The following is a 144,179-nucleotide window of genomic DNA, read 5'->3' as shown; positions in this document are numbered from 1 at the left end:
ATTTCACAAAACAAATTAAGCGATCAACACTGAAACATTATTTCAACGGAAACATATTTTATATCTCTAATACATAATATACGTTTAGAGGAAAACATAACAAAAACATCAGAAACCAATACAAAACATATATTACAAGGATGCTATAATTAGGAAAACGAATTTAAAAAACCATTGAAATGGACTGAAAAAAACAAAGGATGTTATAGTTAGGAAACAGAACTTAACAAAACTGAGAAATTCACTAAAAAAAACAGAGTTTAAAGGGACATTATAGTTAGGCTCACATTTTAAACGTATAAAGGTAGAGAAATTCAGCAGGTATAGTTAACTGACCTAACTATTACTTATGCACCCACAATGCACTGCTTATGACCTCACATATTACATCACTCATGACATGGTCAATGACATCACGGATAGCATCACTGATGATATCTCAAATAAGATCACTGATGACATCAGTGAATATACACACACACACACATATATATATATGTATATATATAAAAAAACATAAGTAATATATACATTTGTTAAGCAGTCTTAAAGAGTATCTATATAATGTTCAAAAAACATATCATACACAATTGTACAAAGACTTCACATATCTAGATACATACATATAATCAAATTATAAATGTTTATATACACAATGATATGCTGTACATTAGTGTTTTCACTGTTGTGGTTATTTATGAAATTGCCAAATCTTGACTAGTCTTCTGAAGATAAGATAAGATAAGATAGTTATCCATGGATCTTATGATTTGGAGTAATGAGTTCCATTGTTTGGCTGCTAGTAGAGAGAAATGTGCACCACCTATGATTTTTTTTTATATGATTGGATTTTGAGTCAAGGTGTGAATCTGGATTAGATGATCCTTTGTTGATTGTATTTCGTGATTTTGTTCCTGCTGAAAAGAGGTCCTGTTACATTTATTACTTTGTGGGTAATAGAAACCAGCTTGAAAGTGGATCTTCTGGCAAGCAGTAACCAATGCAGGAGAGATGTGAACTTGAGACTTTACATGAAAGAGTAGTCTGCCAGCAGAGTTCTGAATCAATTGTAGTCTTTTCGTGGTTGATAAAGACGATCCATAGTGGAGGCTATTGGCGTGATCCAATTTAGACAGTATAAGAGAGATAGTAGAAGGGACCTTGCGTGGAAATCCCAGTTAAAGGAAGATGCATCACAGGGTTTTCATAGTGATAAAGGTTGATCTTGCTAATTTTTTTACTTGGGTATTCATTGATAACTTGGGATACATGGTAATTGTAAGGTTTCTAACTTCCTTAGATACTTTTGGAAGTAGTCCTAGATCATCAGTCAAGGTGCAGAGTGAGTCATAATTTTTCCAATCGCCACACGTTAGCATTTCAGTATTGGAAGCACTCAATTTGAGATGGCTCCATGTTATCTACTGATCAATGGCTTTGAGAAAACTGAAGATTTCTGACTTTCCAATGTCTTTGGGACTTTCCAGTTTAAGTAGCATTTGGGTGTTATTTTCATAGTTCTACCTAGCACATCAGCTGAAATTCATTGATCATTGTCAGTTACTACATGTAGATTTTGGAAACCATGGGTGAGATTAAAGAGCCTTGGGGCACCCCTGCTTTGGTGACTTATGGTTTAAATGAGAAAAGGGGCATATAGACAACATTTGTTCTGTTTAGAAGGTAGGATGTGATCCAGTTGAGAGCAGTCCCCTCTATGCCAGCCTTGTAGAGTCATTGTATTGGAGTGTCATGGTCAACTGTGTCGAAAGCAGCTGAGAGGTCCAAGGTAAGTAGTGCAGTGGCCCCGTTGTGGTCTACTGTGTTTTTAAGGACATCCCAGATCACGATCAGGGTGGATTCTGGGCATGATTCTATCTCATAGTCTGAAAGTTTGGAGTTATCTTCAATGAATTGTGACATCCGAGCAAATGTGGCTCTTTCTATTAGTTTGGCCAGGAAAGGCCCATTTGCAATCGGTCATGCAGAGACAGGTTTGTTTTCTTTAATATTGGGTGTATGAATGCCTTTTTTAGGTCTTCAGGAAAGTTTCCCATAGTTAAAGAATTATTGATGGTTATTTTTACTAGTGTGGCAGCATAGGTACTTATAAGAATGTTCCATGAAGATTTGCGGTGGCCACGGGTCAGAAGGGCAGCCAGCTGGTTGGTTAGCCTTGACCAGATCCGTAAATTCACTTTGTGATATTTGTTTGAAGGAATGTAGAAGCCAGGTTAGCTTACTCTTAGAGGGGACTTTTGGAAATGGTTTGGCATTGATGGTTTTCCTTTGCTTTAAATAGGAGTCAAACATGTCCTATGTTGTATAATTTTTTTTGCCAGTTTGTCTGAGAATTCATTAGTAATGTGATGACTTCCTTTTGCGCATTAAGGTTTCAGTGAGAATTTTATAAAATTAGTTATTTGCGCATTTAGCAGTTTGAATTCTGTCTAAAAAGTACCTTTTTTTGTTTTTTTTGGTGTTGGCTTGTAAGGTCTGTTACGTTTCTGTAGGGGGTTTGTCTTGATTGCTGTTTATTTTGAATCAGGTGTGCTGCAGCTTTATAATGTGTTGTTTTCTCTCTTTTACTTCTGTATTTCTCCAAGGTGCTTACTTTCATTTGTCCTGTTTTTGTTGTTTTTAGTGACATAGGGTTATCAAAAGCTTCTTGTAGGCACTCATAAAGCTTTTGTACATAATTTATTGTGGTTAGATCTGTGTGAGATGTTAGTTGTGTTTCTAAGTATTCAAAATTGAGTTTGCTTCACAGTCGATAGGTGGATGCATGTAGGGTGGTCTTAGTTGTATTGTTTTGTGATGTTTTATGTAGCAAATGGTGGTCTGACCATGTGACTGGAATAACCCTTTAATCTCTTCGATGCCAGGCCTTTTCCTCCTCCTGTGCCGAGCCTTTTTTTGGCTATTTGGGGCAGTTCGCGCTTAGGCCCTCATAACTTTTTGTTCACATAAGATACCCACACCAAATTTGCGTCCTTTTTTTCCAACGTCCTAGGGATTCTAGAGGTACCCAGACTTTGTGGGTTCCCCAGAAGGAGGCCAAGAAATTAGCCAAAATACAGTGAAAAGTTTGTTTAAAAAAAAAAAAATGGGAAATAGGGGCTGCAGAAGAAGGCTTGTGGTTTTTTCCCTGAAAATGGCATCAACAAAGGGTTTGTGGTGCTAAAATCACCGGCTTCCAAGCTTTCAGGAACAGGCAGACTTGAATCAGAAAACCCAATTTTTCAACACAATTTTGGCATTTTACTGGGACATACCCCATTTTTACGATTTTTTGTGCTTTCAGCCTCCTTTCAGTCAGTGACAGAAATGGGCATGAAACCAATGCTGGATCCCAGAAACCGCAACATTTCTGAAATGTAGACAAAATTCTGAATTCAGCAAGGGGTAATTTGTGTAGATCCTACAAGGGTTTCCTACAGAAAATAACAACTGAAAAAGACAAATATTGAAATTGAGGTGAAAAAAACATAAATTTTTCTCTACGTTTTACTCTGTAACTTTTTCCTGCAATGTCAGATTTTCGAAAGCAATATACCGTTACGTCTACTGGACTCCTCTGGTTGCGGGGATATATAGGGCTTGTAGGTTCATCAAGAACCCTAGGTACCCAGAGCCAATAAATGAGCTGCACCCTGCAGTGCGTTTTCATTCTATACAGGGTATACAGCAATTAATTTGCTGAAATATAAAGAGTGAAAAATAGCTATAAAGAAAACCTTTGTATTTCCAAAAAGGGCACCAGATAAGGTGTTGAGGAGCAGTGGTTATTTGCACATCTCTGAATTCCGGGGTGACCATACTAGCATGTGAATTACAGGGCATTTCTCAAATAGATGTCTTTTTTACACACTCTCTTATATTTGGAAGGAACAAATGTAGAGAAAGAAAAGGGGCAATAACACTTGTTTTCTCAATCTATATTCCCCCAAGTCTCCCGATAAAAATGATACCTCACTTGTGTGGGTAGGCCTAGCGCCCGCGACAGGAAACGCCCCAAAACGCAACGTGGACACATCACATTTTTTTAAAGAAAACAGAGGTGTTTTTTGCAAAGTGCCTACCTGTAGATTTTGGCCTCTTCCTCAGCCGGCACCTAGGGAAACCTACCAAACCTGTGCATTTTTGAAAACTAGAGACCTAGGGGAATCCAAGATGGGGTGACTTGTGGGGCTCTGACCAGGTTCCGTTACCCAGAATCTTTTGCAAACCTCAAACTTTGGCTAAAAAAACACATTTTCCTAAAATTTTGGTGACAGAAAGTTCTGGAATCAGAGAGGAGCCACAAATTTCCTTCCACCCAGCGTTCCCCCAAGTCTCCCGATAAAAATGATACCTCACTTGTGTGGGTAGGCCTAGCGCCGTGACAGGAAATGCCCCAAAACACAACGTGGACACATCACATTTTTTGAAAGAAAACAGAGGTGTTTTTTGCAAAGTGCCTACCTGTAGATTTTGGCCTCTAGCTCAGCCGGCACCTAGGGAAACCTACCAAACCTGTGCATTTTTGAAAACTAGAGATCAAGGGGAATCCAAGATGGGGTGACTTGTGGGGCTCTGACCAGGTTCTGTTACCCAGAATCCTTTGCAAACCTCAAAGTTGGCTAAAAAAACACATTTTCCTCACGTTTCGGTGACAGAAAGTTCTGGAATCTGAGAGGAGCCACAAATTTCCTTCCACCCAGCCATTCCCCCAAGTCTCCCGATAAAAATGATACCTCACTTGTATGGGTAGTCCTAGCACCCGTGACAGGAAACGCCCCAAAACACAACGTGGACACATCAAATTTTTTCATAGAAAACAGTGCCTACCTGTGGATTTTGGCCTCTAGCTCAGCCGCCACCTGGGGAAACCTAGCAAACCAGCACATTTTTTAAAACTAGAAACCCAGGGGAATCCAAGATGGGGTGACTTGTGGGGCTCTGACCAGGTTCTGTTACCCAGAATCCTTAGCAAACCTCAAAATTTGGCTAAAAAACATGTTTCCTCACATTTCGGTGACAGAAAGTTCTGGAATCTGAGAGGAGTCACAAATATCCTTCCACCCAGCGTTCCCCCTAGTCTCCCAATAAAAATGATACCTCACTTGTGTGGGTAGGCCTAGCGCCCGCGACAGGAGATGGCCCAAAACACAACATGGACACATCACATTTTTTCATAGGAAACAGTGCCTACCTGTAGATTTTGGCCTCTAGCTCAGTCGGCCCCAGGGGGGGACAGAAATGGCCTAAAATAAATTTGTCCCCCGCCCCCCATCCCCCCTCCGGGAGCGACCCTTGCCTACGGGGTCGCTCCCCCTGCGTGACATTGGCGCCAAAAAAAAAAATCCCCGGTGCCTAGTGGTTTCTGCCCCCTTGGGGGCAGATTGACCTAAAATCGGCCAATCTGCCCCCAAGGGGGGCAGAAATGGTCTAAATACAATTTCCCCCCCAGGGGAGCGACCCTTGCCTAATGGGTCGCTCCCCATCTCTTAAAAAACAAACAAACAAAAACACAAAAAAACAATTTGCCCTGGCTCCTAGAGGTTTCTGCCCCCCGTGGGGGCAGATCGGCCTAAAAACAATAGGCCGATCTGCCCCCGGAGTGGCAGAAATGGCCTAAAATAAATTTGCCCCCCCAACCCCCCCTGGGAGCGACCCTTGCCTACGGGGTCGCTCCCCCTGCGTGACATTTGCGCCAAAAAAAAAATCCCCAGTGCCTACTGGTTTCTGCCTCCTTGGGGGCAGATTGACCTACAATCGGCCAATCCGCCCCCAAGGGGGGCAGAAATGGTCTAAATACAATTTGCCCCCCAGGGGAGCGACCCTTGCCTAATGGGTTGCTCCCCATCTCTAAAAAAACAAACAAAAAAAAAAACAACACAAAACAAATATTTGCCCTGGCGCCTAGAGGTTTCGGCCCCCCTTGGGGGCAGATCGGCCTAATACCAATAGGCCGATCTACTCCCAGGGAGGGCAGAAATGGCCTAAAATAAAGTTGCCCCCCCATACCCTCTGGGGAGCGACCCTTGCCTACAAGGTCGCTCCCCTTGCGTGCCGGCGCAAAAAAAAGATCCCTGGTGCCTAGTGGTTTGACCTAAAATCGGCCGATCTGCCCCCAAAGCGGGCAGAAATGGCCTAAATACAATTGCCCCTCCAGGGGAGCGACCCTTGCCTAAGGGGTCGCTCCCCATCTCTAAAAAAACAAACAAACAAAAAAAAAATTGCCCTGGTGCCTAGAGGTTTCTGCCCCCCCCGGGGGCAGATCGGCCTAATAACAATAGGTCGACCTGCCCCCAGGGGGGCAGAAATGGCCTAAAATAAGTTTGCCCCCTACACCCCCCCGGGGAGCGACCCTTGCCTACAATGTCGCTCCCCTTGCGTAACGGCGCAAAAAAAAGATCCCTGGTGCCTAGTGGTTTCTGCCCCCCTTGGGGGCAGATTGACCTAAAATCGGCCGATCTGCCCCCAAAGCGGGCAGAAATGGCCTAAATACAACTTGCCCCTCCAGGGGAGAAACCCTTGTCCAAGGGGTCGCTCCCCATCTGTAAAACAAAAAAACTAAAAATCCCTGGTGCCTAGTGGTTTCTGCCCCCCTTGGGGGCAGATCAGCCTAATCAAAATAGGCTGATCTACCCCCCAGGGGGACAGAAATGGCCTAAAATAATTCCCCCCCCCCCAGGGAGCAACCCTTGCCTAAGGGGTCGCTCCCCTTGCGTGAAATTCATGTTAAAAAAAAAAAAAAAAATCCCTGGTGTCTAGTGGTTTCGGCCTCATAATTTGCCCCCTAGGGGAGTGACCCTTGCCTAAGGGGTCGCTCCCCACCTAAAAAAAAAACAAAAAACATAACAAAAAGAAAACAAAAAAATGATCCCTGGTGCCTAGAGGTAGAAAAGGCATTTCCAAATAAATGCCCCCCCTGGGAGCGACCCTTGCCCAAGGGGTCGCTCCCTTATGTCGATTTAAAAATAAAATAAAAAAATCCCTGGTGTCTAGTGGGGTTTCAAAAGCCGGATTGCAAGCATCATCATCATCATCATTTAACTTTATTTCAGTAAGTAAAAACATACCATAAAAGTACAATACAAGCGTCATAAATTGTTGATTTTTAAAATTGGTAAAACACTAAAAAATATAAGCACAGTTAAAATATAAAAGAGATAATAAAGAGTTAAAATTCGAACAGAATCATCACAATATATATCTCCTAAATTTAGGGTGTACCACATAACAAGGACCCTATTCCCTATGCCCATGGGTGTTCAATGATGCAATAAAACAGTCTTAGTATTAAAAGTTAAATACTAAAATCAGACATCAAAAGGTCATTTAAAGTGCATACATAGATCTAAAAATTAGCTACCCAGTCTTATTCTTTAAAGTTGCTAGTCTGAGGCGCCAGATTGATTTGAGGAATTTTGCCACTGGTAAAACTACCTCGGCAGATGGATCAGATTTAAAGATTCTCTCAACATACAAATGAGACCTGGCTCCTATAGATTTGCAGAGCGGGATAATCCAACAAACTCTTTGTTTGTGATATGTATGACAATAAAAGAGAACATGTGAAATAGACTCTTCACGTTGGCAGCCCATCGGGCAGAGCTTGGAACTATTAGTGGAACAATGCCAATTGTACGTTAGGGAACGCAAAGGGAGGGACCCTATTCTGAATCTAACAAAAAGAGCTCGCGCAAATGGAGATAATGCTATATCCATATAAGGCTCAAATTCATAGTGGCATTTGAGTAATAAATAATTATCAGACATTGACAGCGGAACAATCTTAGTAAATTGCATGATCTGAGCGTTGTGCCAAAAAGCATCCTTCAGTAGTTGCACAGCATTTTTAGGAATAGAAGAAGGGTCCAACCAATAGGACCCGAAACCTAGATGGAATAAGGATTCTTTGACATAAGTACACCATTTCGTTTTACTGATAGTGTTACTGCCCACCAATTTGAGAAGCCCACAACGAAATGGAGAAAGGGCATCTGTTATCCAGAGCCGGATCCAATATAGCAAGGGCCTTAAAGCAGCAATCTGCGAAATAGAAAAAAGATTTAGATCCATACGGATGGGCAGAGAAGGAGTGCTAAAAGGAACTTTTAACAATGATTTCAAAAATTGTTTTTCCGCCCTTTCCAAATCCACCAGGTTACAATGGCCCCAAAGTTCAGCACCGTATAAGGCCACCCCGTGGGCTTGGAATTTATATATTTCAAGGGCGGGAGACATTGCAAACTTGGGAGAGCTAGAAGCAAATCTTACAATGCCACCCGCCCTTTGCTTCAAGCACAATAAGGATTTCTGGCTGTGTGCATGCCAAAGGTGTGAGTCTTCCAGTTTGATACCTAAATAGTCAAAAGTGCCCACTCTTTCCAAGGGAGCACCATCTAGGTATACTGGTCTCTTCATTTTGCACCTACTGTCCCCAAAGACCATATACTTTGTTTTTGCTGAGTTGATTTCCAACCCATGGTCTTCGCAAAACTCCAAAAATCGTGATAGCAACCTGGAAAGGCCCACGGCAGTTCGCAAAAGTAACAGGGTGTCGTCTGCAAACAGTAGACAGGGGAACTTCTTGCCACCCAAATTCGGGGCATCACCATAACAATCTAAGAGGTATGGGATGCAAGCGTTAATAAACAATAGGAATAGGGTGGGCGCAAGGACGCAGCCCTGCCTCACACCTCGCGTTGTAGGAAAAGCTGAGGTCAAGTCACCAGCCGAACCCCAGCGCACTCTGGCGTAATTGTCAGAGTAAAGATCTTGGATAACATTAATCAAAGAACCCGGAACTCCAATGTTGCTCAAGACCTCCCAGAGCTTAGCACGCGGGACAAGGTCAAACGCAGATTTCAAATCGACAAAGGCCACAAATAAATGGCCATTGTCTGCGTCTACGGTCTTCCACTTGATGGTAGTAAATCGGAAGACCTGATCGATGGTACTGACCTTGTCCCGGAAACCAGCCTGGAGATGGCTTAAAACCTGGCTTAAAACCTGATTTTTTGTTATCCATTGTTTTAATCTGGATAACAACTGGAAAGAGAATATTTTTTGCAGGTTATCTAATAGACTAATCGGTCTGTAGTTCCCAGGGGAGCTCTTACCTCCTTTTTTATGTATGGGGACGATAATTTCCACCTTCCACGTATCTGGGTAAGAACGAGTTATCAGAACAGTATTTGATAGCCTATTAATGTACCGGGTCCAAACAGATAAATCTGATTTATACAGGTCTGATGGGACACTGTCTAAGCCAGGAGCCTTCCCTGTTCTTTGAGCACGGATTGCCAACTCAGTTTCTTTTAAGGTAAAGGGTGGCATAGGGGAAAAGCACAGTGAAGAATCAATAGGAGAGTTGTTCAGATTGGGGCAAGACCCATAAAGTTCCCGAAATAGGGAGAGCCAAGATTCTGCATCAATGTGACATTCAGGAGTAGATGAAAGGGCGGGGTCTCTACGTGAGACCAGGGTCCAAAAAAGTTTAAGATCACAGGCACTAGCTGCCTCCAGCAGACGCTCCCACAATTTTTCTTCGTATTTGAGTTTAGATGACTTACAAGTAGAAGCATAGTTCCTTCTTGCATGTATAATAGCATCCCGGCTCTTTAGCTTTAGAGCTTTGGACAAAAGGCTCTTAGCCTCCCGAAACTCCTTATCAAACCACTTACAATTGGACAAGGAGGAATTGTTTTGGGTTGAGGGGGGTTTAGTAAAAAGCTCCTTGAGATCCATAAAAAGAGTCGCATGAGAGGACATAACTTCTGATAAGACAATAGAGTCATCAAAGAGCTGGTGGCAAGCTAGTAGGTCATAAAGATTATCATTAAGCAGGTTGGATTTAAAAAACGAGGACCATCTCACCACACGCCTATTGCTGGATAATTCCAGCCAATCCTTGGGAACATCCAGAACATAAGGTGGAGTGAGCCCTGAAAAAAGAGTCGCATTATAGTCAATTTGTAAGGGTGCATGGTCGCTAGTGTACCGAGAACCAACCTCAACATTGATTATAAAATGCCAGACTCGCAGATCAAAAATAACGTAACCCAGAATGCTACTATAGTGGCCTCTATAGAAGGTGGGTCTAGAATTGTCATTTAAAAAACGGCCATTTCCAAAACGCAGGCCATAAGTTACTACAAGGTCTATTATCTGCATGACCCTAAGGGGAGGAGTACATGACACTGGCTGGATTGAAAGCGGGGGAAGATTCCATACTTCATCTTCGGCCTGGATAGACTCGACAAAAGCTGAATCGAATTCAATTTGGGCATTGAGGTCACCTGCAATAATAACACAATATTTAGGGTGAAGATCGGATAAAAATGTGTGCAACAGATGAATAGTACCAGACTGACGGTTAGATGGACCTGGCCTATTATAAATATTAATACATAACACCGGAGTGCCTGTGATAGGCCATATTTCTATTGCAAGGGTGTTACAGGAGTCAATAGTGATTTCCTTTACCCTGCCCACTTCAGTCACTTTGACCCACGTACATAGACCCCCAATCGCCCTTCCCCTAGTGGACGGAGTCGCCTTTTTAGTGAAACAGCAATAGCCTTGCCTATATGCAGAATCCATAGCCCAAGTTTCCTGGAACATACATATGAAAAAAGATTCAACATAAGCCCCCCAGTCCGGATCAGATAATTTGCTCTTGATGCCAGCCACATTCCAAGACAATATTTTCCTTTTTGTAAAGCTACAAGCTGACATACAAGAGTCGGCATCGAGAGCAGAATTGGAAGACCCATTAGTGGAGCAGGGTAAAGCCCTTATAGTATTGTCACCCAAACCAAGTGAAGATCTTGTAAGTGTCGTTGCCCAGACATGTGGAGCCTTATGTTTACAAGACTTAGAATGGCATAGTCAATCCACATCGGATGTATCCCCTGAAGTGAAGGGGTCTTGTATGAAGGTACCTTTATTGTTGCAAGCCACAGCAACCCCGTCACCTGGAAAAGGCAACAAGCCAGGGGGGACAGTTGAAACAGAGACATTTCGAGGAATTGGGTTGGCTCCGGGTGGACGCAAGGACGTGATCTTGTGAACCATAGCAGGCAAACTTTCTCTAAAAAAAATGTCAGAGTCAGATTTTGATAAATTATGAGCTTCCATCTGCAAGATCCCTTTTACTAAAGCGGGGCTGGCAAGATGAAGTTTGATAGTGTCCCGCCCACCAGGGCCTCGCACACGAGAAGCAAAGGCAATGTCCGCGTGGATGATAGAGCCACAGCCCCTAGTGTGGCGAATCCAATACGACACCTTGTTTATAAGAGAAGAAGTGTCTTCCCTCGTGTGAGATTGAAGTCGAGGGACGTTACACATGTCGATGCAGTTTCGGTTGGGCGCATGAGTAAAATGGGCCACAGGTTGGCCCGGATTAAGAAGAAAGAATGGCGAATTCGCTTGAGCAGAAGTGGAGTGATTTCAATGATGATGACTATAACTAGAACCCTTGACCGTTTCCCGTGGCAGTGGGGAATCAACTGGCAGAGCAACAGAAGCCAATGGCCGAGAAGCTTGTGCAGTGACTGAATTCGCGATAAGCTGAGGAGTTAGGTCAGGTTTTTTGAGTAATTTAAGGACCTCAAATAAGAGACTCTTCAATTCTCCGACTTCACGCTTTAGACTAGATACCAGAGCTAAGACATCATTACTAGGAGGATCAAAAATGGGTTTAAAAGGCACAGGCACAGGAAGCGAAGGCTGTATGGCACTTGCTAATTCTGGTTGATCCAGGACCGATTTGTGCATAGAATGCCATTGACAATGGGAACAGAACGGATTACGTCCAAATTAGAACTAGTGCCAGGCGAAAGCGAGGAATTAGCCAGACCAGTCGAGCTGGGAGGGGCAGCAACCTGGACTAAAGTTTTCTGCGGCTGAATATCAGTAGGTTTAGTGGAGCTAGTCATAAGAAATGGAAGTAAGGATCCTGATTTCAGTTTCTTACAGGCGTTGCCCTCTTTTTCCTTAAGGTTGGATTCCACTTCCTCAATTAAGGTATCAATTTCTCTAGAAACGCAATTGGAGTGGAATTGCGTTGCTCTGCTAGATTTAGAGCTTTTGGATTTGGCAGTAGCCAGGTCAGGACTAGAACGAACCTTGCGCTTTCCCATGCTGGATGGAGAATGGGGAAGAGAAAAAAGAAGGAAACTTACTCAGCACCGCAGGTCACCGCTGGGCAACACAGCACAAAAAACGAAAGATTAAGGGGTATGGCCCAGCCCGGCCTCTTCCGGGCGCTGACGGGCCCGCCCTTGGCCCGTGCTTCGCCCGGGCACCTCCCGCGACGGCGGGAGCACGATGAAGTTTTTACATGGCTCCTGCCCTGTAGCAGATAGCTCCGCCCCCGGCACCAGCAATGCGCGTCCCGCGAGGGCTGGAGCGCGATGAAGTTTTTAAAGGGCTCCTGCCCCGTAGCAGATGGCTCCACCCCCGGCACCAGCAATGCGCGTCCCGCGACGGCGGGAGCGCGATGAAGTTTTTAAAGGGCTCCTGCCCGGTAGCAGATGGCTCCGCCCCCGGCACCAGCAATGCGCGCCCCGCGACGGCAGGAGCGCGATGAAGTTTTTGAAGGGCTCCTGCCCGGTAGCAGATGGCTCCGCCCCCGGCACCAGCAATGCGCGTCCCGCGACGGCGGGAGCGCGATGAAGTTTTTAAAAGGCTCTTTCCCTGTAGCAGATAGCTCCGTCCCCGGCACCAGCAATGCACGTCCCGCGACGGCGGGAGCGCGATGAAGTTTTTAAAGGGCTCCTGCCCTGTAGCAGATGGCTCCGCCGCCGGCACCAGCAATGCGCAATCCGGCTTTTGAAACTCTGGGAGAGACTTCAAAGGGAAGGAAATACATTTCCTTCCCTTTGAAGCCTCTCCGGGCCTCCCCCACGTGATTGAAAGAGAAATGCTGAGCATTTGTCTTTCAATCGCGGTTGGGGGGGTCGGGGGTGAAAGGGGAAGGGCTTCCCCTTCCATCCCTGATTTGGGGGGTAACCCCACAGAGGGAGCGCTAGCACTCCCTCTGGGCTCTGTGACCAGGACGTAATGGTTACGTCCTGGGCACAGCAGCACTGTGCCTCAGGACGTAACCATTACGTCCTGGGCACAGAACCGGTTAAAAGGTAACTAGTTCTGGATATGCAAGAATGACATCCAGGATATGGCTGGAGATGTGTAAGTTTGTTTATGATCTGATGTTGTAGTGTAGCCATTTTTAATATAGCCATAGCGCGTTTGCTTAAAGCATTAGGCCTCTGTGCACTTTGTTTTAGATGCGTTTTATTCAGCCTCGCACTGTTATTTTCCAATAACCAGTTTCACGGTCTTGTTTTATTTTCTTTAGCTTACTTCAGCATCGGAGTTCTCAAACAATACATTCTTGCTCGCTCTGTGCTTCAGTCAAGGATACAGTCTGGTACATTGCTGATAGACGTGGTAGAAGTTTAGTCTTTAGGGTTCGTAGAAAGTACACATTCTTACGTAGGGACGTTTCCTAGAACATCAGCGTGTTAGTTATAAAAACACTTCCTAGTCCTGGTACATGTAAGACGGGAGATTCCGACCAGGGAACCACAACTACACACTGACTGCCCTGTTGCAGATGCTGATCCAGATCACAGATCACAGGCCTTTGCTCAGGTATGAGGGTTGATGTCCTCCCGGGGAACCTGAAAGGCAAGCTTAGAGCTTAACATTCTGTGCTCAAAATAGAACTTAGAAGAGAGAACGTAATCTAGTAGCACTATCATAGCGTTATTTTTATGTTTTACTCTCCTCGTTACTATTTCAATCCTACTATTGTATGGTTCTGGTTATTGCGGCTCACGCCTTGTTATCTAAAATGCAGTTGTTTTATTAAATCAATCTGTAAAACTTAAACTGCTTCTGTCATTTGTATATGAGACCACATTGGGTATGAGAGAAGTGGTTGGGATCTGAGTGACCACGACTTCCCTGGGAAGCACTAAGATGTCATGCGCTCGGCTGCCCAATTATCTCTTCCCTCTGGGAGAGATGAGGCACTGCTAGCTAGCCGGAGCAAAACCGCATTGGGGGTGACAAGGGTCCTTCACCGTGGGTTAGACTTAGTCCCCCACACTGTGAACGATCTTGCCACCCAAAAATCCAGTAGTCTCATTAGGATAATGAGAGCCTATGCGACAACGTGGGTTCATTGTGACTAGGCCACTGATGGAGGTTTTTGGATGGGACATATTGGGTTTGTCAAGCCAAATGTTTAAGTCACCAAGAATGCATAAGTTGGAGGGTTTTGCTGTAATGTTTGAACTTGCATCTAGAAACATCAGGGAATGTTACATTGCTAGGTGGTGGTTTGTAAAGGAGAAGGAAGTTACAGGAGGAAGTTGTTGTTGGGTTCCATCTGGTGATGAGGGCCTCACAACCTTGTATGGAAACAACATGAACTTTGGTGGGATTTACTGTTTTCTTGAATATAAAAGGTAGTCCACCTCCTTTTTTGTCTATATGATTTTGTGTGATAGTTTAATAGTCTCGAGGAACAGATTCATACAATATTTGGGCCATGTCATCTCCTAACCATTATTCAGTTATGAGGAGTAAATCAGGTTGTGTGTCAGTACGTAGATGATAGAAGTGATGCTTGCTTTTAGAGAATGATAGAGCATTTATTAGGAGGCAGTTTAGGAAATGTGTTTTGGTGGTGACGCAACTTTGTTTTGTAGAAAAGTGAGTAGTATTTGATGAACTTGTAGCAAGTGTGTCATTATTGCTGTCATTGGCTGTCTGAGGATAGCAGTAATTTTATTTTTTTATATCATATCCTCATCCCGCAAGGTTAGAAGCCACTTTGAAGGGTCTGTGTGTGTGTAAGTGGTGGAGATGGTGATTGAGAGTGAGTTGGTGAGCTGTGTTGTTTTTGTACAGGAGTTTTGTTGTTTAATAGGCATGAGGATGCAAAGTTATGAAGAGTGGCATATTGTTTATTTTGTTTACGTCTGTTTAGGGTGGAAGATGTGTGGTGGAGCACGATGGTCATGTTTAAAGGCTCTAAAGTATGCAAAGAAAGAGAGCCAGGTATACAAGAGTTGTGTTGTTGGGGTATTTGTGTTAGTTGTTGGTGAAGATAGAACATTTGGGAGCAAATATTGTTTAGGATGTGTATTATTTATGTAGTCAGGAGGGTTGGAGTGGGTGTATGTTTGCAATTTGTGAAAGAATGTAATATGCAATTGTGTGTGTGTGTGATTTTGATGTGCTGTGCGTGTGTTATGTTTTGTTTTTGTGGATTAGTGAGAGGAGATATTGATATAGTAGTTTTCTGAGAAGGATTAGTATATTAACTGCTTATGTGCTGCAGACGTAACGGTTATGTCCTGTGGCACAGTGCTCCTGTACTGAGGATGTAACCATTACGTCCCGGCACCGGAGCTCGGAGGGAGCCTTCCATGGGCTTCTCCCCCACTCCGAGGGCAGGGCTGGAAGAGGAATCGCATCCCCTTCCACTCCCACACCACGGCCCCCCCCTCCAGAGACACCTGACCTCATCAGAGGTCACCTCCCATAGCGCTGGAAGCATGCTTCCAGCGTGATTCAGAAGAGAAATACCAAGCATTTCTCTTCCGTTTGGGAGGAGGGGGCAGGTAGAGACATCAAAAGAAAGGAAAGGCTTTTATTTTTTATTAATGTCATTGTAAGCATTTCTGCAGCCCGATCATAAAGCGAAAGACCACCCAAATTCCACCAACTCAGACAAGGATACCCTTCTGCATCTACGTCATCATTGGAAATAGTGGCTGGCGGCAGAACTCCAGCCACCATTACCATAGTGGAGATTTGGATGTGCTTACCATCAGGTCAACTGTGGCAGTCCGACCACTTCTGAGTTGCCGGATGGGGGGAATAGGAAAAAACATAACTTTTTTCAAGATTCTACGTCATATGCAGGTCACAGTCATTTTTAAAAATGACTATGACATGCATATGTCGAGGAAACAACTGTGTCCAACATGGATGGGGACACACTGGTACAAGACGCATATTGTATACATACACAAATGTCATTAGAGTGCCAGTATTCATTGCCAAATTAATGCTTCACCACAATGACATTACAATAGCACTTGTGAACTATGTCCATGTGTGCACATTTCAATTAGGCAGGTATCTGTAATGTTGTGCTGCCAGTTGTATATGTGAGTCGGTATACGTATATGTGTGAGATTGGACTGGCTGGTTGAGGTGGATGGAGATGGAGTGGGTGGCATGGTTGTGTCAGTATGTGTGCCACTTGTATATGGAACTGATATTGTTGTGTATGTTGTGTGTTGTGTTGCTGTGTACAACATTCAGGTGAGTGTTGTAATGTGGTGATGGTGGTTGTCATGATGTGTGTAGTTGTGCATTTGTGTGAGTGTTTGTGTAGAGGAGTGTAGAGTTGTGTTGGTTGCTCTGCTTGTGTTGTGTGTGGGTGTAGTATCAATTTTGTGTATATGCTGTGTCAAGGATGTATAGGATTGTGTGTTTTTGGCATATGCATGTTGTGTAGTAGTGGAATGGGAATGGGTTTTAGTGTGTATGTGGTTTTGTGTCATGTGTTGTGCAGGTGAACACATATGGCCAAGGCACAGTGTGTGTGACTTACCTCTATTTCATAGCCACTGCCCTAGCACAATGTCCATGGGATCAAGTGAAGGCCTCCCTCCATCAGCAATCCACTGGCAGTACACCACCTGCAGGACTGTAACATCTAAATATGGTCACCGGTAACCCACCAGCCTGATGGCTAGGAAGGGCACTCCTTCATGACGGTCGGCGGCTCCACCATATTAAATCTAAAAATGCCAGGCGGAACACCATTGACTTGCACTTAGGAGCGCCGCAGTGGATTGGTAGCACCATCATCAAGATCTAAATCAGGCCCTAAGAAGTCTCTCAAACACACTCTGCATAGCCTTTGAGATTTAGGACCTGATTTAGATCTTGGCAGAAACTTGTCTGCGGCACCTTTTCCAATGGAAAACCCATCCACCGGCTTGGCGGTCTGCCCACCTAACTTAGATGTTTTTGCTCCCATAGACGAAAGACTTCCCAAGTCCCGCAAACCCCATCAAAGATTCCCATCCCTGTTGATGGTGCCATTGGAAATAGTGGCTGGTGGCGGGACTCGGACTACCCATACCACTGTGCAGTTTTCTATGTGCTTTACCACCAGGCCATCTGTGGTTGTCCGACCTCCACATCTGAGTTGGCAGATTGGGTGGGGAAATTAGGTAAAAACTTACATTCTTTCACAATTCCACTTCCATTTTCGACCGGACACAACTGGATAGCCACTTCTGTTGCTGCTGCCAATAGACCACGGATAAAACACAACCCTCCCTGCCGACAGACTAGAAGGTACTGTACCTACATTAGATGCACCCTTTTGTGGCCACTGCACATGAGCTTGGGACCACTGCACTCATGTACATGTCACAATAATGTAAAAAAATTACTTTGTCGTGCATATGTCAAGGAAACAATTGTGTTTGACATGGATAGGGACACATTGATACAAAACACATATGGCAAACATACACAGATATCATTATGGTGCCACTATTCATTGCCAAATGAATGCTGGCACCACAATGACATTACAATAGCATTTGTCAACTATGTCCATGTGTGCACATAGCAAACGAACCTGTACCTGTAATGTTGTGCTGCCAGTTGTGAATGTGAGTCCGTATGTCTATCTGTGTGTGAGATTGGATTGGCTGGTTGAGGTGGATGAAGCTGGAGTGGGTGGTGTGGTTCTGTCAGCATGTGTGCCACTTGCATATGGGTCTGATGTTGTTGTATATCTTGGGTGCTGCGCTGCTGTGGTATGTTTGTTGCTATATGTGTATGTAGACTGGCGTCCCCAGCAGCCGCGGCTCGGCATGACGCATCGGAGCAGGCCGATGCTTCATGTCCGCGTCTCCCCGTTGTCGGGGCAACGCGCTCCGACCGAGGCAGGGGGCAGGCCGTTGCCCGCGCGGCAGAATCAAAAGGGAGGACGGCACCGGAAGAAGGAAGGAGGGGAGGAGACCGGAGACGAAGGAGAGGAGAGCCGAGGAGGAGAGACAGGAGACAGCGGAGGAGGAGAGGAGAACCGAGGAGGAGAGACAGGAGACAGAGGAGCAGGAGAGGAGAGCCAAGGAGGAGAGACAGGAGGCAGAGGAGCAGGAGAGGAGAGCCCAGGAGAAGGAGCAGGAGAGGAGAGCCCAGGAGAAGGAGCAGGAGCAGGAGAGGATAGCCCAGGAGAAGGAGAGGAGAGCCCAGGAGAAGGAGCAGGAGAGGAGAGCCCAGGAGAAGGAGCAGGAGAGGAGAGCCCAGGAGAGGGAGACCAAACAAAAGACGGAAGGAGAAGAGACCACATCAGAGGAACGCCACAACGCCAGCCACGACCCAGGAGGGTCGTGGCTCACCAAGGTACGGTCCTTGTGGACCAAAACAAAGGCCACTTCAGACTAAGGGAGGGGGAAGGGAATATCGAAGTGCAAAGGGAGGGGACCGAAAGGGGCACGATAACGAGCACATATGGGCACCCCACAAAATCTATCATTAGAGAGTGAGAGCACTTATCCCCCCCCCCTTACCTCCACACAGACACCCCTCCTTATCGTTCCTACCCATACCCAGACAAGACTACAGTAAAAGTGTGAAATAATCCTTTTGGTAAAACCCCATTCTTACCCGGGTGTTGTTTTCCTTTTGTTTTCCGGTACCGAGAATCCACCTGAGGGGAACCGCCAGACGTCTCCCAGGAAAAGAAACATTGAAACTAAATCAACACTACAGGAACTGTACCGCAACACCGAAACCCCTAAGGAAAACCCCGCCCACTTGATTACATACTTCTAGTTTTTGTCTTTATTCCACCTTAAACTTAGAATAAATTCCACCACAAACTAAAACGCATATCTCGTCGTCATTTGTATATTGTTCGATCTGTCACAAGTGGTGTCAGAAGTGGGATCAGACTCTAGATCCTCCTCGACAATCGAACGGTATACACAATGAGTGACACCCCCTCGCTGGAAGACATGATAAAACAGTTGGCCGAAGGTCAACGCCACCTACAACTGGTGTGGGAGGCCCACCAGAGGGAGGCTAAGGAGGACCGTGAAGCCTTACAGTCGGCTTTGAAAAGTCAGGCAACCATACTGGCCAATAATCAACTGGTCCACGAGACGGCCATGAAGAAGCTAACAGAGACAATCGCTACCACTAAGGTACATCCCAATGTCCCAAGCTCCGTCCTGCAAAAATATCAAGAAGGGGATGATCCCGACTCCTTTTTCACTAATTTTGAAAGGGTGGCCTCAACCGCACAATGGCCGGAAGATAGATGGGGCCAGTATGTCGCCCCCTTGCTTACAGGAATCCTACAAGCCGCATACCAAGCTGCGAATCCCGGGGGAACAACCCCATATTCCGAAATAAAGACCAGTATATTAGAGCGGGTGGGGCATGACACGGAATATTATAGAATCAAATTCAGGAAAATCAAGTGGGGACCGAACGAGGATCCCCGAACCTTCTACTATCGGGTAAACGATTTGGCTTTAAAATGGTTGGGTCCGTCAGGGAATAGCCGGGAAGACGTAATCCAAACCATTGTCCTCGAACAATATTTAGATGCCTTGCCTACGGCCACAAAACACTGGATCCGTCAACATCCCAAGGTGAATACGGAGACGGCAATTGACTTACCACCGTTCGGTGGATGTACGAAATATGCCAACCCGCCCCATCATAAAACCGGGGCTCCCCATCCCCAAAAGCACTCCCAGAGTCCTTTCCCGAAGAATCCGTACCTCGCAGAACCTACGAGCATCCACCAGTACCGGGTCCCCAGTGTTATAACTGTGGGGAATGGGGACACATTGCCCGTATGTGTCCCCGGAAACAAGACACTAGTGAACCCATGGAGGTTGGAGTTACCCGACGACGGGTGCTGTGTACAGGCCAGGGCAACCCCAAATTTAAACAGTCCTTAAATGTCAATGGTCGAATGGTTTACGCCCTTATAGATTCTGGATGCAGTCAATCCGTGATAAGGAAGGATCTCCTAGCCCTAGCAGACCAGGAAGTCGAACATTGGGTGACTATTTGCTGCATTTATGGGGATAAGGAGAGATACCCCTTACAGGCCCTGACCGTAGAGTGGAGGAACTACAGGGACAGCCTTTCTATGGGTATAATCTCAGATCTGATAGAGGAATGTATTATTGGGATAGATTATGAACATTTTCAGGAGATCCTGGATCACGTTCGACAACCAACCCTGACCCAGGACTGGTGGAAGGGTGCCCCCTTTTCGGACAGCGACATAGAGCCCCCCCCTACCCGTAGGAAACTGTCACGTAGAGAGAAACGTGTTGAAAAAGCAACCCACCAAGAGAACGAGGCACATAGCACACCCTCAGGTCTGAATGCTGAGACACATGAAGTGCCTGTCGGGTTTCCCCAAAGACAAAGAGAAGATCCTTCTCTTGCTCAAGCTTGGAAGTCGGCCAAAGCAGAAGAAACCGAAGAGGTGGGGCCCTACTTCTTAATTAGAAAAAACCTCTTATATCGCATAACCACTACTCGCTCCGGGGACCGTAAGCAACAGTTGTTAGTACCCGAGCACTATAGAGAACATGTTTTAACCCTAGCCCACTGTCAACCCGGAGGAGGTCATTTCGGAAGGGAAAAAACAGAAGAGTATCTCCTCCGGCGGTTTTATTGGCCGGGGGTTTTTGCCCACATACGAAAATTTTGCTCCCAATGTTCCAGGTGCCAACTTTCCGAACCCGGTAGACCTAGAAAAGCGCCTCTCATGCCATTACCCATCATAGACGTTCCGTTTAGTAGGATGGGAATGGACTTGATAGGTCCCATAGTTCCTTCCACGAAAGGGCACACATATATCCTAGTCATGGTAGATTATGCCACCCGATACCCAGAGGCCATTCCATTAAAAAGTATGACAACCAAAACAGTAGCCCAAGCAATGATTAATGTATTTTCTCGAGTAGGATTTCCACATGAAATACTCACTGATCAGGGAACTCCTTTCATGTCTACCCTCATGAAGCAGGTGTGCAAAACGTTAGGCATTTCCCAAATTCGCACCTCGGTGTACCATCCACAGACCGATGGTCTGGTAGAACGGTACAACCGTAACATAAAAACCCTGCTAAGAAAAGTAGTAGAGGAGTCAGGCAAAAACTGGGATCAAAAATTGCCCTTGGTATTGTATGCTATACGTACCCATGAACAGGCATCTACCGGACACAGTCCTTTTGAACTCGTGTTCGGAAGACAGCCCCGTTCCCTGCTAGACATGGCCATAGAAGCTTGGGAAGAGGAGGCGGAGGAAGGGGGGAAACCCTTGTTAGAATATGCCCACGACTTACGATCTCAGTTACAAGGGTTATGGGATACAGTCCGAGTAAATATGGAACATGCCCAACAGAACCAAAAACAATATTACGATCGAGGGAGTAAATTAAGAGTTCTACTGCCAGGAGATCAGGTACTTATAATGCGCCCCACGTCTGAACGCAAATTGGTAGCAAAATGGCAGGGTCCACATAAAGTACTACGAGCCGTTTCCCCGGTCACTTACCTAATTGAAATCTCGACCACGCCGCAGAAAACCCAGATTTATCACATAAATCTATTAAAAAAATGGGAAGAACCCGAGGGCTCTAACTCGACGAAGCCGTGGGCCGGTTCCTATGTCCCAATGGGAGGGTTCAAATTGAATTTTGCCCGACCGAGACCACTATTGGGGAGAATCTACCCACAGTGAACTCCTCGTTAACAAAATTAGAGAGGGAACAGGTATTCAGTCTACTGGAACATTTGAGATAGTTTTTTTCCATAGTGCCAGGCAAAACCTCTTTGATCTCCCATAAAATACGGACTGCACCAGGTACAATTGTCCGGTTACGACCATATCGTATACCAGAGGCCAGGAAACAGATTATGGAGGACGAGGTCCAAAAGATGCTAGAGTTAGGAGTAATAGAGCCTTCTACTAGTCCCTGGTGCTCCCCAGTTGTCCTGGTACCAAAACCTGATGGTACTATTAGGTTCTGCATCGATTTCAGGAAACTCAACGAACATTCCATGTTCGATACTTATCCGATTCCCAGGGTGGATGATGTATTAGAAAAACTAGGAAAAGCAAAATACATGTCCACCCTAGATTTAACTAAAGGATATTGGCAGATTCCACTAGCTGCAGAAGATAAAGAGAAAACGGCCTTTGCTACGCAGTCAGGCTTGTACCACTTCACAGTGTTGCCGTTCGGACTGCATGGAGCCCCAGCAACATTTCAACGGTTAATGGACAGCCTCCTAAACCCCTTTCGACATTTTTCAGCTGCTTACTTAGACGACGTAGTTATTTTCAGTGAAACATGGAATAATCATCTACTACATTTGCAGCAGATATTCCATACTCTGAGACAGGCAGGGTTAACTGCCAATCCAAAAAAATGCGTTATCGGTCAGCCTGACATATTGTACTTAGGATACAAAATCAGTCAAGGGAACCTCCAGCCACAATCTAAAAAGGTAGAGGCTATTCTCAATGCACCTAACCCTGCAACAAAGAAAGATTTGCGTTCCTTCCTAGGGTTGGTCGGCTACTATCGAAGATTCATTCCCAATTATTCCACCCTAGCCGCCCCCCTTACAGATCTTCTGGCTAAATCTCGTCCTAATCAATTAGCCCCTTTTTCGGATCAACAGGAGACTAGTTTTGAACAGTTAAAAGCCTTTCTGACTAGAGAGCCCATCCTACGGTGCCCCGATTTCTCGAAACCGTTCCACCTCTATACAGACGCCTCTGATGTCGGGCTAGGAGGGGTACTGACCCAGCCCGATGGGGACGGTAGGGATCACCCAATAGTGTATATTAGCAGGAAACTGTTTCCTCAGGAACGCCATTACTCCACGATTGAAAAAGAATGTTTGGCCATCAAATGGGCTGTAGACACCTTGCAGTATTACCTTTTGGGTCGCCCTTTTATTCTCTATACGGATCATGCTCCCCTCACTTGGTTGTCGGCTCATAAAGATACGAATTCACGGATCTTGAGGTGGTTCCTTGAACTCCAACCCTTTTCGTTTCAGGTCCGTCACATCCCTGGTCCCCAACAGGCCCCGGCTGATTATCTCTCCAGATACCCGGACTCTACCTCGGTCCTCGATCAGGACCGTTCTTGGGAAGGGGTGTGTAGCCGGGCGTCCCCAGCAGCCGCGGCTCAGCATGACGCATCGGAGCAGGCCGATGCGTCATGTCCGCGTCTCCCCGTTGTCGGGGCAACGCGCTCCGACCGAGGCAGGGGGCAGGCCGTTGCCCGGGAAACCGGATGGGTTTCCCGGTGCGGCAGAATCAAAAGGGAGGACGGCACCGGAAGAAGGAAGGAGGGGAGGAGACCGGAGATGAAGGAGAGGAGAGCCGAGGAGGAGAGACAGGAGACAGCGGAGGAGGAGAGGTGAACCGAGGAGGAGAGACAGGAGACAGAGGAGCAGGAGAGGAGAGCCAAGGAGGAGAGACAGGAGGCAGAGGAGCAGGAGAGGAGAGCCCAGGAGAAGGAGCAGGAGCAGGAGAGGAGAGCCCAGGAGAAGGAGCAGGAGAGGAGAGCCCAGGAGAAGGAGAGGAGAGCCCAGGAGAAGGAGCAGGAGCAGGAGAGGAGAGCCCAGGAGAAGGAGCAGGAGAGGAGAGCCCAGGAGAGGGAGACCAAACAAAAGACGGAAGGAGAAGAGACCACATCAGAGGAACGCCACAATGCCAGCCACGACCCAGGAGGGTCGTGGCTCACCAAGGTACGGTCCTTGTGGACCAAAACAAAGGCCACTTCAGACTAAGGGAGGGGGAAGGGAATATCGAAGTGCAAAGGGAGGGGACCGAAAGGGGCACGATAACGAGCACATATGGGCACCCCACAAAATCTATCATTAGAGAGTGAGAGCACTTATCCCCCCCCCCTTACCTCCTCACAGACACCCCTCCTTATCGTTCCTACCCATACCCAGACAAGACTACAGTAAAAGTGTGAAATAATCCTTTTGGTAAAACCCCATACTTACCCGGGTGTTGTTTTCCTTTTGTTTTCCGGTACCGAGAATCCACCTGAGGGGAACCGCCAGACGTCTCCCAGGAAAAGAAACATTGAAACTAAATCAACACTACAGGAACTGTACCGCAACACCGAAACCCCTAAGGAAAACCCCGCCCACTTGATTACATACTTCTAGTTTTTGTCTTTATTCCACCTTAAACTTAGAATAAATTCCACCACAAACTAAAACGCATATCTCGTCGTCATTTGTATATTGTTCGATCTGTCACAGTGTAGTTGTGCTTTTTGTGAGTGTCTTTGTGTAGAGTAGGGTGTAGATGTGTTGGTTGTTGTAGTTGTGTCTCGTGCGGGTTTAGTATCAATGTTGTTTGTATGCTGCGTCATGGATGTATGGCAATGTGTGTTTTTGGCATGTGCGTGTTGTGTTGTGGTGAAATGGCAATGGATTATAGTATGTATGTGGTGTGCTGTGTCCTGTGTTGTGCAGGTGAACATGTATGGCCAAGGTACAGAGTGTGTGTGTGACTTACCTGTAGTCCATAGCCACTGCCATTGTACAATGTACATTGGGTCCAGCTATGGCATCCCTCTGCCAGCAATCCACTAGCAGTACACCGCCAGTAGGACTGTAATATCTAAACATAGTCAGCAGGAACCTGGTGGCCTGAGGGCTAGGAAGGGAACACTGTCATGGTGATCGGCTGCTCAGCTGCAATACATCTAAATACTGCAGACGGAACACGGTCGACTTGATAGAGTACCTGGGACCACTGCTGTGGCGGTTTATAGCTGTAGTACCATCATGATCTAAATCAGGCCCATAGTTTGTCTTTTAACCTTTTAAAAAACATAGAAGCCTTGTTGCTATACAGGGGAAAACTAAGAGAGAGATTTAAATAATCAATCAGTCGTAAGGCCATTTTTGGCGACAGAAAATCATTTTGGACATAAAATATAAAACACAATATGCCGGAAAACCTAAAGTTCAACCAGAATATGATGCAAAATAGCAGGCAGCCAAGCAAAGGATCAAAAGACAATTGTCAATTTAACTGTCTGGGACTCTTGTTTGAAATGGTAACTGGAGCTATGTGCTAAAAATCAGGTAATGATGTCCTAGTATATATCTCTCCAGTTTCTTTTAATATGTGTATATAGTATGACCATGTGACAAGATTCAATACTGTGTGAGTCTTTACAGAAATGGAAAACAACATACCTATTGATTTAACAATTAATGCATTTGTGATTATAGATAGGTACTAATATTTCTGTTCTTGCACATGTGAGCATCAGACACCATGAATTTGAGCATGCTTTCAAACTAACTCACAATGTGTCCTTTGTAAATTGAGACTGTCTTTTTAGATCAAGTCTAGACAGCGTGCATGCACTGTCTACATGACCTGTTGGATGGAGTATAGGACTTTGCTCTTGTCTGTCGCTGTCTGCTGCTTACCATAGGATGAAGGCAGTGTTGCTCTTGTTTTGCTGCCTCCTAACTAGATTGGTAGCTGATACGTCACTTCCTGTACTTGGCTGAGGAACGCCCTTCAAGTACAGTTTAATTACACCTGGAATATTTTTCTGTTGCTTGAACTGACTATTTTTCTTTGTTTCCTGGCTCTCATGTTTGTCAGTAAGCACTCGTGTTCACAATTCGTTTTCCGCGTTTGCCCTTCACTTGGTCCTTGCTTTACATAACCAATAATTGCAAGTAGTTGGATCGTGTGTGTGTTTTGTAAATTTTTTTGTGGCTTTATATTGCATGAAACTGTCCTAGGAATCAATCCTCAACAGCAGCTCTCCCCGCACAGCGGGAGAGCCGATTCTACAATATTCACTACACTTGGGAAAACTCACCCTATAATGCTTTGCAGGCATTCCTTGTAAAACATATTTTTGGTCATAACTCAGCCTGTGGTGGTCCTAGAGCAATGGGACCACCACCAAAACATTCAGAACAATGTTATTTTTCTGTCCAGGACATCTTGTGGGTCACGCCTAGGTTAGAGGGGGTCCACAAATCATAAACTCTTCCACCATTCAATGCTTATTTAAGGTCTCATATAGTTGGAACTTTTTATTTATTTATTTAAATAACTGAGAGCAGTTTGCTTTTTAAGGACCTTGTTTGCAATAATATTCTGAAAGTTTTGCGTAGTTGGCAAATGTCTAATGCATTATGCTGTCCAAGGGCTGAAGGATGATAATTGCCTCAAGCCACTTTTAACTCATTTGGCTCCACAGGAACATCTAGCCATGACCAATAAATCAGGAATTTGTAAAGAGCACCACTCACCTGTGAGGTTCTCAAGGTGCTGAGGGGAGGGGGTGAAAGGGAGGGGAACAGCCAAGTCTTTAGAATTTTCCTGAAGGTAAGGACCAGTGGCATTGTATCTTCTGCTAATGCACAAACACAGTTTATTTCTGATGAAGGTTTAATGTATGCATGAACACAGTTTATTTCTGATAAAGATTTAATGTACAGCATGGCTAAATATTTCAGCCATTTCACTGAGGACCTGGTACTTCTCCAGCCATTTCCGGATTTGGGGAACATTCTGAGCTTCTGACGTCAGAAGAAGTTCTGGCAGTGTTCTGTGACACTATACTCTGTGTGCTTTTGGCTCCACCGGGACATCTAGTAACAACCAGTGGTACTGCACCTTCTGCTGTTGACTCTACAGTGACATCTAGCCACCACAGTAGTACTATACCTTCTGCTGTTGACTCTAGACGGGCATTTAGCAATGACCAGTGGTACTGCAACTTCCACTATTGACTCTACAGGGACATCTAGTAACGTCTTGCAGCACTGCACCCTTGTGCCGCTGACTCCACAGCTAAATATTTAAAAGGCCTGCTAGGCCTGAAAATATGTAATACACTATGCCCTCAAGAAGCTGATGATATTGTTACACTGCAATGTTCTTTATTATTATCTTTTCATGTGATTAAGCCCTTTAGGAGCTGACTCAATGCTTACATGACCATGTTTCTTCTGAATACCATTTTTCATATGGTGCTCTGTCGGGGCTGTTTGGACCATTATAGTATAACACCACGTGTATGAAAGACCGCACAGTTTATTTCTGATAAAGGTTTAGGCCCATATTTATACTTTTTGACGCAAAACTGCGCTAACGCAGTTTTGCGTCAAAAAAATTAGCGCCGGCTAACGCCATTCTGAAGCGCCATGCGGGCGCCGTATTTAAGCAATGACGTTAGCCGGCGTTAGCCGGCGGCGCTGCCTGGTGTGCGTTGAAAAAAACGACGTACACCAGGCAGCGCCGGCGTAGGGGGATATGGAGCTTGGGTGTGAAAAAATGGGGCAAGTCAGGCTGAGGCAAATTTTTCGCCTCAACCCGATTTGCGCCATTTTTTTCCACTCCCAACCCCCATAGAAATGACTCCTGTCTTAGCAAAGACAGGAGTCATGCCCCCTTGCCCAATGGCCATGCCCAGGGGACTTTTGTCCCCTGGGCATGGTCATTGGGCATAGTGGCATGTAGGGGGGCACGAATCAGGCCCCCCTATGCCACAAAAAAAAAAAAAAAAAATACTTACCAGAACTTACCTTATTGTCCCTGGGATGGGTCCCTCCAGCCTTGGGTGTCCTCCTGGGGTGGGCAAGGGTGACAGGGGGTGTCCCTGGGGGCATGGGAGGGCACCTCTGGGCTCCTTCCGAGCCCACAGGTCCCTTAACGCCTGCCTTTTCCAGGCGCTAAAAAACAGCGCAAAAGCGGCCGTACGTCATTTTTTTTGACCCGCCCACTCCCGGGCGTGAATTTTGCCCGGGAGTGTAAATACGGCGCACATGCCGCGGAGTCACTTTTTTAGACGGGAACGCCTACCTTGCATATAATTAACGCAAAGTAGGTGTCCACGCTAAAAAAGAACGCAAACTCCATGGACTTTGGCGCTAGACGCGTCTAATGCCAAAGTATGGAGTTAGTTTTGCGTCGGAATTGCGTCAAAAAAAATGACGCAATTCAGGCGCAAATGGAGTATAAATATGCCCCTTAATGTGTGGCACTGAGGACATGGTACTTCTCCAGCTGTTTCTGGGTTTGTGGGACATTCTGAGCTCCTAAAGTCGGAAAAAGTTCTAGACGCATTCTGTAACTTTGTACGCTGAGTGCTTTGGCTCCACAAGGACATCTAGCGATGGCCAGTGGCACTGCACCTTCTGTTGTTGACTCTACAGGGACATCTAGCCATAACCAGTGGTACTGCACCTTCGTCCGCTGACTCCACAGGGACATCTAGCCACGACCAGTGGTACTGCACCTTCTGCTGTTGACTCCACGGGGACATCTAGTAATGACCTGCGGCATTGCACCCTTGTGCCACTGACTCCACAGTTAAATTATATTTAATAGTCGTGCTAGGCTTGAAAATGTGTAATACACTATGCCCTAAGGGGCTGATTATATGGGTATACTGCAATGTTCTTTATCATTTTTGTGATTATGACCTCTAGGGGCTGAATATAAAGCTACATGACCATGTTTCTTCCAAATGCTATTTTTACTGTGCTGCTCTGTAGGAGATGTTCAGACCATTACAGTCTAATGTCAAGTGTACGAAGGAATACACAAACACTGTTTTTTTCTGATAAAGGTATAATGGGCTGCATGCCTTAATATTTATAAGGTCCCAAATGCAAGGTTGTCATTATAGTTTACACCAACAGCTCTAACTCTCACTAATGCAAGACCTATTACATTGCAAATGCTTGTTGTGGTTGCAAAGTTTGTGACTTTGCCATTCACCAGCTTTGTTGACCCATAAAAGAGTTTGCACATCAGGCCCTAAAATTACCCCAAGTCAGAGAATCTACAATTGTTAACTTCCTTAAACAAAGGAAACACTATTGTGGCCTGATTCGTTGGGATTCTCCTCTACCTTACATGGAGGAATCAGGAATATGAGAGTCATGATTGATACAAACTCCCGCTTCCTTAATATAGAGCCATGTCGTTGTCAAATTGTCATAAACAACCACCACTTTATCTTTCTGCACAACATCTTAAGCCAAACCCACTGCCCACAACTGGCGTTGCTTTGCCACATTCACCAGCAATTGTTCCACGTGGCAATTGCAATGATATCATTGCAGTTATCAATTTTTATTTAGTGCTGCAAACATGTCTAACTTTGTTCTAAACAGCTAGAAGGGAAGTGCCTGATTTTGATGTGAGCGCTATCTTAAAATACCCTGGACTCTCGCTGAAAGCTCTGTCAAAACTGTAGGAAAAAGCACATCTACTTGGAGATGGTAGTTGTGAAGACAAACCTTGCAATTGGTAATGAACCGCAATAAATGTCACTGACTTCTTTGACGCTGCAAATAGAACATAATTTTCTTGGTGCTGAACAATCTTGAAACCATCCTCTCGTTATTGTCGATTCGGAAATAGCACCCTCCTCGTTTTGAATAATAGTCGAATTTGTCTGGCTGATGTTCAGCACTAGGGAAAGCCTTTGTGCCAAACTGTGGGTAACATCCCATTTACCATCCCTCTGTATAGAGCTAAAACATTGGAGAGGCCATCTACTAGATGCCGAATACAGACATATACATGGGGCTGAACTATAGATCATCCATCCTCTTGGCATGGAATAATAGGCAAGCCCCTCCTGTTGTTGCTAATCAATAGGAAATGTAGTGGTGCTGAAAAACAGGCAAAGTGATAATCTTCGCTCCAAATAACAGAAGAGCTATTCTTTAGGGGCTTAACAATACAACAAGTGAAGCTATCACCTGAAGTTACACAGTAATCAATACCTTCATCATACTACTGCACAACAGGGATCATTATCTTGATGTTGTTTAACAAATTAGACCAGCCCAGTTAGCAACATCTGCTTTGTGCTGCAAAAGAAACCTATACCCAGATTTAAGAAAAGTGGCGTTTCATGTAATGAAGCGCCACTTTTCCAGCACCCCATTGCGCCCACCCTAACACCACCACTGTGCACTGTATTTAACATATGGTGCACCATGGCACACTTTAGGAACAATAGCGTCATAATTTCTGACGCTATTATGATACTTTGCATGATTAACACCAAAAAGTATGGCACTGATCCTGCAAAGTATATAGATGCCCATTATGAATAATGGTGTGCCTCATGTTAATGCCTGCTAGGATCAGAATTAAACATGATTCTAAAAATGGCACAGTGGAATCTCATAGATTCCACTGCTCCATTTTTCTGGGCCTCCTACCAGGGCAACGCCACCCTTGCAAACATTATGCCTGGTGCAGGCATAATGTGGCGCAATAATTTACAAAGTGGCGCAATGCATGCATTGCGCCACTTTGTAAATATGGCACAGCGTTTTTGCCAATCTAATGCCACATTAGCGTAAACAAACTATGCTAATGTGGCACTAGTTGGCACTAGGCCCGTCTTAAATTCGGGCCTTAGTGTTCCCTTGGTGCTGCACAAAAGAGTATATAGGTATGCTACTGGGGCTGCAGAAGAGTCTGCACTATCCCCATCATGATGCACAGCAGGCAGAATGTTCCTCTTGTCACTAACTAATGAAGGATTTTATCCACCACAATAAATAATTGGTGAGAGGCAGTTCTATGTGATGGACACTGTGCTGTTATGTTGTGTTATGTTATGTTATGTTATGTTATGTTATATTATGTTATATGTTATATATTATTAATGAAAATTTGTAGAGTGCACAATCACCCCGTGGTGTATCCTGGCCTTGATTATGTGGGAGCCTAGCCAAAAATAGGACCTAGTGGGACTACTCTAAAAGCCAGCTATTCAGCTTCATGAGAATTTAAAGAAGTGAGAAGGAGGATCTTATGTGTAGAGGCAGGTTCTTCCATAATTCAGTAGCAATGCAAAAGAAGACTCAATTGCTATAACTGTTTTTCCATATGTGTTGGATCTGTGCAAGTAGGAGTCCAGACAAATGATGGTGTTTAGAAGGTTTGTGAAAGGAGATGTGATTGTTGAGGTATGCTGGGCAAGTGTTGTGTAGTGTGTTGAAAGTGTGGGTGAGTTGTTTGGATTGTGCTTGTTTATGTATGGGAAGCGAGTGGAGCTCCTTCAAGTGTGATGTAAATGCAGCATGGGAGGTTGAAAGTGATTCTGGCTGCCAGGATCTGAATGGTCTGAAGCCTTCTGGTGAGTTTTGTGTTGATCCCGGCATAGAGGCTGCTCCTGTAGTCCAGCTTGTAGGCAATCATAAAGAAATGGGATCACATATCTGCCATTCTGATGGAACACCATTGGCTCTCATTGCGGCCTGCACCGTCTTCAAAAGCAGCTGCATCTTATACAAAGCTCTCAAGATCAGCACCCCTGCTTATATTGTAGACAGGCTCACAATCTCCATTGGTTCTTGATAAACAATACCAGAACACCATCAGACTGCATACTAAAAACTGTAACAAAAAAGACAGCAAGGGCCGTATTTATAGGCCCCTAGTGCCACAGGAGTGTCACTTTTAGTGACGCTCCTGTGGCGCTAAGCACAGCGCCATATTTACAAGGCAGCCTTAATCCACTTTTGTGGCTTAATGCCACCTTGTAAGTACGGCCCCTTCCCACACAGCACTGTGTGTGGAAGGGGCGTGCAATGGGTAATGCTGTGGGTGTGCCACAGCAACACCCATTGTATTTTGATGCTGCCTCAGATTTATGAAATCTTGTAAACCTGAGGCAGTGCCAAAATCCAACGCCACCCCCAGGGATGGCATTAGAAGGGAGCAATGAGGATGAATACTTTTATTCATCCTAATTTTTTTTGCTTTTTCTATGCGTGCTGCATCCTGCCACATGCATACAAAAAGCAAAATGCCAGAAATTATTGTTTATGTGGGGGAAGGTGTTCCTTCCTGCACATAAACAATCATTTGAAAACAACGCTTTGGCACTTTTGTGTGTGCTGCATTAGGCACACCTTCCCGCACATAAACAATCACACCCCTCAACACAGACAGGGGGAAAAGCAGGGGTGCGCCGTATTCCCTTAAATACGTTGCATCCTTGCTTTTCTGAAGTAACACAGCGCGGCGCTGCCAATTTCAACGCAGCACCGCGCTGCTCCACTTTTCTTTAAATCTGGCCCACAGTCTTTTCCATTAATACACTTGGGATCTGGAATAACATTCCTGCAAACATCAGGACCGCCCTGAAAGTGCTCTGATTATATCACAGTGCATTTACTGTCCTCAAACCAGTGACCTCTCCTATCACTCATTGACACTATGCTTGCCTTTGACCGTGTACAGCATTCCCCTGCCTTTTGGCTTTTTGGCTAGGTTCATGCTACAGAAAAAAAACACATACATGCATACATATATACTCATTTGCAAAGTATCTTGGTACGCATAGGATGAAGGAAGTATGTGCAGGTAGGTCAATTACTTCATCATGGTGAGTATAGCCATGAACTGAGGAGTCTGAGGAACCTGATGATATTGGCTTCTGCTTGATTAAATAGTTGCGGAGGATTCCAGGGAGAAGAGCCCAAAGCTTGGCTGGAGATGGGAAATGAATGTTTCTAGCTATTACTATAAAAACGATGGGATAGATCAATAGAAAGCCTTCTGCTTTATATAGGCTGCCTTGAACTGGGTGATTTGATGTCATAAGGGGTTGCATGCTCACATTTTTCGAAACTGAAAACTAGCCTATTTTCAGCATTATTAATTTTTTTAAGACAGTCTAGATTTTTTTTAGACAGGTCAAATAAGCAGCATTGCCCTAATTCAAGCAATTTTGGCCACCGCCTCTACCTGGGGGAAATATAAAAAGAGAATCAATCAATCAGCAGTCAATGGAGTTTGTACAGCCTGGTTTATCAACCCGCTGGGGTCTCTAGCACTGGGGGGAGATTGCAAGCCTCAGCCAGCTGGCGATGGTGGTCAAACAGCCATGGCTTGAGCTGTTTTCTGAAGTCTTCCAAAGAAAGAGAGGTGCTCAAGTGGAGGTTCTGAGGTGGGAAGAGATGCTGGGAGGCATTTTATGAGCTGATTTGCAGTTCCATATTAGAGAGTGTTGCCGTAGTGGAGGTGGCTACAGATGAGTGCTAGTTACTGTCTTCCTGGTCGAGATGGGAATCCATCGGAAGTTCTTGAGGAGCATGCAGAGGATGTAGAAGTAGGTTGAGGAGATGGTGTTGATGTGTCGTTTTTATGGCAAGTTTGATGTCCAGGATGATGCCGAGGTTGGGTGCATAGTTGGTGGGGTTGGGAGGGGGATCTAAGGCAGTAAGCAACCATGTGTCATCCCAGGTAGAGGGCTTTTTCCCAAAGATGAGGATCTCAGTGTTGAGGCAGTTGGTCTTCATCCAGGTGACAATTTCAGTCATGGCGTTTTGGAAGTTGATTTATGAGGTGGATACACCATCTGTGAGGGATAGGACCAAATAGGTGTCATCAGCGTAAGAGATGATGTTAAGGCTGTGGGGATAAGCAATGTTCATCAGTGGAGTCATGTAGGTGTGGAAGAGGGAGGGGCTGAGGGAGGAGCCTTGGGGACTGCTACAGATGACTGTGGGTGTGGAGAAGAAGGGTGGGAGGAGAATCCTCCGTATTCAGCCAGAAAGGAAGGAGGCAATCCAGTGGAGTCTGGTCATGAGAGTGTGGTGGGAGATGGTGTCAAAAGCTTCTGTTAGTTCGAGGAGAATGAGGGATGCTGTACCTTCTAGGTCAAGGAGTTGTCTGATGTTGACATTTGCTGCAATTAGGGTGGTCTTGTTACTGTTGTTGGGCCAGAAACCGGATTAGGAAGGGTCGAGCAAGTTGTTGTCTTCGAGAAAGTCCACAAGCTGATGGTTGATGAACTTTTCTAAGACTCTGGTGGGATAATGTAGGAGAGAGACAGAACAGTAGTTCTTCAGCTTGTTGAGGCCAGCTGAGGGCTTCGTCATGAATGAGAGAAAAATAATTTTGAAATGTAAAATGCACAATTCCAAAGAGAGCTCAGCATAAGAGGCATTATAACTCGGTTTTTGCTCACTGGAATGCGGGGAGCCCACCTACTCTGCGCAACAGATATTATGGCGGCAAACTCTGCCCTTGAGATGAGCTACAGACAGCCTGGCATCTGAGTAGAGAACAACTATCACTTCATGCAACTACTTAATTGTGCGGGCACACAGGAAATGAAGGCTGAGGCTATAAGCAGACAAAAAAGAGCACTTGAAACTATATTTTCAGACAAAATAACACAGAAAGGCACAACACTGCGACAACAAGCTATCACAAACCTTGGCGCAAGCACTAAACATAAGTGCACACTCGCATGGGAAGGGGACCTGAGCCACAAATTTTTAGATGTGGTGTAGAGCTGCTAAATCACCCATCTGCACCCCACATTGAGTAAATGCATGCGTATAAGCTATTCACCTACTACCCACATATGACTACATGCTATGTTCAGCAGCAGTTCAGACAACTATTGGTAAGTTTGTGGGGAAAGAACGGTGCTTTAAATGGGCAGGTACTGTCTGGTCCTGAATTAGACAACATGACCACCACATATTAAAGTACGTCCCCCTTTCCCACATACTTTAATATATGATGCTCATGTTCTCTAGTTCAGGACTATTGGAAAGAAATTCTGTATCTCATTTGAGACATAATGAGCATTGTGCTCCGTCTGGAAATGCTGTCTATACTTCTAGGCGACCCTGGTGTGGGCAACTCTACCTTCTGGCCATGTAGTCTAGTAAAATTATCACACACAGAAGCGCAATTCTGCACACAGAGGACCGCCAGAGAGGGGGCAGGGCCTGAGAGCCCCTTAAAAGGTTTGCTCGCGCTCCTGCTTCGCGGGAAGTGCGATTCTGCACACAGAGGACCGCCAGAGAGGGGCAGGACGCGAGAGCCCCTTTAAAGATTTGCTTGTGCTCCCGCTTCGCGGAAAGCGAGATTCTGCACACAGAGGACCACCAGAGAGGGGGCAGGGCCTGAGAGCCCCTTCAAAGAACCTCTCACACTCCCGCTTCGTGGGTAGCTCGATTCTGCACACAGAGGACCGCCAGAGAGGGGGCAGGGCCCGAGAGCCCCTTCAAAGAACTTATCGTGCTCTCGCTTCGCGGGAAGCACAATTCTGCACCCAGAGGACCGCCAGAGAGGGGGCAGGGCCCGAGAGCCCATTTAAAGGTTTGCTCGTGCTCCCGCTTTGCGGGAAGCGCGATTCTGCACACAGAGGACTGCCAGAGAGGGGGCAGGGCCCGAGAGCCCCTTCAAAGAACTTCTCGTGCACACGCTTCGGGTGAAGCGCGATTCTGCACCCAGAGGACCGCCAGAGAGGGGCCAGGGCCCGAGAGCCCCTTTAAAGGTTTGCTCGCGCTCCCGCTTTGCGGGACGTGCGCGGGCGGCGCCCGGGCGGGCCCGTCTGCACCCGTCAGAGGCCGTCTGAGGCTGGACTGGGCCCCCACTCTGGGCCCTAAGGTACTTTATTGGGCCCTTTTGTCTTGTGCTGTTAAAGAGTCATTTTGAGTGCTGGCTACCCTATTCAAAATAATTAAGTCGTTTGGAGCGGTGTTAGGCTTCTTTTCAAGCATCAGAGGCTCGACAAACCTTATTACTTTCCTGATACAAGAATAAGTGCCCCGGGCAATCTCTATTATTTCTGGATTTGTGACCTGTATATTGTTAGTACCTTGCAATGTGAAAACGCAAAGCCGTGGATGTTCCAGCTTGCCAGAACGGCACTAAAAAATTGAAAAAGCTCACCAAAAACTTAGTGAGTCCCGCAAATAGTAAAGGAATTAATCCACTGGATCAAATTGACTTGCTATTCAAGGAGGTTGATGAAATTTTGAAAAGCAATTCTCACCCATCTACAAAAAAGAGTGACATTTTAGGGACGGGGAAAATACCAGAAATCTTCGTTAGGAAGAAGAAGATACGAACAACACACTCCTCATTTTTGACCTCTCCAAGTGAGATTTCTCTTGCCCCTAGAGGTGAAACTGTGCATATGACATTAGCAACTTCTTGCAGTATATCTGATGTTCCACTTAGCCATACGGATTCTCCTTCCATGGGTACTATGGCTAATCCCCCCCCACTAAGCCCAGAGATTGTAGTGATTCCTAATATACCATGTACTAACCGATTTGGGCTATTGGAGGAAGAGGGAGATTCGCCTGCCTGTGTAACACATGTTCTGCATGAAGATGCCATTGAGAATATTAGTCAGTGAAATAATGGCCACGTTTCTGACGGTGTGCAAATTTCGGATGAAAATTATAATTTAGCCCTAGTTTTACGAAAGGTGGATGAAGTAAGGACTATGGTTGTATCTTTAATGGGGCTGATGAGAGAGAATTTGGTGCCAAAATGTGGTTGCAGGTGCCAGACAACAAAAAAGAAGGTGGGAATGGGTGGGGGAAAAACTGTGCCCAAGCCAGGACTAAAACCAGTCATTCCTCTCCCTCCGGTAGTTATGAATCCCTTTCCAATAGATTCACTCCCGCCCCACGCTGAGAGCAATCAGTCTGAATTTGCGAGGTTACGCCAGAAGTGTACTGGAGCTTCCAATATTAGGGGTGCCCGGGGGGTTGTTTATACTGCGACATGGCCCGGCCCAGCGGAAGACGCACTTGAGGGGGCTGTTACACCTTGTGGGTTAGGTGGAGCAGCTGGCCCATGGGATCCCCATTGGTTCAGGTATCCCTCCGACTGGTATTCCACAGCAGGTACGACAGGCACAACAACACTCGGGCCAAATAAGTAGAGCCAGTACTGTTTTTTTGATTAACGTTACCAAACTGCTACCTGGATCCTTTGAGGATCATAAGTCTTTGATCAATAAGGTCATCCAATGGTTACGCTTTAGATGTGATTGTCTTTCGGTTATTCGCTCAGATATCCTTGAGGTAGGAAGACATAGTCAACCAGGGCTAAATCGTGATTATATCTCTGTTTATTAAAAAAGCTATGGTGGACCACCTCATGGAATTTATAATCCGAACACGTGATCTGCGGGTCAAGAAAATGGTTGGCATTAACCTTTCTTTAAAACCACCCTGCACTTGTACAGAAAGGAACACTAGTGAGCTAGCCCCGGCCCTGGAATGTGAACCCTCTGTGGATCACAACTCCTTTCACTCCCTGGATGCTATTGATTGACTAAATAGCAATCGAGATGTGTGGTCTGGTGTTATTACTGGGGACAATTGTATGGAAGAGGGACCCAGCCCCGTTAACGGCAATGACCTAGCCAACCCCAAGCTTTTAATTTTAACATGGAATGTACCTGGTCTTCGTAAGAACCTGGGGGACTCGGAGTGGGCTACTTTTATTAATAATTTTCATATTTGTTTGTTCTAAGAGACCTGGGCTGATGGGCAAATTTTTATTGATGTTTTTTTTTCATATAATGTTCCCTCTCAGCTACCGGAGAACGGTCAAGGCCGTTCCAAAGGGGGCTTACTAATGCTTATTAATAAGGATTTGCAATGTGAACATCTTTTGCTAAAAACAGATTCTGTGGATTTAATGGGAGTTCAATTTACTTTACATCGGGAATTTAAAATTATTGTTATTAATGTATATGCTAGATCTGCTCCAAGGGGGCTTGAGTCTCAAACTTTGATACAGCTGACATAGGGCCTGATTACAACTTTGGAGGACGGTGTTAATCCATCCCAAATGTGACGGATATACCACCTACCGTATTACCGTTCATTATATCCTATGGAACTCGTAATAAGGTAGGTGGTATATCCGTCACATTTGGGACGGATTAACACCGTCCTCCAAAGTTGTAATCAGGCCCCTAATTTCTTGACTCCTTAAATCCCCCATTTTACATAATAATAGCAGGAGATTTAAACTGTACCTTTGAACCCTCCCATATGGTCACTGGATTAACAGATGAGGAAGATGAGATATGGGGAATCCCACAGCTAACAAACAATTACCCGTGCACTCGCTCTCGTGTAGCCCTCCAGCTAGCTATGCTATGTTTAAAGTATGGTCTAAGGGCTTGTAATGGGCGTGCACCCTCAGATTTAAATTTGGCACCTACCTACAAACGAGGGATGTCCTCAAGCGTAATAGATTATTTCTTACTTGATGTTAGGTTATGGCCTCTATTAAAGGACATGAAGGTAGAATCCCGATGTGAAAGTGATCCCAACCCCCGTTACTATCTATGGACGGGAATGCTTTTAGGAGAACCCTGAATACACAACGTACAGTGGTTCCCTCTCCATTATTGAATAATAAATGTAATAGGGTCTTCTGGCCCAAGGTCCTATCTAGTTCGCATTCAATGGCTGGGATTTATAAATTGTTTATAGATGAGCTGGCAATCTATGAGGAACATGAAATCCCTATTTTGGACATTCATCAAGGAATGTTGAAGGGATTGCAGAGGTTCTTCTGCAAAAAGATTAGAGCCAAAGTGGGTGATGACCTTCCCAAGGGTGACAGAGGATGGTTCAATGAGGACTGCAGCAGGGCCAAATCTGAATTAAAAGATGCTATTAAGACAGGCTCCCTAGCAGAGATTCAACCAGCTAGGCGATCATATAAGAAGGCTCAAACATTAGCAAAAAGGTTATGGGAAGACTCGATATGGCAGGGGTGGATTCTTGCCACGGAAAACAACAATAATGTGAGGGGGCAGGAGGCGTATAAGGAACCATATTCAACCTGAGATTTGGGTAGATCATTTTACCCAACTCTATGCTGCCCCTCATAACCCTTTAGCTGGATACCCTCCATCACTTGATTTAATTACCCTGCGGCTGGGCAGCCTGGGTGACCGCCCGAACCACTAAACTGCAATCAATTAATTAAAATCAGGAAAAGCGCCTGGGCCTGATAAGATACCAGGGCCCATATTTATACTTTTTTAGCGCCGCATTTGTGCCACTTTTTGACGCAAAAGCGGCGCAAACTTACAAAATACAATTGTATAAATATGGGCCCAGGTGATTTATATAAATCAGAAATAACTATCTGGTCCTGGTATATCAATTTGATTTCAAATAGAATCGCTGCTGGTGGTGCAATTCCAAACACCTGGAAGGGTGCTGAAATAATCCCCATTTTTAAAAAGGGCAATGCAAATTCCCCTGCCAACTACAGACCTATCAGTTTGATTGATAATTTGCAGAAATTTTTTGCCAAACAACTCGCTAAACAACCCCTTTATGTTGTCTTCGTGGACCTCAGACCTGCTTTTGATTTGGTTTCCAGTGAAAACTTTTGGGATGCACTACTCCAGATGGGTGTCCCCACCAATCTAGTTCTTCTATTACAAAAGTTACATTATAATACATATGCACAAGTGAGGTAGGGCGACCAAGGAGAATTGACAGAGAAGATCCCTATACGGAGGTGAGTGCACCAGGGCTGTGTCTTGGCTCCTACACTATTTACATTGTTCATCAATAAAGTGGTACAAATCCTGTCCTTATGTTCTAATGACGCTCCCACTCTGAATGAGCAAAAGATCCCAATACTGTTGTTTGCTGATGATTCTCTTCTTATCTCCAAGACCCCTATGGGCCTCCAAATCCTTGTGGATAGATTCAAGTCCTTCTGTGATGATCTTGGATAAAATTAATGATGTTTACCTCCGGCTCTATTCGAAGATGCACCATCAATTTGGATGGGGCTCTATTAGGTAGAGTTAAGACCGTAGACTACTTGGGTGTGAGGCTCTCAAATAACTTGCAGTGGGAGGAACAAATCAGCAAACGTGTGGGGCTTCTTCAGCATAAAGCGGCTGCTATCCTGCACTTTTATAAGAATTCTTTGTCTAAAGCTGTATCTCCAGCTATCAAAATCTATCTAGCAAAGGCGCAGGGTGCAGCCGTCTATGGCGCTGAATTATTGGGTTTCTTTGAGAGCAAAATACTAGCAGTAGGAGAAAACAACTTTGCCAGGGCCCTACTTGCGTGTCCCCAGAGTACTCCTTTGATCCCCATGTTTTTGGACTTATGTTTTAACCGTATAGCTGACTTGATAGCCCTAAGACCTTTGTTATACTGGGTAAGGATTTGGACTGTCCCGGAACTTATTGTATATAGAGATTCAGTACTTGACATACTAAGGAGGCCAAGAGCGCCACCATACCCTAGGTTACGCACATATCCAACTGGTTCCGTACTCTGGGTCTACGAAGGTTTTGGGAAGAGCCACACAATTTGGAGAGATCTGATAAGATCCTCTTGAAGAAAGTATATTGGTCCCACATAAAAAGTATGCACGCTTCCGCTTTGGAAGCCTCCCGCTGTTATCTCTAGCCAAAAATTGGGGTGGGTCCTCATCTACTGATCTCTGCCCAGCTTGTCTTGGTTGCACTGAAACCATTGAAATTTCATGTTTTTTTGCCCTGCTTATACGACCCCAAGGTCAAAATGGATCCGTGCAACCTGCTGAGATCTGGGCTTGAGGCAGTGTTTAATAGCTATTAGGATTTTAAAGAGTGATACTTCCAAAAATGTTATCCATGCGGTTAGCAAGTTCGTTGCAACAGCTTGGCGTATATGACATTGTTCACTGAAATAAATCTTCTATTCCATGTATTATCTACCTTACGATGTAGAAATTAGAAGGTATGAAGAAAAGGGATGTATTCTTTTCTTGTTATGCTTTAATCTATGTATATATATATATATATATATATATATTAAGTTATCAAGCTAGTCTGTATCTTTTTATTGTATGTTTTTTAAATCTTGCTATTTATGCATTTTTATGCTTTGATAGGCTCAAAGACCGAATAAAGCTATTATTATTATTATTATTATCACACACCTCTTTGCTGCACACCCGGCTCTCGTCCAGCTTTGGAAACAGTCAACCACCCCACCTATGCATGTATGCTGGGAAATTTGGACTACCTACTCCCTCAACAGACTAACAGCTCTAGTGCACAACAGAATAAACAAAACTGAATCCATACAGCATCCATTCAAAACCTATATTAAATGGGACTGAACTATGGCAGCAACCCCTGATGGTGTCCCTGAATTAGCCAGCATAGCAGAGCTACATGTAATGTCTCTTTCCCTATAAAGCTCCTTAGAATATGATCCTTCGAATTAACCAAGTATGCTCGAACGCAGTTTGCTATGATGTAACTGGTTTAATGCATATTTTGCGAGGTGCAACATCTGCGAGGCTGGTTGGCAATGATTATTGTTGGTCTTCTCCTTGCCGTAATGTTGTAAACTGAAAATAAAGGGCCTGATTTAAGGAAAGTAGCACTGCACCCAGTGCAGTGGAACTTTCCTTGAGTCCCTTGGTGCCCCCTTAACGCCACCATGTGTCCACTGTATCTAAGATACGGCACACCATGCCAGTAGTTAGGGGAACTAGCATTAACATTTTTTACGCTAGTTCCGAGCTTAGCAGGTTTAGCATAAAAAATGTTGACGCATATCCTGCAAAGCTCATTGAGGCCCTTTGAAAACAATGGCATGCCTTCTTTTAATGCCTGCTGCAAGCAGGCATTACAAGTGCCGAAAAAAATGACGCAAAGAAATCTTTTAGATATCTTTGCGCTATTTTTTGCCCCCCCCCAACGGATGAACGCTCCCTTTGCATACATTATGCACAGCTCAGGCATAATGTAGCGCAAAGGGTTACAAAGTGGCGCAATGCATTTACTGCGCAACTTTGTAAATTTGGCACCGCGATTTTGGTCTTGTTGGGCCACATGAGTGTAAAAAAATGATCCTATTGTGGCACAAGGAGGCGCTAGGGGCTCGTAAATCAGCCACAAAGTGGATTAAAAAATAAGTGGACAATAACGTTCGTAATGTGTGGGAAGCAGACTCTCTGCAGGAGGCCCCTGACAATTTTCCCTGACAGTAATCACCATGCCTCCCCTGGAGGCCATGAATAGGCAAGATCTGCATCGGGAAATCTGCACCTAAATAGAGCAGGCGTTCTAATGCATCAACGAGGGCATTTTGTGGTGGGTGCTCTGGCACCAGTAATTGACGGCAAAGAGGGGCGGGCACTAGTGGTAACAAATGGTTCCTCCATTTCTAAATGTGGCAAGCAAGTGGTGGACACAGTAGATTGTTGGAGCAGGAACTGTGCCAATTTTCGAAGAAGTTCCCACTCCACCCAACCACGTGGATAGAGGGGCAAATGTGTTTCCTGGTCGCTGCCTGCTAGTTGTGGTTATTGTTGGACGAGTCGGCATGAGCTAAAGAACAACATTCTACTCCAGTTCAGCTGCCTTGCGTTTCCCTTTTCCCATCCATGGACATTGGCTATGCCTAGACATATGCATATGATTCTTTTTAGCTATGAGCTGAAAGAAGACGAAGAAAGGTTATTGAACTCAAGATTTGAGCTAAAATTGAATGCAAACATACATGAAGCAGCGGGAAAACCTGCTCTGGAAATATCTGCCATTCTCCGTTGCAGGGGTCTACTCCTGATCATTTCCTTGTATTACTTCACACCTTAAGTCTGTGTGGAGATTTCTGAAAAGAGGACGCCTGATATAAAGAGTTTGAAGTGGGGTTCAGACCTTGTCAGGCACTCTTTTCCACAACCAGTGTGGATTTTGCCACTTATCTTGTACGCCTTCTTACCTTCCCGTTGCAAAGACCTGTAATTACCTTCGCTTGCAATCAACCTAGATGGTTAAATCTGGCCTTTAATTAAATACTTTATCCAGAGATTCACATATAAATCTTGCTATTGCAATGTCTGTCTTTTTTGTGCTGTTATGTATGCTGTAACAATGTTTTATTTTCATGTAGTAAACCGTCTTACAGTTATTTTTCCTCTGGGGGAATCTTCTGTCCTTCAATGTTCAAGGTGCCTCTCCGATAGCTAAGTAGTGGAATTCTACAATTTCACCTTACTTGCTAAAACGTTTTCTCTTAGTCTGAGTTTCCATCTTACCCTCATCACAGAGATATGAGCTTAATTTTGCACCAACAACCAAAAAAAGTAGCACTATTACAAATTACATTATAAGAGCACCATTATTATTCATGAAAGCCTCTCTTATAACAAGGACGACTTTTCTTTTTTTGTCTCAGGCAAAACGAGTAACATCTCCCCTTTTCCTTTTTCCATCTCTTGCTGGTAACATAGGGCCTGATTCTAACTCTGGAGGACGGTGTTAAACCGTCCCAAAAGTGGCGGATATACCACCTACCGTATTACGAGTTCCATAGGATATAATGGACTCGTAATACGGTAGGTGGTATATCCGCCACTTTTGGGACGGTTTAACACCATCCTCCAAAGTTAGAATCAGGCCCTTAGTCTTGCCTGCCAAGAATACCTTTGGAAAAACACTGCGTAAGCACAATTTCCTTTCCGTTTTTGTTTGTCAGTTTTCTTTCAGTGTTACCTGAGAGATGCTTGTTGGAGGCAGAAACCCACACTTGCCAATCTTGGTGCATTGACTTAACAGCTTCTATAGCCCATAGTACAGCTCTTGGTGAGCCTTACTTGCTCTCTTAGCCTCCTAAGAATGCACCACATTCAGGGCCATATTTATACTTTTTGACGCAAAACTGCGCTAACGCAGTTTTGCGCCCAAAAAATTAGCGCCGGCTAACGCCATTCTGAAGCGCCATGCGGGCGCCGTATTTATTCAATGACGTTAGCCGCGTTAGCCGGCGGCGCTGTCTGGTGTGCGTAAAAAAAAACGACGTACACCAGGCAGCGCCGGCGTAGGGGGAAAATGGCGTATAGGCGTCCACAAATGGTGCAAGTCAGGCTGAGGCAAAAAAATCGCCTCAACCCGATTTGCGCCATTTTTTTACGACGCCCAACCCCCATTGAAATGACTCCTGTCTTAGCAAAGACAGGAGTCATGCCCCCTTGCCCAATGGCCATGCCCAGGGGACTTCTGTCCCCTGGGCATGGTCATTGGGCATTGTGGCATGTAGGGGGGCACAATCAGGCCCCCCTATGCCACAATTTAAAAAAAAAAAAAATACTTACCTGAACTTACCTTAATGTCCCTGGGGTGGGTCCCTCCATCCTTGGGTGTCCTCCTGGGGTGGGCAAGGGTGGCAGGGGGTGTCCCTGGGGGCAGGGGAGGGCACCTCTGGGCTCATTCTGAGCCCGCAGGTCCCTTAACGCCTGCCCTGACCCAGGCGCTAAAATCCGGCGCTAATGCGGGTTTTTTAGACCCGCCCACTCCCGGGCGTCATTTTTGCCCGGGAGTATAAATATGACGCATATGCATCGGAGTAATTTTTTAAGACGGGAACGCCTACCTAGCATATCATTAACGCAAGGAAGGTGTTCACGCAAAAAAATGACGCTAACTCCATGAACTTTGGCGCTAGACGCGTCTAACGCCAAAGTATAAATATGGAGTTAGTTTTGCGTCGAATTTGCGTCGAAAAAAACGACGCAAATTCGGCGCAAACGGAGTATAAATATGCCCCTCAGTTCCTAGATATAGGGGTATATTTATTTGCCCCTTGGCTGCCTTAGTGCCACCACAACGTAATTTTTTTTATGCTAAGGTGGCGCTATGGTGGCCTTCTCCCATGCCATATTTACAAAGTGCATGCATTGCACTACTTTGCAACCCCTTGTGCCACATTATGCCTCCGTTAGGCACAGTACATGCAAGAGGGTGTTTCGACACGGAGAGGGCCGAATAAATGACGCAGTGAAATGTACCACAAAACACCACAACAGCATCAAAAATTCAGATGCTGTTGTGGTAACGACAGTCATGGTGAACCGCATTGTAAATATGATGCAACCATGGTGTCATTAGGTGGGACAAAGGTGATGCAAGAGAAGTGGCACATCGGGACCGATGCGTCGCTTTCTCATAACTATGCCCCCTAGCCTTTATAGAACAAATATCGTTCTTAAGCTGCCTAAGTGGCCCTCAAGCCTTATTGGAGCATTTGCTGATTTTATGGAGGCAGGAGAGTGTTTCTGTATGAGAGAATATCACTTCTGCTATTGGTGTTTTCCTTTTGGAAGTCTTATTAATGGCCAGTCCCATTTTGTGTGCTTAATAGGTCATAGGTATTTTGTGGCTTCCGACCTAGTATGAGTGCTATGAGCAGGCAAGAAAAACAGGCCTATCTTATGGTTGAGTAGCAAAGGCAAACATTATTACGGAGCAGTGGACCCTTCACACTTCTGGGTCCTGGTGCCGCTGTTCCTGCTGCACTAATGATAGCTACAAACCTGCATAGTTTGTTGCTTAGAGTTTCAGTCGATGGTAAAAGGGACGTGGCTATATTTCACGAGAGGTGCCTATGATTAATCCAATTTCTCCTGCAGAGAAGTAACCTTCCTCTCAACATTGCACCACATCTTATTCTTTCTGTGTGTCTTATTTGAGGTTCTACAGAAGATAGAAATAGTAAATGAAGCTATCACTATCCCAAATTGTGAGATGTAGCTTGCATTGAGGCACTTTAATACCACTTACTATGCAAACAGCTGGGATGCTGATTTGTATACCTTCAGCAAAGGCCAGGACGTGCCAAAACACGGTGCACCCCATTTTAACATCACCAGATGGCTAAGTAGATTCAAGAGTCAGACTGATATATTTTAAGAATTTGGCAAAACCACAAGATGTATTCAAACTAGTCCAGAGTTGTAAAGAGAAAGCAGAGCCAAAGGCCTAAAGCAGTGAGATCAATATTTGCAATGTATCTTCTACGCAACTCGTACGTAGGTACAGTCGCAGACATCCAAGCTCTACGACAGCCATTGTAAACCATGCCATACATGAGCAGTCACTTCCTTCGTTACCAAAACAAAAAGAAGAAAAAAAAAACAACGCTTGACTGCTGCACTGTGGGCATCACATTCTTCCTATGTATCCCAAGTATGACTTCCAATCTATAATTGTATCCATCAAAGTAAGTGGTCACGGAAAGTCAATTCCGCTGTTGGAAACCGAGGTATTTGTCTATGACAAAATGGTTGCTCAATACCCTCCATATAGATTTACGCCTGTTTCTTCTAACCCCCACCCCGGATGTTTTTGATTCAGCCGAGCCCGACCACAGCTTTTAAAGACATCAGTTCAGAATAGGAAAGAACAGAATGTGCGTTCAATGAAGCACAATGCAGCCCTCCTGGAGTGAGTTATCATCTCTCATCTGCCTGCCAGCGAGCATTTACAGACAAACCATGGCATTTATGAGGCGTCGATGCTTGCACACGGTGCTTTATGTGAAATGTAGCCTTCCTGACTCGTTCAAACATCGAGCAAAAAACAGGATACATCAGATCACAAAAACATATTTTTCACAACTCTGGGAAGAAACTTGGCTCGCAAACTGAAGGAAACCTCCCACTTACTTGGTCAATAACAGATTCTACGGAAGTAATGTCACATTAAAAGCCTTTAATGTATGTACTTTAATATAAGTACTTTTATACTGTATTACATCGTAGCAACTACGCAGTATAGAAATCTGTTTCAATAACTTGTCTTTCAGTGAGAAGATATTTCTGCATGGTCAAGAAATTCTGAGACCTCAGAGATGAACTCAACAAATCTCAGGCAAACTGTCTTAGGATGTTGAGTTGTTTCACGTTAATCAAGTTCTTGAAAAAAGTTTCAACATTCATGCAAAGGATCCATAGAAAATGTTGATGATAGATTGTAAGCTCACAACAGAAATTCACAAATGTATGTTTTTTAAACTCGACCATTTCTACTGTGGAATTATGTGTCTATAATTTTAGGCAGTTTTTCCTTAAAAATTACCTAAGGGACAGTCTCCCAATGTAGATGATGTAAGTAATTTCATTAATCTTGTGACAAATCTTCCTACTAAGCTTGTATCATGCACAAAGATACAATATTCACTGTAGTATCCTGAAAAGAAAAAAATAAAGATCCAGATTCCTTGCACACACCCCCCACCGCCACCTAACGACACCATGGGTGCACCGTATTTACAATATGGCACACCATGGCACACATTAGGCCAATAGCGTCAACATTTTTGGCGCTATTGTGGTGCTTTGCTGCACTAGCATCAAAAATGTTGATGCTAGTGCAGCTAAGTGCAAGGAGGCCCATTGACGTCAATGGGTGCGTCCTTTTAACTTCTGCTTTGAGCAGGAATTAAAAATGATGCCTAAAATGGTGCAATGGAATCTTGTAGATTTCATTGCACCATTTTTGTAGGCCTCCTAATGCCAGAATGGCCCCTTGCATACATTATGCCTGGTGCAGGCATAATGTGGTGCAAGGGGTTAAAAGAGGTGCAATGTATGCATTGCGCTGCTTTGTAAATATGGTGCAGCGATTTTTGCCTCATTGAGCCACATTGGCGTAAAAAAATTGTAATTGTAATTGTAATAGTATTTATATAGCGCTGACTACCCCTGACGAGGCGTCGAAGCGCTATTAGGCGAGTAGCACGCTATTCCGGAACCCAACAAGAATTAGTGATGGATTAGTATCGGGAAGTATGAGTACAGTTTTAGTATTATTATGAGTTAATTTGAGCCACGGATATGAGAGTTTGTTAGTTAGATTGACTGGAGTAATAGAGGGGTGGAGTAGGAAAGAAATCCAGAAGTGTTAATTGGGAGTATATCCCTCATTTACTCATCCCAAAGGCTTGGGATGAGTAAAGGGGGATGGAGGAGGGAAGAGTCTGAGGAAGGGTTAGGGAGATCACAGTAGCAGGGTGAGATAAATGAGGGCGAATTTAGTAGGGTTGTTTGGGAGGTTCATGGTAGTAGAGTGAGGTTTGGTGAGTTAGATGTGGAAGTGGAGGGAATAGCTTAGGCAGAGTTATTTAGGAGATGACAGTAGTAGAATAGATTTGGGATGAGTCAGAGTAGGAATGGAGGATACATTGATAGAGACATGACATATGATGATGGGTAGATAAGTGTGATAAGATGAGAGCAGGGATTCATAGATATCTAGTATAACAACACACCATGCCATGCAGTCAAACAGGTTTAAAGAGTGTGTGTGTATTTTATTGTTATGACATAGTAGCAATAAATATTTTCTAAAGAACTATACATAACTAGAAATATACACATAATCAGAAAAAATATTTATCAACATAGGCATATGCAGTCCATAGTTGTTTGAACATGGTGGTTATGAAGGAAAGAACCAACTCTTGAGTAGTTTTCTGAAGACAAGAAAGTTATCTGTGGCTCTTATAGTTGGGGTAATGAATTCCATAGTTTGGCTGCTTGAACGGAGAAGGATGTACCACCTATGGTCTTTTACTTGTTTGGTGGTGTTCTAAGGCGGGGTGCCAATCTTGAGCGGAGGTTTCTTTGTTGGATGTATTTGGTTATTTTGTTTCTGATAAAAAGCGGTCCTGTTCCATGTATAGCTTTGTGGGTGATACAAAGCAGCTTGAAAATGTGCATCTTCTGGCAACGGGTAACCAGTGATGAAGCAGAAAAAGAAAGACTAACAAATATTCATATATCATGTAATAAAAATCGTGTAAGGTAGTGTGATTTTAGTAAAGAAAAATAATGTACGTGGGAAAATGTGCCCACAAGGTAGTTCGCCATTATTATAAACAAGCTTAATTAATCATGAAGGATTAAAAATGTAGTAATCCTTCATAATTGCAAATGTATTCTATGATTTTCTCGTTGAAACTGTTTTATGCTTAGCTTAAATTTAGCAGAGGCTTTCGGCTAGCTGCCTGGTCTCAAATTTAACTGTGTGGTTTTCACTTGTATTAACAAAGACATATTCTTATACTTTTAGGTTGTATTTTTCCAGTAGAAATGACTAATACACTTATCTCAAGGTTTCGTGCTAGGCTAGATTCATCCCCTTTGAAGCAAGGTCAGCTTCTGCAGGTGCAGACAATAAAGAAACTGTGATAAAATTAATTGGCAAACTTTGTTGCAACTTGTGTTCCAAGGCCCCAATGACACCTTATGCATAAATGAGTACTAAGAGAAAGACACTATTCATTGGTCAAAAGGAAGCCACCCTATGAACCCTCCAATGGAAGACCCTGGAGAATTTGGAATGTTTCTTACTTAAACCCACCGGACAAAGAGAAGTCAGACATTTTCTACTATGCCATTTTGAAGCCCGATTCAAGACGCCATTTTGGAACGAACCCTTTGATGTCTTTTCTCTGTCGCAGAGAAAGAGACTTTAAGAATTCTCACCCTAGAGACTTTAACTTTAATTTTGCCCCGAATTGCTCATGCAGTAACTTTTGCCCCATTTTCCTTGTTGCCGGCAAGGGAAACTTGCCTTAACTCTGCCCCCTTTGAAATCTGCCCTATGCTGATCGAACCGGTGCCTGAAGGACGAAGATTTTCCTTGAATGCTGATTGTATTTGGTAAATATGAAAGGATAATTGTATTATGCATTGTGTTTTCCTTCTTAGATACCAACTGCTTATTTTGATAGGGCCCAAGCTAGAAGTTTTCTAAATTCATGGTAGCTAAATTCGTTTTTGTATGAAGCCCCACATGCCAATGTTAATTAGAGGTTAGTTGAGGTATTCATTTGATGCACCATGCTAAATTGAAACCTTGTTATGCTGACCGATGTATGCAATTAGTGAAATTCAGTTACTTACATTAGTGATTTGTATTGCTATAACCGAGTGCATTATAATCCAGATCTTGCGTAGATTGCGTTTCTTCCGCCGTTATGGACAGCTAGTAATGTTCGTATACGTATATCATTTGATTTTGAGACTCATCTATATTGTGCTAGCTTTGTTAATATAGGGAAATAAATTCATTAACTTTTAATAAACTGGTGTGGTTATTCATGGCTGAAAGGCCATGGTGTGTCAAAATACTGATTGTTATTGATTACTAATGTGTTGTTTGATCTATTAATTTAGCATTGGTTATTGATTATAAATGGTTATTGATTACTGATTCAAGTAATCCGACTACTCTTGGATGGGGAGAACCCAACTCGGTTAAAAGGTTCACCGACCTCCGGCGTGTCCAAGTAGAAGTAATTTATAAAAACTGGATGCGCTATCAGTAGATGGTAGCAGAGATTGATGGTTTCGCCCTTTGGGACCCCATCCGAACAATAGACGGATTCAAGTTAGAATTTTCTGTGATAAAACAAGTTGGAGAAATGATGATGCCCTAAATCCCCAATGACTTTCCCGGAATCTCGGAGCTCGCGAATGGAGAAAATGGAGGTGTGAGAATGTTTTCGGCATTTCTAGTGACGGTATGAGTGAAGTTAGGGTTTTGCGCTTGCATAGCTTATGCCGCAGATGAATTGTGAAGTTTGTGAGGATTTTAGGGGGTTACGAACTCCAATCAAAAAGGTTAGAGAAGTGATACTCCAAAGTGTGAGAGTAGGGAAGTCGTCGAACTTCATATGTGAGTAGCGCTTTGTGCAGGAACAATTGTCCACGTGGTTGTTGATGTTGAGACGGGCCCTGCGAGGTCAAGAGACTCCGGAGTATGTTGAAAAGTGTATGAGACACTTGATTGATGTTGTAATCTGTTCGGTTTAATAGGTTGATCGGGCGTGGTCAACGAGTCAGTATGAATATTGAGGAATGAAAGAAAAAATTTGACTTTGAGATTTGACGAATTCTAAGGAGCGCTAGAATAGTTCATTGATCAGTTGAGAGTAAAATTTGCAGGTCAAATTTTGCTTGCGAAAGTGGGAAACCGAGAAAGATGGAATAACTGCTGAGGCTAGTGAAAAATCCCTAAGGTTTCTGAAGCGATTGTATTACCCTTCCTGTAGTAAACCGACAGATATGTTTTCTTCTTTCTGGTTAGTGCTCACGATATATTGCAGAAATTAGTTTTGAGTGAAGCTGAATGAAGGAGGACAAGCCGCAAGACTTTGTCAGCCGCAGTGTGTGAGTGTGACCTCACTAGGAGCCGCTCTGGGATAGGTTGGTTGGTGAGAAGGGTCGCGCATGGATTGGACACAGTCCATGAATTGCAATTGGTGGGGAAAGGCAAGCGAAGAGTATTCCGGGAATTAAAGTCACTTATTGATTACATTTTAAGAAAATAAAAGACGGAAAGATTACATTTTTCAAAGCATTTAAGAGTGCCTTGAGGGGAGATGTATATATTAAAGCAAATGTAGGAGAAGAAACACCGCCTGAGGGCACACCAGCTTATATCGTGATTGAAGAAAAGGGTGTCGCACCATGTCTTTGGTTAAAGCAATGGTGTAAATTAACAGAAAAGCATGGAAGTGTAGCGTTCCCTATCCATGGGTCGTTTAACCTAAGAGTTTTGGAGAATCTAAGATTCGCTCTATACGACATGAAAGTACCTCCAAGGCCAGCACAGTTTGAAGCATTAGCAATTAGGGAACTAATGGCTAGAAGGCAAAAACAAAAGAAATTTGAGACAAGAGTGAGAAAAGTAGAAAAGATCCTAGCGGATGCTAGATGGGATAGTACTCAAAAGGTTTGGAGATCAGACGTATTGCAGGGAATTAAATTGTTTCTGGCAATTACTGACAAAGCAGAAACTGAAGGAAGGAAAGCTACCTATAAAACAAACAGGAGTCAGTCCAGAGATAGAGAAAACAACAGAAATTCGAAAAGGTCAGACGAGTCAGACGATTAGGAGTTCATTATGCAATTGCTAAATGACCGCCCGCCACCATATGTGGAAAGCGAAAATGTCCCAAGCACTAGTACTGCCCCTCCAGAACCAATACAGGGTACTGTAACACCGAATTTGAGAATATCGCAGAGGCAAAGTAGCCCCGACATGCCTTTTACACCAGAAATACCACAAGTTCAGAGGATATATCCTGACGTGCCTAAATTGAAACCTGTCAATGATTATCAGCCACAGGTTCAGAGGCGCTATTGTGATGAGCATAATTTGGAAATGACTTCTAGTTTAATGGCGCAGGGAGGACAGAATTACCAAAGACCGATATTGATTCAAGCTGAATCAACACAAATTTTGATGCCTCGAAAGCAGATGCAAGAAGTGCCGAAATACATTCAGATAGCAGAAAACCAGTTAGACATGCCGGCAATGATGAACCATAATGTGGGAATTAACATGCCACAGAATTCGGGGAACAGACAGAATCCAGATGCAATATCTTTGCCTATCACTGTAGGTCCGCCAGTACCATTGTATATACAGGCAAAGCCGAGTGTATGCGACCAAGGGGTAATGACAAAAAATGAGACAGGGAGGAAATGCATAGAAAATACTCAAGAAATGACTCCGGTAGGTACACTGCTAAATAGATCTGGGTCTTTGTTGGAATTTAGTCCAATTCCAGCTTGTGTTCCGTCAACTGTGGTAAGGTCAGGTCTACCACTAATAGTACCGCTAACTTCAAAAACAGAAGTGCTACAGAAGCCATCAGTAGCAGTAGACGTAAGTGCCACATTAATGGGACTGGATGCACAGCAATTAACACAATGGTTGAATGGCCTGAACTCCCCACAGAGTACACCCAGCGGGAAGGGAGAAGAATATTTGAATAAAATAAGATTGGGCATGGAAGCAGATGAACTAGTGGAGGGAACGATGGGTCTGAAAAGGTTAGAATCATACACAAAAGAAGAGCTGAGATACATGTGCCCTAGAATTACAAGAGAAGTAAGCAGCATACATAAGAAGTTACAAGAAATAGCAGACAGAAACAAAGTCGACATAGGTAAAACCAAACACTGGAGCAGAAGTTACAGGTTAGACTTGAAAACACACCTTAAAGAGATACTGCAAAGCGCACAGGTTTGGAGATTTTTAGACAAATGGGAGAGCAGGTGGGTTAAGAAAAAGGACAAGAAGAAAGAAAGTACCCCAGATCGGAATGAAAAAGTACAACAGAATGATGATCTGATAACCATGTTACCAATGAGAGAAACGGCAGGGTGAAAACTTGTCCATGTACCATGGAACAGGTGTGATATTCAATCTTTTACGGATGATTACCCTAAATTAAGAGAGAAACCGATCGAATGGTATCAACAAACAGATAGATTTGTGAAACTCGCAAAATGTCTTTGGGAAGACCTGAATACCTTGTTCGAAATTGTGGTTCCGGCAGGTTTGGGAGAAGATTGTAAAAGGGCTGTAGGTTGGCCAACAAGTGAACCAGAAAGAGATAGGGACACAGGTGCACCATCGCCTACGGTAATGAGTTTATACCATAAGGTGATTGAGCATTTAAAAACAAAAGTTGCGTCAAAAAATGTGGATTGGCAGAGAATTGACAGAACAGCACAAGAAGTTAAAGAGTCGATACATGCATATTATGAGTGAATTTTGAAAGCGTTTAAAAATTACAGCGGTACGGAAATGATTGAGGCAAAGAACATGCTCCATTTTGTGTTCAGATTTGTGGAAGGATTGAGACCTGAAATCAGCCAGATGATTAAAATGCATTTGATTTGTTGGCAGTCAAAATCGATTGATGAAGTGTTGAACTATGGAAAATACTGCAGTGATGAGACTGAGACAAAACAGAAAAGGTTGAAGGAAAAAGTGATGGTGATGCAGAATAGAGCAGCTCAGACAGGTTTGCAAGGTTTGCAAGGTTTCCAACAACAGTTGCCGCAGCAGCAACAACAGGGAAATGCTATGTTTCAGCCACAGATGAGAGGCAGAGGCCAAGGAGGTTTTGTGAATAATGGGCAATGAAGAAGGTGATGCCATGTCACGCGTGCGGAATCGTCGGGCATTGGAAACGGGAGTGCCCAATGATGGTGCAGGAAGGTGTAGGTCAGCAAAACAATGATGTCAATACATTCCAGAATATGAGAGGACCGAAATTGAGAGGTCCAAATCCAAATTCCCAAAATAACGTGAATCAGAAGCAGGGTCTACAACCCATACAACCAAAGCAGGTGCAAATGCCCCGTGTACAAATGGCCCAGTTGCAGCCAATGCAACAGCAGTTTTCCATGGTACCTAATTAGCAAATGCAAATACCCTTAGCACCAATGAATCAGCAACAAGTAATGCTTCCTCAACCGGTTTCAGGTCAAGGAATGAATCAAAATGACACAGTACACCAATTCCCGTTACACAGTGAGAATGGAATAAACGATGTATGGGAGAGTGAAAGTTCAGATGAGGAGGGAAATTGTATGCTTGCAGCATCTTTGGAAGTTGATAAAAAGGGACCGTATGTGGAAGGAAGAGTTATGGGCCACAGCGTTTCATTGTTGGTTGACACAGGAGCTACACGCTCTACAGTCAGAAGTATCGAAGTACCAAATTTGCCACTTTCTGGAAGAACAGTTCAAGTAGTGGGAGTAGCAAATAGGTATCTGACAAACCCAATCACAGATCCAGTGCAAGTCAGAATTGGTAACTTTCAAAGGTCACATAAATTTGTGGTGTGTGACTCAAGTCCGATATCTCTATTAGGGAGAGATTTATTGTGCAAATTGGGATGCTCGATTATGTGCTCAAATGATGGAATTAAAATTCAGACAAACAGTGATGAGGAAGAAGAGGACAGTTTAGGAGGAGACGAAGTGGAAGCTGTCGATGAAGAATATCCCCTGATTACTCTTTATCCAATGCTCACTGAAGCAGATATTCCTGCTGAGTTACAGGAAACAGTTGAAAAAGAAGTGTGGGATATGACAGGGAAAGAAGTAGGATTGGTTAAAGGAGCAGAACCAGTGAAAGTGACTGTAAAACCTAATGTAAATTTTCCTCACACGCCACAATACCATATGTCACAAGACACTCTCATGAAAGTCGTCCAACTCATTGATGAGTTTGTAAAACAGGGATTACTGAGAGAAGTACTAAGTAGTCCATGTAATTCACCAATCATGGGGCTAATAAAACCGAGTGGAAAGGTCCGAATTGTTCAAGATTTGAGAAAAATAAATGACATAATAGTCAAATGTTGTCCCGTAGTACCATATCCAGCTGTGATAATGTTTCAAATTCCCTGTGATGCAGAGTGGTTCTCAGTCATCGACTTGTCACAAGCATTCTTTTCTGTGCCTCTTCATGAGGACAGCCAATTTCTCTTTTGCTTCAAATTCCTGGACAGAGTCTACAGTTGGTGTCGAATTCCTCAGGGATTTTCGGAGTCACCATCTATTTTCAATCAGATTCTAAAGAAAGATTTGGAATCATTGGAACTACCATTTGAATCAACCTTAGTACAGTATATTGACGATTTACTGATCGCATCCAAGACAGAAAATGACTATTGCCCTATTGAACCATTTGGGAAGGAATGGACACAAGTGTCTCCTTCAAAATTACAGTTCTGCCAGAAGAAAGTGAAATATTTGGGTCACCAAATAGAGAAAGGGTCGAGAAGAATCATGAAAGAAAGAATAACAAGTGTACTTCAAATGAGTCCACCCAAAACGAGGAGAGATGTGAGAAAGTTTTTGGGAATGGTGAGCTACTGTCGCCAATGGATTCCCAATTTCTCGGCTCTAGCCAAACCTTTATTGAAACTGACCCAGAAAGATGCACCGGATGAAATAGCGTTGAAAAGAGATGAAATGGATGCTTTTATTGAATTAAAGGAATGCATGTGCAGAGCTCCAGCTTTAGGTATGCCTGATTACACAAAGCCATTCACATTGTTTTGTCATGAATGTGATGCATGTTCCTTGTCTGTCTTGACTCAAGCCCATGGTGGTGTAAACAGACCAGTAGCATATTTTTCAGCTACTTTGGATCCAGTCGCAGCAGCCTTACCGGGATGTTTGCGTGCTGTAGCAGCATTTGGTATAAGCCTAAATCCGAGTGAAGGAATAGTGATGGGACATCCTTTAACAGTTATGGTCCCTCACTCAGTCGAAATACTTTTGACACGTTCCCGAACACAGCACATAACCGGTGCTAGGCTTACAAGGTACGAGACAATAATTTTGGGATCGCCCAATGTGCAGCTGAAAAGATGCACTACGTTGAATCCAGCAACTTTGTTCCCCAGTGAAAGTGTCGAAATTGAGAACGCTGAAGACATCGAGCACGACTGTCTTCAGGTGACTGAATTTTGTACAAAACCAAGACCTGATATCAAAGACACCCAATTGGAAGAAAATGTTAAAATTATTTTTGTTGATGGTTCATGTTTAAGAGATGCACTAGGAATATTGAATGCAGGATATGTTGTATGTACGATAACCGGTGTTCTGGAAGCATCTTGGCTACAGGGAGTTTACTCCGCACAGGTAGCGGAACTAGTAGCCCTTACTAGAGCTTGCCAACTTTCCGCATTAATGAAAGTCACCATTTACACTGACAGTCAGTACGGATTTGGAATAGTGCATGATTTTGGACAATTATGGTCGCAGAGAGGTTTCATGACCTCTTCAGGATCACCAGTGAAAAATGGTGAAAGAATAAGAGAATTGTTACATGCCATCCAGTTACCAGGAGAAGTAGCAGTGGTAAAATGCAGTGCACACTTGAAATCACAAGACTTTGTTTCTTTGGGAAATGGATATGCAGATAAAGTCGCAAGGTTTTGCGCTTTGAACTGTATATTGCTCAGAGACGAATGGAACTTGATAAATGAGCCAGAACTTGAACCAAGTGAAGCTTTTGCTCTAAAGGTTGTAGACACAATTGAAGTTCCTGCAAAATAATGTTAGCAAGGATGAAAAACTCTCATGGAGCAAATTACAATGCGTAACGAAACCAGATGATTTGTGGGTTTCAAGTGAAGGGAGATTGGTTCTACCAGACAGCCTTTTAACGCAATTGGCCAGGTTGTATCATGGACAAGCCCACCTTGGAAGGGATGCCATGATTAGACTATTCAAAATTGATTGGTTTAATCCCAGATTCCGTCAAATTGCTGAAGCAGTTTGCCATTGTTGCGTCATTTGCCAAACAAATCAACGCAGGGAAGGGAACAGTAGTAAATTTGAGCCACATTGGAAGAGCAGGTGGGCCATTCAGCAGGATGCAAATGGATTTCATTGAGATGCCTATGCATGGAGGCTTGAAATATGTGTTGGTGATTGTGTGCATTTTTAGTCACTGGATTGAAGCATACCCTACGCGCAGAAATGACAGTCTCACAGTTGCAAAATTACTCTTGAGAGAACTAATACCACGTTTCGGATTCCCGATCTCTTTAGAATCAGATAGGGGAAGTCACTTCAATAACGAAGTAATCAAATTACTGTGTGCAGCGTTGAACATTGAGCAAAAGTTGCCTTGTAGCTACCGCCCTGAAGCATCAGGACTAGTGGAGCAAATGAATAGCACATTGAAATCGAGGAAGGCGAAAATATGCGCATCCACAAACTTGAAATGGCCTGACGCATTGCCTTTGGTGTTAATGTCAATGAGAAACACACCTGATAGAAAAACTGGACTATCGCCGCATGAAATCCTCATGGGCAGAGCCATGAGACTTCCAGCAGTTCCTGCGAATGCTCTTGTAAATATTACAGATGATATGGTGTTGGACTACTGCAAAGGTCTAGCTGATGTGGTCCGCTCTTATTTTCACCAGGTGGAGGCAACCACCTTGCCACCGATCCAAGGTCCAGGACACGCCCTGAAAGCGGGTGACTGGGTCGTGATAAAGAAGCACGTGAGTAAGTCGTGTCTGGAACCCCGTTGCAAAGGACCTTTCCAAGTGATTCTGACAACTACCACCGCTGTGAAGTGTGCGGGAGTTCCCAACTGGATTCACGCCAGTCACACGAAAAGGGTGACGTGCCCCACAGAAGAGGAAGTTGAAGCGCTGAGGTTACCAGCAGCTGACAGGAAAGTACCAGGCACTGAGACAGAACAAAGAGAGCCTGAAAGTGAACAAGCAGAAATCGAGACAGAAGAAATATTTTCTGAGGAAGACGCAGTCGATCCTTTTGAGGACAACAGAGAAGAAGCCTCAGGAAGTGACAAAGATCCTGAAGGTGACGGAGATCCTATCTCAGGTGAAGAAGCAGGAGAGCCTAATAAGAGGAGGGCTTTCCCAGAAACAGACGATACAGAGAAAGAAGGAGAAAACCTGATTGACCTCCTAGCGGAAGGAGACAAGACAGAGCAGAGGGAAAGTGTCCAAATTCTTCCAGAACCGGTTGCAGGTCCGTCCGGTGAAAATAGCGCGAAACGAAGACAAAGCATATCGCCAGTCAAATCAAAGACTGAAGAAGTATTAAAAGAAAATAAAGGGCCAAAATTGAAGGAGAAAAGAAAAGAAGTGTCTATCGTAATAACAACACCAAGCGAAGGAAAGGGCACAGCCAAAGAACAAGACATCAGAGAGAGAGAATCAAAAGGTGATGCAAAATTGAAAAGGAAAAGAATACCGAGCAGAAGATATTCCGGTCCAGAGTGGGCATACACAGCCACTAACGATTGGTCAGACTAATTTCTATCTCTCAGTCTTGAAAACGAAGAAGCAGAACGACACTTTGGTACTTGAGAAATGAAAATTTCGTGAACATTACCGAATAAGACATTGACAACCTGATTGACTTTTGAACCGGATAAGACATTGATAACTTCATTGACGTTGAAACCAATTTTGAGACAAAAGCTGCAAAACCGATAAGAGACTAAGCTGCTAAAGAAAACCGTGTGAACATTGAACTCGTTCAGCTTTATATATATATCTGCAAATTTGATTTGATAAAGTGTCTTCAACTTTCTGATTCTATATAGATCATGACAGGCTAAACTACAAAAGGACACAAAATGAAATGTTGTAAATACATGTGTATAGCTCTGATAACTGCATGTGTACTAATAATTATAGCAATAGTTCTTGGAATGAATGGAAGGAATGAAAGAGACGTGAAGGATGCTTCTACTTCTAATCCTACTACTGAATTAACTCCTTTGCAGAAACTCGAACAAGACGAGAAATATTTACACGACAAGAAAGAATTATCTTCAAACGTCTTCTATCGCTTGCTGAATGAGTATGTTGAGACAATGGATGCGAAAGATTGTTATGTGTGTACACAAATACCTACCTCAGTAATAGAAGGAGTGACATATCATAGCATGCCTCCTACGTATGGAATAACATGCAGTTTGTTACTAACCAGATTCTATAACCAGGAGTATATTCAATACTTCTATTCCAATCAGGACGTCGTATTTTCATTTGTCCCCGTAATTGAACACTTAAGTAAAACAGCAAGAGATTATTATATAAAATTAGTTAAAGCTTTCTTTGAACCAATATTGCCTTTTATTACAGTCTATGCTCGTAGAGACAACCTTACATGCTTGCTTTCACCTGTAGAGAAAAGCTTTTTAGATCACACTGAAGGAAGAAGGAAATTGGTAAAGCAGAAATTAGAAAAGGAATTACACAAAAGGACGTCTGAAGATAACTATGCTTTTGCAGCAATAAAAACACAAGGGAAACTAGCTTTAGATGCGTTACATATAGGGAAACTTTGTGTATATAGACCTAAGTCATATTATGACACAGTCTTTGTAGGAACGAGTGAATGTAAACACGTGTTTTTGTTTCAGGCTAAATGGACATCATGTTAAATGGCCTAGACCCAGCTATTCCAGGGGTATATTATATTTGTGGACTTAATGCCTATTTTCGTCTTCCTAAAGGATGGTATGGGATATGTTATTTGGGAATAGTATTTCCAAAGATTTATCAACTGGAAGACTTAAAGAAATTTCCAAAGCTGTCTGAATTACATCGCATTCAGAAAAGGGAGACAGCTTCTGGTGTGGTAGGAGATATATTTGGAGCGATGATTCCTTCAGTGGGAGTTATATTGAATTCAATCAAAATACGAAAGTTGTCTACTACTGTGGATAACATGCTGACAAAATTCTCAGGAGCCATGAACCTGATTGATGCTGAGCTTGCTGCAGAAAGAGCTATGACTCATCAAAATCGGCTTGCTTTAGACATTCTTTTAGCAAAGAATGGAGGCGTTTGCAAAATGATTAGTGCACGTCACTGTTGTTCTTATATTCCGGACAACAGCGGACAAATTAGGAAATTGCTTACAAATTTAACTAACGAGAGTGCAGATTTGAAAGAGTTGAAGGAACCAGGAGTATGGGAAAATGTTGGAAATGCATTTCCTTCCGTGGGAAATTGGCTCAGCAACATTTGGAACGGACTATTATTGAAAATAGTAAAAGGAATAGTAATAATATTAATCTGCTTATTAGGTATTTGGGGAATATGGAAAGCTATTAAAATATTGAAATTGAGAAGCAAGAGGAGAAGAGAAGAGAAAGAACAAAATAAAATGGTGGAAACATACAGAGAAAAAGCAAAGAGGAACAAAAAGGAAGAGGGAATTGATTGAAGTCCCAAATTACTAAAACAGAATTTTAATGAAATAAAATTTGTGATGGAAGATTTGATGTGATGACATAATTAGTCATCAGAGGAGGGATTGAAGAAGCAGAAAAAGAAAGACTAACAAATATTCATATATCATGTAATCAAAATCGTGTAAGGTAGTGTGATTTTAGTAAAGAAAAATAATTTACGTGGGAAAATGTGCCCACAAGGTAGTTCGCCAGTATTATAAACGAGCTTAATTAATCATGAAGGATTGAAAATGTAGTAATCCGTCATAATTGCAAATGTATTCTATGATTTTCTTGTTGAAACTGTTTTATGCTTAGCTTAAATTTAGCAGAGGCTTTGGCCTAGTTGCCTGGTCTCAAATTTAACTGCGTCGTTTTCACTTGTATTAACAAAGACATATTCTTATACTTTTAGGTTGTATTTTTCCAGTAGAAATGACTAATACACTTATCTCAAGGTTTTGTGCTAGGCTAGATTCATCCCCTTTGAATCAAGGTCAGCTTCTGCAGGTGCAGACAATAAAGACACTGTGATAAAATTAATTGGCAAACTTTGTTGCAACTTGTGTTCCAAGGCCCCAAGGACACCTTATGCATAAATGAGTACTAAGAGAAAGACACTATTCATTGGTTAAAGGGACGACACCCCATGAACCCTCCAATGGAAGACCCTGAAGAATTTGGAATGTTTCTTACTTAAACCCACTGGACAAAGAGAAGTCAGCCATTTTCTACGATGCCATTTTGAAGCCCGATTCAAGACGCCATTTTGGAACGAACCCTTTGATGTATTTTCTCTGTCGCAGAGAAAGAGACTTTAAGAATTCTCACCCTAGAGACTTTAACTTTAATTTTGCCCCGAATTGCTCATGCAGTAACTTTTGCCCCATTTTCCTTGTTGCCGGCAAGGGAAACTTGCCTTAACTCTGCCCCCTTTGAAATCTGCCCTATGCTGATCGAACCGGTGCCTGAAGGACGAAGATTTTCCTTGAATGCTGATTGTATTTGGTAAATATGAAAGGATAATTGTATTATGCATTGTGTTTTCCTTCTTAGATACCAACTGCTTATTTTGATAGGGCCCAAGCTAGAAGTTTTCTAAATTCATGGTAGCTAAATTCGTTTTTGCATGAAGCCCCACATGCCAATGCTAATTAGAGGTTAGTTGAGGTATTCATTTGATGCACCATGCTAAATTGAAACCTTGTTATGCTGACCGATGTATGCAATTAGTGAAATTCAGTTACTTACATTAGTGATTTGTATTGCTATAACCGAGTGCATTATAATCCAGATCTTGCGTAGATTGCGTTTCTTCCGCCGTTATGGACAGCTAGTAATGTTCGTATACGTATATCATTTGATTTTGAGACTCATCTATATTGTGCTAGCTTTGTTAATATAGGGAAATAAATTCATTAACTTTTGATAAACTGGTGTGGTTATTCATGGCTGAAAGGTCATGGTGTGTCAAAATACTGATTGTTATTGATTACTAATGTGTTGTTTGATCTATTAATTGAGCATTGGTTATTGATTATAAATGGTTATTGATTATTGATTCAAGTAATCCGACTACTCTTGGATGGGGAGAACCCAACTCGGTTAAAAGGGTCACCGACCTCCGGCGTGTCCAAGTATAAGTAATTTATAAAGACTGGACGCGCTATCACCAGTATAGTGCGCTTAAAGCAGGGGAGATGTGGGCTTGCGGCTTTACATGTAATAATAGCCTGGCTGCGGAGTTCTGAATACGTTGTCGTTTTTTCATAATAGATAGAGATGATCCATGGTAGAGGCCATTGGCATAATCCAGTGCATAATCCAGTTTGGATAGTACAAGCAAGATAGTAGCTTGCACCTTGCGTGGAAATCCGAGGTGGGGAAGATGCGTCGTAAAGTATTCAAGGTGATGAAGCTTGTTTGTGCTAATTTGTCCACTTGGGCATTCATAGTTAACTTGGAATCCATGGTGATTCCAAGGTTTTTAACTTCCTTGGATAATTGAGGAGGTGGTTCGAGATCGTCAGGCCAGACGCACAGAGGGTCATATCTTTTCCAGTCACCACATATGAGTATTTCTGTTTTGGAGGTATTTAGTTTGAGATGGCTCCAGGTCATCCACTGATTAACGGCTCTGAGGCAAAAAATTATGATAATGTGGAGCAAGGAAGCTCTAGGGCCTTGTAAATCTGGCTCAAAGTTTCTTGAAAGCATTCTTATCTCACCTGCTAGTAGTGTGGCCCACACTCAAGCCTTGTTCTGAAGGAGTGTTTGTGTGCAAGGATCAGCACTCAAATAATGCAGTAAAACGACTGACGAAGATATGGTCCAAAATAAGTTCACAAAAGGAAAAATGCATTGAATAACAATCACAAATGTTCAAAGGAAAATGATAGATGGAAAACAAAGAACATGGTCTGCAATTACTTCCAATGAACATCTCATAGAAGTCAGAGTATGTCTCAAGGAAAAAGGAAAAGTGATTAAAAAACGACTCAGTGGCTGTATGAAACTTTTCAGACAGGGTTTGGGGTTTATTTTTAATAAAAAGAAATTACCATTGCACATAATGTATTTTCCATATCACAAACAGTACCAGCATGACGTATCTCAAGGCTTTATCAACTTCAGGGAGCTGGAAGCCTGGTCAGGTCGACAGACAGACTGAGGTGCAACATAATTCCAAAGCCACACATATGGCTCTTGGGAGCTCACAGTGGAAAATGCTGCAAAAGATTTAGAAGCTCATGCACAGATGAAGATTTGCAAGAATGCTGGGAGTTTGTTCTTTGCAGACCTTTGCAGATACTTTTCTCTGGAACTCTGCATTTGTCTTTTTGAAGGCTTTGGTTCACACGCGTTTCTGATCCAAATGCGTACAGCCAGCGACAGAGATGTATGGTTCCAGGCTACAATGATGCGCATATTGTGAAGCACTAGGGAAACAACAGAGCAGACTCCTGGTTCCACAGGGCCCGGGAGATCTTTAAGACCCCTGTATTTAAGTGTCTTATAATGAGTGCATGAGCACTGTCCTCTTTTGCATACCTCTCTGCACATAACTGAAATTCAAAAGATCCCCCGCCTTTTTCTCTGCCTTACCTAAACATGCTTTCTCTCCTATTATTTGCAGTTGCTTAATCTAGAAATTGGTTTCAAGACGACTGATTGGAAGGTGTCTTCTGTGTTGCAGTTCTGGGGGTATTATGTGGGTTCTGCCTAGAGTTCTGTATGTAGTTGCCTTTCTATCCCATCCATGGAAGATGTAGGGCTTCTATACATAGGCGGGTGTGCCAGTGTTGCAGTCTAGGAGAGGGCCTTCCCATGTTCTACCCTGAATAGGAAAATTGTGATCCACCTTGTTGGCTAGATTTTGAACTATACTGACTCTGATTAGTAGTGAGCAACTGCCCAGCTGCATAAGCTTTGACACATAAACTGGAAATATTCTGTCTTTTGGACCTAGACATGCATGAAACTGCTTCTGTTTTGTGATTTAAGTGTGTGTGACTGAACGCTGCCCCTTTCTTCATAGCAGCCAGCTCTGCAGTCATGCACTCAAGGCCGGTTTGGCCTATGGAACAATCTGACAAGGGCCTGTCTGACTGTCAGTGTGTGGGTCATTTTTTGTTTGTTTGTGGCCCTGTTTTATAGTATGATGGGCCTATTTTTACTGTAGAAGCCCCTGATATTAACACAAATACTGCCAGCAGCAAGCACAAATGCATGACATCTCCCAGACCTTGCAAAACACCTGTACATGGTGTCTCTACAAGTTCAAAACTACCTCTGAAGAATCTGGGCCACTTTGGGCCAGTCTGACCTTGCATAAAGTGCTGCTAACTTGCCTGCTTGAAAGCTACAGGTCAGAAAAAGGAGTTCAGAGTTGTGGATGCAACACTAAGAAGCACTCTCTATTCCTCAATAGGGGACAGAGGCGAGATGCTCAAGAAACTACAACAGCAAAGTGCATAGGAGTTAGGTGATGACCAATGTTCCCTCCAATTTTATTTCTCTGAGTTTGGCAATGAAGGTGCTTTGTGCACTGCAGCCAATGATTTGTGCACCAACTCGCTATGCAAGCGTGTACTTTTCTCAAATGCATGACATTCACAAGGGGCAAGGAGCCCCCTGAGAGCAAAATTGTAGTGAGAGAGGTAACTTGTTTCAATGTGTTGTAAGCTGGAGGGGAGTGCATGAAGATTTATATTAAAGAGTGAGAAAGACAACTAATCAAGTACTCTACTGATTTTAAAATAGTTCAAGATGAACAATTTGAAAACTTGTGGGTGCCTAGTTCTTTATTTAGATCAAGTCTGTGTGGGTATGCTGAACCTTCTGAATACAGTAAAATAAATCTTGTTTTTGATATATTGCTACTGCTGTTTTGCACTCTCATTGATCTGTTAATAGCACCTCTTAAAGTTACCCAATTCAGTGGTGGTCATTTTATCAACCTTGAATGGATAAAGGGTTGAGTGAGCCGTGGCAGGATTTTACCTTGTTCCTTGTAGATTAAATTCAGATTTTGAAAGAACACAATTAGCCCCTTTTTATGAGTTTGGCAATCCATTGACCGCCATGGCGGCGTTGACAGTCCATCAGGTTGGCATTCCGACAGCTGTATTGTGAGTCATATGGGGCTATAGAGCAAAGACCCCTGCAGTTACGCTGGCCCTGCCAGGCAGCACAGGCCACAGAGGTCATGAGGCAGCACAAATAGGCCAGTGAAGCCTGTGATGCTGTTGGACACATTATGAGGTTGCACACCACAAATGTGACCGTGTGAGAACAACCACCATGTCTCAGCAGGTGGAAATGGGGAGTATAAAGGGAGACACTCACTTGCAGGCAGCCTTACACATTTAGTGCCGCCATGGAGCCCATCACACATGTCCTGCCACTGCTGCTGATCATCGAAGGTGCGCAAAATCCACGCCATCATGGATGCAACTAACCGTAAGTACACACACCTACCTGTGTCACTATACTCTACAACAGATCGGTGTACAGTTGCCCACATGATTTGGAGGTCACACTATGGGCACCAAATACACTTGTCTTTCTGTCCCGGGTCAAAATCAAACACAAATAAGGACACATTCACAGTCACAATACACCCTCTTTGGGCAGGTCACTCACACTGCACCGCAAACTACACAAAAACACAAGTCTCCTCAACTCAGACACAGGGATAGTGAAGTGTACACAACATTGTCTCACACAACACCAACAACACAGCAACATCACATCTACAAATAAAACTTATACTCTACCACTGCACACATGCCATAGACTGTTGTCACATTCAACACATATATGTATGGATGTGGCATGGAACACAAACACCACTGCCACTAAACAGCCCTGCAATGGACACACACATCACCCATGTTGCAATGCAATAGAAGGACAATGGGATGCACAATAGACAGAGAGACAAATATACAAAGCTCACTATGCAAACAATCCCTGCACAATAGGGATTGGGGCATCAGGAGCATTCATGGGAGGAGGCTGCAACAGGACACATATCACTTTGCACGTGTCCCTTAAACTACAGTTGCACAGGAACGGGCCTTACATGACTCTCAGTGGCAGACAATACTAGAACCAAATTACATGCCTTTCTGCACAAAGTAAAAGTGCAAGTCAACAAAGCACATACAGCTCCAACTGCATGGGACATACACCAACATGCAGCAGCTGCAAGATACACACAGCTAAATGGACACATGCACCGTCAAATGCAAACGAAGGTAGCACAATTGAATACCCTCCATGTTTGCACAAACAAAACTCAAGCTGTCTCACATTAGATGAATCTATGATCCATATCAGGGGACAAGTCTAACACCATACTGCTCACATTGGACAACATAGGATGAAATTGTTACCATACCAAACAGTACACACTGCTATGCCACAACCATTGCCTATACACCAACACATCCAAACAGCCAACATCTACCCTTGTCGTTCACACACCAACATATCCATACAGCCAACATCTACCCTTGTCGTGGGTGACACCAGCACAGCACACAAAGTCAAATACTGCAAACAACAGAAAATGGATCAGTAAGCAGGCTGAAACACACACAACACAAGTTACTGAGGAACAACATAAAGGTAGAAAAGGAATTTCAGGACAAATGTGTACCCAACAAAACAACTGTTTAGATTTATTAGGAACCAAACTTTAAAAGTCTAAGGCCATTAGCCAATCCATATAGAAATGTATAAGCACATCAATGTGCTGTTACTTGACTCCAAGCTGCCAGGTAAACTCCACAGGAATGGGCATCAAGTGGAAAGGCAGGCACCTCAGGAATCACTTTTGGAGTGGTTAGGATTTGGGATGGTTGGGTCTGGGTTTGGGAGGGGTAGACTGCTTCTTAGGAGGGGTGGGCTTCTTCTGGGGGAAGGAGTATGGGTGCTGGAAGCAGAGGCAGGTGTGACAGGAGAGGACTTGGAGGTGGAAGGGATGGGCTGGGAAGGGGGTCGGGCCTCTTGGGTTTGGGACGGGTGGAGGCAACAGGGGAAACGGCAAGCTCAAACAAAAAAAATCAAAATTAGGAACATAGAGAAGGTCATCTGAAGGGGGAGCGGTTTTGGAGGTCGAGGAGTGGTTGTCTGCTGTTTCAGTGTGGATGTTTTGGGAGTGTGCATGTGGGAGGTATGCTTGTGTGTGGGTGGTGTCTGTTGCTTGTGTGAGTGTGGGCATTTGCATGGCCTGAGGACTGGGAGATGAAGGTGCTGGGTGATGTGGGAGTGGTGGATGTGTGTGTCTGTTGGGGTGGTGTCTGTTGGTATGCTGGATGTGGTGGATGTCTGTGTGTCTATTGGGGTGGTATTTGCAGGTATGGTGGATGTGGATGTCTGTGTGTCTGTTGGGGTTGTGTCTGTGGGTTTGCTGGATGTGGTGGGGGTGTCACTGACTGTTGTGGTGGTGCCTGTAGGTATGCTCAATGTGTGTGGTACGTTGGGGGTGTCTGTGGAAGTGGTGACTGATGCTGTGTGTGTGGGTGTCTGTTTTTTGCTTACATGTCAGTGTGTTTTGTGGTGCTTGTGTCTGTGTGCACCTCTTGTGTGTTGAGGTGGCTGCATGCAAATCGGTCTGTTTTCTTGGGGTAGGTAGGGGATTGGGGGATTTGGAATGGGAAGACGAAGATGGAGGAACAGAAGGTGAGGGTGACTGGCTGCTGTCATTGTGGAGGCCACAGCCTGAAAGGATCTCTGTAGGAATGCATTGGTCTGCTGCAGTTGGGTTGCAAATCCCTGGATGGCATTCACAATGTCTCTCTGACCCACAGATCTACTTCTCAGGAGGTCAATAGCCTCCTCACTGAGGGAAGCGGGGGTAAAAGGGTCTGGGGTGGAGATGCCTGCGGCAAAGGAGATGCCCACCCTCTTGGGTGAGCGGGCACGGTCAACTGGGTGGGGAGCAACAGGGAGAGTGGTGATAGAACTGGCAGTGGTGGGCAAAGATTGTACAGGGATACGCCCCTATGGGACTGCCACCACTAGGGAGTGGTCACTGGAGCAAGAATCCGATGATGAAGAGGATGTTGCTCCAGTCTCCCCCATGGCACTCCCCTCACTCTCTGGGCCACTGGGTTCCTTGGTGTCTGTGGTGTCTTGGCCTGGGGTCCCGTACCCAGATACATCCCCACTCGGCTGTGCCCAGTTTCCTTTGCTTCCCTGGGCTAATGCTGCAAATACAAAGAGAAATATGGTCATCACATTTCCATGATCACATTTGAACGACAGCTCTGATTAGCAAACATTACCATGATGTCAAGTAGGCCTCAGCAACAAACTCCACCTAAGTGGCCCATACATGTGCCATACCATATGCATACATGCCAACTGAACTGTCAACAGTTGCACACAGGAAAACCAGGATCGCAGACAACTACAATTGCATAGATGAAGTTGAGCAATCACAGTAAGTAAGAGACCCCATCACCCTCGATGCTTTGCCTCGTGGAGCATACCTCAGTTACCTGTTGTCATACAATACTAGGCCAATGGCAACTGCATTTCCACAGATCCGAGACACTCCTGTATGTGGCACAACACGAAATGTACCCCTATTGTAAATGTGTTATTCATTACACAGGTTCCCATGCACATATATGTGAGGGAACACAGGCATCATCCCATCAGCACAGGTAGACCATGCATGAAATAGCAGCTTACTCATATTTTGCTAAAGAAAAAAGAAGACATGCTGACATTTAGGCACAAGCAGTGTTGGCAACAGTGATGACACATAGATCATTACATTCCCTACTTACCAAGGGAAAGTATTGATCTGTAGCTGCACCGAAAGAACAATGTATGCTCTGTCACATGTATGATGGCCATCTTCACATTACAGGTGGTATTAAATTACATCATCCACCATGCACTGAAGACAACTAGCCTCTGGGTGGCAGATGCCAAAATACTAATTCATCCAGACATATGGCTGAGGACAGTGCTCCATCACTTCCTTACCTTGGCCTGTAGCACTGACTTGTAGTGGTCTGTTGCATATAATTTACAACCACTACAACAAACAGTACTTGATTTATCATTGCACACTGCCATATGTTGTCCCTGGAGAGCAAGATGTTTGCGGATTGTACATACACAGTTGTGTCCTAGGTCCCTGGGCCAATAGGCAAGGCACATCAGTATGCACCACATGACATGTCTACACAACAATCACTCATCCACTGTGTTACACATGGCTCCCCCTAATCATCGGGGGGCTTTCAAAATCTTACTCATTCACTTGGCCATGTGGCAGGCAGGAATATGCCCTGTACTCACCCCCTTGTGGCTGCTGTGTGTGATGCCCTCAAATGCCAATCAAGGGTAGGCTACTGCCAGAATGCGGGCCATTAGAGGGTTCATGGTTCGACGGGCAACCCACCCATGTTGGGAGGACATCTCCAGCTGGACCTCTGCAATCTTCCCAGCGTCTTATGTCCTCCCACCTCTTCCGACAGTGGGTGCTGCACCAGCTGTGGACCCCCAGGGTCCGCACCTTTGTTGGCGATGGCTCTCCGTACTTCCTTTTTCTGATGGGCTTTGACCTTCATGGATGCAAAAGGCAAATCAAGAGATTACAATCATGAGTTTTTTCTCAAATGGTTGAGTCACATATATGTCAGTAACAGCAAGCCAGGACTTTTCTATTTGTTAATACTCCCCAAGTGTGAATAACACAAGCCAATTAGTACAGGAACCTGACTACAGACATGTGTATTTATATCTGCAGACTAACCCACTAACCTGCTCATGGCCCACAATGACTAAGCAAGCTTAATGACATCAGGTAGCCCATGCTGTAGCAACCTATATTATGATGTGATCCACAATGAAACACTACACACCTATGTGTATTTTGAAGGGTAAATTCCTTAGTCATGAATAGACCAATGCATTCACACTCTGAGAATGACTCACAGGATACAGTCCATACATGCAACTGCCAGAGTACAAACTTCAACATTACACATCAGTAATAGTCAAGGGGCTGGCTTGGTGAGTACAGAAAGTGGTTTCCTTGTCTGTGGGGAAGAGCAAATGCAGAGTCATGCCACTTCCGGGGGTCGGGTTTTGTGGTATGTACCTGTACCACAGAACACTCTTTTGGACATATGTGTCTATCCTACAGAGATGGCAGCCAACAAACAAAGGCATGCACTGTACAGCTACTTGGTCACATATTATGGCCTCCCAGGAATCAACACACTGTATGCACTGAGGGACTGTCATTTATGCAATACACCTGTAAAGGACAAATATGACCTGTGTGATGGTGACAACAGAGCTGTGAGAGTGATGGACATTTCATGAGTTTAAGACACACATTGACAATGATGCTAAATGCACATATGGACTAGATTAATGCTTTACCACTGTACCCATTACTAATCTAATATAATCTAAAGGAATGAGGAATACAGTGCAGGTTTTGCCACTAGAGCATCATACTGGCCACATGCTAGGATCTGCTGGGGTACAGGGAGTGGGCACAGTGCCACAGTTGCATAGCCACAGTGACTTCCCCACAGCCTAGACTAGGTCCCACACTGGGAGATACATTTGACAGTCCCTGGTCTCTGCAGGCTGAGCAGACAGATCTGACATGACACTCCGTTCCCATCACTTCCATGCATAACCATACTTCATATGGCCAACAACAATTTGGCATGTGGTGTGTGTGGAAACCTGAAGGGCAGAGTGAGTATGGATATGGATTCCACACATCAGTTTGCAAGGCCATATGTGGGTTGAAAGATCTGTGGCAATATACAAATTGCTCACATGACTCTCAAATGACTCATACAACATGCATACGTAGCTCATGCAGTCATGCATGTACAAGTTGTCTTATATTTACAACAATCATGAGGAAAGAGATGTCAGTGAGTGGCAGAAATGTCACCTTATCTCTTTATGTGTATCGAACACAAGGAGAATCTTGGACCCCAAAAACCTCATGCAACACATTGTGACTGAACGTAACATACGCACTGGCCATCAATACCTGCACATTGTCCATTCAATTGATGCCACACATACGGCAACAACAGGCATACAAGACGTCTAATTGACACACATGGGCACATTCTAGCCTGTGAGGAGGGAAAGGATGGTCAAGTACAGAGAAAAATGTGCACATGAGATACTTACCTACTCCTTTGGTGAGCCGCAGAGCTGTCCAAACAGGGGTAGGACCTCAGTCACAAGCCTCTCCAGCTCCTCTGAAGAGAAGGAAAGGGGCCCTATCTCCTTCTGGATGTGGCATAGTTGCTTCCAGAGGTGGCACACAGTAGCTCAGGTCGTGGAGGTGTTGTAGGCAACAGTGTCAGGAGTCAAGTGAGTGAATCTGCAGAACATGCTGTTTATGTCTGCCATGTATGTGGTCATCACTGCCGACGGACACAGCCATTGGCTCGCAACTGCCACTGGCAACAACGTTAGCCTACGGCTGTGTCTGCCATGGTTACAACCACCTACAGCCATGATGACTTCCGCCGGCAGTCACAGACGATTCATACTGTCAAGTGGAGTAGGTAAGGCAGCCGCCATTTTGGTGGACTGGAATGCTGTATTGGGCTTTATAAACTGCTTCACAAATGTAAAAAAGCTTTTTGTCCTCACAAACATCCTTATTGTGTCTTGTCATGTAGGTCCTAATTCTTAAACACCACTGTAATATGTTGCATGGCACAGGGGGCATTTAACAGTGGGGCACAGACCACCACTGCTGATGGTCATTTTGGTGGTTGGGATATACCATCACATTCCGAGGGACAATTGTGGTGCGCATCTTTGATTTTGGTCCATATCCATGTTGTGGACATGTGTTGAAAACCATGGGGAGCACATGTCACCCTTGTGTTATTCGCAGTTGTGATGTATGCTGTGGGCCATGCCTATCCAGTCAGAAATGCTTTGTGACAGGATATCTTTGACCCACATCATGTATGTTGCTGTGGACATACTGACTAATGTTAGAAATCATGTCTTGTCATACATAGGTACCCGGTGGGAGGGAGGATGTGACAACCTTCTGTCTACCATCCACTGTCAGATCATCAGACTATGGAGCAAAGGCACATAGGCCCTCATTACAACCCTGGCGGTCCAAGTCCGCCAGGGCTGTTTTGTCGGAAGCACCGCCAACAGGCTGGCGGTGCTTCCAGGGGTATTACGACTGTGGCGAAAGCACTGCAGTCGCACCGCCGGGACCGGCGGTTTACCGCCATGGTGGTCCAGGCGGGAGTAATTCTCCAGGGCAGCGCTGCTTGCAGCGCTGCCCAGGGGATTACGAGTCCCCGACTGCCAGCCTTTTCCTGGCGGTTTGAACCGCCAGGAAAAGGATGGCGGTATGGGGAGTCGCGGGGCCCCTGGGGGCCCCTGCACTGCCCATGCCACTGGCATGGGCAGTGCAGGGGCCCCCTGACAGGGCTCCGTGCAGCTTTTCACTGTCTGCTATGCAGACAGTGAAAAGCGCGACGGGTGCAACTGCACCCGTCGCACGGCCGCAACACCGCCGGCTCCATTTTGAGCTGGCTTCCATGTTGCGGCCGAGATCCCCCCTGGGCCGCCGGGCGGAAACTAGGTTTCCGCCCGCCGGCCCAGCGGGGATCTCCAAATGGCCGCGGGGGGGGTGTGGCAGCATTGGGGGCCACCCGGCGGTCCGATCGTAATTTTATTTTATTATTCCTAACACTCTTCCCAGGAGTGTGTGATTGATTGTGGGGTGTAATTTAAACCACCAACATATTTAATACTTTGACAGGGTGGGTGTGGTTAAAGCAACACCAAATGTTATAGGAGGAAGTTCCCAAAATGTATATATTTGCTACATCCCTCTCCTCCCCAAGCAGGAAAAGGAAATAGAGGTGCAGAGATTTAATTACAACAACAATGCTTGGCCAAGGATAGGTAGTATGCATCTTTTCCATAATCTATGCCCCATGGATTGTACTGAATACATTTTCTCCTGAGTACTGACTTCAGAAACTTGAGGGGTTCATTATGCTTGTTATGTTAAAATTGTTAGGTTAAAATGATTTACAGAGCTCACATACACCAACCGGTTTCTTGGCTGTAGGTGCAGGAGCAAAATCTACTGCTCAATAGACCACTCACAAGCTTGTATGATAAGCCATGTTTTCAGAAATTGTCTGAATCTGGATTAGGATGAGGTTGCTTGTGAAGAATCTCCAAGGGCTTAAACTGAGCTTGCCTTCTGTTTTATAGTCTCAGGACCCTCAAAGACTTCCTCTGCCAGCACTTGGACTTTCTGCTGAGACTCCTGCCCTGCGAAGAGGTGTCCTATCCAGTCCCTGGGCCCTTGAAAGGTGAAGTTGGCAGAACAAGAGATGAAAATCCATGCACAGAATGCTGTGCGTGGAAATGTTTGATGCACCATTAGCAACGCGGTTGATAAACAATGCACGCCTGCTTTGCAGCTGAAATCGACCCTCTACCTGCATGGCGGCTGGGAGATAGCCACATCATGGCTGGAGAAATGACATTGAAAACTCGCTTGCGGCTCCTGATAACGACGCAAACCCCACGCAGCGTGGTTTTCTAACACCGTGTGACTGGATTTTCCAAGCATCGTCCCTGGGCATCAAAGTCAACCCGACTCTGTGCAGATCCGAGGTGCCCTATACCGAAATTGAAGCATCGCTCTCTCTCCAGGGAGAAAAATGACGCATCACTGACCCGACTGGAGAATAAACAACACACAGCCTCCATTGCAAGCAAGGAATCGACGCATCGCTGACTTTTCCAACTCATGCTCACCCGTGCGGCTTTATTTTTTATGCTAACCACGTACTTTGTACAAATTAAAGGCTTCCATTGTTTTCTAAGGAGTAAGACTCTTATTCTTTTTGATAATTCATATTGTAACTTGTGTATGTTGGATTTTTGTCATTCTGGTCTTTTTTGATTTAGATAAATATTGCTTATTTTTCTAAACTGGTATGGTGTCTGTTGACACAGATATGCTAATTAGAAATTATTCATGAATGTTTATGAATTTTGATTAGCGAAAAGTTTGTAGAGAAATTAATCGTAGAGAAAATAATGTGCACGTTTGAAAATGTGCCCACGGAGAATGGCAGCCATTTACACGACAATTGTACTGAATTAACTAAAATTGTGTGAAATATCGAAACTGTATAATAATAATGTAGTAATATGTAATATCGAGATGTATAACCTATGTTCTGCATTAAATTTGTAGAATTAACTTAGCCGAAGCCATTGCATACTTGCCAGGCCTCATTCAGAAGCAGAATTAATAAACGTACGCTGTAGAAGTTGCTAGTGCCTATAAACCGACCATGAACTGTGTGCTTATCTAGAATTTTCTGCAATGTACCGATGGACAGAAGATGATGAAGCCAATTTGAAACAATTATGTGTGGAGTAGGCCAAATGTACTTTCCCAGGACTTGAACAATAGAGGCACTTACTGAAGAGGAACATGCAACATTTTCGATACCTGGAGAGCCGAATGATGAAGACATTATACAGTGGACCAATCCATGAACTGAGAAAGATGAAATACTAGAACTCATCGATACGTAGAATAAAAAGTATTGGGTAACCTCACCTACGGAGGACTGATTGACCAATTAGGAATTAGGGGGTGGACTGAAAAACTCTTAATAAAAAGTCACGACAAGGGGCAAAAGCTTCAGATATGAGGGCAAAATTCAGATGTGAAGGGTGAATGCTGATGACGTCAAGAGACGAGATTCAAGATTCTGTCATTGGGCTCTTGAGAGCCTGATGCGTTGCTGATCTATTGATCACCTGAAGACGAAGACTGACTTTGTTGCTGATCCATTTCGTGGATGGGTAGCTATGACAATGTGACTGATTAATTTTGTGCCTTTTCTTCTAGGTACCAACTGCGCTGTTTTATAGTTTTCTTCTAGCTAGATGTTTTTATCCAAATTCATGTTTTCTAAATTGTTTTTGCATGAAATCCCACATGCTGATGCTAATCTGGGTTAGGTAGGTTTCTTTTTGGGTGATGTTGACAGTGACAAATGATTGACAAACTAATTGCTGAACTCTGCTATTGATGTTGATATATTCATCTTTGTTGGCTTACGCTGAGGATTTTTATCACATGTTTTCTCAAGTTTTGATTAGATTGTGTTACTGGTGGTCACTAATAAACTAATTCTGAGCTGATTAAAGAAAGTTTGAATTAACCAAATGCATTAGAGTTGTAATTAATAGGGAAATAAAATTTGTTAAACGCTTTATTGAGTTGTGGTTATTCACAAATTGTTGGTTATAATTGTCTATTGACTAATGATTTTCTTAGTGGTTATTGACTAATTACATTGATTACTGACATCACTACTCATTACATGACTAGGATACTCCATGCGATCCAAAAGGTTCATCTGCCTATATGTGTCCCCTTGTAAGTTTACTTATTAAGGACTAGGCACGTTTGCACTTTTGGTAGTGGCTTGACGGTTAGTTTCCTTGGAGAACTACTTATGTGGTGAATAGTGGTCATGGTGGTTGTTTAAGTTAGGGTTAGTTGTTCATTTTTATGATGTTTGAATTTTGTTTTTCTGAAATGGCAATTGTAGCAAAGATGATGTCCCCTTAAGCCCAGAAATGATTTTCCCAGATCCTGGATCCTGCTAGCAAAGATAGGTATGTTTGCGGTAGTATGAAAGTGGTAGGTTGCACTTGCAAGGGCTTAAGCAAATTGCAGGTGAATTGTGACGTATGAGAAGTAAAGTAGGGAGTTTGCGTACTCCAGTTGAGGTTTAGTAGGAGTGTGCGTACTCTGCAGTATGAGAGTAGGGAAGTCCTCGAAATTCATATGTGTGTGGCGCTTTGTTCTCAAACATTTTCCAAATGGTTGTTGGTGATGTACGGACCCTGCGTGGTCTAAGACTCCGGAGTATATTGATAAGTGTAGGAGACACTTGGTTATATGTTGTAATCTGTCTGGTTTAGTAAGTTGATCGGGTGTGGTCAACAAGTTGGTGTGTGAGTTAAGTGAGTAAGAGAAAATTTGCGACTGAAATTTGGAGAGTCCTATGTGCACCAGGACGGACCCATTGAGCAGTTGAGAGTGAAATTTTGCGGGTCGAATTTTGCTTGCGAATGTGAAAGACTGAGAAAGAGGAATGAGCGAAAGTGTCATCAGTGAAAATCCGTAAGGTCTCTGAAGTGATTGTGTACCTTCCTGTAGTAAACCAGCAGGCTTGTTTTTGGTTATTGGTTTTTGGTTAGTGCTCGCAACAATTTTGCATTCGTTTCGTGTGAGTTGAAGTTTGGGAGAACAAGCTGCAAGACTTTGTCATTCGCAGTATGTGAGTGTGATGTCAGAGTGAGCCGCGCTGGGGTAGGTTGGTTAGTGAGGAGAGTCGCGAGCGGTTTGGCAGCTGTCCGTAAGAGGCAATTGGCTGAACAAGCAGGTGAAAGGAATCTTGGGAGTAAAAGTCATTTCCTTATTGAATCGAATACTCAAAAAATAGCAAAAATGAAGTTTTTCAAAGCATTCAGAAGTGCCATGAAGGGTGATTCTTACAGTAAGGTGACAGTTTAGGAGCCGACCCCACTGGAAAATTCTCTGGCATGTATTGTGATGGAGGAGTGAGGTGTCACACCATATCTTTAGTTAAAGCAGTGGTGCAAATTGACAGAGAAACAGGGAGCTTTGGCGTTTCCGGAGCATGGAACATTTAATTTGAGAATTTTGGATGAGTTGCGAATGACATTATGTGAGACGAAGCCATTTCCGAGACCAGCACAGTTTGAGTCATTAGCGGTTTGGGAGCTTGTAGCCAGACAGCAGCAAGAGATGAAGTTCCAGAGAAGAGTAAGGAAGGTAGAGAAGTCTTTGGCAGACACAGGATGGGATTGGGAACAGAAGAATTGGAGAATGACAACGTTACAGGGTGTTAGATTGTTTCCTGCTATTGCAGAGGAAGATGAGTCAGATGAAAAAGAGGATGATGACAAGAGTGATAAGAGTTCAGGGAAGAAAAAGAAGAAAAAGACATGTAGACGAAGAAGATTCAGATGTTGAGGAAGTTATCACACATATATTGAGGGATCGACCTCTGCCATATGCAGCGCAGGATGGGGGTCCAAATACTAGTTCTGTCCCGACTGCTCCAGCTCAAGTGACGGGAACAGTGGGATCAGTGCAGACAGATAATGGACAGGTACAAGGGGTAGTGCAAAGTACTGCTAATGCAGTGACTACTTCGGTGGTCCAAGCGCAGATGCACCCACCATCAATACAGAGAATATATCCTTAAGTACCAATTCTTGAGACAACTTCGAACTTAGTGGTGGCATCGGAGCAAGTGCTTCCGAGGCCAATGCTAGTTAAGACTGAGCCAACTCCAATGTTGTTGCCTCAGGCACAGCCACAGGGTTTGCCAAAGTTCCTACCAATGACAGGGACACAGTCAGATGTGACACCAGTGATCAATCAGAGTATAGGAGTAGCCCTTCCACAAAATGTAGGTGTCAGAACAGCACCAGATGCAATATCGTTGCCGATTGCAGTCAGTCCAGTAGTACCATTGTTTGTGCAAAAGAAATCAAATGCAGGAGAACAGGGTGAAATGTCACAGAGCCTCGTGAGGAGGGGAGTGAATGACCATGTGAAGGTGATATCATCTATGGTTCAGACCTTTGATGGATCTAGACCTTTATTGGATCTTAGTCCACTTGTTGCGCTTCCAGATGCGGTAAATGGCCCGAGTGCATGTCAGAGTTTGAAGCTCTTGACACCGCAAACTCCATTTGCTGTGGTACAACAGGTGACATTGCCCAATACAAGTAACATCTCGTTACAGGGATTGACAGCACAGCAATTGAGCGAGTGGTTGCATAGTTTGAATACTCCTTGAAACACATCCAAGGGTGAAGAGCAGATAAATCATGTAAGATTAGCTACAGAAATAGCTGAGCTAGTTGAGGGATCGATGGGGGTGAACAGGTTAGAATCCTACACAGAAGAATAGCTGAGGTATTTGTGTCCAAGGATTACAAGGTAAGTGAGAAAGATACATGAGAAATTGGCAGATCTGGCAGACAAACATGACATAGAAATCGAGAGAACTAAGCATTTGAAAAGAAGTTACAGGTTAGATTTTGAGGCAAAGGATTTTGAGCACATGAGGTCAGCAGGGATGAAGGCGCATCTAAAAGATATATTGTAGAGTGCTCAGATTTGGGGAGCATTAGAGAAGTGGGAAGGCAGATGGGCAAAGAAGAAGGATAATTGGAAACGGGATTCAAAAGAAGGGTCTGAAAGTGTTCAGAAAGAAAAGGATCCAGTAAAGATTTTACAGATGAGGGAAATTCCAGGAGGGCAGGTTGTTCATGTTCCATGGCACAGGAGTGATGTACTGTCATTTACAAATGATTACCCGAAACTGAGAGAGAAACCGGTTGAATGGTACCAGCAGACAGATAGATTTGTGAAACTTTCTAAATGTCTGTGGGAAGACTTGAACACTTTGTTGGAAATAGTGGCTCCAGCTGACTTATGGGTTGAATGCAAGAGAGCAGTGGATTGGCCAATGAGTGAACCAGAAAGGGATAGAGTTACAGGTGCACCATCACCTGAAGTGATGAAACATTATTATAAGATGATTGAATTCCTGAAGGCGAGAATTTCTCCTAAAAATATTGACTGGCAGAGAATTGACAGGAAGTGCAAGAGGCGAAAGAGTCAATACATACCTATTATGAGAGATAGTTAAAAGTGTTCATGGAGTACAGTGGTAAAGAAGCAATTGAGCCGAAAGACATGTTGCACTTTGTGTTCAGGTTTTTTGAAGGACTGAGTCATTTGATTTGTTGGCAAGCGAAGCCGATTGATGAGGTGTTGCAGTATGCGAAATACTGTAGTGATGAAATTGAGTTGAAGCAGAAAAAGCTGAAGGAGAAAGCAATGGTGATGCAGATTAAGGCAGCCCAAACAGGAGTGCAAGGAGCTTTAGTGCACCAGATGCCGCAGCAACAGGGAACTGTCATGTTCCAACCTCAGATAAGAGGTAGGGGTCGTGGAGTCAACATGACTTGTGGTCTGGATCTGAGTACGGTAGTGGTTCAGAATGATATGCAGGAGATGAAAAGGATGTTACCATGTCACCTGTACGGAAACGTGGGACACTGGAAGCGGGAGTGTCCGTTGATGGTACAGGATGGTGTTGTTCAGCAAGGTAGTGATGTCAATACATTTCAAACCGTGAAAGTTCCTAGAATGAAAGGACTTAATCCGAACGTTCAGAATCAGGTGCAAAAATGTTCAACCCATGCAGCAGGTACAAATGCCGCGTGCACAACTGACACAGTTGCAACCAATACAGCAGCAGGTTCCTATGGTACCTAGATAGCATATGCAGATACCTCAAGCTCAGATTGAACAGCAACAGATGGTGCTTACACAGCAGGTCACAGGTCAGAGACAAGACAGAAGTAATGACTCAGTGCACCAATTCCCATTACAGAGCAAGAATTGAATAAACGATGAATGGATGAGCATAAGTTCAGATGAAGAGCAATGGATGCTTGCAGCATCATTGGAGGGGGATCAGAGAGCATTTGTGAAGGGAAAGGTGATGGGTCACAGAGTTTCACATCTACTGGACACAAAAGCTACACGCTGTACAGTAAGAAGTGCAGAAGTTCCAAATTTACCTCTTTCAGGCAGAACAGTTCAGGTTGTGGGGGTAGCAAACAGACAATTGACAAATCCGATCACAGATCTAGTGCAGGTTGAGATTGGCAACTTCCAGGGACTGCATACGTTTGTAGTTTGTGACTCAAGTCCAGTCTCTCTACTGGGAAAGGACTTGTGCAAGACAAAATGTTCCATTCGTTGTTCGAATTGAGGAATAGAGGTCCAGACTAATAGCAATGATAGGGAAGAACAGACATCTGAAACAGCAAATGAAAATGTTAATGAAGAGTACCCATTGATTGAGTTTTTCCTGATGTTTACTGTGAAACAATTGCATGCGGATTTACAGGGAACAGTGCAGGAAAATGTGTGGGACCTGACAGGTAAAGAAGTGGGTTTGGTCAAAGGAATGGAGCTGATTAAGATTACTTTGAAGCCAAATGTAGTGTTTCAGCAGATTCCACAGTATAACATTGCACAAGATGTTCTGATGAAAGTGGCACAAATAATTGGATATTTTCTGAAACAAGGGGTTTTGAAAGAAGTGTTGAGCAGTCCATGTAATTCACCGATAATGGGCTTGAAGAAGCCGTGTGGGAAAGTATGCATTGTGCAAGACTTGCGAAAAGTGAATGACTTGGTGGTCAAGTGTTGTCCTGTAGTGCCAAATCCAGCAGTGATACTGTTTCAGATTCCTTGTGATGCTGAGTGGTTCACAGTTGTTGATTTGTCACAAACCTTCTTTTCTGTGCCTCTTCATGAGGATAGTCAGATTCTTTTCAGTTTCAAATTCTTAGACAGAGTCTACAGCTGTTGCAGACTTCCACAAGGGTATACGGAGTCACCGTCTCTGTTCAATCAGATCCTGAAAAATAATTTGGAGTCATTGAAACTACTGTACCAATTGACTCTAGTGCAATACATTGATGATTTGCTGATTGCATCCAGGACATGGGATGAGTGTAAGTACGACTCGATTGCCCTGTTAAATCATTTGGGAAAGTTTGGACATAAAGTGTCACTTTTTAAATTGTAGTATTGTCAGAAGTCAGTGAAATACTTGGGACACCAGATTGAGAAAGGGTCAAGGAGACTCTCCAGAGAAAGGATTGCAATGATCCTGCAGAGAAGTCCTCCAACTTCACAGAGAGATGTCAGAATGTTTCTTGGAATGGTAGGTTATTGTCGACAGTGGATTGCAAATTTTGCTGAGATTGCCAAACCATTGCAGCAACTGACACATAAGGAGATTACTGACCCCATTACACTAGATGAGGATCAAATGAAAGCATTCACCTAATTGAGAGAGACTTTGTGCAGAGCTCCAGCATTGGGAATGCCTGATTACGTAAAACCATTCACATTGTTTTGTCATGAACGTGATGCTTGTTCTTTGTCTGTTTTGACACAGGTCCACTGAGGTGCTTATCGCCCAGTAGCCTATTTTTCAGCTACCTTGGACCTAGTCGCAGCAGCTTTACCAGGCTGTCTGTGTGCAGTTGCTGCAGTGTGTCAAAGTCTTTCTCAGTGTGAGGGAGTAGTGATGGCATACCCTTTGACAGTAATGGTACTACACTCTGGTGAGATTTTACTGAAAAGGACAAAAGCACAATATTTGACTGGTGCAAGAATGACAAGGTATGAGACGAGCATATTAGGTGCTACAAATGTAACATTGAAAAGATGTACAGTGTTGAACCTAGCAACATTATTTCCAAGTGATACTGTTGAAATTGAAAAGGAAGAAGACATCGAGCATGATTGTCTTGAGGTACCTGAACTGTGTACAAAACCAAGGCCTGATATCAGAGATACACGATTAGAAGAAAATGATCAAATTGTCTTTGTTGATCGCTCGTGTCTCAGAGATGGAACAGGGACATTAAGAGCAGGATCTGCTGTATGCACAATCACAGGTACATTGGAAGCTTCCTGGCTTCGAGGTGTATATTCTGCAAAAGTGGCAGAATTGGTAGCTCTTATTAGGCCATGCCATGTTTCTGCAGGACTGAGAGTCACAATCCATACTGACAGCCAATATAAATTTGGAATTGATCATGATTTTGGTCAATTGTGGTCACAAAGAGGTTTTCTGACTTTTACTGGTACACCAGTAAGAAATGGTGACAAGATAAAATAATTGTTGCATGCAATACAGTTACCTGAAGAAATTGCCATGGTAAAATGTAGTGCACATCAAAAGGCCCAAGATTACATCTCATTGGGAAATGGATATGCGGATCAAGTCGCAATGTTTTGTGCATTCTACTGTGTATCATTCAAAGACAAGTGGGAATTGATGACATAAGATGACAACACGTGTACAAGTTTTGCATTGAAAGTGATTGATAGTCTGGAATAATTGAAAACATTGCAAAGTAATGTTGACAAGGAAGAGAAACGTCTCTGGGCTAGATTCAAATGTGTTCAACGACCTGATGAGATTTGGGTTTCTGAAGCGGGTCAGATGATCCTGCCCAATAGTTTATTGTCTCAAATGGCCCATTACTACCACGGACAGGCACATATTGAGAGGGGTGCTATGGTTAGATTGTTTAAAATTGGTTGGTTTAACTCTAAATTCAGGCAGGCAGCAGAGGCAGTATGTCATTGCTGTATAGTTTGTCAGCAACTAAATATGGGAAAAGGGACAGTGGTGAATTTGAGCCACATTGGAAGAGCAGGAGGTCCATTCAGCAGAATGCAACTGTATTTCATTGAAATGCCTGCGTGTGGAGGTTTGAAGTACGTGTTGGTGATTGTGTGTGTCTTTCGTCACTGGATTAAAGCACACCCTACAAGAAGAAATGACAGTCTCACAGTAGCAAAGCTGTTGCTTAGGGAGTTGATACCATGTTTGGGGTTTCCGATCTCTTTAGAATCAGAAGGGGGAACTCACTTCAATAACGAGGTGATTAAACTCTTATGTGCAGCATTAAACATCGAGCAAAAGTGACATTGTAGCTATCGCCCTGAAGCATCAGGGCTGGTGGAACAGATGAATGGCACCTTGAAATAGAGGATTGCAAAGATGTGTGCAGCTACAAATCTGAAATGGCCAGATGCATTGCCTTTGGTGTTGATGTTGATGAGAAACACACCTGACAGGAAGACAGGGCTGTCGCCCCATGAGATTCTCTTGGGCAGAGCAATGAGATTACCAGCAGTTCCAGCCAATGCACTTGTAAACATTACAGATGATATGGTGTTGGACTACTGCAAATGTCTGGCTGATGTGGTTCGCTCTTTCTCTCAGCAGGTGCAGGCCTCCACCCTGCCACCCATCCATGATCCAGGGCACTACCTGAGAGCCGGTGATGGGTGGTTGTCAGAAAGAATGTTCGCAAGACTTGTTTGGAGCCACGTTGGAGGGGTCCTTACCAGGTGGTGTTAACAACAACGACAGCTATGAAATGTGCAGGACTCCTGAACTGGATTCATGCGAGCCATACAAAGAGAGTGGTATGTCCACCAGATCATGAAGAAGTGTTGTTGAAGGTACCAACAACAGTGAAACAGGTCGCTGCACCTGAGCCAGAAAAGAGCCAATAGAGCCTTAAGTTGAGCCAGAGCTCATGGAAAATGGTTCCATTACCTCTCTAAGAGATGAGAGTGAAGAATTACAGGAGGGTGTGCAAGAACCTATCTCGACGGAGACAGGAGTAGAACCTAGCCCAGCAGAGGTTCTCCCAGAAGCAGACGGTGCTGAAAAGCGAACAGAGAAAGTGCCGGACCAAGAGGGGGAAAGAGTTGAGACGGATCAAAGTCAAAGTGATCCGACTCCTCTGGAACTCGTTGCAGGTCCATCAAGAGAAAACACCATAGAGAAAGAAAAGGAGAAGAATCCAATCCTGAGAAGAATATTGACAGAAGGAACAAGAAAAGGTGATAATTGGCCTGAATTGCAGATTGGGAAGAAAAAGGAACTAGTCATAAATGAAACAATAGAGGAAGAAGTGGACACTACAAGAAAGGAAGATTTAAGTGAAGGAGAACTAAGTGGTAACCAAAGGTTGAAAAGAAAGAGAATAGCAAGTCAGCGTTACGCAGGTCCTGAATGGGCATATGCAACTACCAATGAATGGCAACACAAGTTTATGTCTCTTTGTTTTGATAGAGAAGTTCCGAGTCAGTATTTTGATGTAACCTGAAGGTGATTAGGAAGCTGAATTGTTGAGCTAATCTGAAAAAAACCTAAGAAAGAGACTGTTTGAAAATAAAACCGAACGAGACATTGATAACCTGATATGACAATAGAAAACTGGATGTGACAAGCTACTAATCAATTTTGACAAAGGTAAAGGGGTTCTTGGATGTGAAATTGAACTGTGAGAAAATAATTTTTCCTTCATTTTAGATTTTTACTGCACTTTATCTAAGAGTTACTTCTGATTGTTTACAGACCATGGCTGAGCTAAATAATCAAGATAGAAATATTAGGCGCTGTAGATACATGAGTGTTGAATTGGCAGTTATGTGTGGAATAATGTTTATAATAATGATTGTGGGAATGTCTGTTCATGATATGAAAAGAGCTACTATTACTTCTGCTCCTAAAACTACTACACTAACAGCTTTAGAGAGGTTTAAGTTAGAAGAGAAGTATTTGCATGAGTATAATAATGCTCAAGGAGAGCTTTCTTCTAACGTTTTCTATCGCTTGTTGAGTGAGTATGTTGAGACAATGGATGTGAGGAATTGTCTTGTGTGTACGCAAATTCCTTCGTCAGTAGAGGAAGGGGTTACACACCATAGTCTACCTTCAACTTATGTAATAAGCTGTAGTTTGCTACTAACAAGAATTTATAACCAAGAGTATATACAGTATTTTTATTCTAACTATGATGTAGTGTTTTCATTTGTTCCCATTATTAGATATCTGAGTAGAATAGCTAGAGAACATGATATAGTACTAGTTAGAGGATTCTTAGAGCCAACACTAACATCTGGGACTGTGTAAGGAAATGCCTCCTTGGCATGGTTACCCCCTAACTTTTTGCCTTTGCTGATGCTAAGTTATGATTGAAAGTGTGCTGGGACCCTGTAACCAGGCCCCAGCACCAGTGTTCGTTCCCTAAACTGTACTTTTGTCTCCACAATTGGCACAACCCTGGCACTCAGGTAAGTCCCTTGTAACTGGTACCCCTGGTACCAAGGGCCCTGATGCCAGGGAAGGTCTCTAAGGGCTGCAGCTGCCTTATGCCACCCTAGGGACCCCTCTCTCAGCACATGCACACTGCCTCACTGCTTGTGTGTGCTGGTGGGGAGAAAATTACTACATCGACATGGCACTCCCCTCAGAGTGCCATGCCAACCTCACACTGCCTGTGGCATAGGTAAGTCACCCCTCTAGCAGGCCTTACAGCGCTAAGGCAGGGTGCACTATACCACAGGTGAGGGCATATGTGCATGAGCACTATCCCCCTACAGTGTCTAAGCAAAACCTTAGACATTGTAAGTGCAGGGTAGCCATAAGAGTATATGGTCTGGGAGTTTGGCATACATGAACTCCACAGTTCCATAATGGCTACACTGAAAACTGGGAAGTTTGGTATCAAACTTCTCAGCACAATAAATGCACACTAATGCCAGTGTGCAATTTATTGTAAAATACATCCAGAGGGCATCTTAGAGATGCCCCCTGAAAACATACCCGACTTCTAGTGTAGGCTGACCAGTTCCTGCCAGCCTGCCACACCCCAGACATGTTGCTGGCCACATGGGGAGAGTGCCTTTGTCACTCTGTGGCCAGGAACAAAGCCTGTACTGGGTGGAGGTGCTTCTCACCTCCCCCTGCAGGAACTGTAACACCTGGCGGTGAGCCTCAAAGGCTCATCCCTTTTGTTACAGTGCCCAAGGGCATCCAAGCTAGTGGAGATGCCCGGCCCTCCGGCCATTGCCCCCACTTTTGGCGGCAAGGCTGGAGGAGATAATGAGAAAGACAAGGAGGAGTCACCCACCAGCCAGGACAGCCCCTAAGGTGTCCTGAGCTGAGGTGGCCCCTGCCTTGAGAAATCCTCCATCTTGAGTTTGGAGGATTCCCCCAATAGGATTAGGGATGTGCCCCCCTCCCCACAGGGAGGAGGCACAAAGAGGGTGTAGCCACCCTCAAGGACAGAAGCCATTGGCTACTGCCCTCCCAGACCTAAACACACCCCTAAATTCAGTATTTAGGGGCTCCCCAGATCCCAGGAAATCAGATTCCTGAAACCTGAAGAAAGAAGGACTGCTGACTTACAAGCCTGCAGAGAAGAAGGAAGACGACAACTGATTTGGCCCCAGCCCTACCGGCCTGTCTCCAACTTCGAAAACCTGCTCCAGCGACGCATCCGACAGGGACCAGTGACCTCTGAAGCCTCAGAGGACTGCCCTGGAATACAGGACCAAAGGCCAGATGTATGATCACGGCCCATTGCGATTCGGTAATAGCGATTTTTAAGAAATCGCTATTACCGACTCGCAAAGGGCCATGTATCACATTTGCGAATCGGTAATAGCGATTTCTTAAAAATCGCAAATGCTATTACCGAATCGCAAATTGCAATACCGGCCCCATTCGCAGCTATGGGCCTGTTGGCCCATATCTGCAAATTTTTTGCATTTCCAAAATTGCGATTTCTGAACCAGAAATCGCAATTTTGGAAATGCAAAAGGTCAGGGTGCTGGGGGCCTAAGGCCCCCTCTCCTGCACCCCAAATTATTTTTTTTGAACATGTAAGGTACACACATGCCAAAAGGGCATGTGTGCTTTACATGTTAAATTTAAAAATGCAGTTTTACTGCATTTTTAAATTTTGCACCAGGTTACCACCTGGTTGCAGATCATGGTATTTTGCATGTGCAAAATACCATTCTGCGAAAAATCGCAATTTGCAATTTTTTGCAGCATTGCCTTGCGACCTGGATTTTGTGAATCGCAAATTGCGATTCGCAAAATCCAGGTCGCAACGCAAAAAATAGCAATTTTTGCGATTTCTACTTTGTGGTCTGCGAATGCCTTTCATGCATTGCAGACCACTATTTTGCACTCGCAAACGGCCGAGTTTTCCGTTTGCGAGTGCAAAATATTTTCATACATCTGGCCCCAAGAAACTCCCGTGAACAGCGGCCCTGTTCAAAACCTGCAACTTCTTTGCAACAAAGAAGCAACTTCCAAAGACTTCACTTTTCTTGCCGGAAGCGTGAGACTTCACACTCTGCACCCGACGCCCCCGGCAAGACCTGCAGAAAACCAACACCTCAGGGAGGACTCCCCAGCGACTGCAAGCCCGTGAGTAACCAGAGACGACACCCCTGAGCCCCTACAGCGACACCTGCAGAGAGAATCCAGAGGCTCCCCCTGACCACGACTGCCTGTAACAAGGGTCCCGACGCCTGGAACCAACACTGCACCCGCAGCCTCCAGGAGGAACCAAACTCCAGTGCAAGAGCGACCCCCAGGCGACCCTCTGCCTAGCCCAGGTGGTGGCTGTCCCAAGAAGCCCCCGTGCCTGCCTGCAACGCTAGAGTGATCCCCGCGTCTCTCCATTGTTTTAAATCTAAAACCCGACGCCTGCTTTGCTCACTGCACCCGGCCGCCCCTGTGCCGCTGAGAGTGTACTTTGTGTGCCTTCTCGTGTCCCCCCTGGTGCTCTACAAAACACCCCTGGTCTGCCCCCCGAGGACGCAAGTACTTACCTGCTGGCAGACTGGAACCGGAGCACCCCTGTTCCCCATAGGTGCCTATGTGTTTTTGGCACCTCTTTGACCTCTGCACCTGACCGGCCCTGAGCTGCTGGTGTGGTAACTTTGAGGTTGCCTTGAGCCCCCAACGGTGGGCTGCCTATGCCCCAAACTTGAGACTTGTAAGTGTTTTACTTACCTTCAAAACTAACCTTTACTTACCTCCCCCAGGAACTGTTGATTTTTACAGTGTCCACTTTCAAAATAGCTTATTGCCATTTTTACAAAGACTGTATGTGATATTGCTTTCATTCAAAGTTCCTAAAGTATCTAGGTGAAGTACCTTACATTCAAAGTATTAACTGTAAATCTTGAACCTGTGGTTCTTAAAATAAACTAAGAAAAGATATTTTTCAATATAAAAACCTATTGGCCTGGAGAAAGTCTTTGAGTTGGTGTTCTTCATTTATTGCCTGTGTGTGTACAACAAATGCTTAACACTACCCTCTGATAAGCCTACTGCTCGACCACACCACCACAAAAATAGAGCATTAGAATGATCTACTTTTGCCACTATCTTACCTCTAAGGGGAACCCTTAGACTCTGTGCACACTATTTCTTACTTTGAAATAGTATGTACAGAGCCAACTTCCTACAGACTGCTTATGCGCATCACAATAACCTCACATGTTTGCTTACACCTTTAGAAAAGAGCTTCATAGGTTATTCTGATGATAGGAGAAGAGCATTAATAGAGAAATTAGAAAATGGGTTAGAGAAAAGGACTTACAAAAATGATTATGCTTACACTGCTATTAAAGTGGAAGGGAAATTAGCATTAGATGCATTACATGTAGGGAAGCTTTGTATATATAGGCCAAAATCACGCACTGACACCTTATTTGTGGGAACGAGTGAATGTAGGCATGTTTTTTTGTTTCAGAGTAAATGGACTTTTATGCTGAATGGTCAGGACCCTGCGATTCCTGGGATTTATTATATTTGTGGACTTATTACTGTCTTCCAAGAGGATGGTATGGGACGTTATTTGGGGATAGTTTTCTCTAAAATTTACCAGATAGATGGCCTAAAGAAGTTTCCGAAATTGGCCGAGTTACATCATAAGCGACATAGGAGGGAAACCTCTTCTGCAATTGTGGGAGGTATCTTTGGTGCAGTGATTCCTTCAGAGGGAGCCATTCTGAATTCGATCAAGATACGAAAGTTGTCTACTATTGTGGATAACATGTTGACAAATTTTACAGGGGTACTACTCCTAATAGATACTGAATTAGCCACGGATAGAGCTATGACGCTTCAAAATAGGCTTGCTTTAGACAATCTTTAGCGAAGACGGCGGAGTCTGTAAAATGATTAACTCTAGGCATTGCTGCTCTTACATACCTAATAATAGTAAGGAGGTAAGAGACTTACATACTAACCTGACTAATCCTCAAGCAAGGATTTGAAGGAATTGAAGGAACCAGGTGTTTGGGAGAAAGTTGGAAAAGGATTTGCTTCAGTTGGAAATTGGCTTAGTCAACATCGGAATGGGGTACTATTAAAAATCATACTGGGAATATTATTTGTGATTGCTTGCATATTAGGATTATGTGGTATATGTTAATTATGTCAAAAAGATAAAATTGAAAAGATCTAAAAATAACCAAAGGAGAGAAGAACGAAACAGGGAAAGAATTTATAGGGAAGATTTGAGAAGGAGACAAAATACAGCCGAAACGGAACTGTGAAATGATGGGGAAAGAAAGGTGTGATGACATATTTAGTCATCAGAGGAGGGACTGTTAACGCAGATATGCTAATTAGAAATTATTAATGAATGTTTATGTGTTTTGATTAATGAAATGTTCGTAGAGAAATTAATTGTAAAGAAAATAATGTGCACGTTTGAAAATGTGCCCACAAAGAATGGCAGCCACTTATACGACAATTGTACTAAAATAACAAAAATTGTGTGAAATAATGAAAATGTATAATAGTGATGTAGTAATATGTCATATCAAGATGTGTAACCTATGTTTTGCATTAAATTCATAGAATTAACTTAGCCAAAGCCGTGGCCTACTTGCCAGGCCTCATTCAGAAGCAGAATTAATAAACGTATGCTGTAGAAATTGCTAGAACCGACCATGAACTGTGTGGTTAGCTAGAATTTTCTGCAATGTACCGACGGACAGGAGATGATGAAGTCAATTGATACAATTATGTGTGGAGTAGGCTGAATGTACTTTCCCAGGACTTGAACAGTAGAGGCACTGACTGAAGAGGAACATGCAACATTTTCGATACCTGGAGAGCCGGATGATGAGGACATCATACAGTGGCCCAATCCATGAACTGAGAAAGACAAAATACTAGAACTCATAGATATGTAGAATAAAAAGTATTGGGTAGCCTCACCTATGGAGGACTGATTGACCAATTAGGAACTAGGGGGTGGACTGAAAAACTCTAATAAAAAGTCACAATAAGGGGTTAAAACTTCAGACGCGAGGACAAAATTCAAGTGTGAAGGGTGAATGCTGATGATGTCAAGAGACGATGTTCGAGATTCTGTCATTGGGCTCATGCTCTTGAGAGCCTGATGCGTTGCTGATCTATTGATGACCTCAAGATGAAGACTGAGTTTGTTGCTGATCCATTTCATGGATAGATAGCTATGACAAAGTGACTGATTCATTTTGTGCCTTTCCTTTTAGGTACCAACTGCGCTGTTTTATAGTTTTCTTCTAGCTAGATGTTTTTATCCAAATTCATGTTTTCTAAATTGTTTTCGCATGAAATCCCACATGCTGATGCTATTCTGGGTTAGGTAGGTTTCTTTTTGGGTGACGTTGACGGTGACAAATGATTGACAAACTAATTGCTGAACTCTGCTATTGATGTTGATATATTCATCTTTGTTGGCTTACGCTGAGGCTTTTGTTCACATGTTTTCTCAAGTTTTGATTAGATTGTGTTACTGGTGGTTGCTAATAAACTAATTCTGAGCTGATTAAATAAAGTTTGAGTTAACCAAATGCATTAGAGTTGTAATTAATAGGGAAATAACATTTGTTAAACACTTTATTGAGTTGTGGTTATTCATGAATTGTTTTTATAATTGTCTATTGACTAATGATTTTCTTAGTGGTTATTGATTAATTACATTGATTACTGATGTCACTTGAGACACAGATGAGTTTGCTGAATTCCAAGGAGTAAGGTGCGAGGCTGACAGCCATTAAGAAGACATTTGAGGAACGCAGAGTGGGTTTTCAAATGTAAATCTCATGTAGACTCCTGATGGAGAAAGGGTATGAGTCCATGTCAAATGCTCCAGTGAGGTCAAGGAAAATGAGGACTTTTGTGTCTCCTTTGTCTAGCATCATGCAGATATTGGCCCTCATTACAACCCTGGCGGTCGGTGCTAAAGCGGAGGTTATACCGCCACAGGCCGACGGGAAAAAAAATGAGATTACGACCGTGGCGGAAACCGCCAACATAGACAGCCACTTTAACATTCCGACCGCCACGGCGGTACAAACAAACAGCACGGCGGACACCGCCAACAGAAAGGCGGGAGAAAATGTACCGCCCACCCTATCACAACAGGCCTATCCGCCACCTTTTCCGGGGCGGAACCAACGCGAATAAAAACACGGCAGAAACAGTACACAGAAGGGAAAACACTCACCTCTTCACACCCCACGAGGAACCAGGACGCCATGGAGTCCGAATTGCAAATACTGCCGGCGATGGTCTTCCTGCTCCTCTATCAGGAGCTCCAACGACCATACACACAAACACATGCACCAGCATTACATATACACCCATCCACCCCCCTGGAAGAACGCAACGACAAAAGGAAATGATTTGAACTAATGTAATCATGTGAAATATCATTATCAAAATGCAAAATCCAGTATATACAATTATGTACACCAACTACACAAGTCCAGATAGTGCACCAATCATTTTCTGTGGACCACTGGCCCCAAAATGCATGGGCGAGGCCCACACTAGATACCTGACTCCAAACGGAGAGCACACTGGAGGGGCATCACATAGAAAATATACAGGCACCTCAGGTGGAGTGGGGGGGCACCTCAGCCAGATGAACGCACGACGCCACTGCTCCACGAGGGGGCTCCATGCCCACAGTTTGGTCCTGGGGAGAGCAAAGCCACAGTCTCACAAGACTTTCCAGTGGGTGGTTTGCCCACTGCTTTATCCTGGGGAGTGCAAAGCCACAGTCTCTCAAGTCTCTCCAGTGGGTGGTTTGCCCACTGCTTTATCCTGGGAAGTGCAAAGCCACAGTCTCTCAAGTCTCTCCAGTGGGTGGTTTCCCCACTGCTTTATCCTGGGGAGGGCAAAGCCACAGTCTCGCTAGTGGATAACAGTCTCCACTGGTTCTGGAGGGGGCATGGCGCCTTGAGTGCTTCATCCTGCCAATGACTGAGGTAGTGGATATGATACTCCACTGCTCTGGAGGGGGCATGGTGCCTTGAGTGCTTCATCCTGCCAAGGACTGAGGTAGTGGATGTGATACTCCACTGGTTCTGGAGGGGTCATGGTGCCTTGATTGCTTCATCCTGCCAAGGACTGAGGTAGTGGATGTGATACTCCACTGGTTCTGGAGGGGGCTTGGTGCCTTGAGTGCTTCATCCTGCCAAGGACTGAGGTAGTGGATGTGATACCCCACTGGTTCTGGAGGGGGCTTGGTGCCCAGAGTGCTCCACGTGCAGTGTGGCCGGAACAATACACTCGCCTGGGTGTGTGTGCCATGAGATTGCTGAGGTACAGGTAGCATGATACGCCATGGAGGCAGAGACATACCCCACACTGCTGCGGCTTTGCATTCCATATGCAGGTGACAACTGTGATGACAGTGATGCTTCATGGAACCTGCCCAGGGTCCTGGGACTCACCACCAGCCTTGGACGACTGACCACTGGGGATGGTAGCCATGTCTGCGGTGGTGCCACTGTCTGAGGACGTTGCGGGCCGCTGTGTCAACACCAGAGCAGTACGCGCTCTATTGGCGACAAAAATGCAAAAACCCTCTAAAAAAAAAGATATAATTTTCATATTGTGTGTTCTAACCTTTTTCTTACTACAGGTCTCCTTCCCAGCTGTTCCCTTCCTAATCCCCTCTTCCCCTCTTGAACTCTCTCAGTCTCTGTGATTTATCTATCAGAGTCTTGGAGCTGTTCAGTGGTGGACGTGTTGGGAACGTGCACAGACCCCGAGGATCTGGTGATCTGACAGAATAGTGAGCCCACAAATTATTATCCTCCTGGCTTGTGTATGTTCTCAGCATGGCCACGCTAGACGAGTTAGTCAAGGCTATCACCCAGCTCCAAGCAGAGGTGGTATCATCCAAAGAATTGATAACTAGCTTAGCAGAGAGAGAGAATCAGTTGCAAGATAAGGTAGAGAAGAAGGAACAAAGTCCCACAGGTGTGTCTTGGCCAGGTACTTCTTCTCAGGCTTCTGGAAGTAATCTGATTTCCCTAAATGTTCCTTCTGCAATTCCTTTAGCTCCCCCAGAACGTTTCTCAGGTGACCCTTTGAAAGCGCAATCTTTCCTGGTTCAAGTGGAACTACACTTCACCTGCAGACCAAATACTTTCCCCGATGCCCAGTCCAAAGTAGCTTTCTTGTTATCATATCTGTCTGGGGATGCAGCTACTTGGGCAATTCCTCTTGTGCATAAAAATAGTCCCTTGTTGTACAACTGGAGAAATTTTGTTCGTGAATTTGAGAGAGTTTTTGATCGTAGAACTGTAACACATTCAGCAGATCGTGAATTATTAGATTTACGCCAAGGGAACCAAGACCTAATGTCGTATTTAGACAACTTTAACCGGCTGGTTGCTGAGACATCCTGGCATGAAGAAAAATAAGCGGTCTTGTTTTACAAGGGACTCAAAGAGGAACTAAAAGACATCTTAGCGCAAATCAACCCACAACCTACAGACTGTCAAGAATTAATAAATCTTGTCTTGAGACTTGATCATCGTTTAGCAGAACGCAAAGGAACGTGCAAAAAGATTGAAAAATATTCATGCCGCGTTCATGATAATAGAGACTCAAGAACTCCGAAAGAAAGAACGCCGGAACCGATGGAAATTGGAACCATCAGAAGACCTTTGACCAAAGATGAAAAGGACCTACGCAGAAAAAATGGACAATGTCTTTATTGAGGGCGAAAAGGTCATTTTGCCAAAGATTGTCCAATCAAACCAAAGAACAAGCAAGGTCCAGTTCAGAAGGTCGCAGCCAATGCACCAGTCGAGTTGGAAAACTAAAACACCCAAGATGCAGAGAAGGGTTGCTCTTGGGTGTCACCGTGGACCCTTCACAATCTAGACATCTTAAACTGGAAATAAGAGTTCAGGTCAAGAAAAAGATCTATTTCAAAAAAGCTCTAGTCGATTCTGGGGCTACTGGGAACTTTGTTGATGTCCAATTGGTTCGTGCATGGGGGATCCCATGTATTGAAAAGAAGACCCCAGAAATCATCCAGGCAGTCGATGGAAAACTCTTGACTGGAGGTCCGGTAACTCTTCAGACTATCCCTTTGTCGATGATTTGTGAAGATAAGAATCAAAGAAAGAAACATAAAGAGAAAATCATCCTTGACGTGATCCATGCTCCCCAATATGGGATTATCCTCGGCTTGCCATGGTTAATTAATCACAATCCGGAGATCAATTGGGCAGAACGAAAAATCGTGTTCTCATCTGTGCTATGTAACGAACAATGTCTCCAAAAGATTCAAGTACCAAAAGTTTGCAACTCTTACATAGCTACTGCTGCGGAGAAAGAAATTCAGCTGCCCAAACAGTATTCATCTTACAAAGATGTATTTGATGAGAAAGGAGCAGAGACTCTACCTCCTCATAGATCTTATGACTGTCAAATTGATCTAGCCCCAGGTGCGATATTTCCCAACTGTTGTGTATATGCCCTGTCAGAACATGAAAATCAACATTTACGAAAATACCTAGATCAATTTTTGGAGAATGGCTTCATTCGCCCCTCTAAGTCTCCTGCAGCTTCGCCTTTGTTTTTTGTTCCAAAAGCTAATGGAGAACTTCGAACTTGCATCGACTATAGGGGTTTGAACAAAGTCACCATCAAGAATAAATATCCTTTACCCCTAATTCCGGTCTTATTGGAACAAGTAAAGAGAGCAAAAATCTACACGAAGCTTGATCTTCGAGGTGCTTATCATTTGGCCAGAAAGAGAGAGGGTGACGAATGGAAAACAGCGTTCAAGACAAGATATAGCCTTTTTGAATACACCGTCATGCCTTTTGGTCTGTGTAATGCTCCAGCAACATTTCAATTTTTCTTGAATGACGTTCTTAGAGAGTACCTCGACATACTTCCCATAGTCTACATCGATGACATTTTGATCTACTCAGACAATGAAAACAAACATGTCCAACATGTCAAGAAAATTCTTGCAGCCCTTCGAAAACACCATTTATATTGCAAACTAACCAAGTGTGAGTTTCATGTTACCACAGTTGAGTTTTTAGGGGTTATTCTTACCCCTCAAGGTATGGTGATGGCAAAAAAGAAAGTAAAAGACGTATCTGATTGGCCCACCCCAAAGACTGTTTGTGATGTACAATGTTTCCTGGGTTTTGCAAATTTTTACCGGAGGTTCATAAATCATTTCTCCCAGACAGTGGCTCCAATCACTAAGCTACTAAGAAAGAAAGAAACGTTTGTATGGTCACCAGAAGCTGATCAAGCCTTCTCGACTTTGAAGGAAGCTTTCTCCACTGCCCCAGTCTTGACTCATCCTGATGCGAATCAACCTTTCATAGTGGAAGCTGATGCTTCAGATGTAGCAATAGGAGCCGTCTTATCACAACAAAATAAAGACACTGGTCAACTTCATCCTGTAGCTTATATGTCTCGGAAGTTGAACGAAGCCGAACAGAACTATGTCATTGCTGAAAAAGACTTCTGGCAATTCGTGACGCCTTTAAAGAATGGAGACATCATTTGTTGGGTGCCAAATACACTGTCACAGTATATACTGATCATCGTAAATTCATGAGTTCCGCCAGACTTTTGACCCCTTGGCAATTATGCTGGATGCTTTTTTTTGCCGAATTTGATTTTGTAGTAACCTTCCAGCCTGGTAAAGATAATCGCAAGGCTGACGCCTTGTCCCGTCAAGAGTCTACCACGTTGCCTGCATTTCAAGCCTCCAGAGCTATCATTGCTCCTGACAAGGTTCTATGTATCATAAAAACTGAAGATTTTTTTGAAGAAATTCGCAACTCTTTCACTGTTGAAAAATGGCAAACATGGGCCCAAGCAGATCCCGAAAGGTCAATCAAGCAAGGTTTACCCTTTCATGACGCTCGTTTGTTCATACCCGCTACCAAACTTCGCAAGACAGTGTTTCATTGGTTGCATGTTATACCTACGGCAGGTCACCCAGGTACTCCTAAAACTCTTGAACTGATCCAACGCTATTTTTGGTGGCCTACCCTAACAAAAGATATAAAAGCAATGGTAAACAGCAAGTCATTCAAAACCAAAAGGGTTGTTACATCCACTTCCAACCCCAAGTCGTCCATGGGAGCACATTTCTTTAGACTTTATTACCGGTCCGCCAGTGGTTCAACATCATTCAGTAATTCTGGTGGTAGTAGATAGTCTCACGAAATATGGACATTTCATCGCCTGTAAAAAATTGCCCACTTCTAGTGAATTGGCAACTATTTTACTGAACAGAGTGGTTCGTTATCAAGGACTGCCAAAGGTTATCCTTTCCGATCGGGGGTCACAATTTTCGTCCAATTTCTGGAAGACATGGTGTAAAACACTCCAAGTGACATCTACGCTATCTACTAGTCACCATCCTCAAACAGATGGTCAAACGGAGAGACTAAATCAGACTTTGAAATGATACCTACATGCCTATGCTGAAAAGGCACTTCATTCTTGGACATCTATGCTCTGGTTAGCTGAGTTAGCTTACAATAACTCATTCCACACTTCTATTGGCGTTACACCCTTTTTTCGTTTATTTGGCTATCATCCTGACACCTTGCCCATCACAATTCCTCAAGAAAGTTCTCTTACTCCAGCTGTGTCAGAAACCATTCAGCATTTACATCAAACCCAGAAACTGATTCAACAGCATTTAGAAAAAGCCAAACAAAAATATAAAAGGCATTATGACAAGAAACATTGTGAGGGACCGCAATATCAACCAGATGACAAAGTGTGGCTTTCCACAAAACATATAGGGGGTTATTACAACTTTGGAGGAGGTGTTAATCCGTCCCAAATGTGACGGATATACCACCAGCCGTATTACGAGTTCCATAGGATATAATGGACTCGTAATACGGCTGGTGGTATATCCGTCATTTTACCATCACTTTTGGGACGGATTAACACCTCCTCCAAAGTTGTAATAACCCCCATAGACTTCAAGAAGAAGCACATGTTTAACCCCAAATTCGTAGGTCCTTATACTGTCCTTCAGCAAATCAATCCGGTGACCTATAAACTACAATTGCCCAGATCCTTACGGATTCATCCAGTGTTCCACACTTCCCTCTTGAAAAAGGCAGTCCAAAAGGTCCACCCTCATCCAGCTCCTGTTCTAGTACAAGGGGAAGAAGAATACGAAGTCAAGAAAGTGTTGGATTCTAAACTGAGAGGGCATAATCTATGGTACTTAATCTCATGGAAAGGTTATGGTCCTGAAAGTAACTCATGGGTTTCCGCATCTGATGTTCATGCTCCAGTACTTGTGAGACACTTTCATCGTCTTAATCCAAGCAAACCAGGCCCTAGAGCGCGTCTGGGAGAGGGGAGTACTGTCAACACCAGAGCAGTACGCGCTCTATTGGCGTCAAAAATGCAAAAACCCAGCACTCTCAAAACAATGTAATTTATGCATTGTGCTGATATGTTGTGGTTTAACCTTTTCCATTGCAGAGTTCAATCCTGAAAACTTATTTTTAATATGCTTACAAATTCTGTTCCTTTGCAATGTATTGTTGCAGGTTTTCAGAGTGTGTTAGGGTGTGGCCCCTTTCCAGGGCCTTCCAGAGACTTTCCCTGCAACATGCCTGGGCGTGGTTCTGGGCTGGGCCAAGACTCTAAAAAAGAGAGCCAGCCCAACTCCCAGTGCTCACTATTCAGAGGTCCCGGTGCAGAGCAGCAGCTTCTTCCTGAGCTCCTGTCCCGGCGGCCTATTTGGATCTTCCAGTCTTCTGCCCCTCATCCTTCATTGGTGATCATTGTTCCAGGCGGTAAGACGGTGGTTGGACTGTTCCGACACCGTTATTGAGAATTTTCATATTCTTGGTTTCATTCTTAAATGAGTGACAGATTACTTGCGCGCTACCATTTCTTGACGTTTATATGGTAGTTTAGAATAGGCAAGACGCGCAATTTGTTTCATAAAGGTTTGACTTTGTTATTCATTGCGTGCAACCATTTCTTGACATTGGTATGGTGGCTTAAGAATCGGCAAGACGCGCAATTCGTTTTATGGTGTTTAAACATTGTTGCCCATTGCGAGCTACTATTTCTTGACATTTACATGATGTTTTACGAATTGGCAAGACGTGCAACTCGTTTCATGAGGATTTAACTTTGTTGTTCATTGCGTGCTACCATTTCTTGACATTTACAAGGTGGCTTAAGAATCGGCAAAAGAAGCGCGATTCGTTTCATTGTACTTTGATCTTGTTATTTATTATGAGCTGTTATTTCTTGACATTTACATCGTGTTTTACGAATCGGCAAGACGCGCGATTCGATTAATGATGATTTGACTTTGATATTCATTGCGTGCTACCATTTCTTGGTATTTTACATGGTGACACTCGAATCGGCAAGACGGACGATTCTCTCCTCGAGTTTATTTCATGTTGTTTATTGTATGCCACTATTCTACGATATTTATTATGTAATATTCAAGTTGACAAGTTATGTGATTTGTTTCCTGAATCCATATTGTGTTATTCATGGTGCACAATCCTTTTATGGTGTTTACTATTATATATATATAACCTTCAATGCTCCCTTCGATATCAGGAGAACCAGGACACCTCCAATATGAAAATTCAATTTATTTCAGCACAAATATGGATATTTGTGCTGAAATAAATTGAATTTTCATATTGGTGGTGTCCTGGTTCTCCTGATATCGAAGGGAGCGTTGAAGGTTATATTAGGGCCTCTCGGAGCCCACCCAGGACCGCTGTGTTGAGCACCTGCATTCCGGGATCTGTGTACAAATAATATATATATATATATATATATATATATATATATATATATATATATATATATATATATATATATATATATATCTGCAATATGCACAATTTGTGTTGAAACATTTTAAGAGTACACAGAAGGCCAGAGTTTCTAGATGCAATATTGTATGGTCCTAGTATACATTTTCAAAACAGGATTTATATGACTGGTTTAAAATTTAGTCAGAATGTTTTTTCTGATTCTCATGTAAAGGAAAGTACTTGGATAAGAAAGTTTTCATTTAATTCATCTTAATTTCCCTACAGGTATCCGGCCATCTTGAAACTTAGTCATTTTAAACTTAACTCTTAGATTGTTCATGTTTTCAGAGTGATTGGCTTAGAATCATAGTCTAGTATTGATTTCAGGAGATTTAATTTTTATATTGTGTGTTCTAACCTTTTTCTTACTACAGGTCTCCTTCCCAGCTGTTCCCTTCCTAATCCCCTCTTTCCCTCTTGGACTCTCTCAGTCTCTGTGATTTATCTATCTGAGTCTTGGAGCTGTTCAGTGGTGGACGTGTTGGGAACGTGCACAGACCCCGAGGATCTGGTGTCTCTGACACGCTGGCAGTGCTTGCGGCGGTGTCAGTCGCGGCGGTGCTTGCGGCGGGGTCTGTGGCGGCAGTGCTGGCTGCGGGGTCTGTGGTGGCGGTGCTGGCTGCGGGGACTGTGGCGGCGGTCCTGGCGGCGGGGTCTGTGGTGGAGGTGCTGGCTGAGGTGTCTGTGGCGGCGGTTCTGGCGGCGGGGTCTGTGACGGTACAGGTGGCGGTGCAGATGGCGGTGTTCTCGCCTTCAGGTTGGCGTCAACGTGGACAGAAGGTGTGACACTGGTCCCTCAGTCGGTGCCACCATGCCCTCTCCTGACCTGCCCTTCAGTTTTTGGCCCTTCCCCACCATTGATGGTGGCGCAGCTGTCTTGCCACTATCTCCTTTCGTTTTCCCTGACCCCTTGGTGACAGGTGTTTTCGGCTTCTCCCTCCGGGATGTAGGCACCTTTTTCACCTTGGCAGGTGGCGGAATGTCCTTGCCCTCGCTCTGTGGCACACTGGCAGCCCTGATGGTTGGCGCACTCCATGACCCCGCAGTTGCTGGCACCACTGTGCCTGGGGATGTGGTGTCTGAGGTGCTGGGCTGGGACCAGGAAAGCCTGGCCCTACGGGGAGGATGGGGGGGGAGGTGTAGGGAAGAGGTCAATGTTAGCCAGGAAAAGTTTTTAAGACACACTGGGACGGGTAGGTGGAGGTGGTTTGGGAGTGGAGGCAGAGGCCAGTGGTTGTAGGAGGTGTATGTCTGCTGAATTTGGGTGAAGGTGCATGGGCTGGAGGCTGTTGTGAGGTGGATGGCTGTTGGGTGGGTGTTTGCCTGCGTTTGTGTACTTTGGGAGGAGGACTCACAGACACACTGGTAGAGGACACTGGGGATGTGTGAATGGTAGTAGGGGTGGTGAGTGCACGTGAGCAGTGTGTGGTGGTGTGTGTGCTGGTGATGGAGGTAGTGGCTGAGGATGTAGTGCATGCAGGTGTGAGTGGAGACGAGACAGGGAGGGAGGAGGGAGACGTGGAGGAGGGGGACACAGTGGAGGCAGTGGATGTTGGTATGTCTGCATGGGTATGATGTTGTGTGAGTGCCTGTGAGATGTGTGGTGCTCATGTTTGCCGGAGCCACTCTTGTGTGTTGATGTGTGTGCATGCTGGTCTGATGGTGTGCTTGGGATAGGCTGAGGTACAGGGGATTGGTTCTGGGTAGAGGAAGTTGGAGGGAGGAGACTGGACACAGGGACAATGGCTGCCATCAGTGCTGAGGCCAGAGCCTGAAATGCTCTTTGCTGGGCTGCCTGGCCAGAATGAATGCCCTTCAGGTATGCATTTGTTTGTTGCAAATGCCTCTCAACACCCTGGATGGCATTCAGAATGGTAGACTGCCCAACAGTGAGGGATCTCAGGAGGTCAATAGCCTCCTCACTCAGGGCAGCAGGGCTGACTGGGGCAGGGCCTGAGGTGCCTGGGGCGAAGGAGATGCCAACCCTCCTGTGTGAGTGGGCACAGGACACATGCTGAGGGGCTGCTGGGAGGGCGGTGCTGGTAGGGGGGGTGGCGGCTGTACCTGTTGATGCGGTGGGTACAGAGGTTCCCGCCACCGCAAGGGAGCTCCCATCAGAGGAGGAGTCGCAATCGCTGGTCTCTGCTCCTGTCCCCGCCATGGAGCTCCCCTTGCCCTCCGTCCCACTGGTGGCTTCAGACTCTGTTGTTTCGCCCTCCAGGGCCAAGTGGGATGCAGCTCCCTCCTGCTCCGGTGCCAATGCTCCTCCGCCTGATGATGCTGTTACACACAAGAACAGGGAGACCTATTCATTGCATGCAACACCACTACCGTTGGCGGACACAACAGACACAGCAGCCCTCTGCACTACGCCATGCACTTATAGTTTCTAGATTAATCACATGCCCATGGGGTACAAGGCCTAAGCCCGATTGCTGCACACCTGAAAGTCACAGGAGCCTGACTAGGTGTAGATAGCACTAACCACTAGTGGGGTTGGGGTGCCACATAGCCTGCCTCACAAGGGACCTTGCCTACAAACTTTGCCCTGGCCTAGGGGAACCCACTGCCCACCTCCCCCACCCAGACACCTCGTAATGCATGCAGAGTCAGATGATTGTGACTGTACTCACCCCCTTGTGGCTGCTGTGATGCCCTCAAGTGCCCATCCAACTCCGGATACGCCACCGCCAGGATCCGGAGCATCAGGGGGTCATGGTTAACGGGCACCCCTCCCACGTTGGGAGGCCATCCCCAGCTGGGCCTCCGCCGTCTTCTTGCTCCAGCGGTGAATGTCCTCCCATCTTTTCCGGCAGTGGGTGCTCCGTCTGTGGTGGACCCCCATGGTCCGGACGTCCTTGGCGATGGCATGCCAAATAGCCTTCTTCGGGTGGGTGCTGACCTAGAGGAATAGTACAGGGGGAAAGGAAAATCATCACCCATCCGGACCGTCATACTCATTGGCCCATGTTCCCACCCTTGCCCTGACGCACATACACTCATCGTCCGCACATGCAGGCCTCAGCCCCCCCCATTTATCTTCCATCCACACCACTCCAAACAGGCATTACCCATGCAGCATGCTCACAGTGTATTGACCTGTTTGTCTGGAGGACCGTACAGTTGTGTGTACTGGGGGAGGACCCCATCCACTAGTTTCTCCAACTCCTCCGAAGTGAAGGCAGGGGCCCTTTCCCCAGACACATGAACCATCGTCGCTTCCAGACACAGGTCGCAGCAGCACTTGCAGTGTAGGTCCTCTCCTTTTGAAGGTCAGGTATCAAGTGAGTGAACAGACAGAAAATGTCAGTCACGTCCGCGGCGGTGCGTACCGTCCCTGCCGGCGTACATCGTCATTGGCTCCTCGGACCCATAGGGTACAATGTTAACCAATGCTGGATTGCGCCGTGGTCTTCGACCGCCCACCGTGACGGTGTACAACACCAGCGCAGTTACCTCATATCCCCTTGTCCCACCTTACAGGTCAGGCAGCCACCATTTCAGGGGGCCACATGGCATTAATATTAACTGCATCACACCAATGTAGGCCTTGAATACACACAGTTACAGGCACATTGCGGATTAATAAATGTGTGCAAATTACATTTTGTGATACCTCAGTGTTGGCTGACTCTCTGCTCCCTGTTCTCGAACATAGGGCACATCTGCTGGGCAGGTGATGTGATGGCGGCATCCTCCAGTGTACAGACCGCTGATGGACCTGTCAACAATGGAAGAGAGACACATAATAGTCACCTACAGACTTGATTGTGCAACAATCCATGAACTGTGTGCCCAGTTGGAGCCAGACCTGATGTCAGCTATCCGCCATCCCACAGGAATCCCCCCTCTAGTGCAGGTCCTGTCAGTAATCCATTTCCTGGCCAGTGGTTCCTTTCAAACAACAGTGGCCATTGCTTCAGGGATGTCCCAGCCAATGTTCTCTAACCTGTTGTCCAGAGTGTTGTCTGCCCTGCTGAAAAACATGCGCAGCTATATCGTGTTCCCCCAGGTGGAGGATTTGCCCACATTGAAAGGTGACTTCTATGCCTTGGGACATATCCCCAACATCATTGGTGCCATTGATGGGACACATGTGGCCTTGGTAGCCCGCAGGAGTGAACAGGTGTACAGAAACTGGAAGATCTACCATTCGATGAATGTGCAGATGGTGTGTTTGGCAGACCAGTACAACTCCCATGTGAATGCCAAGTATCAAGGCTCTGTGCATGACGCTTACATTTTGAGGAATAGCAGCATCCCTTATGTGATGGGGCAACTCCAGAGGCAACGTTTGTGGCTAATAGGTGAGGCCAAGGACCCAATACAGTGAGAATAGGTGTCTGGGTATTGGGTTGTCCCTAAGGGTTAGTGTGTGTCTAACATTTGTCCCTCCACATTTGAGGTGACTCTGGTTACCCCAACCTGTCATGGCTACTGACCCCAGTGAAAAATCCAAGGACAAGGGCAGAGGTACGCTAAAATGAGGCACATGGGTGAACAAGGAGGGTGATTGAACGCACTTTCGGCCTCCTGAAGGCCAGATTCCAGTGCCTCCATATGACAGGTGGTTCTCTCTACTACTCACCAAAGAAGGTGTGCCAGATCATCATGGCCTGCTGTATGCTGCACAACCTGGCTTTGCGACGCCAGGTGCCTTTTCTGTAGGAGGATGGGCCACCTGGTGGTCTTGTGGCAGCTGTGGAGCCTGTGGACAGTGAAGAAGAGGAGGCAGAAGAAGAGGATATCGACAACAGAAACAACATAATCATGCAATACTTCCAGTGAGACACAGGTAAGAAGATGTCACTGCCTCCGATATCTCATACTATTGTTGGAGCAAGCATAAGTCTGTCATTTTCACTCAGTGTATGGACCCTGACTTGTCACTTTGCCTTTCCATTTCACAGATGTGGGTCCCACTTTGTGCCCTCTGCTATATTTCCTCCAGCCCTACAGCTGTGTTACATCAGTATGTGCACAAGTAAATTGACATTGCTATATTCCATGGTTATTGCAATTACACGTTTGTGAAAGCACAAACTGACTCCAGATTGTTTTGTGATTGAAGTGTGTTTATTTCTGTGCAAATAAGTGGAGGGGGTTGTAAAATGGGCAGGGGGGATGGTGGAGGAATGTCCATGGCAGAGTCCAGTCTATTTGTTTCACAGGTGCATTGTCCAAAGGGGCATAGGAAGTGGAGCAATGGCAGTTTAAGGATGGACAGGGTGACAAAGTGGGACAGAAGGGTGACATTCAGGGGGGGTCTTATTTCCTGGCGGGGATCTTGGCAATGTTCTCTGTCTTGTTCCTGGATCTCAGGGACCATTTGCGGGGTGGTTCTCCATCTGCAGGGGGTGGGTGCTGGTGTCGTGTTCCTGTGGCAGTGCCTCCTGTCCACTAGCACCGGCGGAGGTGGAGGGCTGTTCATCGTCCAGACTAGTGTCAGGGGCCCCTTGTTGTGCCACTGTGTCCCTCCTGGTGTTGACAACGTCTTGCAGCACCCCTGCACCCCTGCAATGGTGACCAGGGTGTTGTTTATGGACTTCAGGTCCTCCCTGATCGTGATAGTGTTCCTCCTGCAGCCGCTGGGTCTCCTGAAACTTGGCCAGTACTGTTGCCATTGTCTCCTGGGAATGATGGTAAGCTCCCATGATGTTGGAGAGGGCCTCGTGGAGAGTGGGTACCCTGGGCCTGTCCTCCCCCTGTCGCACAGCAGTCCTCCCAGCTTCCCTGTTTTCCTTAGCCTCTGTCCCCTGAACCGTGTGCCCACTGCCCCCAGGTCCCTGATTTTCTTGGGTGGTGGGTTTGCCTGGGTTCCCTGTAGTGGTGGACACACTGCTGCTTGATGTGTCCTGGGGACAGAGGGATGGGCCCGCTGGGTGGGTGCTGTGCTGGTGTTTCCTGTGGGGGGAGGGTCTGTGGTGGGTTGTGCCAGTGTCAGGGGAACCGACTGTCCCGAGGTCCCTGATGGGCCGGGATGGTCATCTTGATCCAGTTGTGCAGAGCTGCTGTCATCAGTGTGGGTCTCTTCTGTGTGGGGACTGGATATGTCTAGTACCTCCTGTCCGGTGACATTGGGTTGGGGTCCTGCAGGGGTGTAAAGGCATGATTATTGCATCTGTGTGTGCCATCGTGTGCAATGGGTGAGTGACTCTGTACTCCAGTGCTTGCATTCTTGTCTTGGTCCTTGTGTGATATTTGGTTTGGGGTCTGTGTGGGTATCTGTGCTGGACATGCTTTGGTGATGGGTGTCCATGCTTTGGTGTTGCATGCAGGGTTTGGTAATGGGATGGGTGGGTTGTGATAGTGGGGTATATGTGAGGTGTTGGAGTGATGGGTGTAAGGGTGAGGGTGGGAGTATGTGATGGCATGCAGCTAGGGTGGGGGATGAGGTAGTAAAGAGTTGACTTAACAGAGTCCAGTCCTCCTGCTACTCCTGCGAGGCCCTCAGGATGCCGTATTGCCAAGACCTGCTTCTCCCATGTTGTTAGATGTGGGGGAGGAGGTGGGGGTCCACCGCCAGTCCTCTGTACAGCAATCTGGTGTCTGGAGACCATGGAACACACCTTCCCCCGTAGGCCGTTCCACCTCTTCCTGATGTCATCCCTAGTTCTTGGATGCTGTCCCACTGCGTTGACCCTGTCGACAATTCTGCGCCATAGCTCCATCTTCCTTGCAATGAAGGTGGGCACCTGTGATCCGAATAGCTGTGGCTCTACCCGGACGATTTCCTCCACCATGACCCTGAGCTCCTCCTCAGAGAACCTGGGGTCTTGTTGAGGTGCCATGATGTGGTGTGGGTGATGTGTAAGGTGGTGTGATGTGTGAGGGGATGTGTTGTTGTGTGTTGTTTGAGGTGTGTGGATGTTGTGTAAGTGATGGTGTTGTGTGTCTGTGGATGCTGGTGTTGTTTATGGTGGTGTCTCTCTCTGGCGTGGTTTCAGAATTCTGGTAGTAAGGGTTTGTGGGTGATGTGGGTGTGTGCTTTATATTGGATTGGGTGTGGTGTGTGTATGTGTGTCAGGTGTGTGTATTTTGAATTGTCCAATGTGGTTGTGTTTTGTAAATGTGTGTGTATTTTGAGCTCGGCCGTGGTGTGTACTGCCAATGGTATACCGCGGCTGAAAGACCGCCGCGTGGATTCGTGGGTCGTGATAGTGTGGGCATATTCCTGTTGGCGTGACAGCGTCGGTTTTGTTATCGCCAGTTTATCACTGACCTTTGGTATGGCGGACTTGTGTGGGTGTCTGGATTATGGCGGATTCCGAGCTGTGGGTCGTAATAGCTGTAGCAGAATTCCGCTGCCGGCAGCGGTATGTTGGCAGTCTTCTGCACAGCGGTAAGCAGCATTTACCGCCAGGGTTGTAATGAGGGCCATTGTCTGTTGCAGCATTTAGTGCTGTTTCTGTACTGTGGTTGGTCTTAAACCTAGGCTGCATGTAATTAAGGAGGTGGTGGTTGTCAGAAGTGGTTGGTGAGACATTGGTTGATTAGTTTTTCTTAGACCTTAGTTGGGTATGGTAGGAGGAAAATGGGTCTCTAGTTGGGGAACATAGCAGGGCCAGTGGACAGTTTCTTAAGAAGGGGTATAACAATGGCATGTTTCCAGGTATCCTGGAATGTACCTAAGTCAATGGAGGCATTGAGGATGGGTGTTAGTGCTTCACTGATCGGTAGGAATCATTTGGTAAAGGCGTGATTTGGGCAATGGTCAGATGGGTCCCGGAGTGGATGCTCTTCATGGAAGCAGTGGTTTTGACAATGGTGATGACAGGCCATGAGGTCAGGGTTTATGCTTCAGTCATGATGGGAAGTTGAGTTATGATGTTGACGGGGTCTGTTTGAGGGTCAAAATTGCTGTATATGGAGGTAATTTTCTTACAGAAGATTTCCAAACGCCCGTTGGAAAGGGGGTGAAGGTGCTGGACATAGCAAAGGCACAGTCAATGTTTTGATGATTGTGAAGATTTCCCTTCAGCTGTATGTGCCTCCAGCAATTTAGTCGGCAAGAGCTGTGAGCTTGGTGTTCCATATCAGCTGATGGTAGCATCTGAGGGTGTATTTGAAGATGGCTTTATCCATAGTGTTTTGACTTTGTCTCCATTTGCTCTCTAGGTGCTTGAAGTGGCATTTTGTCAACCTGAGTACCTCTGTGTACCAGCTGACCTGTGGTGGGACTCTTACCATTGATTATGCTTGAGGGTAACCAGGGTGTCAGCCCATGCAGTGATCCAGCTGTTGAGGTTCTTGATGGCTTTTGGCTAGTTGCAAGTGTGCTCAGGTGGATGTGTATAGAGGGTGCAGAAGCCCAGTACTTTTCCAGCAGCGGCAGGCATGTCTGTGGTGGTAAGTCTGTGGTGGTACAGGATTGGTATGCTGAAACTGACAAGGCTGTGGTCTGTCCAAGTCATATTTGCAGACTTGTTGACTGTGATGTTGCTGATTAAGGGGAAAATTGAATCCAATACTGTAGATGTTCAGCAGTGTGGGTGGGTTTGGTAACGTGCTTAATGAGGCCGAGTTATCTAAGGGTTTCTAGAGGGGCCTTAGAGTGGGTCTTCTAGGTGAAAGTTAAAGATTCTGAGGAGGATGTAGGTACTAGCATTGATGATGAGGGGTGTGACGAAGTCTGTGAAGTTGCTGGCGAAATTACTGCGGGTTGTGGGGCTCTGTATGTGACTTTTTCTCTGAAGGAGAAGTTAGTTATGATGCATATCTTGAATGTGAGGTGTTCAGGGTCCAGGTAGCTAGTGGAGATGTCCACCTGAGTTGTGCAGCAGATGGTGTCATTGAATATGATGGCAACTCCAGTTCCAGGCTTGTGCTGATGGTCTTGCTGGTGATCTCATAGTTGGTGTAGGTGACTGTTGAGATGTCAGGTGTGAAGGTTCGGTCAACCATGTTTAGTTGAGGAAGAGCGGGTTGGGAATGTGGTCATGCAATAGGTCCCATATCTCTTTGGTGTGGCTGGAGAGCAAGCGGGCACTGAGGAGCAGGCATGAGTGTAAGGCGTTTTGCTTGGGTGGTGGTTGGCCTATGTGAGTGTGAGCAAGTAGCTGGTTTGAGTGAATGTGAGCAAGTGGAGTGCAGGGTATTATTGGTGCAGGAGTTGGGTGTGTAAAAGTGCATGAGATTTTGCAGGAGGCCCTGTGTTGTGTGGTGTTGCATCAATGTGGTGAATAGTGGAGGGGGCTGAGAGCTCACAAAAGTGTGTCAGGGTAACTTTGGGTAGAGGGAGGACCAGGGTTCCTGGTGCTCAGCATAGTCCAGGTGCACAAGAGTTTGCCTTTGGAGTGTCTTTGGTAAGGCTGCATTACGGCTTTCATTAGGTGGGTCCTGGGAGTGGAAGGAGTGCAAGGGGTGGTGGGCGGTGTGATGGGAAATGAATGGGAAATTAAGTCCCCTTGCTTGGCTTCTTTTAGATTGTTTTAGTGGTAAATAGTATTTTGGTCACAATAATTTGGCATGCCAATATTCAAATCTTGATATACTGGTAGGATACTCACGTTGTAGGGTTGGACTGTAAGCCCACATAAATGTTTTCAATAGAAAAAAGAAACAACAGCCTCCACATGTGGAGCAAACAGTATTGAACTCATTTTGCAAATGTCATATTTAGGATGTCTTGAATCCAGTTTGTTTGAGGCTAGAGGGAGAGGAAAATTAAATTTCTGGATTTTTCCTCCTACTGAGGCAGTATTGCCATCTTCTTGTGCTGTCATATTTATGAGCCCCTTTACATCACTCTTGCACCACGCAACAGGGTGCAAGAGTGACCCAAATGAAAAATTTGATTTATGAAGCCACGTAACCCCCCTTGTCACAGGAACTGCTCAGTCTTTCATGCTTCTATGGTTGAGAAAATAAGCACCACTGAGTTATGTAGCAATTCATAGTTTTCGTTCAGCGCCAAGATGTGCCAATGGATAAAGATTAACTTTACACATACATATTTTACAATATTCAGTTAGTCCGACCCACGTCAGGTTTACCGAGATACAGAACCGTACACAGCAGGTGGTAAAAGTGGTAACGGCTTGGTAGCTCACTGATGTTTCAACTAGTTCTGCATTTAGTATAGGATCTTAGAATATGTCATCTGACAATGGTTCAAAACCTGATATTCAGCTTTGCTTTACAGTTGGAAGTTACTAGACTATGAAAGAACCATTATGGAGACCGCTATAGTCTGTGCTTAATTTGGAAACGAATAAGTGCCAGGGGCACAGATATTTGTTCAGAAACCCTTTCACTTTCAAAGCTGCCACTTTCAAAGTTTGGGGTGCTGATTACCATGTCTGCGTCTTGATTCCATCTCATGCTTTTTTAATCTATTACCAGACAAACCAAGCCTCTTTATCTCATGTTTGCATGTTATTTTTCATCCCTGCTTTCTCCCTTCATCACTGATTTCACATCTTTCTCCCCCACCTCGTTTTCCACTGTTGTGTTTTCACTCGCTTGCCCTGGATCAAAGCCTGTTTAGGAACAATAAGTGCTGGTTCCCAAAATATAATGCCTGTGGATCCCACCCGCAACCACAAGCTTACATTAAGCACTGTGGTACAATTTTTAGAACGCCTTCATAATTCTCTAAGTCATTAGTGCACAAAGCTGAACCTTCTCAGACAGTACTGGTGACATTGTGTCCCTAAATGCGATTATTATGTGAGTCACTGCACAGAGATGGAATACATTGCCTATCCCAGGCAGAAGGTTAGACAGCCTGGGGAATAAAATATATCATAAGTGATTCAATGCATTATGCAAGTCATACTATTTCAGAGTCAGTGTTGCTGAAACTTTCGTTTTTCAGATTATCATTTTACCATGGAAGCGAAAAGAGAGAAACTGCTCTGTTAAACTTTGCAGCAGTCTTACAACCAAAAAACGTTTCTAAAAAGAAATTACGCCACTGTTTTTTATCACCCGAAAATAGTGTGCATTAGAAGCTGTATTTAGAAGCTCCATCTTCTACGGGTTTGTGCACTGAGCTTAGCTGCATTGAACAGCATCAACCATTATGGTGGTGCACCCTGTTGTTTTAAGGATTAAGGATGGCCCTGGGCAAAACATATTTTAAGGCCTCTGTTCCTAACAACTTTGAATGCTAGTACCAATTTTCGGATAATTCAGGTCTGCATGAGCCTCAACAAAATTCAATTATAGTTAAACTTTCTCACGAAAACAGCAGCAACTTGTCTTGCCCAGGGGTCCAAAAAGCTTTAATGTGACACTGGGTAGAGAGAGAAGCAGAGTTAGAGATGGGGATAGACAGATAGTGGTTCTGGTAGGGAACCTGATAAAGGTAGTAAAGGGTGTGAAAAATATTACTTTACTGGGGGAGGTGGGGTCCTTGGAAGGTGGGGACCTGGGCAATTTCCAACTTGTCCAAGCCTTAAAACGTATCTGCTGTTGCCCTTTTTCTCTCCCTATCCAGTTTCCAACAGTAATGTTGTGGCAGAGTAATCCCTTCTTCCTAACCAATTTGGACAGTGTTTCAGGGGACAGGGGCAGTCTTCTTCTCCTCAGTCTGGAATCCGTGGCACTCCGTACAATTATTGTTTAGACAACCTGGTAGCTTCATGTCTATACTTACCATGATGCACTAGTGCTTAATTTGTAAAAATAAAAGTGCCAGGGCCCTCGTCTGGAGGCCACTGTAGCTTGTTTGACCCATTGCCCCTGCCAGCACTGTGAAGGACAGTACCAACACAACTACTAACCAGCACACTCCTACAAATATGGCAATTTCACACACATACAGCTATGAGATATTATTGAACAACTGATGCTCATCTCAAATCAGACAGACAGCGCTGCCATGTGGCAGACTTTCATAAGTGCTCGTGCTGACAATAAAGTGCCAGTGCAGAGCATAGGAAACCACTGGCTCGAAATGAGCACTGGGTTGCTACCGACAACTTGCTCTATGAGTTTGCCTCTTGCATCATTTAGCAACAAACTAATGCAATTGTCTTATATTTAGGTTTGCTTGTATTCTCTTAAACCAGCTGTATTATTGGCAAACGCACACTGAAAGTTATGGATGTGGGAGACTGAAACAGTTAAACACAAATTGGCACACTTGTATGATACTTTCAGGTCTGCCTTCTTGCGTTATGATCAGGGCCATAGAATGTGTTGAAACACTGTGTAAATTGGTTTTGTGGTATAAATAGAAGTGTGTGTTTTGCCTGATTGAGTATCACCACAATACATCAATCATTAATCCAACAAGATTCTGCAAATGCATACTTTCATGTCTACCTAAATGTAGTGTATTTTCAGCTTACAAAACCCATATAAACATTAATCATATGTAAATGCAAGGTGGAAACTGAAAAGATACACATTCATAGTCATTTTTAAATTGGACTTTATTTGAATAACTGGTCAGTTTCAAGTTATGTAACTTTTGAAATTAAATCATTTTGACGTACAGGGCATACTTTATTACAAAATATTAAAGTCATATCAACGTAGGTGGGACGAACCGGGTTAACCAAATAGCTCTGCATCTTCCTATAAACTCAAATTTCTAGCAATGTCTTACTTAAGGGTTGGAGCAAGATCAGGCCTACTCTATTTTCATAGTTCTTAGATGCAAGCCTGAGGGCCGAGATTCACACCGGAATGCGGAACATATCTTGAAACCTCCCTGTCTTAGGTTGCGGTGATTCTATTTTTAATACAAGCAGGGAAGCCTTTCTTCTTCTGTTCCCTGCTGTCTCTGCATGTTCCAATGGACTAAGGCTGGATAGTTAATAGAATAGCTATTTTTCCGTGGCAAATGTTCCTCGTCCAGTCTCTAAACTTAAAGCTCCTACACTCCACACACTAACACACTCCTGTCACATCAGGATGCGTTTTAGACTCTAAGAGAATGACTCGGGACACTTAAATTTCCCATGGAAATCAGCAGCAAAGTTACAGCATGATCCCGAGACTTCTAAATTCCCTCGTTGACAGAGTATTATCCGAAACCTCTGAATTCTGCTTTCATTGCTACAAGAGATCTCAAAAAGCAGAGGAGACAAGGAGTAATTTGGAGTTTGGTGGGCCTCTCACCTTCCCAGAGTCATAATCCCCCTGCCTCATTTTGATGACGCCAAAGCAACAATGACTCTGCAGCTCTGTCAACAGAAACCCTTGACTGGATGATGCATCAGCAATGACTATGTCATAGTGGAGGTAGAACTCGATCTTTAACATAGGGTCACCGCCACTGATTGTTTCTGCTCAGGTCTGCCTTGAGAGGCATGGTACAACTGGACTAGGAAAATGTGCAATGGTCCTGATGCATCGGGAGAATGCTACCTTTACTAAGGTTTATTGATTAAAATGGATTTATTCCCTGTCTCCTGGGGCACTGACATGAAATTATGCAAGATCTATTGTTGCAGGGACTGCGTAGAAATAACAACACTGTTTCAGCAAAGAACTATGTGGCTATAAGTTCTTAAGAAGGACTCAATCCACAGCAGAGATCACCTGCCTGAAGAAATTCAAGACTAATTGTGTGTAGTAAATCAGACTCTTGGATGCTATTAACCAATACAGGGCCTCCCATCTTATGGCAGAGAACCAAAACCTCTAGATGCATCAACTTTGCATTGTTTGGTGAGTGAACTGCAACTTTTATTGGTCCACATTGTTATGTCGCTTATGCCCAGTGCAAATTACCACCACAACGTTTCCAGCTACTAGATTACTTCCTGTCCAACTGACTTCATCAAATTCTTAATGCAAACCCCTCTTTAGACTGTATCTCTACTCAGCTGTATCTCCCCTGAAAAGCCACAATATTGTTGTTGGAGTGTACTCTAAACGAGATGCAAGGTGTCATTATGGCACTAGAAAAAAAACCTTCTAGTAAGTAGTAATATACTATACAGGCCAACAATGCATGTGTTAGCAAGACAAAAGGATGATGGATGGAGTACCAAAACTTTTCAAACACTCACCCAGAGTCCCAGATCTGGTTTAAATCCATTGTTTTGTTGCTCAGCATGCCACCCCAGTTTGGACCCAACCATAGGCATATCAGTCTTGACCCTTCTCCCCATGGGTACAGTCCAGCCCGAACTGCCAGGCCAGGCCCTCCCTGAACTGGAAACAAGCATCCTGTGACCGATTTTGGGTTATCACCCCTCATCAGCCAGGCTAGCTTGAACCAGTGGCACAGTGAGCAAGGGACCCACATCTGAGCATACTCCGGCCACTTAGGGCAACTTTAGCAACACAAAAGGATGATGTACGGAGTGCAGAAACTTTTCAAACACTCACCCCAACTCACAGATCTAGGTTAAAACCATAATTCTTTCGCTCACCATGCCATGCCAGTTTGGATACAGCCATATGCAAATCAGTCTTGACCCTTCTCCCCATGGAAACAGTCCAGCTTGAACTGCAAGACCATATCTTCCCTAGACCGGAAACAAGTATCCTGGAATCACCTCTCATCAGCCAGGCTAGCTTGCATTGAGTGGCACAGCGAGCAAGGGACCCACATCTGGGCAAACACTTGCCAATTAGGGCAATTTTAGCAACACAAAAGGATTATGGATGGAGTGCTGAAACTTTTCAAACACTCAACCCCAGACACAGATCCGGGTTAAATCCATTGTTCTTTTGCTCACCATGCAACCCCAGTTTAGACCCAGCCATATGCAAATAGGTTTTGACCCTGCTCCTCATGGAACAGTCCAGCCCAAACTGCCAGGCCAGCTCCTCCCTGAATTGGAAACAAGCATCCTTTGCCTGATTTTGGGTATCAACTCTCATCCGCCAGGCTAGCTGGAAACTAGTGGCACAGTAAGCAAGGGACCCACGTCTCGGCATACCCTGGCCATTTAGGGCAACTTTAGCAACACAAAATGATGATGGACGGAATGCTGAAACATTTCAGACACCCAGCCCCGTTCACAGATCTGGGTTAAATCCATTGTTCTTCTGCTCACTATGCAACCCCAGTTCAGGGCTAGCCATATAAAATCAGTTTTGACTCTGCTTCCCATGGGAACACTCTAGTTCCAACTGCCAGGCCAGGTCCTCCCTGGACTGGAAACAAGCATCCTGGGACCTCTTTCAGGGTATCACCCCTCATTATCCAGGCTAGCTTGAATCCAGTGGCACAGTGAGCAAGGGACCCATGTCTGGGCATACCCTGGCCAATTAGGACAACTTTAGCAACACAAAATAATGATGGACGGAGTGTGGAAATATTTCAAAGACTCACCCCCAGTCACAGATCTGGGTTAACTCCATTGGTCTTTTGCTCAGCATACCACCATAGTTTGGCCAGCCATTTGCAAATCAGTCTTGACCCTGCTCCCCATGAGAACAGCCCAGCCTGAACTTCTGGGCCAGGTCCTCCCTGCACTGGAAACAAGCATCCTGGGACAAGTTTCAGGGTATCACCCCTTATCAGCCAGGCTATCTGAATCCAGTGGCACAGTGAGTAAGGGGCAGAAGTCGGGGCATACCCTGGCCACTCAGGGCAACTTTGGCAACATAAAAGGATGATGGACAGAGTGAGGAAACTTTTCAAATATAACCTTTCATATGGCTGGTTCCAAACTAGGGTGGCAAAAGAATAATGGTTTTAATCCAGATATGTGACTGAGGGAGAGTGTTTGAAAAGTTTCAGTACTCTGTCCATCATCTTGTTGTGCAACCATGCATGTGTTCGCCCTGAGCAAAATGAGAAAGGACAACCCCTGGTTTGATACATTTTTTAATAGATAATAAGTCTTGAGCAGCGCATAAATTAATTTAACCAGGTTCAATAAGTTCACATGTGTTGCCCCCAAAATGTATTTGAGATCTCCAACTTTATAGGCAAAGCAAAGTCCTGCTGTCATTGCGTTTTATGTTGGCAGGAGAGACACCACAGGGAGAAGAAAAGGTTTCTCATTCTGCAACCACATTCTTAGAATAGCAGTCAACAATGAAGACGAGAGAAATGCTTGGACCAGTCAAGCTTTTAGTGAGATACTGACCCTGAAAATCTATCACAATTGAGGAGTCTTCAGAAGTGAGATATGACTATTACTGCAGGAAGAAAGAACATATTACTAGTCAGGGTGCGAAATGCTATCAATGTCTCGTCTTGAACTGACTATTGTTGAGTGCACAACCTCTTGTATTGCCACTCACCGCCACTTTTCTCTGTTCTTTCCTTGCCTCATACACTACTGCATTATATTGAGACTTCACACTGTGTACTGATAAGGGAAGAAATCACACTTCTGATGAGTGTGTTTTTATGCCTTCGGCTTCCCTCAAATTTGATGTCACAGTTTAATTCCTTTCAAATTAGGAGATGTGCAAACAGACGCGTAGCTCGTTCAGTAAAATTGGTGTAGTGGGGATGAGTTTTAAATTTCCCAATAATCACTCTGGCATAACATAGTAAAATATATTATATGAGAAGCAGGGCATGAGGGAGCTTCAAGGGCAGTGGAAATGGATATCAGTGCGGATTGTAAGGGGTTACTTAGACGATAAGTTGTAAAATACCCTACAGTTCAAAGAACTTCAAAACAGAGAGAAGGAGAGAAAGACAGAGAGAAAAAGAGAGAGAATCCGTAAATCCTATGTGATATCCCACTACCACTTCAACACTTCACAATACACAAGTGAAAGCACCTGCACACAACTATTTACTACTAGGGAATCCATTTATTGGGGGAGTGTAACATCCCAAATACTCCCATGAAATGACACCCCTTACACGCCTGCATGTAAATTAACCTGCATGCTAGCTTAATCATATAAAAAATAAACAATTTCGTAAGATGAGGGAAATAGGAATAATATTAGGACACAATAGCTAAACAGAACCAAAGTATTTGCGAGCCCTGTTTCTCAATGGTTACTGGGTAGGTCTACAGTCAAAGTTACTCAGTGGCATCTTGTGTTTTGATAAGAAATATTACATTCAGTGTAAGGCTGGACATGTAGTTGACGCTATTATATGTAAATATTCTTTGAGAATAAAGTCCTGATATAATTATTGTGCATTATAAGCAATTTTCAAAGTGTAGGTGTTTGAATTCTATCTGGATGTGCACTCTTGATATACGCTTGGAAATCCCATCTCACTTGTACACTTAAAATCACAACATGAGGGTATTTCTATTGTCCTTTTGACCTAAGGTCACTCAGATGTATTGGATGCATTTGCCATTCTGCTATCAAGGTTTTCACTGCATTCTGCCGTCTTCCTCTTCCCGACCTGCGCAATTTGGGAACCTGTGGTGAGTACGTCTTCATCAAAGAGGACATAATGCAATCAACAGATGACACAATCAAGAAACAACACGGAAAGTGTCCACTTCTCAGAGGACATGAGACACTCAGCATAGATAATGCAATCACTGGCTCCTGAGATGTTGAATGGTGCGTAAAGCATACAATGGCACAAAGTCTCTTTGCGCCTATGTCAAAGTAGATTACTACTGGGCATTAAGACGTTATGCAGCTTGAGGCGACATACACGTTCGTGTTGTTTGTGCCAGATGAAGTAACTAGGGAGGATAGCCCTGGAAAATCCTAATTCCATAATAAAGTCATTACTGCACTGTGAGGAAGGCATGCAATAAAGATCTGGGCAATGGTCATGGAATAGGACAGCATGATGACTGGAATCTCTGTTTCAAAATTGACAAACCTTTTTATATACAGTTCTGGCTTTACTTCCACTGGGCGCAAGGGAGAGAGGTTAATGGCAGGAACCGAAATTATAAGAAAAGGCTAGGTAGCAGAGTGTGAGGCAGATAGCTCTTTAATAAAAATGCTAGGGTAGAGGAGACTAAGATTAACGGTCAGATTTACTAAAACGTGGCACCGTGTGGTGGTGCGCCAAAATTAGCAGCACCACATCATTTTAAAAATACAGGGATGTGCCATATTTACTAAAATAGGGTGCACCATTGTGTTTTTTCCTGTGCCAGTGCTAAATTTAGATGCCAGCACCAACGCAGGCACCCTTGCACCATAGTGCAAGGGTGTCTGCATTGAGGGGATTGATTGTTTATGTGCAGGAAGGTGTCTCTTACTTCACATAAACAATATACAATGGTGATTTGGCACTTCTATGTGTCCTGCAGAATGCAGCACACATAGAAATAGCAAATCGTAATTTTTGAATGATTGTTTATGTGAAGGAAAGGACACCTTCCTGCACATAAACATTCCTTCATGGCCTTTTGCTCTTTCTATGTGTGCTGCAGAATGCATCACACATGGAAAAAACAAAAATGAGGAGGAATAAGAGTATTCCTCCTTTTTGTGGCCCTGCTTCAGATTTACACCTTCTTTCAAATCTGGGACAGCGTTAAAAGCAATGGGTGTTGGTAGAACGTCCACAGCAACACCCATTGTATGCCCCTCTGAAGCAGGAAATTGCGTCGGAGGGGCCATATTTACATGATGGTGTTATGCCACAAAAACTGGCTTAGCACCATTTTATAAATGTGGCCCACAGCGCAGCGCCACCAGAGCTTCACAAAAGTGACGCTCCAGTGGCACTAGGGCCTTGTAAATCTGGCCCTATATGTCTAATAGTTTTAATATTGTTTATCAGCTGTTGCTGATGCCCAGACAAAGATAAAGAGTAGCCCAATATGCCACTTCCAATAAAGTACAATAACAGCAATCATAAACTTTTTTCTCAAGTTTTCTGTGGAGACTACCCTTGTTCTCAGAGTGGAACTCAGTACCACGAGCCTCATTATGAGTTTGCCGGGTTTTTTAATCCCCACCATGTCACCCCAGAAAAAAAAACATTTCACCGAAGATGAGTTACGAGTAATAGTGAATGAAATCATAAGAGTAGAGGAACATTTATTTGGAGCCCAGGTCCAGCACACTAATATCTCCAGGAAAATGGAAATGTGGCAAAGGATAGTCAACAGAGTGAATGCTGTAGGGCCCACCCCACGAACAAGGGATGACATCAGGAAGAGGTGGAACGACCTCAGAGTGAAGGTCTATTCCATGTCATCCAGGCACCAGCTGTAGGCCCAGAAAACTGACGGTGGGTCCCCACTTCCTCCCTTACAACCTGTATCATGAGAGGGGAATGTCTTGGCCATCCTGCACCCTGAGGGCTTGACTGGAATACCTTGGGGAGTGGAGTCGGGTAAGTAACAACACAAATATATCCCCAAAATGTATTGTCATGCATGCTCACTTCCTCACCTTTTACCAACTTCACTGTCAAACCACTCAACAGCCCAGTGTCCACCTGTCCAGAGGCCCCTGTCTGGCCTCCAACATGTGAACTAGGCTCACCTGGGGCCACAACAACTCTGCATAGTGTGTGTAGTGCAAGTATTGACAGGACTACAATTCCCAGCAGGCACTGTTTCACCATTACAAAAACCTGAACGCGTATCTTACTTGAAATTACCTTGTATGTCATCTCCACATTGGAATGCCCACACCTGAGAGGATGCTATCTGTATACTGTGTGAGTAGGACAGGCACTGACAGGAATGCTAAGGCAAGGAGCCACTGCTACTTTCACTCCACTCAGACACCACAGTGTCCTCTGTTCCAATGACCCTTCTCCCTCTACTCAGCCTTTGAACTGTACTCACCTGAGATAATGACATCTGTGTACTGTGTGTAGTACCTGGACTAACATGACTGTGGATCCCAGGAGGGTCAGTCCCTGTAACTCCTATAACCAGGCCAGTGTCCATATGACATTGTGTATCTGTCTGTGAACTCACAAATTAAGTTTACCCACCTGGGAGGGACCAAGATACAGATGAGGGTACACTCTGTGATGCGGCTAAACACCTAGATCCATCTTGAGCAGCTATGCCAAGATGAAAACATTGTGGACAGGAAGGACAGCTCAACCTGTGTGCCAAAAGAAATTTGAGACAGATCAAAGGCCTCAATATGCATCATATGAATGGTATTGGCAGCAGACACATTCACAATGCACAGACCACATGATGACAACTATGACATATACAACAGGGTTCTGGGTCTGCCTGCATAACAGTTAACTAGGTCTTAAAATGACCTAAACCACATCCTGCCCAGCCACCGTTTAGCCTGAACTGCCGGCAATAAATAAGTCTATGACGATCCTTCCAAGTGCTAATAAACTCAGACATTCTGAAGCTTGTTGACTGAAATGGAATTGGCATGTTACCCAAAGGTCAGGGCAATAAAACTGATAGCATGTGTACCTGTCACATAATGGAAATCCGCAAATACGATGTGTACGTGGTCTTAGCCAAATGTCATTGTTTACTATTGGAGGTAAATGTCATAATACAACCTTTAACATTGTATCTCTCACATAAACAGGTCTGGCTGCCACTGCAAATACTGAGCCCACTGAAGTAACTGCAACTACTCCCATGGATAAAGCCCTCTGTGAGGACACCAAATTCTGGATGTCTGGATGTTGAGGACAGTTCTGGCTCATCCGGGCAACCTGGTCAGACAACAAAAGTGAGCCTCGCCGTGACCACATCGGCTCCTCCCAGCCCTGTTGCTTCAACATCTCAGGCAGCCATTCGCCCCCAAACCTGTGTCCCGAGTATTGTGACAACCATCTTGTGCCCCCCAGTCTAGGATCCTGAGTCACAGCAACACACCTCTGACAATGACGGTTCTGGAACCAGTGGTAAGCGGCTAGGTGTGCCAAGGGCACAGGCATGTAGGGTATGGTGTGGGCCTGTGGCGTGAGGCTGCTGAGGATGGTCCCAGCCAGAAAACCATCAGCAAAGTTTTGGGAGCCTACCAACAATCCCACAGCGTAATGGGCCAGGTACTTGCTGAACTTACGGAGATGAATCAGCTTCAGGAGTACTTCCATCATGAGTCTCAGGAAAGGTGGGAGATCGCCAACACCATCCTGGCCTCCCAACAGGGGTGTTCAGGGAGATCAGTAGTGCCCTGACTGAGGACTGTGAGCAACATCACACCCCTTCCTTTGGCCAAGCAACACCAGCCCCTTCAACATCTGTGGTAGCCACTGTAAGGGAGGCCTTTCAGGGGAAGGACCCGCCTCAGACTCCCCTGCCTCTGTAGCAGCAGATCCCCCCACAAACGGGGATGTCCACCCAAAACTCCAGGAGGCACGGATGGCAAGACATCTACCAGTGCCAGAAAGTGACCTCTTCCTGACAGAATTCCTTTGTGTGCTACAGATTCACTCTGTTGACTATTCTTCAACCACTTTCCATGGTAATAGAAGACTGGACTTTGTACTTCAAATAATGTGTCATCTACTAATTTGATTTCAACCACTATGACTGATCCCATCACTTCACTTTTTTGTGGAGTCTCACAATTTTAAATGGTTGAATTGTAAAACCATGTATGCATATGAGGAAGACATAAGATGGTAATGATAGGAGGGATATGACTCAGGTAGTGTCATGCTGAGGAGAATTAGCAACACAATGACACAAGTGTTTGGTCACCCTAAACACTGTATTGCACAGTACAGCACATAGGCTGATAAAATGTCTGGACTGTCATAGCCAGGAATGGCAAAATCATCATGAGTCAGGCTAGATATCACAAAGGTACCATCCCCCAGACCAGAGAAGAAAGGGCTTTGTCAGACCTTGTCGCATCGAACAGGCTAAGAAATTAGTGTATCTTGTTACTAGCTAGAGCCTTATCACATACCAAAACCATGCCGGCCAACATAACATACGCTACGGCACAGACAGAAGGCTCAACAACAGTCCCTGATCATAGGTCCATCCCATTACATTGAGCAAGCATCTAGTGGCATGACACAAACCTATGCCAGCATTGTGGCACAGGCACTGTTGCCTGCAATAAGGAAACACATTGACAGCTACACAAAGTTCATACAAGATCATTGTCAACACAAAGTGAAGGGAGAATGCAGGGATTGAACTGGATGACATGCTTCAAAGGCACATGATCACACACCTGAGACAATTGGACTAATTCACCACATCAAACAAGTGTATTGTGCACTTCAGAATTCCATCCACCCACTGTCCACACTGCTATGGTACAGGACTTACCCATATCTGTGACCAACATTATCTGGATCAATCCATGTCCAATTCATATGTCAGAAATGCAACAGCTACCTGCCAATGTCACAACTCTGCAATGTTCACATGAGGATGCCATAGCGAAGAGACCTGGATAAAACATAAATTAAGGAGTTTAGGCATGAAAAATCATACATATGTCCCAAACCTCATATCAAACTGTAGTAGATCCACTCACATTGCAATGAGACTGACACAAACAAAGCAAGGTTGCAACAATTCCAAGTCTGACGTAGCAAGCAAACCTTGGCTGTATACTACCTAGCTTCATATCCACTGTCAATAGGAAACAAATATCCTACTCAACACAGCCTGACCCCTACAGTTCCCTATATAGTCACAGTAATCACATAACATTACATACTTACACTCAAGTGAAGTAGTGATTGATGAGAGCTACCCACAAGTCTTAACCTTCCTCTTCATCACTGTCATCCTCATTTGGCATTTCAGGATTCTCACTCAGTGGTACCGCTAGTTCCCCCTCATCTGGAATATATGGAATATCTCTCCTCAGGGCAATGTTGTGGATCATGCATCAGGCCACAATGATCTTATATACTTTTTCGGGTGAGTACAGGAGGGCTTCACCTGCCTTGTCTAGACATCAAAATCTGTCTTTAAGGAGCTCAAAAGCCAGCTCCATGACATGCCGTGTTCTTCCATGGTCATCACTGAAGCGGACTTACCCTAGAGTAGTTGGCTTCCTCAATGATGTCAACAAGAAAGGACCATTTGAGTATGCAGAGTCCCCTGTAATGGAATGGGACATATGTGCAACTATGAGTCGCTCTCATCCGAATTTATGCTGCAGACATTGCATACAAACAAACATGAAATATGTGACTTACCAACCAGCCAGGCCCTCTCTGGGTACAGTCGTCACATCAGCTTTGGAATCGCGCTCTTCCGCATGATGAAGGCATCATGGACTGAACTCGGATAATGGGCACAGACCTGTGAAATGTAGAGGTCTGCCAGACAAACTACTTGGACATTGATGGAGTAGAAGTTCTTCCTGTTGCAATAGCCTTGTTCATTGCTGTGTGGAGGAACCAAGGCAACATGTGTTACATCAACGGCTCCCACAACATGTGGGATGTTTGCCAAACCATAGAACTCAGCCTTCACATGGACGAAATCCTAACGTTGTGGAAACCAGATGTAGCTGTTCAGGTGTTTTTTACATCGCTGAGAGTACATTCTTCAATAATAGACTGGACATAGGCTGGAACATCCCAGCAGATAGGGCCAGTCTGGCCGGGAAGTGCAACATTTCCATGACTTGTGTAATGGGTGGCATGTTATTTGGATGATGAATGGCAGACATCAGATCTGGTTCTAACTGACAACAGAAATCCACTGTTGTTTGCCGATTCAGACGGTAGATCTGGATAAAGTGTCAGGGGAGTGACTCCTGACCTGTTCTTAAGGTCAGAGCTCGTTCCACACGCCGCACAGCTCCACTAGACTATGCCCGTGCCCTCTACCCCGCCCTCACTGCTGCTGCAAGTTCGAGGCCCACACCACTCGCAGCTGATCCTGCGCCTCATCCCTGGTGTCTAGTGGTTTGCGTAAGTATTGTGTGTTTGTCTAGTATCTGTCTTTGTTTTGTGCCTTTTCTGTGCTTTTTTCTTCGTTTTTAGCTCTTGGTAGCCTTTTTCCCTTGCGCTCGCTTTCCGCAATTTTTTCGGCTCTTCTAAGCTGTTCCCTTCCTGCCGCTGACTCCCTGTGGCCCGCCCCCCTCGTGCCCCCATTCGCCCACGCTCCCGCCTCCCAGCTGCTCCTCCCTCCCACCTCCCCTTCCTAATGGAGGCCGCTGTGCGGCTGCGCCCCAGAGGCAAGCCTGTCTGCGCCCATCCGCGCCTGGACCAGGCCAAGCGACAGACCCCCCTGGCCCGCGCGCTCCCCAAGCCGCCAGATGCCACTACAGTGCCAACAAACTCCATGCCGTCAACCCAGGCTGCTCCACCACCTGCGTCCAAGCCACCCCGAGGAACACCCACGGACCCTTCTCCTGTCGGATCTGCAGCTTCACCTGCCCCCAAGCCGCCAAGCACCATGCCAGAACCACACACAACCTCCTCAGCTGCATCCTCCTTAACACCCGCCCCGTCCACAAGCACGCCGTCAAACTCTGGGACCTACAGACGTCACCTTCCTCAACGAAACCTGGATGACTCCCTCCTCGGAACCTGACATCGGCATAGCCATCCCTGAAGGCTATAAGATCACCCGCAGAGACCGCACCAACAGACCGGGAGGAGGAATCGCCATAGTCCACAAGAACACCATCAGAATCTCAACTAACACCGATGACACCCTCGATGCCGCCGAACACTTACACTTCCAGATCCACATCAACTCCAACACCAACCTCAGAGGAACCCTTGTCTACAGGTCCCCAGGACCCGGACCTCATTTCAGTGACTCCATCGCCAACATAATAAGCACTCAGGTCCTTGCCTTTACAGACTACATTCTCCTCGGCAACTTGAATTTTCACCTCGAGAACGCCAACTACAGCAACTCCACTGCTCTGATCGACAACCTCGCCAACCTCGATCTCAAACAACTGGTCACGACACCCACCCACTCCATAGGCCACACGCTCGACCCAGTCTTCTCCGCCAGCAGCCACGTCACCTTCAGCCATACCACCGAACTCCACTGGAGCGATCACTGCTGCATCCACTTCACCTTCCAGAAACCCGCCACTCACAACCACCCACAACAGATCCCCTGCCGCAGCTGGAACAAGATCTCGGAAGACCAGCTGATCTCCACCCTCGCCCGGGCTCCGCCACCCAGCACCACCGACCCCAACACAGCCGCCCTCAACCTCAGACATTGGATAGACGACTGCGCCAACACCCTCGCTTCGCTCAGGAAATCCTCCAACAACCGTACCAGCACCAAGGCCATCTGGTTCTCTGCCGACCTTCAGGCCTCCAAGCGGGAGTGCAGGAAAATTGAGAAGAAGTGGCACCACGAACAAACAGAGAGCAACCACGCCACCCTCAAGACAGCCATCCGGACCACAAAAACATCCTTCTACAAAGATCGCATCGACAACAACGCACACAACAGCAAAGAGCTCTTCAGCATTGTCAAAGAACTCACCAACCCCAGGTCATTTTCCATCGACCCCACTCCTTCGCAAGGCCTCTGCGACTCCCTCGACACCTTTTTCCACTGCAAGATCACAGAAATCCACGACAGCTTCAACTCCTCGCCTCCGACTACCACCACGGCCACCACTAATCCCAACGCATGCAGCCACACCAACCTCTTGCTTTCCTGAACCCACATCAATGATGAGGACACCATCAGAACCATAAGCACCATCCACTCCGGATCTCCCTCCGACCCCTGCCCCCACCATGTCTTCAACAAAGCGAGCCCCATCATCCCCCCCAACTCCGTATGATTATCAATAGCTCCTTGCAGACCGCCACCTTCCCGGAGAGCTGGAAGCATGCTGAAGTCAACGCCCTGATAAAGAAACCCAAAGCGTACCCCAGAGACCTCAAGAATTACCGGCCCATCTCCCTCCTTCCCTTCCCAACGAAGGTCATCGAGAAGATCGTCAACGGCCAACTGACCGGCTTCCAGGAGGACAACAACACGCTGGACATCTCCCAACCCGGATTCCGTAGGAACCTCAGCACCGAGGCCGCCCTCATTGCCGCAACCGACAACATCAGGACTATGCTCGACAAAGGCGAAACCGCGGCCCTCATCCTCCTGGACCTCTCAGCTGCCTTTGACACCGTTTGTCACCACACCCTCTGCACTCGCCTCTATGATGCCGGGATCCGCCACAAGGCCCTGGACTGGATCACATCCTTCCTCTTCGGGAGAACTCAGACAGGCCGCTTGCTCCCTTCCTGTCGGAAGCCACAAAGACCATCTGCGGTGTTCCCCAAGGATCTTCTCTCAGCCCAACCCTTTTTAACATCTACATGGCACCGCTCGCCAACATCGTCCAATCCCACAACCTCAACATCGTCTCCTACGCCGATGACACCAAGCTGATCCTCTCACTCACCAAGGACACCACCATCGCCAAAACCAACCTCCACGATGGACTGCATGTCATCGCCAACTGGATGGAGAAGAGCCGCCTCAAACTTAACTCAGACAAGACAGAGATCCTCATCCTCGGCTCCAACCACTCCACATGGGCCGACTTCTGGTGGCAAGCCACTCTAGGAACCGCACCTACACCCACCACTCATGTGAGCAATCTAGGTTTCATCCTAGACTCATCGCTCACCATGACCCAACAAGTCAACGCCGTCTCATCTACCTGCTTCAACACCCTCTGCATGCTTCGCAAGATCTTCAGATGGATCCCCACCGAAACCTGAAGGATGGTCACCCACGCCCTCGTCAGCAGCAGACTGGACAACGGCAACGTGCTCTACGCGGGAACCACGCCCAAGCTCCAGAAGAAGCTACAATGTATACAGAATGCCTCCGCACGGCTCATCCTCAACATCCCATGCCGCGACCACATCTCAGCCCACCTCAGAGACCTACACTGGCTTCCCGTCACCAAGAGGATCACCTTCAAACTCCTACACCCATAAAGCTCTCCACAACGCGGGCCCTGCCTACCTCAACAAGCGACTCACCTTCCACACTCCCACCCGCCAACTCCGCTCCGCCAACCTCGCCCTCGCCACCATCCCTCCATCCATCAAACTACAGCCATCGGCATATCCTTTTCCCACCTCACCGCCAAGACCTGGAACACCCTCCCCGCCCACCTACGATAGACCCAGGACCTCCTGTCCTTCAGGAAATGCCTCAAGACCTGGTTATTCGAGCAGTAGCAATCCTTCCCACCACCACCCATCAGCACCTTGAGACCCTAGCGGGTGAGTAGCGTGCTTTACAAATGATTGATTGATTGATTGGTTTCTTCCATGGCCTGAAGGTCTGGCAGTGGAGGGTATAGAGGAGGTAATCTGATCCTTCCCCTCCCTGGGTACCTATGTAGGACAAGTAATGAGTTAAGCCATCACTCTATTTGTCCCTTGCAACATACATTAGGCATGTCAATGACAAACTGTGACACGGCATGTCATAAGTTGAGGACATGATACACACTACACATCACTACTGTCAATGACACAAAATCAACATGTTTCCCCCTTGCTTTGCCACAAATGTGTGCACATCATCTATCTGGACAGAAAGAATTTATGCATAGTACTTGCCACTCAGACTGTGACTTGATGTCCCAAACGTACATTACCGGGGGCGGGGTGGGGTGTTGGAGTGAGGGGACTGTGCCACAAAGCAAGTTGCCACATGTGTCAGGCAATGTACAACATTGGTGTCCAACTTGAGGACCAGAATTACAGGACAAGCAGCAATGTACAAAAATGGTGTCCAACTTGAGGAGCTGCATTACAGGACAAGCACACATCATTGGTATTAACAAAATTTTCTGAGTTGTGACGCATTTTCATTAGCCATATAATGCATTTCATGCCTCTAAAATGGCGGGTGCCTGACCTACTCCACTGGACATTATGAACCGCCCATGACCGCCAGCAGAAGTCATCATGGCAGTAGGCTACTTTAAATTATTTATGTACCTCAAATTTCCATTCAAATTAGGTGTATAGTGTTGGGCATCATGGCATAATCCTGCATATATTAGTATGCACTGAGTTTTACAGTAAGGGTTGAGTTCTGTAGGTAGTCTGGCATACACTGAATACATATGCTTACCAGTTCTTTAAATGGGCTGGTAGTCACCAGTACTGACTACCAGCAATTTTCAGTTTTCTTCCCTTGATTATACTGGAGCATTTCATTAGACAAGGAGAATACCGGTACTCATAGAGGCTTAGCAGCATGCAATTATTAGTGCCTCCCAGGTTAAGAGCAAATCATACGCCAACTGATTGGCTATCTGCAGCGTGTGATTGGGCACCAAGCTTGTGCTGTAATCAGAAGGGAGAAGTGTATTCACCTGCTTGTGTGACTCAACAGTGTGCACATTAATTGTGTCTTGTCATCCTGCACACAACCATTCTTTCCCACTACCTAATTATGTTAGGATGAGGCATGGTGTTCAGGCTGGTGCATGTACAATCTGTCTGCCCGTCCTGGTCTTTCCGCTGTGCTTTGGCGCTGCCTATTGTGTGCCCAGCCACCAAGCACACTAAAGCAGCCACATGTTTTGGCTGGGCTTCCAACCAACACTAATCTGCATTGAGATTTGTTTTGCCTGTCATGTTAGACCTAGGCTAAAGGGGTGGGCCTTGTCATCTCCACAACTGCACATTACCCTGTCCCCTCAGTATACACATGCCTACCTGTTGGGATCTGCCTCTATCTCGATTCTCTTGTTTGTGTGCATAACTGTGCAAGTGAGTACAGCTTCGGCTTGAGGCCACATGCGAATCTGTAACCAAGGAAAGTTAAATCTATTGGACATCCCTCAACAGTTCAGAATCACTGAGTCTCACATGGGCAAATCACTTGAACTCAATCAGAATATTATTGAAGAGTGAATTTAACAATGTTCTCTAACCTATTACCCAATATGTAATGCCTCCTTACCTCTTCTGAACTATAATTCCATATACTAACTTGCAGTGAGGAAACCTGTCTGTTGCTCTCAAGATCTGCCAATCTCCTAACTAGAGAGGTATCTTGGTTTATCATAATGCATGTTTCTTTCACAAATTGACACAGTATCAATAATTGTGCATAGTGTGAAAATCAAATAGGTTTCATGTGCCATATGTGCAGAGACAAATTGCACATATGAAATTTGAAAGTTACTTTAAAAATTACCCTTTCGTACATGCATAGACAAAAAGAATATCTACAGAAGGCAGAACTGTTGCTATATTATTGTGCACAGTTGCACACCAAGAAAATCTCAAAATAAATGTTTGACTCCTGACCACGCTCTAAGCCACACCCCAATCCTTGCACCCTCCATTAAAGTTGGTGAGTACCTGCACTTATTTTCTTCAATTTAAAGCACTGGCGCCTACATACATGACTTCGGCTGAATCTTCAAGAAGAAGGGTTATCGGCCACTCCTGACAAGCGAGGCATCAAACTTAAAGCAGCGTCTGAGACCCCATGTTGTGGACTGAAGTAATAGACTTAACCTCGTCTCACAGAGGTTCCAAGCCCCACTCTCCGCCAACCCACAAAGATGAGAGAGCACTGCACCGAGGTAAACTCAATGAGCACCATTCACAGCTGCAGATATAAGTGTATGCGGAAATGCGTCTCCTGTGTGACTTGCTCTAAGGATAGTTCCCTACCGCCCCAAGACAAAGGGCATCGTTTGAACTGATACACTACAACAACTTCAGCTAAGGTGCTTGTAATGGTTATGCTAGTAGACGAAGAAAATTGGTTCTGCCATTCAGAGGGCTTTTCATTCTGACACTGCGATGGCACGTTGTTTTCTTTAAGCAAATTATTTTTATTTATGCTTTAAAGGGAAACAGGACTACAACACTGTAACTTTCTGGCACATCTTTTTGAAAGTTTCAAAGAGCAAACAGTCCTAGACCTGCTTCCCTGTAAATAGCTGTATCACAAATTCATCCCTGGACTTTGATTGGCTAAGGATGTTTGTCCAATACATCAGTATTAATTGTGATAGTAGTGAAAATTTTATACAGAACATAGCTAGTGATAGCCAAGTATGAGACTAAACTGGTGTGATTGTATCTTGCATCGTTGTAGTGTTGACTAACAAACTGAAGAATTCAGTGTGGTTCAATTGTACGTGGAACTTTAGATAAAGAAGCAGAGATCATATAAAGAGAGAAAAATTAAGGCAAGGGGGAGAAGGGAGCTGACAAATGGGAGCTGAAACCTCTGCAGTCACTGACTGCTAATCAAGGCTGGCAAAGAGATATTGTGGGTCATTACAACCCTGGTGGACGGTGTTAAAGATGCGGTAATACCTCAAACAGTCAGACGGACAAAAAAAGGGAATTATGACCCTGGCGGAAACCGCCAACAAAGACAGCCACTTTAGCACTTCGCCCGCCACGGTGGTACAGACAAGCAGTGCGGCGGACACCGCCAACAGACAGGCGGGAGACAATGTACCGCGCACAGTATCACAACAGACCAACCCGCCACCTTTTCCGGGGCGGATTCACCGTGGATAAAAACACGGCGGAAACAGCTTTTGCTATGGGAAAACGCTCACCTTAACATATCCCATGAGGAACGACGACTGCATGGACCCCGAACTCCATATACTACCTGCCCTTGTCTTTCTGCTCCTTCACGACCAACAGCGACGTAGGCGCAGAAGATACCGGTGAGTACAGCACCTACGACACGGGGGAGGGGGGAGGTAAAAGTTAGGGGGACACCCACCAAACACCCCCACCCTCGCATATTACAACATACACACCAGTGCAGTCACAAACATCACAGTAACAACCCACAATTCCCCCGGAAGAATGCAAAGACAATGCGAATTTCGGTCAAACTTTGTAATGTGCAAATATACATGTCATACAAAAATAAACAAATATATGTATACTAAAATCACTCTTATTTACATATATACAATCCGAGAAGTAGTGCAGATATGAACACAACAATGTCCGTGCACAAACAGTCCAACAAATGCATGGGCGAGGCCCACAATAGATACCTGACCAAAATCGGAGAGAACACTGCAGGGGCATCAGATAGAAACACTACAGGCACCTCAGGGGGAAGGGAAGGAGGGGCACCTCAGCTACAGAAACGCAAAGCCAGATCCACGACGGGGCTCCATGTCCATTGATGTATCCTGGGGAGTGCAAAGCCACAGTCTCTCAAGTCTATACAGTGGGTGGGTTGCCCACTGTTACATCCTGGGGAGTGCAAAGCCACAGTCTCTCAAGTCCATACAGTGGGTGGTTTGCCCACTGTAACATCCTGGGGAGTGCAAAGCCACAGTCTCTCAAGTTGATGCAGATCCATACTGATACTGGGGGGTGACTGGTGCCCAGACTGGATGAGTCTCCCCGTGAATGGTAGTGTGCTGTCACTGTCCCAGCTGCACATGGGATAAGGATGCCTGATGTGGTGGGCCATTCATTCCTACCCAGTGCATTGCCCTCTTCAGCGGTGCTTTGACATGGCGGTCTTTGCCCTCTTCAGCGGTGCTATGACATGGCGGTCTTTGCCCTCTTCAGCGGTGCTATGACATGGCGGTCTTTGCCCTCTTCAGCGGTGCTTTGACATGGCGGTCTTTGCCCTCTTCAGCGGTGCTATGACATGGCGTTTCAGGACTGTTCAGCGGTGCTTTGACATGGCGGTCTTTGCCCTCTTCAGCGGTGCTTTGACATGGCGGTCTTTGCCCTCTTCAGAGGTGCTATGACATGGCGTTTCAGGACTGTTCAGCGGTGCTTTGACATGGCGGTCTTTGCCCTCTTCAGCGGTGCTTTGACATGGCGGTCTTTGCCCTCTTCAGCGGTGCTATGACATGGCGGTTCTGATACGGATATTGGTGTGTGGCATGACGATTTCCACACTGGACATTGGTGTGTGGCATGACGATTTCCACACTGGACATTGGTGTGTGGCATGACGTTCCATCATTGCCCAGCGGGGCTGTGGCATCCTGGCCCCGCCTGGGCTGTGACTCCAGCAGTGGTCTCTGTACCAGTGTCGATACTTGAGCCCTCCTGGGCTGTGACTCTGGCGGTGGTCTCTGGACCAGTGTCGATACTTGAGCCCTCCTGGGCTGTGACTCCGGCGGTGGTCTCTGGACCAGTTACGATACTTGAGCCCTCCTGGGCTGTGACTCCGGCGGTGGTCTCTGGACCAGTGACGATACTTGAGCCCTCCTGGGCTGTGACTCCGGCGGTGGTCTCTGGACCAGTGTCGATACTTGAGCCCTCCTGGGCTGTGACTCCGGCGGTGCTCCTGGGCTGTGACTCTGGCGGTGGTCTCTGGACCAGTGACGATACTTGAGCCCTCCTGGGCTGTGACTCTGGCGGTGGTCTCTGGACCAGTGACGACGGTGCTGGCGGTTGTGTCTGGACCGCCGGAAATGATGGCGCACTTCTCCGCCGTGACACTCACAACAGGCTGGGCAGACTTCCTCTGGACCTTCCCCACCTTTCTTGGAGTTACAGCTGACTCCCCAATCGCCTTCGATCCCATTTCACTTGTTGTCCCACCAGGAGTCTTGCCACGATCCCGTCGTCCACTCTCCAATTTCGGAGCCTTTACAGGGGTGGGCTGTCTGTGCCTTGGCTCTGGGTCCTACTGCCTGCCCTGGTGGACGGTGCACTCCACAAACCTTGAACAGGCACCACTGGTCCTGGAGGCTTTTTTGCTGAGGCGCTACGACGGGACTGATGAATTGGAGGGGGGGGTGGGGGCAAAAAGGTCTATTGCGATATTACAGGTTCAATTTGGGAGACTGTGCACTGGACCAGTAATCTCCCAGTCCCTATCTTGAGTTTATAGAGTTTAGCACAGCAGCTCCACTGTGGGACTTATATACGGGTCTGAATAAATAGACCCTTTTCTTTCAATTCCTGACCATGGACAATTTCCAAGGCCTGAGTTTCGATGACGAGGCGGTTTCTGCGATCCTACAAGCTCCGTCAATACTTAATAATGATGGAGCCATCCCTAGGGGTAGTTTAAAAGAAGACTGGGATAAACTCTCCTCTCTCAAACGCGACTTAATTAAAACTGTCATGCACGACACGATAATGACAGAATATCTAAGAGCAAATATTGCTCCCAACGGCCTCTTGGTTGCCAATATACACAGGATCTTTCTACACGATCTGGCATTCAGAAAAGACTGGGCACAGATCGCATGGAAATGCACCAGAGACTGGCTAGTATTAATCATCAATGCTTCAAAGCGGTTGGCTGAATCTATTATGATACAGATTACTTGCATTGAAAGCACTATAAAAACAACAATAACTCTGTCCTCTTTTAAAAGCCGTCTTCTTGAAATCAACACAGAACTGAATGAGACGAGGGAGTTCTTAACTCAGCAAAAAATAACAAAACTACAGAAAGACATTAGGAGATTCGATCGTGAAAAAGTCTACCCTTATATTAAGGAGGACTATGATACAGATGCTCAGTCTCATTCATCTGATGACTCTACAACTTCCAATAGAAAAACTCGCAATTATAGCAACAGTTCTTCATCCGACGGATGGAGCACTGATGACGGGATGCAACCACCCAGATTCAATCACCCACCCATGTATAACCAGCCACCATACCCCCCCAATCAACCTCTCTTTTGGCAGACACCATATCCCTTTTTCCAACCCCGCCCTATGCCACCCTATGTACCTTTTTTAGGCCGCAGCCAGGGCAGAGGAAGAGGAAGAAGGAGAGGCAGAGGCAGACGGGTTCACTGGAACAGAGAAGAACCTCAAATGGTTACCCGAAGTCAGGGCAAAACCCCTCCTCCACCGAGAGCTTAGTGGTTAATCTTTCCAACAAGAACCTCTCTATTGATGAATTTTCAGCCCTGAACAAAGGCTTGGGCTTCGTCCCTACTCCTTCTGAAGATCCTTTTCGTCTTAACTGTGAACTTGCGCAATTTTTCAGGAAAATACGCCTTCACTTTTTCTTCCTAGATAGGCCGGCTTCCTCTGGGAACAATGATAAGGGCCTTAAAAAACCATCCACTTTCATTCCCCCCTCACATTCCCTCCCTGTCGAAGTGTTGACTTTTGAAAAAGCTGTCATGGCAGATCTAGATACTATTTGTCCCAGCAGACCGTTCATGAATTTACCTACCATTGAGAAGAAGGCTCTGAAAGATCTAGCCTCTGATCAATCTATCATTATAAAACCAGCTGACAAGGGTGGAGCGATTGTGATTATGAACACCGAAGATTATAGACAGGAGTGCCTACGACTTTTAAGTGACAGAATTCATTATGCCGATTTGACTCATGACCCTACTGCTGATTTACAGAAAACTATCAGAAATATGATAGAAGAGGCCAGGAACAACGCATGGATCTCTCCTAAGGAAGCCGAGTTCCTAGATACCACACATCCTAGGACTCCATACTTCTATTGCCTGCCGAAAATACACAAAGGGACTCTCCCACCTCCTGGGCGACCCATTGTATCAGGCATTGGATCTGTTCTAGAGCCCCTCTCTGTATCCTGTGACTTTTTCCTTCAACCACTGGTAAAAGAATCAAGCACCTTTTTGAAGGATAGGACTCATGTTCTTAACCTGATTGAGCACATTAACTTATCTAATGAAGCAAAAGCTCTCATTACACTTGACGTGGAAGCTCTATACATGAACATTCCACAGGATTCGACCTTACAAGTAGTGGAATCCGCCCTACTTGCCAGTACATGGACATCTTCTACCCCAGTCCACTTTATTATGTATTGCGCCACTCTTGCAATGAAAAACAATTTCTTCCAATTTGAAGATTCTCTATTTCATCAAATTCAAGGGACCTCAATGGGAAGTACTTTTGCCCCCAGTCTGGCATGTTTGTATATGTATAATTTTGAAAAACTCTTTATATTACAAACATCCAATCCATTCCATAATAAGATTTCTTTATGGAAGAGGTACATTGATGACATTCTGATTATCTGGAATGGTCCTTACGATGAAATTGACGAATTCACTATTTGGATCAACTCTCTGGATCCATTCTTGAGATTTACTGCCCACTCATCTCTCACACAAGTATCATTCCTGGATCTGGTGATCAGAATTGATAAAGGTACACTTACCACCACTACTTTTCATAAGAGCACTGATCGTAACAGTTTACTGGTGTACGACAGTCATCACCCAAAAGCATTGCGGGACAATCTTCCATTTGGGCAATTTTTGAGGTTACGACGGAATTGTAGCACTACCCAAACCTTTGATATTCAATCCCGGGACTTGAAACATAAATTACAGGATCGACACTATCCGAACAAGATTATCAACTCTGCTTATAAAAGAGCCCGCAACAACCATAGGGAGGCTCTGTTAACTCCAACACCTAAAGATCCGGAAACACGTATGACGTGTGTCTCGACTTTTACTCCATTGTCTAATACTATCAAAAAATTAATTAATAAACGATGGAACATACTACAGAGTGGTGGTACGGTAATCCCAAAACCCCTATTTGCTTTTAAAAGGTCAACAAACATACGAGACCTACTTGTTCATACTCGCCCTCGTATGCCCAACGAGACACAGAAACAAACTACATTATGGAATTTACCTCCAGTGATGGGTCACTACCCATGTGGCACATGTAATGTCTGTCCCCTCACTAAACGCTTAAACAGTATTGACCTTAACCATTTCGGGATTTGGCATCTGAACAAACACACTAATTGCAATACACGACAGTGTATCTACCTAATTTCCTGTCCCTGTAACTTAAAATACATCGGAATGACTACTCACCCAGTAAAATTACGCATTAACGAACACCGGAGCAATATCAGATGCTCCCGCATTACCACAAAGCTGAGTGCACATTTTTTGGATGCAAAACATGGCCCAGACGATATGTGGTGGATAGTACTACAAGTACCCAGATATGACAGCAACAACCCTAACTATTTATTCAAGACCGAACAGAGATGGGTGTTACGATTGAAAACCCATAAAGAAGGATTGAATGATGACATACCTTGGAATTTATTAACATCTTAATTTTTCTAGAAAGAGGAAGAGTCATCGTATTCCATGTACATGACGTTTAACTTTGACAGAGTGACAGTTACTAGTTTGTCTATACCTTTCTGAAAAGCACCTTAAAAAACTACCAGTTAAGAGATTCTAATAGACCGGGCGATATATATATATATTTTTGCTTCAACATGGATGACTTACTTCTTTGTCTATTATGATATGAATACCTTTTTATTGCCGAATTATTTTGAATTTTTGTTCTTCTTATAAAAAAAAAGGGTGTCTCTGGCTACTTTGTCATTTTAGCCCCATTATATGGGCTTTATATCCACCTGTCACTCCGTTTCTGTCAATAAAATATGGCCGCCTCAGTAACCCGTTTTTGATGCCTGGACAGAAATAGCAACATATGACAATCACTCGAAACCTTTTTGACTCCTCAAGATGGCCGCTGAGACGTGAGTCCTTATTCTATCTCTAGTACCCGGAACAACCAGCTGGTTTGTTCCGGGTTGTTCACGCTATACAGCGCGAGCTTAAATAACCCCCTACCGCTTCAACACGCCGTCTACAGGCGCGCAGCAGGGGGTAGGTTTCCTGACGAACCGAGGACCAAATGAAGTAAGCAAGGGACCACAGCGATATTTGTTGTGTTTTGAGAGCATAAGGGACCATTCATCTCTCACGCTACTTGCTTTATTACTTGCATGGTGCCTCTATTTTTACCGGGCGACCACCATGAATCATTTAGATCCTGTTACTCTTTGTTAGACACAACGTTTTCTCATTCCGAACCAAGAATGGACGTGTGGCAATATGCATGAGGTCCTCCTGGGACATTTTTTAGCATACACTATTTATATAAACAGGTCATTAAGGGCTAAGATAAAATAGGTGTGTGTTTGCTATGTATGTTTTCAGGCAATATGACCCTTATATATTTATAGGGCAACCTATTTTTAAGATGACTGTTCAGTCAATAGTAGTAACATCTTCTAGGTCAGAGACATTGCCTCCAAGTGCATAGGAATACTTTCTTTTTCCATGTAACTGCTTTTTAACAAACACTATAAATGTGAACTCATACATCTTTGCGTACAACTATGTCTAATATCAAACTCAACAATATAATCCAGACAGGAATATTCAGACTTGTTCGGCACTATGTATTACTATGCGGTTTCACATTATTACATATCATTATTATCTTTATCTAGTTCGTTCTCCTTGGTTGATGCTAGCGCAGACCTAGGGAGCCCAATCTCTAATATGGGATGGGCGACTGTACTGACCAACTGACTTAGACATACTTTGTCTTCCACACTGTAAGTGACTTTTTGTGCACTCGATTCATTACTGACACATAGGAGAAGTAGTTTAATAATCAAAGGCTATTTTCGAGGGTCCTGAAGAAGCGTCACTGGATCACTTTGTGACCAACCATAGACGCGAAACATGTTGACCAAGCAGGATTAGGTGAACTACCTTCCCTGAGCATAGAGTGTAATGGTACATTATCTCCAGTAACACTCTTATATTTTTGTTTTTTAATCTTGGCCTGAACCCTATTTCTATCGCATTAAAACAATGGCTCAGGTTCAGAGCTAATTTTAATAGTTTTGTTCCCCATTCTATACTCTCCTTTTCTTATTCAGTCTCTTTCCCAGACCCCTGTTGTTAGCAAATTAACATTGGTTGAGTGCCACCCAGAATGCTGGGAGGCCCGCCAGGCATTGCAGCACCAGTCTGGCGAGGAGTAAACCCGATGATGATACCTGTCACCCTAGTGGGTGCTTGAGGGCCCTCCTAAGAATACTCAGTATAGATTCGCCATTTTCTAACTTGATCAGTTTTCTTGTTTCTCTCTCTCTTGTGGAACAGTGCACCTATTGCGATATTACCTATTTGACAGAGGGACAGTTTCTGACGAACACTGGGATGGGTAGCTGGAGGGGGTCTGGGAGTGGAGGAAGAGGAGGTGGTTTTAGGAGGTGTCACTTTAGCTGTTTTGGGTGCAGGTGCAGGTGCAGGAGGCTGTCGTGAGATGGATGGATGTTGGGTGAGTGATTGCCGGCGTTTGGGTACTTTGGGAGGTGGCGTCACAGACACACAGGGAGAGGACACAGGGGACGTGTAAATGGCAGTGGAGGTGGTGAGTGCAGGTGAGCGGCGTGTGGTGCTGGGTGTCCTGGTGCGAGTCCTAGTGCCTGTAGATGTGGTGCATGCAGGTGTGTGTGTAGACGAGACTGGGAGGGAGGACGGAGAAGAGGAGGAGGGGGACACAGTGGAGACAGTGGATGTTGCAGTGTCTGTATGGGTGTGATGCTTGTGTGAGTGCTTGTGGTGTGTGTGGTGCCTATGTTTGCTTGAGCTACTTGGGTGTGTTGACTTGTCTGCATGCTGGTCTGTAGGTGTGTTTGGGATGGGCTGGGATACAGGGCATTGGGTCTGGGTGGAGGAAGTTGGAGGGGGAAGGCTGTACACAGGGACAATTGCTGCCATCAGTGCTGAGGCCAGAGATTGCAGGGTTCGCTGAAGGGCAGCCTGACCAGAATGAATGCCCTCCAGGAATGCATTACTGTGTTGCAACTCCCTTTCTACACCCTGGATGGCATTCACAATGGTAGACTGCCCAACAGTGAGTGACCTGAGGAGGTCAATGGCCTCCTCACTGAGGGCAGCAGGGGTGACTGGGGCAGGGCCTGAGGTGCCAGAGGTGAAGGTGATGCCCACCCTCCTGGGTGAGCGGGCACGGGGCGAACGCTGAGGGGCTTGTGGGAGGGCGGTGCTGGTAGGGGGGTGGCGGCTGTACCTGTAGAAGTGGGGCGCACAGATGGTGCCGCCACCACAGGGGACCTCACATCGGCGGACGAGTCTGTGTCGCTGGTTGGTGATCCGGTGGCTGACGTGAAGCTCCCCTCGCCGTCCGTCCCACTGGTGTATTCAGAGTCTGTGGTGTGGCCCTCCATGGCCATATGGGATGCAGCTCCCTCGTGCTCCGGTGCCACTGTACCTCCGCCTGTTGATGCTGATGTACAAACAGACAGGGAGAGCAGGAAAAGGGGGGAGACAGAAGAAAGAGAGTTTTAGTACATAGCATACCGCTACCGTTGGCGGACAAGACAGACGCAGTAGCCCCATGCACAACGCCACGCTCCTGCCCTCTGCACATGCAATTTCATGGATATGGGCTACATGCCAATGCTGGAAATCTGCGCACATGGATGCCACAGGGGCAACTATACCTCAACTTGCTAGTTTTCTGTGGTGGGGGGGTAGAGTGCCACATGGCCTACATTACGGAGGGTCCTTGCCTAACTAACTCTCCCTGGCCTATGGACACCCACAGCCCACCTCCCCCACCCACACACCGTCACTGCACGCAAAGTCCGCAGAATGAGTTTGTAGTCACCCCTTTGTGTCTGCTGTGATGACCTTAAGCGCCCATCCAACCCCGGGTAGGCCACCGCCAGGATCCGGAACATCAGGGGGGTCATGTTACGACGGGCACCCCTCCCACGTTGGGAGGCCATCCCCAGCTGAGCCTCTGCCGTCTTCTTGCTGCAGCGGCGAATGTCCTCCCATCTCTTCCGGCAGTGGGTGCCCCGTCTCTGGTGGGCCCCCAGGGTCCAGACGTCCTTGCCGATGGCATGCCAAATGTCCCTCTTCTGGTGGGCGCTGACCTACATGACATGCACAAGGGAAGAGGAACAGTCATTACCAATTGCACCATCAATGTGTGTGGCCCCCTCCATACTCTGACCATGTGGCCCATTTATTCCCATGCTTTACTGTAGTATGACTTCTACCCCCTTCCCTCTTCCACCCAGCCCTCTCCACCCAGGCCTAGCCCCTACAACGTGCTCCCTGTGTACTAACCTGTTGGTATGGAGGACCGTAGAGTAGCATGTACTGAGGGAGGACCTCATCCACAAGTTTCTCCAACTCCTCCGATGTGAAGGCAGGGGCCCTTTCCCCAGACGCAGCAGCCATCGTCGCTTCCAGACCGAGGTCACAGCAGCACTAGTAGTGGAGGTCCTCTCCTGTCGAAGGTCAGGTATCTAGTGATTGAAGAGATAGAAAATGGCGGTGACGTCTGCGGCGGGGCGCATCATCACCGCCGGCACACCTGTTCATTGGCTCCTGGGACCCATAGGGTCCATTGTTAACCAATACAGCATTGCGCCGCACTCTACGACCGCCTACCGCGACGGTGTGCAACACCAGCACTGTTACCCCACAATCCCATTGTCCCAGTTTAGAGGTCAGGCAGCCGCCATTTAAGGGGCCCACATAGATTCATTTTCAAATGCGACACACATACTGAGGCCTACACTCAACACACATACAGGAAGGGTTTATTGTCTGGGGTAGTCTTGTGTGTGACTGTGGGTACATACCTGGAAGAATAGTGACTGTTTCTTCACTGTTGTCCTTCGTAGGCACCGTCAGCTGGGACATATGAGAAGATGGCGGAATCCACCAGTGTACCGACCGCTGGTGGACCTGTTGAGAATGGAGGAGTGACATTTAATCGTGACCTACAGGTTTGACCGTGCCACAATCCAGGAACTGTGTACCCAGTTGGAGCCAGAGCTGATGTCACCAATCCGCCATCCGACTGGAATCCCCACTGACGTGCAGGTGCTGTCAGTGCTCCATTTCCTTGCAAGTGGGTCATTTCAAACAACAGTGGCCATGGCATCAGGGATGTCCCAGCCTATGTTTTCAAACGTGCTGTCCAGAGTGTTGTCTGCCCTGCTGAAACACGTAAGGAGATACATCATTTTCCCTGAGGTGGAGGATTTGGCTACAGTTAAAGGTGACTTCTATGCCCTTGGACATATCCCGAACGTCATAGGTGCCATTGATGGGACCCATGTAGCTCTGGTCCCCCCCGCAGGAGTGAACAGGTGTACAGGAACAGGAAGAGTTATCATTCGATGAATGTCCAGATGGTCTGTTTGGCAGACCAGTACATCTCGCAGGTAAATGCTATGTTCCCTGGCTCTGTGCATGACGCCTACATCCTGCGCAATAGCACCATCCCTGATATGATGGGTCAACTCCAGAGGCACCGTGTATGGCTATTGGGGGACTCTGGTTACCCCAACCTGTCATGGCTCTTGACCCCATTGAGGAATCCCAGGACCAGGGCAGAGGAACGCTACAATGAGGCCCATGGGCGGACTAGGAGGGTTATCGAGCGCACCTTCGGCCTTCTTAAGGCCAGTTACAGGTGCCTCCATATGACAGGTGGATACCTATTCTATTCACCGAAGAAGGTGTGCGACATCATCATCGCCTGCTCCATGCTCCATAACTTGGCATTGCGACGCCAGGTGCCTTTTCTGCAGGAGGATGATCCAGATGACGGTGTTGTAGCAGCTGTGGAGCCTGTGGACAGTGATGAGGATGAAGCTGAGGAAGACGAAAACGACAACAGGGAGTCAGTCATACAGCAATATTTCCAGTGACACACAGGTGAGAACTTTTGATTTTTTACCATTACATTGACTTTCACACATCTACCTCTATCCTGTACCTCTATTTCACTTACTATTTGTTAACTGAGTTGTCCCCTTCCATTTCAGTTTCACAAATGTGGTAACCTACGTGTCAACTGTTTGCATCCTTGAAGGACTTGTGATGTGTGACATAGGTATGTTAGCCTTCCAATGGGTAACCCATTATGAAACTGTAATTGATCATACAGATTTACAAATCATAGACTGACTCAATTTTTTTGGGGTGTTTCAAGGGTGTTTATTTAAGTGCAAAAAAATGAAGGAGGGTTGTAAAATGGTGATGGGTGATGGTGGAGGAATGTCCATGGCAGAGTCCAGTCTATTAGTCTCACAGGTACATTGCACATCTGGGCATTGGAAGTGGAGCTGAGGTAGTTCAGATTTGGGCAGGGTAACAAAGTGGGACAGTGGGAGGACAATCAGGGTGGTCTTATTTCCTGACGGGGGTCTTGCCATTTTGCTCTGTCCTGTTCCTGGATCTCAGGGCCCGCTTGCGTGGTGGTTGTCCGTCTGCAGGGGGTGGGGGGCTGGTGTGGTGGTCCTGTGGCGGGGCGTCCTGCCCACTAGCGCCGGCGGAGGTGGTGGACAGTTCGTCGTCCTGGCTAGTGTCAGGGGCCCCTTGGAGTGCCACGGTGTCCCTCAAGGTCTTTTGAATGTCCGTCAGCACCCCTACGATGGTGCCCAGGGCGGAGCGATGGTCCTGAGCTCCTCCCTGAACCCCAAATATTGTTCCTCCTGCAGACGCAGGGTTTCCTGCAACTTGTCCAGGACCGTGGCCATCGTCTCCTGGGAGTGGTGGTATGCTCCCATGATGGAGGAGAGGGCCTCGTTGAGAGTGGGTTCCCTTGGCCTGTCCTCCCTCTGTCGCACAGCAGCCCTCCCAGTTCCCCTATGTTCCTGGGCCTCCGTCCCCTGGACCGTGTGCCCACTACCACTGCCCCCAAGTCCCTGTTGTTGTTGGGGTGGTGGGTTAGCCTGGGTGCCCTGTAGTTGTGGACACACCGCTGATTGACCTGTCCTGGGTAGGGAGGTTTGGGCCCGCTGGGTGGGTGCTGTGCTGGTGTTACCAGAGGGTGGAAGCTCGGTGTTGGGCTGTGGCTGGGCAAGGGGAACCGACTGTCCCGAGGCCCACAATGGTCTGGGCTGGTCATCAAGAACCAGTGGGGCAGAGCTGCTGTCGTCACTGTGGGCCTCTTCTGGGGGTGGAGTGGTGTTGTCTGGACCCTCTGGTGTGGTGACGTTCCTTCGGGTTCCTGCGGGGGTATAAGTACATGATTATTGCATGTGTGTGTTTCATGGTGTGCAATGGTTGGGTGTGCGTGAACCACAGTGCTGGCACTCCTGTGGGGGGGCTTGTGTGGTGATGGTTGGCGGTGTTCTGGGTCTGTGCAGTGGGCATGCTTTGGTGATGGGTGTCCATGCTTAGTTATGTCATGCAGGGCTTGGGATGGGTGGTTGGTGTCATGGGTAGATAGGTGAGGATTTGGGGTGATAGGGCAGGGTGTGATGGTGGGGGTGTGTGATATCATGCAGGTAGGGTGGGGGTTATGATAGTTAAGATTTGACTTACCAGTGTCCGTCCCTCCAACGACTCCTCCGAGGCCCTCAGGATGCAAGATGGACAAGACTTGCTCCTCCCATGTTGTTAGTTGAGGGGGAGGAGGTGGTGGTCCGCCGCCAGTCCGCTGTACCGCGATGTTGTGCCTGTTTACCGTTGAACGCACCTTCCCCCGTAGGTCGTTCCACCTCTTCCTGATGTCCTCCCTATTTCTTGGGTGCTGTCCCACAGCGTTGACCCTGTCCACTATTCTTTGCCATAGCTCCATCTTCCTGGCTATTGATGTGTGCTGTACCTGTGAGCCAAATAGCTGTGGCTCTACCCGAATGATTTCCTCCACCATGACCCTGAGCTCCTCCTCGGAGAAGCGGGGTGTCTTTGGCGTGACATGGGGTGGTGTGTGTGATGTGTGGGGTGGTGTATGTGTTGATGAGTGTGGTGAGTGTAGTGGTATGTGGTGTTTTGTGCGTGGATGTTGTGTGGGTGATGGTGTGGTGTACCTCTGTGTGGTGGGGTTGTCTATTGCTGTGCTCTCTCTGTCGCCTTCAACTCAAAATTGTGGTCATAGGTGTTTGTGGGTGATGTGGGTGTGCGTTTTATATTGTGTTGGGTGTGTGGGAGTGTTGTTTGTATGTGTATCAGGTCTGTGTATTTTGAATTGTCCAATGTGGCGGTGTTTTGGAGATGTGTGTGTATTTTGAGCGCGGCGGTGTGTACCGCCAATGGAATACCGCGGTTGAAAGACCGCCGCGTGGATTCGTGGGTCATAATAGCATGGGCGTGTTTCTGTTGGCGTGGAGGTGGAGGATTTGTTTCCGCATGTTTATCGCTGACCTTTGGTGTGGCGGTATTGTGTGGGTGTCTGAATTTCGGCGGATTCCGTGATGTGTGTCATAATAGCTGTGGCGGTCTACCGCGGCCGTGGCGGTGTATTGGCGGTCTTCTGCACGTCGGTAAGCACCTTATACCGCCAGGGTCGTAATGACCCCCATTGTTCCTACAGAACATGATCTCCATACAATTTATGGAGGACGGTTGTCTTGTAAACATGCACATCTCGTGAGTTTAATGAGGCACAATTCTCATATGTCCGTAAGCAAAATAATAACATTTACTGGCAGAGGCAATAGCTTTGCCACTAAAAGGTGCTCTTTTTTGGGCGGATGTGCACATTTGACAATCACAGTGCAAGAGCGCTAATGACTGAAGGGGGCTGCCCAAGCTATATGCTGTGGTGGGGAGAAACAAGATGCTAATGACACATGAACAGATCACTGGGTGAAGAGGTCTGACGCAAAGGCCCTCTACGTTTATATAAATGTATCTTTTCATTTATTTATTTTTGACAACATAAAGCTGTACGTCGGCTAAACCTAAAAAGTGACCAGAATTCCATAGTACTGTCTTTAATAATATTTTTTTCCTTAAAGTCTGGGAAAACGTTTTTAGCACCTGTTGGATTTTAAATGAAAAGTGAATTAACTTAGAGGGAATCTGGAAAAGTGTTTCCAAAACACATTTAAAAAGTGGGCATAGTAAGACCGTCTAGGCCTTCAAGCTATATAATTTTAACACACATTAACAAGTAAAATAAATTGATAAAGCTAAATATCAATTATAAATAAAAAGGGCACATGATTAAAATTATATAAAACTGAACGGAGAATTAAGGAGTTGCAACTTTAATGTAGTGTTTAATACAGACAAAGAATGTTGCCCAATAACAATTAAGGTACCGATTAAGTAACAAATAACTATATGGCACAGATGCCACTGAAATAAGATTCTTTTTTCAACTCATTTCTAAGGGCTATTGCTAGGAAGATACATTTATGCATTTCTTTAATCATTAGGGAATTTTATATAGCTTCGTGCATTGCCTTGTGGCTACCTCAGGGTGCTAAGTAGTGCAGTCAGAGTAACAAGATACAGTTCTAGAATCTGAGTAGCGTGAGTCCAGATGGATGTAAGGAAGAGACAAATAACGGAAAGCAAATAAAACTCAGTGGTGTTTCGTTGGGTGATGTTTATCCAGATGTACTTCAGCGCAGTAATGTAACGCAAAGACAGAGGGCAGTAACGAAAGTATTACTCATGAATACATCACACCTGACCTGTGCATATGTAAAGGCAGATTTTGATTTGTGCCAGATGATGTTTAGTGATATTGTGAAGATCTCTATAATTCACAACTAACAATTCCATGATACTTGAACAAATTGTAGTGCTACAATAAGTAAAAGAGCGCTAAGTCAATCATTTCTGTTACAGACCTATCTGTCCCATTAGCAACATAGCCACAAATAAAATGGTGGGCCCGATTAGAAAATACATCAGTTCTATTAAATGCTCAGTAGTATATCAAGGAAAGACTTTGAACCACCGGTCAATGCTTAAACATATTTCTACTGATGAGTGAATATGTCAAGGTCAAAAGAGGATCAATTTCCTCGGTTATTATGGATCTTAAATCTGCGTTTGACGGGGTCAAAGGAGCCATGTTAGGGAATAGTATGGCAGAAATGGGTATTGATTCACCACTTTTACATATAGTCAGACTACCCATCAGTCTCTCAGTAAACCATTAAGTATTGGCTTCTTGGAGACCAGACTGTTGTTTTAGATTGTAAACAATAAGGAAAGCCTGCGTTTGTGCTGACATTATTTTTCATATTAGTGTAGGGTGTCTCAATTGATTAATGGTCTAAATTACGGATGGCACATAGAAACTTACTAATAGCCTCTTACAATTCGTCACTGGCAACACTACGCTATGTGTTGATGTCCCCAAGAGTTTGGAAACCTTT

The sequence above is a fragment of the Pleurodeles waltl genome, chromosome 3_1 (assembly GCF_031143425.1).
Source record: "Pleurodeles waltl isolate 20211129_DDA chromosome 3_1, aPleWal1.hap1.20221129, whole genome shotgun sequence".
Taxonomy (NCBI): Eukaryota; Metazoa; Chordata; class Amphibia; order Caudata; family Salamandridae; genus Pleurodeles; species Pleurodeles waltl.
The sequence above is the reverse complement of the archived record's forward strand: the minus strand, read 5'-3'. Positions refer to the sequence as shown.